Source organism: Furipterus horrens, unplaced genomic scaffold, assembly GCF_987537825.1.
Source record: "Furipterus horrens unplaced genomic scaffold, mFurHor1.1.pri manual_scaffold_3, whole genome shotgun sequence".
Classification (NCBI taxonomy): Eukaryota; Metazoa; Chordata; class Mammalia; order Chiroptera; family Furipteridae; genus Furipterus; species Furipterus horrens.
Genome location: NW_028327173.1, coordinates 70,269,158 through 70,391,053, shown reverse-complemented (window position 1 = coordinate 70,391,053; position 121,896 = coordinate 70,269,158). Strand labels below are relative to the sequence as shown.

Below are 121,896 nucleotides of genomic sequence, written 5' to 3'. Positions count from 1 at the left end.
CCATGGCATGACTGATTCACATTCTCAGCATTAGTCCACATGAACCAGTCAGCATTCCAAACTGACATAAGTAACAACAACAAACCATAAGGTCACCTTTGTTAGTAACACTTTTTCATTAAAATAAGTCGGGATTACTTCACTGTGTCAATACACACAATCAACACACTCTGTCTCTTCCCTTTATTGCTATCCTTTGGAAATGATCAGGAGAAAAGCATAATCAAAGTTGTGTGACCCAGGCTCTCCTCTATACTTTGTAGCATTTGCAACTCTTGACAGTGCTTTATAGAATATTCCTGCATTTGCTAATTGCTTATTTAAGTTCCTTTTCTCAGAATTAAAAGTCAAATTGAAAACCTCTGAGAGATCTTTATATTTCTTGGAGCACACCAGGTTAGCAATGAACAGGAAGAGCAATGTGGACACCAGAGCCAGTTAATCAGAATGTGATCGAAGTGTAAAGATTATGGACTTTACAGGCAGATGGATCTAGGTCAGATGCTGGTTCCAACACTGTGGGCATTGGCCACCTCATTCTCACGTCTGTAAATTGGTGATACTCCCTACCTTGCAATGTTGTTATGAGGCTCAAGTGTAATGTATAGAGAAAATTGGGCTCTTATTAGTAAATACAAGCTGCTAGGTTAGAATGGTAAGAATTTTTAGGGCCATCCCCTTTTCTTCTGTCACTATCAGAACTATGCTTACTGAGGGAAATATTCCTTCCACCAAGGAAACACAGTTGTAATCTCTAAGGAGCCATAGTTTGGTAATGTTACTGTTGTCTTGCTTGCCAAGGAGAGCAACCCAAGAGAATGAGCAGTCCCTTGAGCTGGTATTGTTCTCAATTCTGTTACTCTTCCCACTCTTATCTGTATATTCATAACAATTCTGGAACCCTGTTTAACTGCATTCTGTGTATGCTTCTTAAGGGAAAGTTCTATATCACTGTGTCATCTTTCCTTTATATTTCTCCCACAGTGCTTAGCAGTGTGTCAGATCCATTATTTATTTATTAAGCAAATATTTGAGTTTTTACAATGAGCCAGTCTCTTTTTCTAGTTGCTGGGTAAAAGTCTATTAATAAAACAACAAAAAGTCTCTGCGCTGTGGAGCTTAGATTCCAGTGTACATAGGAAGTACAGAATTAAATTCCTGTTGCCTACAGTAGGGCAAAAGGACATTTTGATCCTTTTTCTAAATCTCTCACCAACTTAGCTGGAGAATTGAGGCAAGTAAATCTAAAAATGGATATGCTTCCCTACTTTGCAGTGTTTAAAATATATATATGTATATATGAGAATCTTCACATAATCTCTTGTTAATCTTTCCAGTATAAGTAGTACTTACGGCCTATTTTAAGAGTGCATGTTCATTTAGTCATATTTGGCTTCAAACCAATTAATATACTATATATCCAAGAGATTTGATAATAGAATTTTTTAATGGTTAAAAAATAGTTAAAAGAACTTTTGAACAATAAAATGAAAATTTATACCTTTGAAGGTTTGCCTCTTAATATGACTAATCTTTAATATACATCTGTAAAAGGCACCACATGTTAACAGGGTACAGAATGCAAGAAACCAAAACTGAGCCACTTTCCCCAATTTCCTTTTTGTACAATTGTATACATTTTAAGGCGGGTGATTTTCTGTGTGAAATACAACAGAAGAAAGTCAACATTACGTTACAAGTTCACATACATTCTCAGACTTTTTTTCAGTAACATTTGTCAGGATATTTATTTATAATAAAGCATGTTAAAACAACTTTTTCCTAGTGAAGTTTAAAGAAGCTGATGAACAATTTAAAAAATTGTTTAGAGATTTTATTACAGACCTCTCATAGAAGATATAGAAAAGTCAATCTTTTTTTCTTGTTTCTTCTTTTAGAAATGTCCATATCAATTTGTTCACTATGTCAGGTTGTTCTTGCTGAAGCCAATGACTGGCTTCTGACAAAATAGTTAGCCTGAAATAGTTTTTAACATAAATCTTTGTGACTTCAGCCATTTCAACCTCCATAAATGCATCTTTCTCTCCCCACAGTAGTAGTGTTGGAGTGGTCACCATGTGATGTTTGAGAGGCAGGCAGCTATAAAAACAAAACATGTGGGCTTGAGACTCATTTTGAACGTTAAAATAACATTTTTTCATAATATTCATTTAGGCCACACATTCTCAAAGGCAGCCATATCACCACCAAAGGGGTGAAATTGGTTCTGTAAGAATGAAAAAACATCTTACTCTCTTTATATATAAACTATAGACATATATAGATAGTTCATAAGCAGCTATTACAATTTCATGGAGTGGAGGCAATTAGGGAAAAATGTCTGCAAAGGTTCCTTAGGGAGGTGATGATGAAAATATGGTTCAGAAACACAGCTTTAGGCAATCAATTTAAACAATAAAATATTTAAAAAGCTATTTAAGAAAGAGCCAAATACAATTTTTAATTGGATGAGGCTAGCAAAATTTATGAGACCTATAAATTAAATATGAAATTCATCACTATGAGGAATAATTTGCTTTTAAAAGGATACTAGAATTTCTGAATGATGTGATAAAAGAGAGCTTTAAACACTGCTATTGCTTAAATATATTCTAAATTGTTTGTTAGATAACCTAATGGAACTGGAAAGTCAGAAAATATATATGGACTGACATTTAATACTACATGGTATTATATTTATTTTACAAGAAGAATCTTTTTAAAACAAAGTTTTATTGTATATTTTATTAAATACAGAAAAGTATAAGGAATAAAATCATACATAATTCCATCATTAAAAGATAATTTTTTGGTCATTTTCAATGCATATATTTAAAACCATACTATAAGCAAAATGCAATAAATATACATGGTATACATATGCAGATTTCATATTAAATTATAACAAAAACATTCTCATTTCATAAAGTTTTTCAAAAATAAATGTAAAAGATACTATTTTATGGCATAATAATCTGTTCATGACTTGGCTATTCTCTTATAATTGAATATTTATATCATAGCATCACTTAAAACAATGGGATGTTTCATATAATGAGCATTTTGTGCACAAATCTTGGTGGCATTTCAGATCATTTCTTTGGGTAGCCCTGGAAGAGGAATTCCGGAAGGAAAGAGTATAAATATTTTTAAAGCTTTGACACCTTAATTCCACTGCTGTTGATAAGCGTGAGCAGGAACATCTAAGTAGACACTCTCCGGCACTGACTTACATTTTCACTGCTTATCAAAAAGCTTGACTTTCAGCTACGTGGGGTTGACCGATGCTGCTGGAATGTGCAGGATATCACATATATCCACCAAGGACTTACCTTTTCACTCCCATGCTAGTGGCCATCATTTGGTTGTAATGCTCCTAAAAATTCTTTGTGAATGGCTAAACTGATAGAAAAATATATTCTATACTTAATTATTAATACATGAATTATTATACAAACTTGCAAGCCACTTAAATTCTAGAGCTTATAAAATCTTCAAAGGTAAAACATTTTTAAGGAGTTGTCTGCATATTTAACAACATCTGAGCATGTTATAATTGAAGCAGTAAGATAAGGAGAGTTTAGGAAGGCTATTAGCTAAAAAACAAAGAGAAACATAAATTCTTCACCAAATCAAATTGAAATTAAATGGGAGGAATTTCCAAAAGACTAAAAGAAACACATATTCTCTGGTCCTGAGGTTTCAAACTGCTAAATCTCACATGAAAATAAGTTACATGTAAAACAAAGTATGTCTATAGCTTGGTGACTACAGTTAACAATACTGTATTGCATAGCTGGTAGTTGCTAAGAGAGTAGGTCTTCAAAGTTTTCATCACAAGAAAACTAAATTTTATAACAGTGTATGGTGATAAATGTTAACTGCTTATTGTGGTAATCATTTTGCAATATATAGAAATATCAAATCATTTTGCTGTATACTAAAAACTAATATAATGTTACATGTTAATTATACCTCAATAAAAAATAAGTAATAAAGCATTAAATATTTCCCTAAAGTAGGTTTTAGTATATTAAGTTAAGGAACTTATTGGGAAACATGATAAAATACTTCTGATTAAAAATGATTAATCTTAGCAAGTATAAAAACAATTTGAAAGACCTGTAAAACTATAACAAGTAGTAACAATTATTGTTATATACTGTTAATTACTTAACCTATAAAAATATTTTTTAACATAGGTGTTTCAAATTAGTCTGAATTTAACATGTTACTCCTCCAAAGTCTGAGTTATCAGCTGATTTGTCAGTATTGAGGCAGTATTTTCCAGTATTATGTACTCTACCATTACTTTTATATGTGGAACTATTTCATCACTTTGATTTAAAAGAAAATAATAACACCCACCACTCACCTCAAGAAATAAAACACTGAAAATATAATTACATCTTTCTGCTTACCTTTCCTTGACTGCATTTCTTTTCTTCATCTCATCCTAAGGCAGTGGTTCTCAAAGTGTGGTCACCAGACTAACACCATCAGCATCAACTGTGAACTCATCAGAAATGCCAGTTCTTGGGCCCCATCCCAGATCAACTGAATTGGAAACTCTAAGGGTCAGGTTGAGCCATCCAAGATTTAACACACCCTCCAGGTGATTCTGATATGAGCTAGAGTGAGGAACCACTGCCTTAGGAGTAATGACTAGGTTGAATTTGGTGCTTACAATTCCCATGAATATATTTGAATTTATATGTGTTTGGGTATCTCTACCCCATTCCTCTGGCTCCTTAAGAAGAAATTTTCCTTAAACCCCCCTGGATCTTTGCCCTACCCTTTACTGGTTAGTGACAGTTGTTGCTTCGGGGTTCTGGGCTAGATGGCCCTATCAAATGATACGTTCTGCGGGTAAGAGATTTAATTTCTTTCTCCTTCCCTCTCTACTTGATTGATTGAAGGCAGTGAGGGGCAAGGGAGATGGAGTTTGCTCTGCTAACTTTCCTACGGGCAAACTGCTCTCAAGTCTATACTGGCAGTAGGGAGTTAGCAGGACCGTACCAGTTCTCCTATTAAGCCATAACCTTCAACCTATCCTTGGTCAGTAATGAAGGTGATACTTTGGTTTTCATCTGTTGACTCTGATTTTTCAGCTACTTCAGAAATTGGGCAAGAAAAGAAGGTGCTATTTGTCAGATCCCACAAATACAATACATATATTTCTGTAAACAATATGTAGCAGTGCTTGCATTTTTAAAACTTTATTAAATAGTACATTGCACATATCCTTCCACAACTTGCTTTTGTGCCCTAATGTTATATTTTTAAGAATTATCCATTGATGACACATGTAGTTCTTCATTTTCACTCTTGTGTAAAATTCCATCATATTATTATACCACGATGGATCCATTCTCCTGTTAATGGACATTTAAAATTTTCCAATCATTTTGATAATTCAAATAATATTGAACTCATTCCTGTACATGTTCACTGTATACATGTGGAAGAGTTTCCTTACATATATCCCAGAAACAGAATTGCTTCCTCAGAGAGTATGCACATCTTCAACTTGATTCGATATTGTCAAGTTGTTCTCCAAACTGACTGTAAGCTAGCTCCATGAGCAGCACAGAAGAGTGCACTTTGTTCCGCATCATTGCCAACACGTGTTCTCAAAAGTTTAATTATTTTCCAATTAAATGAGTGCGAAATGCTCTTTGTTTACCTGATGTGGTAGAGTCTGCTCCCCCAAACGTCTTCCCTTCCACTATAGTGATGGAAAATCCAATTTTTAGCTGGACAAAGGGCCACCCAGAATAATGACTGACTATGTTCCCCAGGCTTCTTGCAGCAAGGTGAGGATATGTGGTTTATAAGAAACAATGTGTGCAACTTCTTAAGTTGTGCCCGGCTGCCCCTTGCTACCTCCTCTTTTCCCAATTTCTACTGACTAAAATGCAGATTTGGTGGTGAACTATCTTGAACCACAAGACAAGGGTAACACCCTAGGAATGGCAGAATAACAAAGCAGAAAGTGCTTAGTCTCTGACTAGAGTGACATAACAACTTTGATGGTTTCATGGAACGCAGCCAGCGTAACAGCCTAGATTTTCACTTGTGAGAGAAATTTCTTTTTTTTAATGCCACCGTTACTTTAGCTTTCTATCACAAGCAGTAAAGACTATGTTCTATATCTGACTACTAGTGAAGTTGAGCATCTTTCATGTTACTGACCATTAGGTTCCTCTTCTATGAGTTGCCTTTTATTGCCTTTTACCCATTTTTTGACTGGGCTTCCTTTGTCTTATTGATTTGGGGGCATTCTTTATAAACTCTAGATATTATTAATTCATGATTAATTATGTATTACAAATAATTTCTCCATATCTGTGGCTGCTTCATCATTTTATATCTTTTGATATACAGATATTTTTAATTGTAATGTTGTCAGACTTATCAGTCTCCTTCATAATTTGAGCTGTTTGTGTCTTATTAAAGAAATGTTTCCTAACTGAGGTCATGAACATTTTCTTTTTATATTACCTTTTTAAAAAATTTTATTTATTGATTTTTTTTTTTTTTAGAGACAGAGTAAGTGAAGGCTGGGAGAGAGAGAGAGAGAGGGAGAAGCATCAATTTGTTGTTTCACTTATTTGATGCATTCTTTGATTGATTCTTTTATGTGTCCTGACCAGGGATCAAACCTGCAACCTTGCTGTACTGGGATAGTGCTCTAACCAACTGAGCTACTCAGGGCTCTGATATTATCTTCTAAACATTCAAAATTTTGCTCATCATACTCAATTTTTTATTTTCTTTATGTTTACTTTTTTGTTTGGTAAATGACAGGGATCTAACTTCACTTTAATCCATGTAGATATCCAATTATTTCAACAAAATGTATTGAGTCTTTTCACCACTGGTTTAAAAGTCTTTGTTATACCAAGTTGCCATATATGTGGTTCCATTTTGGGGCTTTCCCCTCTGTTCCATTAGTCAATTTGTCCATCCCAGAGTCAACACCTCATTATTAGTCTTAATATCTAATAGAGTTAGTCACCCTCCTCTTTTTAAAAAAATTATCTTGGACATTTTCAGTCTTATGCTTTCCCATACAATCAAGTTGTCCAGTTTCATGACAAACTTTCTATGGTCTTGATTGAAATTGCATTAAATTTCTAGATTTTGGAGAAATCAAGAACTTTATGATATTGAAGTTTTTCACTCATGAACATGATAAAACAGGGCGAATTTTCAGTAGTTTACACCAGCAAATCTGTATCAGTTGTTAAAATATTAAAATACTTCTCTACTGGTTAGTAAACACCCATTTTATTGCTTCCCTTAAATTTTGATAATCCACAATGGTCATCTTTTGTTAGTCATTACTATGTACATAATATTTTTGTTGCCATGTAAGGATATCTGTTTTAAAATATATTTTCTAACTGTTGTTGGTTTATAAAATCATAATTTTATATATTAAACTTATGTACATCAACTTTGCTGAACTACTTTTGTTTTAATAATTTTTCTGTGGATTTTCTCTATTGTTCTAGATATATAACCACATTATCTATGAATTATCATGGTTTTGTTTCTTCCTTTCCCAATACTTACACTTTTTCAGTTTTTTTCTTATCCTGTGTGCTAAGACTTCCAATACAGTGGTGGACAGAAGCAGTTATAGCAGCCAAGTCTATCATTAGTCTTTATTTTTAAAGGGAATGCTTTTAAATTTAATGCTAAATTTGGTTTAAATTTAAATACATGCTGGATTCAGTTTGAATTTATGGATCTATATTTATAACTTAATTTGACTAATAATTTTCCTGTCTTATACATCCCCGTCTTGTTTTGGTATAAAAGTTATACCAGTCTTATAAAATGAACTGAAGCCTATACTTTCTTTTTACAGTGTCTGAAAGAGTTCTTTTAACAGTGGACTTTTCTGTGGTAGAACTTACCTGTAAAACCATCCAAGCCTATCTGTGTGGCTGTGTATTTGTATGTGTATGTGGGTTTTTTTAGACAAATTGCTTTAAATTAATAAACCAATTTCTTTAATGGCTACATCTATTCAGGTTTTCTAATTCTTCTTGAGTCAGTTTTGGTTGTTATGCTTTTCTTAAAAACAGCACATTTTATCAGTCCTCAAATTTGTTAACTCTAATTTTCTATTTTAGTTTCTGTTATGCTTATAGTTATGTTTACCTTATATATCCTAATGTTGTTTATTTGTGCCAATTTATTTTTTTACCAATATTGCCAAAAATTTCTCTCTGTTAATAATATTCAAAGAATCTGCTTTTGTTTCTTTAATTTTTCTCTAATGTATTTTTATTTTTAATTGTGTTAATTTCTGCTTTTTATCAAATTTAAATTATTTCCTTCTAATTTATTTTGTTTATATGTTGCTTTTCTACCTTCTTGAATTGAACTCTTAGCTCACTAATTTCAATCTTCTTTTCTAACTGCATGTGTTCAGAGATCATAATCTAAATGATATTGACCCTTTTTTATTGGTTAAGACTTGCTTTGTAGTCCAGTATTTAATCAATCTTTTAAAACATTTGTATGTGCTTAAATATATTGTATATGTTCTAATTGTTGGGTACAGGACTCTAGAATTGTTCATCAGATCAAAGATTTGATTGGGTTGTTCCAATTTTCTATATCCTTATTACATTTTTTCTGTTTGGTCAACTTAGTGAGAGGTGGATTAAAATCTTCAATAGTAATTGTGGATTTTTTATTTTCTTGCAGGTCTGTCAGTTTTTGCTTTATTATCTGATGCTTTGTTATAGATTTAGACTTACTCATCTTTTTTGCAGGCTAGGTCCTATTGCTAGTCCAATTCCTAGTTCATTTTGGTTCCTTAGCTTCAAATTTTAAAAAAGTCCTTTGATGAGGCTACAGCCCTGGGGAGCCTTGGTGTGATAAATAAGGGTGATTTTCATGTCTGAGTGTAATGTAGTATGTATACCTTATTTGTAGTCATTATATATTGTAGAACCCTGCTTTTAATGATTATCCTACAAAGAATGGTCAGAGGGAATCAGTTGAACTTTAAGAAAGCCTGATATGACCTTCACCCAGCTAGATTTAACTTACAACAATCTAGGCAAAGACTGTCTTCACTTTTATATAAAATTGTGAGTTTCGACCTTCATAGGCCTGCCTTTTCCCCCCTCTCCATGCTAATTAACAGGATTCTAGAGCTTACTTTTAGGAATGCAGGTCCTCCTAATGAACAAATTGTCAATAAAAGAATCTTAGCAAGATGAAAATAATTTCCCTCCTTCCTGATAGCTACTTGAAACATACTGTTTTGTATCACAAAGCTAGCTCTGGTAAAGGGATAAATTGAGAACCTTTTAAAACTATCATTCCTGTCTCCTGTCCAAAGTTAGACTTATATGAAAATGTGTCATTCTATTTTTTCTTATAACTGTATTTACAAATGTTATTTGCAACAAACAAAAAACAGAACATTGACTTCAGACAGTGTTGCTGTATCCTATAAAATGTAACCTGTATATAGCCTCTGCAATGTCTATCTGACTTTCTCATCATTGCCTTGGTTGATAAATTATTACCTACAAATACCTTTAAAATTAAAATCTCTATTTTGACAAAGATATATCTATATATCTATATCTATATAGATCTCTCTCTCTCTCTCTCTCTCTCTCTCTCTCTCTACCTATCTATCTGTCTATCTATCTACAAGTCTTGTTTGTCAAAAACAAAAGTTTGGATTTTTCTCTTCTCCCTTCATATAATCTCATTACTCCCCTTGGATTCCATATTCAAAGAGTTTGAGAGATTTTGTTTCATTTAAAACAGCAACCACTATAACATTTTTTCATAAGCTTACTTTCAACCTTTGTGTGCCTTTATGCTTTAATTGTGACTAAATCCAATCGATATTTTGGTTTTTTTAACTGACAAGTTTAATACATTAATATTTATTAAGCATATTAACATATTGAAATTATTGTTGTCATCTCATTTGCTTTCTATTTTTCCCTTTGATTCCCTTTTCTCCTTTCTTGCTTTTCCTGACAGTTTTCTTGTCCTTTTCTACTAGTTTGAAAATAATATATTCTATTTCTATTATTTTATTTTACTAGAAAAATTCTTAGCACATATATATAGAATTATCTATATATATAGAATTATCCATATACAGATAATTCTATCTTTCATGTTAAATATAACCTTTGTTTTATACTTTTACTTCTTTATCTCTCTAAGCTATATTTTAGGTAATTTTTTGGAAGATCTATCTTACAACTCATAATTTTCTTTAGTTTGTCTGATATGCTCTTTAACTCATTTATGGAATTTTAGATTTCAAAACAATATTTTTCATTTCTAGAAGTTCTTTTGTTCCTTTTTCAGGTCTTCCTGGTCTATCTTGTTATTATCTTATTATTTTCTCATATTTTTTTATTCTTTCATGTATTTAATGATTTTAACATACTTTGTAGTCTCTATTAGTTCTATTATTTGAAATTTTGTAGGAGTTCTGCTGCAGTTAGATTCTGACTTATTAATGGTGTATCAGTATTTTGGGTAATTTGGATTATGAGCTCATCATCTTCAGGGAACTTTATCTCTGGGAACAATGTGAGTCTGAGTTGAGATGTATCCTCCAGAAAGGCTTTTTACTTGTTTGTTTGTTTCTGCCAGGCTTCCTAGGGAATGTCACTAACCTAAGACCATTTGTTAAAACATATTTTTCCCTAAGAATTCCAATATTATGGAGGTAGCATAAATTTAAGCTCCTAAACCTTTTCAAGGCAGGCTGTGGTTCCCAATCCTCAAAGGATATTCTTTTTCTCCTATCTGGAATCCAAACCCAAACAGACAAGCCTCCATGCCTTACTTTTCATTCTATACTTTTTCCCTTGATAATATCTTCTGAAATGAAAGCTTGAGTTGTCTCTATCAGTGATTCCAAGATTTTACATATCTTCATCCCAGATTCTCTCTTGAGTTCCAGACCCTAGTATCCAACTACCTATTTGAATATCTAAGGCAACACTTCAAATTCAACTAGTTTGAGATCAATGCAATTTATGACCTTACCCTCAAAAGTAGTTCCCTTCTAATGTTTTCTATTTTAGTGAATGGTGTGACTAGTCATAGTTGTTCATTCCACAAATCCAGAAGCTATCTTTGACATCTCTCTTCTCATCCCTGACCCAACCTATCACCAGCCCATCAATTTTACCTCTTAAATATCTCAAATCTACCCACTCTTCCCATCTGCACTGCTTTCAGACTTGTTCAAGACTCTTTGGCCTGCTGATGCCCCACATTCATTCCTCCAGTACATTCTCCACAATGAGTGAGTTTAATCAAATATGAATTGGATCGTTTCTCTTTTCTGCTTGAAATTTTCATTCACTGGCTTTACATTCATGGCTCTTAAGTCTTTAATATGGTCTACTTGGTTTTGTGTGACCAACACTGCCTGCCTCTCAGACTCAGACTCATTCTATTCTCTTCTTCCCACTCTCACTTTCTATACTCCAGCCTCACTGGCCCTTTGTGTTACTTAAAACCACAAACCCTCATTTTCCCACCCAGCTTTGTTACAAGCTGTTTCCTTTTTCTGGAGTGTCAATTCCCCTACCCCAAACTTGGTCTAGTTAATACTTAAGTCATCCTTTATTTCTTTGTTCAAACATCATTTCTTCAGTTTTCATCACTTCTTTCAAAGTCTTTATGTTATTCTATAACCATATATTTATAACTGTGAATATTTGCGTGATGTCTGTTTTTCCCATTGTTTTATGAGATCAGGGACCTTGTCTAGTTTTCTTCATTACTATATCCTGAGTTCTGTCATAGCTATAACACAAAGAGTGCTTAATAAGTATTTCTTGACTGAATAAATGATCATTAAAAATATTTAAAAAATTAAAATCTATTCAAATAATCTAAAGGGAGAGATGAAGTGAATAGAGTTATGGATAAAACTAGTGACAACTGTATTGGGATCCATTATATTATTCTCTCTCCTTTTCCATCTGTTTGACATTTTCCATTAAAAAAATTATTCAACTTACTAAATCAAAATACTTAATTTGAGTTTAATAAGTGGTGAACTTAATATTAAAAATATAGTATTGGCTTTTAAGAAATGAATATTTTATTTAACTAAAAAGAAATTATACTGACCTGAAGATATTTCGGTAATGGTTAATTGGACCACTTAATGCTCCAGGCTGGGAAAACACATAAATATGAGCTTCAAGATCTTCTGTTGTTAATCGACATCCTTTTCTTCCAATGCCAGTGCTATGACTGGTAAACAGATGTTTCAAAGCCTAGTTTAAGTGAAAGAGAATAATCAAAACTTTTTTGTTACCTAGTAATAAACTATATCTTTGGCTCTTGAAAGAGAACAATGGTCAATGTGCATTGACTACTCCTCATTCCTGTTCTGTAGAGGTTGGAGGCCTCATTGTTTACAAATACACTTTATATATTTCTGCTTTCCTGGCTTTGCTTCTCATTACCCCTTCTAATTCCCTATGCACATTCACCTTTATGAAAAAGATCCTGTATTCTTGGTGCCAGTTCACATCCTATACGGCCAACCTCAACTACTATCCAAACCTTAAAGTCTTCCTCAACACTCCAGGTAACAGTGGGGTCATCTGTTTACTGACAACCAATTCTCCCCGCAAAGTTGTTTGAATTTTTTTTGACCACCATGCAGAGTAACACACTTTACATCATGATCCAGGTCATACTTTTACATATATATTTCTGAAACAAAAGTTTTGAAGAACTATTTCTTATTATAGTATGCACTGTTATTTTCAATTGAATTCTGTTCTACTTTATTTTAAAAAATTCAAACTGCAAGCCATTAAATTGATTTCATGACTCACTAATGGGTTCCCCACCCACAACTTGAAAAACACAGCTCTATACCAGCATTTCCCAAAGTATGGATCTAAACCACCTGCATCAGAATTATTGGAATTCTTGTTCAAAATGCAGATCCCTCAACTGAAAGACATACTTTCAAAAATATGAAATGACATAGGTGAGGTGATTAACTGCAACATTATTTGTAATTAAAAAAAAAAGACTAGAAACAAATCAAATATCCATCACTGGGAGATTGGTTGAATAAACTATGGTTTAGCCACACAATGGTGTATTATGTGTTCTTATTACTTCAAAAAAAGTTAGGTTTCTGGCCAAGATGGAGACCTAGACAGACACACTGTGTCTCCCTCCACAACTAAGAAGGAATACAACTATCTCAAAACTAGAGACAACCAGAAGTTCCAGAAAAATCAAGCTGCATTGAAGTCCAACAAATAAAGATATAAAGAAGAAATATTCATCCAGATAGGTAGGAGAGGCAGAGCCAGGGTGGAAAGGACGTGATGTGGTGGGGGCAGCAGGGGTGGCAGCAACAGGCCAGTGGAAAGCACAGTCAACATTTTAAAAAATCAGAGGGGCACCTGGGGAGCACTCCCAGCTCTAGACCAGACGATGCAGCTCATGGTCCCAGCACTCAGGAAAATAAAGCCTCATTGCTTCTGACTGTGCAAACCAGTGGGGGCAGGGGCAGAGGAATAAACAACGGGTCTCTCAGCAAAGTCCACTTGTTTAAAGGGCCCCCACAGCCCTAGAACAACCACAGACCCACCCACCCTGGGAATCACAGACAAGGCAACAGCTAGAGGGGTGCCAGTTCCATACAAAGTGAGAGAAGTGCCTGGAAAAGAGGCAAGTGCTGAGCAAGTGGCATTGTTCCCTCTCAGACCCTCCCCCACATACAGAGCCACAAAGTGGTGAAACAGGTCGCCCTCTATGACAAATATCTAAGGCTCTGCCCCTTACAACATAACAGGAGTGACAGCTCTACTTAAGACACAGAGGCAAACAAACACAGGAGCCTGTCAAGATGAGAAGACAGAGAAGTATGGCCCAAAAGAGGGAACGGATCAAGGTTCCAGTGGGAGAACTAAGCAATGAGGAGATAGCCAACCTAACCGATATAGAGTTCAAAATACTGGTGATAAAGATGCTCACAGGCTTGACAGATATGCTTAAGTATGGCAAATGCATAAGAGAAGAAGTGAAGGCTATGCTAAATAAAACGAAGGAAAATGCACACAAAACCAATGGTGAAGGGAAGGAAACCAAGGTTCAAATCAAGGATTTGGAACACAAGGAATAAAAAACAGTCAGTCAGTACAGAATGAGGAAACAGGAATTGAAAAAAAATGAGGAGAGGCTTAGGAACCTCTGGGACAACTTTAAACGTACCAATATCCAAACCATAGGGGTGCAAGAAGGAGAAGAGGAAGAGAAAGAAATTGAAAACTTATGTGAGAAAATAATGAAAGAATACTCTCCAAATTTAGCAAAGGAAATAGACATATAAGTCCAGGAAGCACAGACAGTCCCAAACAAGCTAGACTCAAAAAGGACCACATCAAACACATCATCATTAAAATGCCAAAGGTGAAAGATAAAGGGAGAATCTTAAGAGCAGCAAGAGAAAAGCAGAGAGTTACCTACAAAGGGGTGCCTATAAGACTACTAGCTGATTTCTTGAAAGGAACTCTGCACGCAAGAAGGGACTGGTAAGAAGTATTCAAGGTGATGAAAAGCAAGGACTTACAACTAAGATTACTTTATCCAGCAAAGCTATAATTTAGAATGGAAGGGCAAATAAAGTGCTTCCCAGACAAGGTAAAGCTAAAGAAGTTCATCACCACCAAGCTATCATTATAAGAAATGTCAAAGGGACTTACTTAAGGAAAAGACCAAAATTATGAACATTAAAATGACAACAAACTCACAACTATCAACAACTGAATCTAAAAATAAAAACAAAATCCAACTAAGCAAACCAGAATAGGAACAGAATCATAGGTATGGAATCATTTGGAGGGTTATCAGCAGGAAAGGGGAAGGGAGAGAAAAGGGGAAATGGCACAGGAATTAAGAAGCATAATTGGTAGGTACAAAATAGACAGGGGGAAGTTAAGAATAGTATAGGGAAGGGTGAAGCCAAAGAACTTACATGCATGACCCATGGACATGAACTAAGGGAGGTGGGATTGCTGGAGGGAAGGAGGGTATGGGCAGAGGGGAGCAAAGGGAAGAAAAAATTGGGACTAGTGTAACAACATAATCAATAAAATATACTTTAAGAAAAGAAAAATTTAAAGATAATCTATGTGCTGAAATGAAGTGATGTCCAGAAGATATTAAGAGGGGAAAAAAGCAAGGGTGGGATACAGTATTTATAGTATATTACCTTTTGTGTAAGAAGGGGGAGATAAATAAACAAACCCATATATATTTGCTTATATTTAAAAAAGAAAGAATAAAAAGATGAAACAAAAACTATGTTTTCTATGGGAGAAGGAGGAAACAGAGGAACCAGATATGTAAGTAAGACCTCTCTGAATGTACCTAGTTTTAGAGTTTTAGTTGAAACCATATCAATGTTTCAAATCAAATCATAGAAGTTAAGTAAAAACACTGAGGTCTTAAATTTGCTTTGGAAATATGAGTAAGACTCATGATCATGTGTCCAAATTTGGTCCAATGGAAAGATCTAGAAGCAACAAAAACTCCATAAAATAACAATCACCTGGAAACCCAGGTTGTGGTCTCTAAATACATTTCCTAGTAATAGGAGCCAGAGTTTCTTTGCTAAATGACTGGTTCCACATCTGGGGCAGAAAATAGAATATAAACCTAGATCATTAAAGAAACAATCATTGACTAAAGTGCTTCTGTCAAAAGGACACAGGAGCCAACCTGAAAGGGTTTCCACTTCCCTGATATGGGATAATTTGGGCACTAAAAAGAATAATGACTATAATTGATGGATGCATATTAAATATTTAAAAAAGAACAACTTCATGAGCTCATAATGATATGAAAAAACCCTCAATTCTTTTTTTTAAGTATATTTTATTGATTATATTGTTACAATAGTTCCAATTTTTTCCCCTTTGCTCCCCTCCGCCCAGCACCCCCCTTCCCCGACAATCCCCTCCCTAAGTCCATGCCCATGGCTCACCCTTTCATATATTCTTCTTCTTTTTTTTTTAAATAATTAATTAATTAGTTAAATATTTTAACAATAAAAAATAACAATCCCTCCCTCTCAGACTTGAGACCCTTTACAATCTTATAAAGGACAATGGACGAAGGTCTCGAGCTCCTCTGGCTGCTTCAAGCTGGACATGGTCGTCGTCCTACCTACCCTTGGGTCAAGAAATCCCTAATAAGAGTGGGGGTGTGGAGGGGAGGGTGGCCTTCCCACAAGGGGAAGGATCGTGCAGACTCCAGGTTGGTTGGCTGTCTCTGGACAACGGCATGTTTGGTTTAACAGGCTGGCATCCTTGTTGTATTCTGGGGGCAGCAGGGTTAAAGGACATCATTCAATCCGTAACCACTAGATGACAAAAGGCAGGTATTAATTTTTCAATGTCCCACATTAGGGAAAAGAAGGGTTTCTTTGGAGGAAGGTATGCCAGGTACATCTCACCTGTCCAAAACCCTTTTGCCCATTATACTTAGTTTGGACTGAGGGAAATATTTTAGGTATCCCCCCTCTCAGGCCTCTGGGTTCTTTCTGTCCAAGCCATTAGGATAGAAAAGAGAAACCAGTTTTAAAGTGAAGCCCACAGACCACCCCGATCTTCACCAACGCAGCCACTTAGTTCAGCCAAACCACTGAGTCTCAGGAGGCAGCAATGCAGACAGGATTAAGTGAGGCCTATACGTACAGACAATCACTCAGGTAATGAGATCGTAGGCTTATGCCCTTTGAAAACAGAAAACACATGTTAATTTATGTAACATAACCCACATACATGTCTCTAAATCTGTAGGACTGTCTTATCGGAAAGACATCTAGTTGCAAGGCATTTGACATTCTTCTTGCCTGTAAATGAAACATCTTTGATAATGCCACAGACATAGTTTAACTTTCAAATGAAAACAAATTTTAAATGAAAAGAAACTTTAAAGACGGTTAGCTGCACTACTTTATAGTCTACCACTGGGCATTGTGATCTTCCTTGAATCTTGATTTTTCTCCCTAAGATTACCCTCCTTGTCATTAAAGGGACTGCATTAAGTTCATTTTTAATTTATCCTGTTCATTTGCATAAACACAACAAGAGCAGAAAATGATCACTTATGATCTTTAGTTCTGCTTTGCTGGAACTTACGCAAGGAACATTTAGGGTGACCTTCAGTCTGCCCTTCAGGGCACAGAAGCTGAGCCACATACCTGGCATTCAGCCTTGCCTGTAAACACCTGTCTTTTCCAAGTCCTTCTGGTTTTCCATTGTGCCTTATGGTCCCTTCTAGCCATCTTTCAGGAAAACAACCTTCGTTCCTTCCCTGGAAAGATTGCTATGGACCGCTCATCCATCCAAGGTACCAGGCCTTTTATCTCGTGGACTTTTATTACTTTTGAAGGTCAGTCCCAGTTGCTCAGGGCTTTTTGGTAACAACCAAAGCCCAAGCATGTCTCCTTCAGGCATGACATTCCAGTCAAAGTCTTAGTCAAAAAAATCGTTATTAACAACTGGTCTTATTAGTTTTATGCAAAGAAACTTAGGTCATTACTTCTTTAGAATGCCAAATTCTGGAGGGATCAGATAGGGAGAAAATATATACAGTGTGAAGGAAAATCCTTGTCCTTCTAATATTCACTGAACTTGCATTTCTATTCTTTATATTTTTATTTTTCCCCCCACTAAAAATTTTTCTGTTTGTTTGTTTTTCCATTACAGTTGTCTCACTTTTTTCCCCCTCTTGCTTCTCTGCACCCTGTCCCTCCCTTCTCCCACATTCAGTCCCCACCCAGTTGTCCATGTCCATGGGTCATTTATACATGTTCTTTGACTAGACCCTTTCCCTTCTTACCACTTCTCTCCCTCCCATCTCCCCCTTTGTTACTGTTAGTTTATTCCTCGTTTACATACCTCTGGTTCAATTTTGCTCATTTGTTTGTGTTGTTCATTAGTTTCCTTTAACAGGTGATATCATAAGGTAATTTTCTTTTGTTGCCTGGCTTATTTCGCTAAGCATAATTCTCTCTAGTTCCATTCATGTTGTTGCAAATGGTAGAAGTTCCTTCTTTCTTTCAGTACTTATTCATTATCATTTTCCCCCTTTGTACTCGTGTTCCTCTCTGTCTCTCTCTGTTTCTTCATCTTCTTAAAGCAGGCCCTTTAGCATCTCTTGTAATACTGGTTTGGTGGAGATGTATTCTTTTAACCTTCTTTTGTCTTGGAAACTCCTTATTTCACCTTCCATTTTGAATGAGAGCCTTGCTGGGTAGAGTATTCTTGGTTGTAGGCCTTTGTTTTTCATTACTTGGAATATATTTTGCCATTCCCTTCTGGCTTGTAGTGTTTCTGCTGAGAAATCTGATGATAGCCTTATTGGAGCTCCCTTGTATGTTGTTAGTTGTTTCTCTCTTGCTGCTTTTAGGATTCTCTCTTTGTCTTTGAATGTTGGCATTTTAATTATGATGTGTCTTGAAGTGGGCCTGTTGGGGTTCATCTTCATTGGGACCCTCTGTGCTTCCTGGACTTGCATGATTCTTTCTCTCTTCATGTTAGGGAAGTTTTCTGTCATTAGTTTTTCAAAGAGGTTTTCTATTCCTTGCTCTTCTTCTTCTCTTTCTGGAATTCCTATGATACGGATATTATTATGTTTCATGTTGTCCTGCAGCTGTCTTAGAGCCTCTTCAGTCTTGTTCAGCCTTTTTTCATTTTGTTGCACTGTCTGTGAGTTTTTGTCTACATTGTCCTCCAGCTCGCTGATCCGATTTTCTGCTTCCTCTAGCCTGTTTTTAATTCCTTCTACTGTGTTCTTCAATTCAGAGATCGTATTCTTCATTTCCTCCTGGCTCTTATTGATAGCTTCCATGTCCTTTTTGATGCTGGTATAATTCTCAGTAAGTTCCTTATAGTTCTTCTGGAGTTCACTGTAGTTTTTCTGGAGTTCTTCGTAGTTTCCGCTGAGCTCATTGAGCTTCTCCATAATACATGCTTTCAATTCCATATCTGATAGTTGGCTCCCCTCTATTTCATTTAGCATTCTTTCTGGGGACTCTACCTTTCCTTTCGATGGGGGGTTGTTTCTCTGTCTCCCCATTTTTGTGACTCCTATTGTTTGTTGGTGCTTCTTAGAATGATCTGCACTTCTTGGATCTGCCCCTGGTGGTGTCAGATCCTGTACCAGTCTGGGCTTAGGCAGCCTGTTGGAGACTTTCAGGGATCTATTGCCTTTGTCTGACTCCTTTAGTTGTTAATCTATTCAATCTGTGATTAGCCATCAGGCTTAAGGACCGTGGGCGTGGCAGCTTAATTCCTGTAGGCAGGGCCTTTGCTTCCCCTCAGGCTGACGCCACTTGGCCGGGAATGGTCTGCCTGCAGCGTGGGAATGAGTCAGCACTGGGACCCGGCCGGCCGCTTCCCCAGCTCTCCCCTCAAAGCCACCACACCAAACTCTCCCCAAGCATTTCCTGTCCTCTCTGTCTTCCCTCTGCTTGTGCCCAGGGTAAGTGGGGGCCAAAATATTTTTGTATGTGATCCGCTTAAGAGCTCTTTTTCTCTAGCTGTTTCTCTCCAGCTAGCAAGAAACCCTGTGGCTTTTCGCTTTTCTCAGCTGGATACTATTTTACTTTCCACTCTGTTGCTGTAGGCTGAGGAGCCCAGCTGGGGATTTGGACCCTGCCCTTCTCAGGGGGAATCCCCGGCTGCTGAGCTGTTTCTCAGTCCCTTCAGCTGCCACCCATGTGAGCCCAGCCAACCCTTCTGCGTCTCCGCACTCCCTACCGGTCAAGTTGTGATGTAGCGGCCTTTTCTGTCTCTCCGTGGTTATAAGACTTCTCTCCAGCTGGTGTTCGGTTGGTTATTCCAGATGATTTCTCCAAAATTACGTTGTAAATCCAGACTAGTTCTGGGAGGAAGTTAGTGTAGCTTCCACTTACTCCTCTGCCATCTTGTTTCTCCTCAATTCTTTTTTTTTCTTTTTTTTTCTTTTTAATTTTATTTTTTGGTTTTTCAATTACAGTTGTCCCATTTTCCCCCCATTGCTCCCCCCTCCCAGCCCATCCCTTCTCCCACAATCATATCCCTCCCCGTTGTCCATGTCCATGAGTCATTCATACACGTTCCTTGACTAGACCCTTCCCTTACTTATCCCCCTTCTCTCCCTCCCCCATCCCCCCTACTGACTACTATTCTAGTCTTTGCCTATTTAGTTCGTTTGTTTGTGTTGCTCTTTAGTTTCCTGTATTAGGTGATATCATATGGTATTTTGCTTTCTTTGCCTGGCTTATTTCACTAAGCATAATTCTCTCTAGTTCCATCCAAATGGCAGGAGTTCCTTCTTTCTTTCTGCTACATAGTATTCCATTGTGTAGATGTACTGCACTGTTGGTGGGAATGCAGACTAGTGCAGCCACTATGGAAAACAGTATGGAATTACCTCAAAAAACTAAAAATGGAACTGCCTTTTGAACCAGCGATTCCACTGCTAGGATTATACCGGAAAAATCCTAAAACCCTCAATTCTAAGGCACCAACTCATTACTCTAGGAAGTTGTTTAATGAAAGGAAAGAAGAAGCATTTATCCTGACATTCTTGTGTGAACTGTATTTCAGAATAACCAAATAGTACATGCGGAAAATTCTTCTTTATAGAAGAATTCCAGTTAATAAAAGCAAAAAGAATGATAGAATCTGGAAATTGTCATTTTGCACTCCCTAATGAAATAATGGACCTAGCCAATGATAATCAAGTTGTGCTAAAATTATTTGGTGAAAGGCTGTTAGGAAATTTTGGATAGGCATGCTTACTTTGTTTTAGGGCTTTGTTTACCTCCAAGGGCTTCCACTTCGACTGCTGTCCAACTCTCTCACCTGGCATTCATATTACCTTATCTCCCCATGAAATTTTCTCTAAAAAGAGGTATGCCTAGGAGAACAGGCTCTCCAAAAAACTGAACAACAGCCAGGCACTCAAATATACAAGCACAGATTTTAAAAATAAGTAAGTCTATAGAAGAGGACTTAGAAGCATTTATTAAGTTTTAGTATTTGCCTATTTTTCTTTCTTAAGGATGGACTTTAATTTAAAATATTTCTTTTTTTTTTTGTATAGGAGGAAATGCCTAACACAGTGCATATCATATAACAGATGTACAATAAATAATTGTTTTTAAAAAAGCAAAACAACATAAATGGGAACACTCCTTGTCTTTTCTTTTTTAGTACTTAGGTCTATCTTTATTTTTAACTTCCTAATTTTGTCACTCTCTTGGAGCACAAGTCCTTTTTTTTAAATTGAGGCATAATTGACTTACTACATTAGCATTAGTTTTAGGTGATCAACATAATGATTTGATATTGTATACATTGCAAAAATGATCACCACAATAAGTACTGGTTAACATCCATCACTATGTTTGACTTACCTTGAAATCATTTATTGAGAACATAAATTCTGGGAACCATGGTATTTGGAAGAAGTAATAATAGCTGGATTTGAACAGCTGAGCAGGGTGTTGCAAAATATATTCTGAAATAATTAAAATACTATGTTAGACCTTATCCAAGGAGTATAAATCTTACTATTGAAAGAACTTACTTTTAAGGCAATTTCATCTTTGAGATAATTCCACAAAAGAATCTTTAAATAGAATTTCAGTGTATTTCTCTTTGAAACAATTTCCATATTCTTATATTCTATTATCAGAATTTCTGATATTTAAGAAATTTATAGCACTTTAAATAAAAACAATGTTCCACTTTATGAAGTCTTGACTCAGAAAGGAACAGGAAGCCCAAACAACACTGTCATTCTTTTAAGGTCTGATCTGTGACCTAAAACTTTTCCTAGGGATACAAAGAGAGATAATCTTCTATTGTTCCAAAAATTTTCCTTATTGGTTGATTTGAATACCTTATCCATTTGACTTCAACAGAAAAGAAAGTGTTTCCTATCACTCGTGTATCCAGAATATTCATTGATTCAATTAATATTTGACTATCTACTGTGTTTGAGGGGCTTTAGCTGTGAACAAGACAAAAGATGTTCCATTAACTTATACAATGAATAAGTTATGAATAATTAAAAGACCATTTTGATAGCAGTAAGGCCATAAAGAAAACAAAATGAGGTAATCCTATTAAGAGTGATGGTTGGGTGGTATGAAGGGACTATTATTTAGTAGAGGTTGTCAGAACAGGTTTCTCTGGGCTAGGCCCTGAATGTTAAGAAGGAACCAGCCATCCAAAGATCTGGGAAGAGCATCCAGGAACAGAAATTCCTGGGCCTGGCACATTCAAGAAGCAGAAAGAGACTAATTAATGTGGCTGGTGTGTAGTGAATGAGGAGGCAAGGTGGCATAAAATGAGTCAGAAAGAAAAGCGGAAGCCTGGTCAGGTAGGGTCAAATGATAAAGATTTAAAATGCTTTGGGAAGACTGAAGTTCAAGTTAGAAAATAATGAAATCATACATATTAAATGTGCATATTCTCAGGCAAGTGGAGCACTGTTATTATGGGACAAGATTATTTGCCCTGCATTAAAAGATATCAACATTAAAGATAAGATATAGGCATATTACTTGAAGACTCCATGTTGACCTGACTAGGGTTGAACCCATTATTAATAAAATAGTTTCAGAAATATGCCAAAACGCCTTTGCTGAAATGATCAATTATAGTTTGTCCAAAATAGCATTTAGTCTGTGGTCCTGATCAATTAAGCTAGCATGTAGCATGACTTCTGCTGACCAGTGGAACTGAGAAAAACATGATGTATCTCAATTTGGTATTCAAATCCTAAGCATCCATCCTATTGCTTCAACAGAGATGGGTCAAACAGATATGCATCTAAAATTCAACTCTTACACTTACAGTATTTGGGTAGTCATAGTTCCTTTCTCCCCACTTCCTCAATTTTGAGAAAGAAACCGAAATATGTTGCTTTCAATTTTTTGTTCCACAGAGGCTGCTGTGGGTTATAGCAGTACCTGAACCCCTGAAAACTTGACAAGGCTAGTTAAAGAGGACAAAATTATAATTTCTGCCAAAACCAAATAAAAATGTTCCTGCCCATTGTTCACAGGCCTTTAATCACTTTTAATATTTTATGAATTCCTTTTATAGGAGAGATTCTCAAAGTATAGTCCATGTATACCCCTGGGGATCCCAAACACCTTTTAAAGGAATCTATATGGTCAAAACTATTTCCTAAGAAAAATAAGACATTATTAGCTTGTCTCATTTGGCTGACTTTTGCACTGATAGTACAAAAGCAATGGTAGATAAAATCATTAGCTGCCTGAGCTCAAATCAAGGCAGTGACACTAAACAATACCAGTAGTCATCATATTCTTCACTAGCTCACACTTGCACCAAACAAATCAATACATCCAACTAAATGTCAGTTTTACTTGATAATGTCCTTGATGAGATAGATAGCAAAAATTATTAATTTTATTATATTTCAACCTTTGAGTATATGTCTTTTTAACATTGTGATGAAATAGAAAATACATATAAAGCAGTTCTGTTGCACATTTAAATACAATGGTTATCTTGAGGAAAAGCATTTCTGCAATTTTTTTGAGTTGATAAGTTGAATTAGCTGCATTTTTTTAATGGAACACCACTTTCATCAATCAGACCTGGATATTTGGCAGATAGACTCTTGAAAATGAACAAAGTGAGGTTTTCACTTGAGGCAAAACAATCAACAATATTTGTTGCCAATGATAAAATTCAAGCTTTCAACTGAAAATTAGAATTTTGGAAATTTGTATCTGCTACTGTGAGTTTGATGGCTTTGGAACAAAATAGCGTAAAAAAATGAAATTGGGATGATATTAATGAATGTGATTCTTTGATATCATATAATGAAATGTGTCAAATTATGAAAGATCTGCATAAATCAACCAATATCTTCCAATGCATGCTGATGAAAAATCATACATGGGTGGAAAAATTCATTCAAAATACTAGAGACCCCAATGGATTATAATGTAACAGGGTCCCAAAAGTTCATTAATATGATATTAGATTTCATGTTGTTACTAACCTTTAAGAAACCACCAATTTGAGTTTGATGCAGTATTAAAGAAGAAAATTTACAATTATCTGAAAAGGCTATTAAAAGACTCCTCCTTTTCCAATTACAAATCTGTGTGAGACATATTTTTTCATATACTTCAGTTCAAACAATACACTGCAACAGATTGAATGCAGAAGCAAATCTGAGAATTCATCTGCTTTTTATTAAGCCAAAAATTAAAGAGGTTTGCAAATATATAAAACAATGACACTATTTTCACTAAAATTTTGTTTTGAAAGATGTAGCTGGTTTTCATTAAAATGTTATGTTAACATGTACTGGAGTTTTTTTTTTAATTCGTACATAAATATTAAAAATTTCTCCTTTTAAATTTCCTGTACAGTGAATATTTATAGATATAACTCATATAAACAAAAGCTCAATGGGTCCTTAATCATTTTTAAGATATAAAGGAATCCTGAGACTAAATATTTGAGAACTACTGCTTTAAAAAATGCTGCCATTTTTGATAGTCAAAGTTGTCAGGCAAGAGGAGAATTTATTTCTAGGCTGTTAAAATTCATTACCATCAAAGTAATGTTACCGCATTTCCCCCCTTCATCCCTCCCCAAGTTAGCAGTAAAATGTTTTCTAAAAAGAAATAAAATTATGCAAGCAAGTATGAAGTTACTGTTTCTTAGACTCTACAAAGTATTTAAAGCACACTTTCATGTGTTAATATCATATTTTAGTCACTTAATTTTAAAAATATTACATTAATCAAATTTTGCTGTTTTTAATCCAAAGTGTCAGTGACAACAGTGAACTGTCATGTTGACAAAGCTGCTTTAATGAAAATTTAAACTCACTTGTAAATACATTTGGATGAGGGAAGTTAATAACAATAAGCTTCACCACCATTTCCGGATAACAGATGGCAATTAGCCAAGCAATCATGCCGCCCCAGTCATGGCCGATAACAACACATTTGCTATACCCTGTAATCAAGAAATAAATGTTGACATCATTGAAAAGAAACAGGTGGGTGCATCACTAACTCACGTAAAACAGGTACACTTTTGAAACTAATCTTTCTACTATTCTACCATAATTATGCACTTCGTGCAGATACAGAGTTTGGTATTTCCAAAACTTGTGTGTCCAAATCACTTAGATAGCTTTTTAGAAAATTCAGATGCCCAGGCTCCACTCTAGACCTACAAATTCAGAATCTCTCCCAGGAATACACACACACACACACACACCCCTGAAATAGTTTGGAAACCATGATTAAGACTGTGCATAATTAGGTCATAAGCAAGAGTTATAGGAGTTATTTTTGAACACTGGGAAATTTTTAGTTACAGTAAAATCATAAATGTGTCACCTATGTCCAACTGGTAAATCTTTATTTCAAAGACACATCTATTTTTTTCCCTAACATCACAAATTCAATGTTACAACTCAACACAGTAAAATATCACTAATTTTTTTTAATCCTCACCCAAGGACATTTTTTTTCATTGCTTTTAGAGAGAGAGGAAGGAGCAGCAAGGGAGGGAGGGAGAGAAGAGAGAAAGAAATATTGATGTGAGAGAAAACATCGACTGGTTGCCTTCTATACGTGTCCTGACTGAGGATTGAACCCACAACCTAGGTATGTGCCCTGACTAGGGATCGAACCTGTAACCTTTCGGTTTATGGGACAATGCTCCAACCAACTGAGCCACACTGGCAAGGGCTAAAACATCACTACAGGGCTAAAACATTACTAATTTGAAACTGTGGCGTCAAACTGAACTAGTGGAAAGTCTTAATTATAGTACCAATTATAAACACGTTTCATTTCATGTAATCATTATGGTCATTTAAAGCAGGTTAAAATATCGATTAGTAGTGACTCCTACAGGATTTCCTTTGTATGGATGGATAAGATTAATTTGTAATTTATTTCTACAGTACTTAAAATTAATTTTTTCAAATAAGTACTTTTCACCATCACCCCACCATACACACACACACACACACACACACACACACACACATCTTGTTTTATTGATTTGCCAAGAAAATTGCATGATGACAAATTTAGGCCAGGTCTGGCTGAATTCCAACAAAATATGAATGAACTATGGCTACTGGAAATCAGTGTCACTGAGTCTATTTTATTGTAATCAGAGCAAATGACAACACTAAATTGATACCCCCAGACTCATCCATTTTTTCTCCCTTAAGAATATTGACCTGATCTATGCTCTCATTAGATTATTATAGAAAGAAACTTTAATTTGATTTCGTGGATTTCTCACTATACTGGCTCCATTAACATACCAACGGTAACAGCTGGGTTTTAGTCAAAAGGGATGTAGCAAATTAGACTGTTGTTTTTTAAAAAAAGAACATTTACTCTTCCCCTCTCCCCACTGCCATAGAACGAGAGCTCACCCTCTTGCCTCTACCACTGCCAGGAAAAGAGCTTCCCTCAGATTGCTATTCCCCTTCATCTTGGGTTCTAGCCCAACTCACAGTGAGAAACCAGTCCCAGCTGGAACTACAGGTCAGCCTGAGGAAAAAGCCCAGGCATGTCCAGCCTACAGCTGATCTGTAGACTCACGAGCATAGAAATAAATGCATATGGCTGTGTGCCATTGAGTATGGGGTGGCTTGTTACATAATATTACTGAGGCACTAACTGATCAATAGAAGAAAGATAATGCAAATGCTTTGCATCTTGTAACATTTTAAAATGAATATTTGGATGTGGGTTCTGAAGACAAATTTCCTGAGTATAAGACTCAAATTTCCAATAATTAGTTCTGAAAATAATAAATAGTAACATGCAGTCAATTTTAAAAAACAAATTTTCAAAGTCATTCTTGGCTGGTGGGCTGAACAATTATTCTGGACGTATTATTTTAAGTTCCCTGTACTTATAGTATTTTGGTCTGTATACCTGAAACCATGGTTACAGGATCCAGATAATAACTCAGGCAGGTGAAAAATGCATGCTCCCAAGAAATGAGGTTATCAATTCATAATTTCTTGAATGTTTGTCCCTTAAAAATAATTAATACTGTTTTTTAATGTAACCTACCTAAAGAGTCTAAAATATCCTTTATATCTGTAATTAGACAGTCCAATTTATAATTCTCTCGATGAATGGGAGCATCTGTTTCTCCATAGCCTCTCAAATCCAGTGCTACAACTCGGTATTCACTTTTAAATTCCCTTAGCTGGTGACGCCAAGAATACCTGCAGGACATAAGAAACATTAAAAATAACACAGAAACCAATGTAAATAACAGAGGTAATCTAAGTGGAAAACTATAAGAAACTCCTTATTTTGAGAAAGGTCATAGAGCCAACCATGAGCAGGAAAAAGGAGAACTGTTTGAGAAGAGAGTACTGACATTCTTTATTAAAATTATTTTATTTTTTACTAGCTACAGTGGGGGGTAACAAAGGGCCAGTATCTACAGAAACCACAAGATATCATATACTAAAATCAATATATTTATGTATGTACTTAATAAATCAATTTTCTGATCTTTTCTTAATGTGTGTAGTTATCAGGGAGTCTATATCTACAAATACTTCTGTATTGCAGAACCATTTGATTCTCTGAAAAAAACTATGAGATGAAAATTTATTTCCCCGAAAAAGTAGATTTTACTCATTTTACGTCACTGTCAAAAAGGGCTCAGTGTTTTTAAGTAATAACGGTTTACTTACGAATGAAAAAGTCTGAAGATTACAGAATGATTATGCCTTAAAGAATCCAATAAAACAAATGGTTAGGATAAACCCCTTCTTGCTAAAACAAAATTCTCCTGTGGGGAAGGTCCTACACTGTAGGGAACCGTTCCTCGTGGTTTAGGGAATTGTAGACCCAGCCTGAGCATGACTGCTGCCAGTACCCCGGCCATGCTTGTCTTTAAGTCTCAATGTAAGGCTGTGTGTGGAACATGACTGACAACCACTCAGAGGGTTTCCATGGGAATTGGATTTAAAGAATGCTTATTATGCTTTAGAACTTGCTCTGCTTATCTTTTAATATAAGATAAACAATCTCTAACAAGGAATGTATGAAACCTTGCACCTAATGCCAGTGTGGCATCAAGATGTTTGATAGACCCTGATGCAGACTGGTCACTGTACCCTCTGTACTGGTACTTGTAATCTGTTACTGTCAACTGTAATCCTAACGCCTCCAAGCTATTGATGATTCATCAATCTTGACCTTGTATCTCCCATGTGTATCCTCCTCAATAAAAGGCATGAGGGAAGAAGGTCTAATTGCTATTCTCCATTAGAGAGAGGCAGCCACCTCCCTTCCCCCAGACATAATGAAATATCCTGGGTAAAAGTTTGTTTCACCATGGTCATGAAGCCTCTGCTGGACAGAGCACCTTCCAACTGAGCCTAGGGTGTGTGAGGCACCTCCACCATACTATACCATGAGTACAAGCAAGCATGACAGTAAAAACATGTAAGAACAAAAATGGCACTGGCTATGACTAATTAAAGCGGCCATATTGCCATTCATCTCCACTCCGAGCTGACTTCTCTGGGTAGGTTCCCCCCAGCTCTTCACTTTATATATCATTCAGTTTTAAATGACTCCTATACACTGTAATAGCATACAGAGCACATAGCACAGCATCTGTTATGTAGTAGTCTGTCAACTATTGGTTCATTGGTTTATAAAATAGAAGATAAGAAGGTGTAACTGTAACCACTATAATGAGGACAATGCAAAGTCAGCAAGAGACGACCAGGAGGCAAAATACATACAATGAAAGAATTTAAAGAGGCTGAGAAGGCCAAACTGCATTCCAGGTTCATAAAAATTCAAGGCACTTTGTGGTTCCAAAAGGGTGGCTTAAACTGCCTACAAGCTACAGAGATAGTGAATTTTGTGAAAGAAGCAGAAACAGAGGCTCATGCTTCTTGGAAAACAAAACAAAACACCTCTATGGTCTCAGGAGGGAAAGAATCCAAGTTCCAAGGAGGCCAACTCTAAAGAGCACTTTTCTTCCTTGAACCGTACTCAGGAGGTAGAAAGGAATGAGGACCAGGATACGGTTTTATCAACAAAGGAGAATACACCCTGATCCTTGACTGGTAAAAGAGGGCACAAAAGCAGTTTGCTTCAAGGAAAGCCATCTGCCAGCAGGAATCATTGACGGTGAGGACCAAGGAAGGCACTCAAGAATTGTTCTGTATCAAGGGGAAAAAAAACATCTGCAATAAACTTCACTTAAGTTTTTTTGGGAAAAAAAAAAAAGGCCATATTGCTATAGCCAAGTCCTGGAGGTCTCTGCTTGGCCAGGTGTTCCCTTTGTGCTTGATCATGGAATGGCACATTTAGTTTAAATACAGAGATCCATGAAATTTTCTTCTTCAAATAAGAAAAATGATTTTGGATAACAAATAGAAAAAAAGACATGGATTTTTCAAAGTGATTCACTATGTTATGGAACTCAAAATATGCACTAAATATTTGCACGCACATCTGTTCATGGAAACACGGTGTAAAATTATCTGACACAAGCAAATGAGAGATTATTGTCTGAAAAGATTTTTGGAGTGCAATAGGAAAATGAACATAGTGATTTGATATTATAAACCAATAGTGAGAGGGGGACTGCAATGCAAAATTACACAAAGCAACGAGATCAATGCAACAAATCAACCACTTTACATCAACAGACATTATCAGGAAGGGTGTCAGATACATATTTGAAATTAAGAATGGATCCAGAACCTTTGGTCTATTTCTAGGATATCTATGATTTGCGAAAATCTGCAAAATCATTGCCAATTAAAATGTATTTGAATATGTTAATAAAAAGCGTCTTTCTTAGCTAGGCCATAGCAATATTACTAATCTTGCTTCTGGGTTGTAACAAACAAATAAAGCAGTTTATTTACTTAAAGATACTCCTCTGTCAACGCATATGATGTTATTATTTTCTCATTAGCTTTACTTAAAAATTTGAATTGATTTTTTTATGTCTTTGTAACTGAATCCCAACTCTATCCTCTATATAATCCATCATACCCAATCAATAAAATTCTGCAGATTTAACCTATTAAGTATTTACTTAATCACTTTTTCTGTCCATCCCTGCATAATTATCTTAATCCAGGCCTTCATTAATGCAGCAAACTATTGACTGGTCTGTGTCCATTCCCTTCATAACCAAAGTGATGTAGCAAAACCACAAACTCCACATCTAATTTCTCCACTAAAATATTTTCTCAACACCCAATTACTCATAATGTGAACCCAAGCTCCTTCTGGCAGACAAAACCTCCAAGATTTGACTTTTACCCTGTCTTCCAGCCTGATCACTCACACTCTCACTCATTTGCTATATATATAATAAAAAGAGCTGGCATCTACATCATTCTCACCATGTGCCTGACGCAATGCTGAGTGCTTCCCATATAGTAATGTTGATCTTCAAAATAATATACTATGAAGTGGGTATTATTATCATCCCCACTTTAGAGCTGAAGAAACAGAGGCACAGAGAGGTTAATTGATGTGCCAAAGGTCACAGATTTAGCAAATAGAAGAGAGCAGAATTCAAATCCTGCTGCCTCTGGGGCAATAAGGCTCTTGTAGTGAATCGTCGTCGGCGGCGGCGGCAGCCGTCCGTCTCGAGAGACGATGGTGTAGCTTCTTCAGAGTCTATCTGCACCGCCAAGAATGGCTGTGCAGTCCGACTCGGGAGTGACATGGTATCTGTCTCCTCCCGTGTTGAATCGACATCTTGCGATGACGCTGAAGCTACAGAGCCTGGGCAGGGTAATATGGAGGGTCTGCTGTTGCCCATGCAGCAGACCCCCCCTCTCTTCGCAGCTGAAGGGTCCAAGGGAAAGACGGAGTCGATACAGCTTGGGTTCAGGTGCGCCGCAGGAGTTGCCGGTGTTGACTACAACGTCAAACCGCCTTAGGGACTCCGGCTCCGGATTTTCTGTCGGGGTTTACTCCCTTAGCCTTTCCCCTGAAGAGGTATGCCGCAAGGCAGCGGAGGTTTTTTGGAGTCAGAGTTTTCCTTCTCTGATGTACCCTGACTGGAAGATCGAACCAGCGACACTTAGCTCGCAGGCCGACGCTCAATCCACTGAGCTAAACCAGCCAGGGCAATTGTAGTGAATAAACACTATATATATATATATATATATATATGTATGTATATATTGTTTTTATGACTTTGCTCATATGATCTCCTTTGTCTGAAACACTATCCCTCTCCATCATTTCCCTAATCCTCCAAATACTGACCTTCACTCCTCATTGAACTCCTCATACTGGGCATCTCCTCTTCCAGGACACTTCCCAGACTCCCTCCCTTACAGGCAGGTTGGGTTGCTTCCTTCTAACCTCCCTCTCCCACTTATACATACACTCTTCAGTATACTGGGCATGTGCTTTATAATGATTTGTTAGTGACCGGTGCTCCCACTTGATTGTGAGCTCCCCAAGTTGTCTGGTGGAATATCTAGATCATGTAGGTGCACAACAGTGATTTGATGAAAAAGTGAAACAACAAACAAATGGAAGCACTGAATCATGCTTGTGCTTGAAACAATGACAGCTAAAGTTTCCAAATTCCTGTTGGGGAATTTATATTCAATTTCTATAAAAATGGCATTGTTTTATTTTTTAATTGCAGTTTACTTCTAATATTATTTTGTATTGATTTCAGGTGTACAGTATAGTGCTTAGACAATCGTGTACTTTATGATGTACTCCCCCCAATATTTCCAGTACCCACCTGGCTCTATACATAGTTATTGCAATATTATTGACTATGTTCCCTATGCTTTACTTTACATCCCCATGCCTGTTTAGTAACTACCAATCTGTACTACTTAATCCCTTCACCTTGTACTCAGCCCGCCATAAAATGTGCATCATTTTAATATCTTAAGTATTTGTGTCTTCATTCAGAATTCATTTAATTAGAGATTCCAAGTAGAAATCTGATTCAAAATAATGTGTACAATCCCACAATATTTTACATTTAAAATTATATTAAATATTATGCAAGCATAATACCAGCATATTTCATTATCATATTAATAATTTAAATTGTCTTACAAATAAATTTAACATTGCTATTATCAATGAGTGGAGTCAAACAATATTTCTAAGAAATAGGGCAACTGTTATCATAATAAACTGCAAAAGAATAATTTTTAAATGTAATCTTTCTGGAGTTCATAAATAAAGTATATTTGATTTACACTTTAAACTGAAAAGGAAATCATGCCTGTGCTAGACTGATGGGCTAGTCATTTATATGATTAAAACAAAAACAACCTCTTTGATAAAAGAATGAAACATATTGCAAAATCAGTAACTTCTGAAAATATTATAAATAAATAAAACAAGCTCTTTTCATCCACATGTTATTTCTTTCTGGTAGATTTTGGCAATAGCAGAGAACACTTTTAAAAAAGCAACCTCAGAGATCCAAGGTGGTGGAGGAGTAAGTGGAAGCTACACTAACCTCTTTCCAGGTACAATCTGGAATTACAGCTAAATTGTAGAGAAATTATCCTGAATAACCAACTGAACACTAGCTGGAGAGAAGCCATATTACCAGGGAAAGACAGGAGAAACCACATCACCAAGCAAGACTGGTAGGGAGTGTGGAGGAGGCACAAAAGGGCTGGCTGTGCTCCCACAGGTGGCAGTTGAAGTTCTGGAGGGATATTTCAGAGGCCAGGGGCTCCTTCCTGGTAAGTGTGGGGTCTAAATCTCAAGCTGGACTGCCCAGCCTATAGCATCAGAGCTGGAAAGGAACCCAGATAACATCCAGCTGTGAAAAGTAGAAAGGTTTCTGTCTGCCAGGGACAGACAGCTAGAGATACAGAGAGCCTCTTAAAGGGCCAATGAACAAAATTTCATTTGCAGCCACTTACCCTGGGCTCCAGCAGAGGAAGGGTAGAGTGGACTAGAGATGCTTGAGGAGAGTCTAGGTTGGTGGCTCTGGGGAGAGAACTGAAGGAACAGTGACCAGGATCCCTGTGCTGAGTCATTCCCTATATTTCAGAAGCTACCTTTATCAGGCAGAGCATTCCTCTCCAAATGGCATCAGAGTAATTCCTGTAGGCAGCGGAAGCGATAGCCCTGCCTACAAGAATTACTCTGCCCCACCCTGTGGAGCTTAAGTATGGCTGCTAATTACAGCTTAAGGCTAAATCATTGATTAGTTTAACAACTAAGGCAGACAATACAAAGAAGCAGCCAAAAAGGAAGACAAAGAAACAACCCCAAATGAAAGAACAAGAGAATCCTCCAGAAGAAGAATTAGATGAAAGGGAGGCAAGCAAATTATCAGATAGAGAGTTTAGTGTAATGATTATAAGGATACTCAACATCATGAAAAAAGACATAGAAACCATAAAAAAGGACCAGACAGAAATAAAGAATGCAATATCTGAAATAAATAATACATGGAAGGAATAAACAGTAGGTTAGATGAAGTAGATTGAATAAGTGATTTGCAAGACAAGGTAGAAAAAAACACCCATGCAGAGCAGGGAAAAAATCCTTTTTTTTTTTTAATTGAGGAGAGCTTAAGAAACAGTTTGAACAACATGAAGCATAACAACATCCACATCATGGGAATACCTGAAGGAAAAGAGTGAGCAAGGGATTGAGAACATATCTGAAGAAATAATGACCAAAAACTTCCCTAATCTGATGAAGGAAAAAGACACAAATCCAGGAAGCTCAGAGAGTCACAAACAAGTTGGACCCCAAAAGGCCTACACTGAGACACATCATAATTAAAATGACAAAGCTTAAAGACAAGGAAAGAATCCTAAAAGCTGCAAGAAAAAAGCAGGTAGTTATATAAAAGAAAGCACCAATTAGACTGTCATCTGATTTATCAATAGAAACATTTCAGGCCAGAAGGCAGTGGTGTGAAATATTCAAGGTGATGAAAAGCAAGGACCTCCGACCAAGGCTACTTTGCCCAGCAAAGCTATCCTTTAAAATCAAAGGAGAAATAAGGAGCTTCCCAGACAAGAAAAAGCTAAAGAAGTTTGCTAACATCAAATTAGTACTGCAACAAATGTTAAATGGCTTGCTTTAAGAAGAGGAAGAAAAAGAGAAAGAAGAAAAAACAACAGAGGAAAACAGTCTAACAGTAAAATGGCACTAAACATGTATCTATCAATAATCACCTTAAATACTCCCACATAAGGTAGGTGGGACAAGGGAGAGCAATGGAGGAAAAATGAGACAACTGTAATAGAACAACTATTTTTAAAAATGAAAGAAAAAAACAAGACATAGGGCAGCTGAATAGATAAGAAAATATATATCATTCCTCCAAGAGAACCATCTCAGATCAAATGATACACACAAAATAAAGGTAAATGGATGAAAAAAGGATATTTCATGCAAATACAAAGTAAAAAATACACTGTTTTCTCAGTCACACCAGCCACCTGGAGGAACGAGAACCACTGCAGCACCATGTCACAGCTGAAGGCAGCCATGGCCATGATCATCGAGGTCTTTGCCCGGTACACAGGTGGGGATGGCAACAAGCAGAGCCTGAGCAAAGGCGAGCTGAAGGTGCTTGTGGAGAAGGAGCTCCCGGGCTTCCTGCAGAGTGGAAAGGACAAGAAGGTCGTGGACAAGCTGCTCAAGGACCTGGACGCCAATGGAGACGCCACCGTGGACTTCAACGAGTTCATAGTGTTTGTGGCTGCGATCACGTCTGCCTGTCACATGTTCTTCCAGCAGAAGGGACTCAACTGATGCCCTGCAGACCCGGACTCCTGAAGGGGGCACAGGGAGCCAGCCCCTAGCTTCCAGAAAGCTCTTGGCAACAATTACTTCTCTGGGCTGAGCGAGCTGATGGCGGTCTGATGAATAAAATGTTTGTGAAATGAGAAAAAAAAAAGAAGTAGTAAAAAATATCTGGGGTAGCAGTACTTACAGTACTTATTTCTGACAAAATAGACTTTAAAACCAAGGCTATAGTAAGAGACAAAGAAGGACATGACATAATGATAAAGGGAACAATCCAACAAGAGGATATAAACCTAGCAAACATTTATACACCCAACATAGCAGCACCTAAATAAGTGAAATCAGGATGGACATAAAGGGAGATATCAACAGAAATATAGTCATAGTAGGGGATTTTATACCCCATTGACTTCAATGGATAAATCTTCCAGGCAGAAAATCAACAAGGAGACAGAGGCATTAAATGACACACTAGATCAAATGTGTTTAATTGATGTCTTCAGAGAATTTCACCCCAAAGCAGCTGAATATACATACTTCTCAGTGCATATGGAACATTTTCTAGGACAGACCACATGTTAGGACACAAAACAAGTCTCAATAAATTTAAGATTGAAATCATATCTAGCATCTTCTCTGACCACAATGCTATGAAACTAGAAATCAATCATAAGAAGAACACTGGAAAACACACAATGACATGGAAGCCAAATAACATGTTATTAAACAATGAATGGGTCAAAAATGAGATCAAGGAAGAAACCAAGAGATATCTTGAAACAAATGAAAATAAGCACATAACAATCGAAATTATGTAGGACACTGGGAAAGCAATCCTAAGAGGAAAATTCATAGCATTACAGGCCTATCTCGAAAAAACAAGAAAAAGCTCAAATAAACAATCTAATTTCACACTGAAGGAACTTGGAAAAGAACAACAAACAAAGCCCAAAATGAGTGGAAAGAGGGAAATACTAGCGATCAGAGCAGAAATAAACAAAACATGTTCTAAAAAATGATAAAAAAAGATCAATGACTCCAAGAGTTGGTTCTTTGGAAGGATAAACAAGATTGACAAACCTTTAACAAGACTCATCAAGAAAAAAGAGAAAGGATCTAAATAAATAAAATCAGAAATGAAAGAGGAGAAATAACAACTGACACCAAAGAAATACAAACGATTGTAAGAAAATATTATGAATGACTATATGCCAATAAACTGGACAACCTGGCTGAAATGGGTAAATTCCTAGAGACATACAATATTCCAAAACTAAATCAGGAAGAATCTAAGAATCTGAATAGACAGATTACACCTAGTGAAATTGAAGCAGTAATCAAAAAAGCTACAAACAAACAAAAGCCCTGGACCAGATGGCTTCACAGGTGAATTTTACCAAACATTCCAAGAAGAATTAACACCTCCCCTTCTCCAACTATTTCATAAAATTCAAGAGGAGGGAAGGCTCCCAAAGACATTTTACAAGGCTAGCATTATCCTAATTCCAAAACCAGATAAAGACACTACAAAGAAAGAAAATTATAGGCCAATATCCCTGATGCGCATAGACGCTAAAATCCTCAACAAAATATTAACAAATCAAATACAGTAATGCCTCAAAGATTATATACCATGATCAAGTGGGATTTATTCTGGGAATGCAAGGTTGATAGATCATGCACAAATCAATAAATGTGATTTACCACATAAAGAAAATGAAGAATAAATACCACATGATCTTATCAATAGATGCAGGAAAACCATTTGATAAAATCCAGCACGCATTTATGGTAAAAACGCTCAGCAAAGTGGGATAGCGGGAACATACCTAAACATAACAAAGGCCATACATGACAAATCTATTGCCAGCATCATACTCAGTGGGCAAAAGCTACAGGCATTTACCTTAAGATCAGGAATAAGACAGGGAACATATTGTAGTACTGGAAGTACTAGCCATAGCAATCAGACAAGAAGAAGAAATAAAAGACATCCAAATTGGAAGGGAGGAAGTAAAAGTGTCGTTATTTGCAGATGACATGATACTGTACTTAAGAGAACCCCAAAGATTCAACCAAGAAACTACTAGAACTAATAAATGAACTCAGCAAAGTAGCAGGATACAAAATTAATATCCAAAAATCAGTTGCATTATTATATGCCAATAACAAGCTAACAGAAAGGGAAATTAAGAAAACAATCCCATTCACAATTGCTACAAAAAGAATAAAATACCTACAAATAAACCTAACCAAGGATGTAAAAGATAGGTACTCAGAAAATTATAAGACACTGAAGGAAGAAACAGAAGAAGATACAAATAAGTGGAAGCACATAATGTGTTCATGGATAGAAAAAATTAACATCACTAAAATGTACATATGACCCAAAGCAATCTATATTCAATGGAATTCCTATCAAGATTCCAATGACATATTTCACAGAACTAGAACAAATATTTCAAAAATTTATACGGAACCACAAAAGGCCCCACATAGCAACAGCAATCCTGAGAAAGAACACATTTGGAGGAATCATGCTACCTGTTATGAAAATAAGCTGTAAGTCTATAGTAATTAAAACCATATGGGACTGGCATAAAAACAGACACAGGTCAATGGAACAGAATAGAGAGCCCAGAAATAAACCCACACTTTTATAGTCAGTTAATATTCAACAGAGGAAGCAAGCACATACAATGGGCTAAAGATAGTTTATTCAATAAATGGTGTTGGAAAAATTGGACAGATATGTGCAGAAAAGTGAAACTAGACCATCTTTTTATGCCACACACAAGAATAAATTCAAAATGGATCAAAGGCTTAAATGTTAGACCCAAAATCATAAAAGTCCTAGAAGAAAACATAGGCAGCAAAATCTCAGAAATTGCTCATAGCAATATTTTTTCTGATATATCTCCTTAGGCAAAGGAAAAAAGAAAAAAATAAACAAATGGGACTACATCAAACTAAGCACAGCAAAGGAAATCATCAACAAAATAAAAAGACAGCCCACAGAATGGGAGAATATATTCACCAATACATCTGTTAAGGGGTTAATATCCAAAATTTATAAAGAACTTATAAAACTCAAAAGCAAAAAAACAAACAACCCAATTTAAAAAATGGGCAAACGACCTGAACAGACACTTGTTCAAAGAGAACATACAGATGGCCAATAGACATACGAAAGATGCTCAACATCACTTATCATCAGCAAAATGCAAATTAAAACCACAATGAGTATTACGTCACACCTGTCAGAATGGCTATCATCAATAAAGCAACAAACAAGTGCTGGGCACAATGTGGAGAAAGAAGAATCCCTTTGCACTGCCGGTGGGAGTGCAGATTGGTGCCGCCACTGTAGAAAGCAATATGGAGATAGCTCAAAAAATTAAGAATGGATCTGCCTTTTGACCCAGCAATCCCACTTCTGGGGATACATCCAAAGGAACTGAAAACACCAATTTGGAAGAACATAAGCACCCCTAAGATCATTGCAGCGTTATTTACAATAGCTAAGATATGGAATCAGCCAAAGTGTCTATCAGTAGATGAGTGGATAAAACAACTATGGGAAATTTACACAATGGAATACTACTTGAGAGTAAAAAAGAAGAAAGTTTTATCCTTTGCAACAGTATGGATGGACCTAGAGAACATGCTAAGTGAAATAAGCCATTCAGAGAAAGACAGATACCATATGATATGACTCATATGTGGAATCTAATGAACAAACTGAAGTAACAAGGAAAATGGGGACAGACTCACAGATGGAGAGCAGAATGACAGCTGGTGGGGAGGAGGTGTTGGGGTAGAGGGACTGAGGAAAAAGGAAAGGAATCATGAACATGGACAACAGTGTGGTGATTGCAGGGGGAGAGGGGGTATGAGGGGACCAAATGATAATGGAAAAATATAATAAAGATTAAATTTTTAAAAATCAACCTCTTTTCTAGTTGTTACTTTTGAAAAATATTTTTATTGAATTTATAGGGGTGACATTGGTTTACAAAACCAAGTAGGTTTCAAGTGTAAAATAAAGCAAAACATCATCTCCACACTGCAACATGTACCCATCGCCCCAGGCAAAGTCTCTTTTCATCACATTTTCTCCTACCTTCTTACACTTCCACCTCATTATTACCCTTAATGTATGGGAGCTTTCTGATTTCTCAGGCTAACCATTTTCAGATGCAGAATATCCTTTTCCCCTTCACTAGTGATCATCCTCCGTGTTCAGCTGTATGTAGGAAGAGCCCTCATTTGCCTTAGCACTTGAATAATGACAAATGCATTCTATACAGCTGGTGATGAAGATGACTCAAGGAAATTGCTGGCATCAGCTCAGTATATTTTTAAACATGATGCAAATATAGGTGGAGAGAGAGTGGGAAAAATATAATCTTTTGACAGCCTTATTTTTTGTTAATTTAGGTAAAGATCTCACAGATGTGTACCTTGTCTGATGTTTCCTTTAGATTTTAAAAAAGAAGACCCAGAATTTTATTGTTCCTGTGCAACATCTAATAGTATGTATATTAAATGTCACCAATTCTCAATAGCTATTCTTAGGTAATGACAATAAATGCAGATAATACTGTTCTATTTAAAAAGCACTTTTATACACATTGCCAACTTATGGTTACTTTGTTTTCATTACGTCAAATAGTCTTACCTGTTTGATACTTGATCTACAAATAAGATTATAATTTCTTCTGTACTTATTAAGAGGAATAATATTTACATTTATAATGTACATGGAAATTGGTTTGAAATGCTAGACAAGGTTTTTGTTGTTGCTGTCGTTTTCTTTCAAAGAAGAGGGAAATGCAAGAGAAGGGACTTTTGGAAAAAGAAAAGAGAAAGCCCAAGAGAGAGACTTGAAGTGGTTTAATCAAAAGAGCTTTGCTTTCAGAAGTAAAATAGATGGGTCATGTAGCAGTTCCATTTTTAATTTTTTGAGGAACCTTCATACTGTTTTCCACAGTGGCTGCACCAACCGTGCAGCTGGAAGTTCCCTTTCCTCCACACATCCTTACCAGCACTTGTTGGTTGATTTATTGATGATAGTCATTCTGACAGGTGTGATGTATATTTCTTCGTGGTTTTAATTTTCATTTCTCTGATGATTAGTGACATTGAGCATCTTTTCGTATGTCTATTGGCCATCTGTATGTGCTCTTTGGAGAAGTGTCTATTCAGGTCCTTTGCTCGTTTTATAATTGGGTTGTTTTTTGGTGTTGAGTTTATAAGTTTTTATATATTTTGATATTAACCCCTTATCAGATATATTATTGGCAAATATGTCCTCCCATTCAGTTGGTTGTCTTTTAATTTTGTTGATGATTTCATTTGCTGGGCAAAGACATTTTAGTTGATGTAGTACCATTTGTTTACTTTTTCTTTTGTTTCCTTTGCCCAAGGAGATATATAAGAAAAAAAATATTGCTATGAGCAACATCTGAGATTTTGTTGCCTATGTTTTCTTTTAGAATTTTATGGCTTCAAGTTTTACATTTAAGTCTTTAATCCATTTGAGTTTATTCTTGTGTATTGTATAAGAAGGTGGTCTAATTTTATTTTATTTTATTTTGCATATATCTGTCCAATTTTCCCAGCACCATTTATTGAATAGATTATTTTTACCCCATTGCATGTTCTTACTTTTTTTGGCAAATATTAATTTGACCATTAAGTTGTGGGTTTATTTTGGGGTGCTCTATTCTGTTCCATTGATCTATATGTCTGTTTTTATGCCTGTAGCACGCTCTTTTTATTATTATGACCTTGCAGTATAGTTTGATATCAGGTAGTGTGATTCCTTCAACTTTGATCTTTTTTCTCAAGATTGCTGTGGCTATTTGGGGTCTTTTGTAGCTCCACATAAGTTTTTGGAATATTTTTTCCAGTTCTGTGAAATACACCATTGGTACTTTGACAGGAATCTATGGATTGCTTTGGGTCATATGTACATTTTAATGATGTTAATTCTTCCTATCCACTTCTGGGAATATAGCCAAAGAAACCTGAAATACTGATTTGAAAGAATACACAGACCCCTATGTTCATTGTAGCATAATATACAATTGCCAAGATTCGGAAGCAGCCCAAGGGCCCATCAGTAGTTGAGTGGCTAAAAAAGCTATGGCACATTTACTCATTGTAATACTACTTGGATTTTTAAAAGAGGGAAATTTTACCTTTTGTGACAGCATGGATGGACCTGGAGAGTAATATGTAAGTAAAATAAGCCAGTCGGAGAAAGACAAATATCATATGATTTCACTTATATTTGGAATCTAATGAACAAAATAAGCAACAAGTAAAACAGAAACTGACTCATAGATAGTTGTCAGAGGGGATGGGGGTTGAGGGGTTGGGTGAAAAAATGAAGGGACCAAGCAAAAACAAAACAAAATAACTCAAAGACACAGACAACAGTATGGTGATTACCAGAGGTAAAGGGAGTGGGAGGAGACAGAAGAGGGTAAAGGGGGGATAAATGGTGATGGAAGGAGACTCAACTTTGGGTTATGAACACACAATACAATACAATATCATAGAATTGTATATGAGAAACCTATATAATTTTACTAACCTATGTCACCACAATAAATTCAATAAAAATTGTAAAACTAGCATTGTTCTAAACTCTGCTTTGAGCTGACTTTATTCTGAATGGAGTACTTGAATGGAATTTACTAGACTCCCTATGGATAATAGTGGCCATTTGATTGGAAGGAAGGACAGAGTAAGCCTCAACACTGAGGTCTTAGTTTGGATATGACATAGAGGGTTTTGATTACCAGCAACCTCCATGTAGTTGCTTTTGGAATTTCCCTGAACAATTAGGTAGTTTTCAGATTAATGGCCAGCAAAGTTCAATGAATTCAATATGGACTATTTGAGTAACTGACTTATCAAAGATGTGTCATATTTTTTAATTACAAGGCCACTGTAATCAAAACAGTCTAGTACTGGCATAAGAACAGACATATAGATGAATGGAACAGCACTGAAAGTCCAGAAATAACCCTGGTCTCTATGGTCAATTAATATTTGAAAAAGGGGATAGGAGCATAAAATGGAGTAAAAATAGCCTCTCCAATAAATGGTGTTGGGATATCAGGATAGGTACATTTAAAAAAATGAAACTGGACCACTAACTTATACCATACACCAGAATAAACTCAAGATGGATTAAAGACTTAAATGTAAGCCATGACACCATAAAAGTCCTAGAGGAAACATAGGCAGTACAGTTTCAGATATCCCACAAAGTAATATTTTTGCTGATATATCTCCTAGAGTAAAGGAAATAAAGGAAAAAATAAACAATGGGACATCAAACTAAAAAGCTTCTACTCAGCTAAAGAAAACATCATCAAAATGAAAAGGGAAACAACCATATGGAAAAACATTTGCCAATGATACCTTGGACAAGAGTTTGATCTCCAAAATATATAAAGAACTCATAGGACTCAACACCAGGAAGACAAACAATCCAATTAAAAAATGAGCAAAGGACCTGAACAGATATTTCTCCAAGGCGGACATGCAGAGGGCCCATAGACATATGAAAAAATGCTCAACATCACTAGCCATCAGAGAGATGCAAATAAAACCGCAATGAGATACCACCTCACACCAGTCAGAATGGCCATCATCAACAAATCAACAAACAACAAGTGCAGGCAAGGATGCAGAGAAAAGGGAATTCTAGTGCATTGTCAGTGGGAATGCAGACTGGTGCAGCCACTGTGGAAAACAGTATGGAATTTCCTCAAAAAACTAAAAATGAAACTACCTTTTGATCCAGTGATTCCACTGCTGAGAATATATGCTAAGAATGCTGAAACCCCAATTCAAAAGAACCTATGCACCCCTATGTTCAGAGCAGCGTTATTTACAACAGCCAAGTGCTGGAAACAGCCTAAGTGCCCAGATGAGTGGATGAAAAAACTGTGGTACATTTACGCAATGGAATACTACACAGCAGAAAGAAAGAAGGAACTCCCACCTTTCATGACAGCATGGATGGAACTGGAGACTATTATGCTAAGTGAAATAAGCCAGGTGGCAAAAGACAAATACCATATGACCTCAGCCAGAGGGGAGGGGGTAGGGGGAGAAGAGGGGAAAGAAGAGGAAGGGTCTAGTCAGGAATCTGTATAAAGGATTCATGGACATGAACAACGGGGTGGTAATTGACTGTAGGAGCAGAGGTGAGGAGGGCAGGGCAGTGGAGAGCAACATGGGAAAAGTTGGGACAACTGTAAAAAAACAAGAGTAAAATTTTTAAAAATTATAGCAAGGCTCTGCTGGAGTAACAAATGGTGGTTTTGGTGAATAGAAGGGACTTGTTCCTATTATCTGCTAATATTTCTTAATCTATACTCTTAAGAGTGAAAATATCTCTAGGAGTTTTTTCAAAACTAAACCATTCCTCACAATGACCAGATCTCTTCTGGAAACATCCAAGACTTGAATTTGCTGGAGCAAATAGGACTGATTAATATCCAAGAACCAGTGCTGGGCCCCTCCTAGGCTGTTCCATCTACTGAAAATTAGGGCAAGTACAAGAATCACCAGGCATTTCTATTTTGCAAAAGTGCTCTAATAAAGAGTAAATAATGGGACAGCAAAATAAAAAATGTGCAAAAGTATAATTTCTTAAAATGTGAACAGCATCCACTGTTCCTATATTAAATGGATATCATTGCTATTTTCTGGAACTCCTTGAAACAATTATCAAGTGATTTTAGGTTTATTTTTATCTTCATGTAGATTGTTTCACATGTAAATAAGTGAAGTCCCAAGAGGAAAAAGATCACAGACAAGTATTGGGGTTGGTATGAGGTAGAAGGAGAGAACAATCCTGCAATCTTTTCTTTCTAAGAACTTTAATATAAACCCCCAATTCAGATCATGCACTTTATTCAGAAGGATGATATAAAATATTATAGTAAGGTATTGTTATATTGTTGGCTAACTTTTAACAACCTTCTGAATGTTTCCATAAGGTTTGAAATTTGAAGGATAAAAATCCATGTATCATTACCATTTTGTTACTGACGAAAAGCAGCAGAAGTTAGCTGTAAAGTTCAAGAACTTTCTGGCACTGGCAATTTCGAAGGGTAGCTAATGAGGCTTAAGTGAGATGATACATGTAAAACATTTAGAAGAGCACCTGGTACATAGTAAATGCTCAGCAAATGTTAACTATCTTTATCAACATCATCATCATCATCATCACTATCACCATCATCTTCAGCCAGAATCAGAAAATTAATTTTTAAAAGTCTCAGGCAATGCCCCAACCCCAAATTTCTCCCGTACTATTTCTCTTACCACCTAGAACCACAAAATTACATATTCACCTTCTTCAGTTTTAAAGGTTTTGTTTCATCCAAAGTCCTGATTTAAAATGTACCTGGCTCTGAAAAAGGTATTTACCTTAACACACTTTAATATTTTATGAATAAAAGGGACTTTATTAATAAATGCTTTGAGGGCATTAGTACTAGCACATAGATCTCCACACTGACTAAATGGGAATGAAGGAAGAAAATGAACATTTAGTGAACATTCATTGGAGCCATGTGAAAGGTCTTTCACATATTTTGACTCTTTATCCTCATGACTCTGTAAGCAAGGTAAGTGACTGAGCTAGAATTCACTGCCCATGGTACTTTACGCAGATTTGACTAATGCTTCAGACTCACATTTTATTGTGAGCCAATCATGTCAAGCACTCCACTAAGCAAGTCTACATGTACATGTCGATTTGCATGGGCTGTTTACCACCTAATTAAATTGTCTCCAGATGGAAGAAAATAAAAGTTTAACATGAAAAAGACTTATGTTCATTTATGTAGTAAAATTCAGAGTAGAGAAAAATCTTTACATAGAGAAAATCTTCTCAGGAAGAGGCATCCATAGACTTTTTGTTCTGGAAAAATGATTAAGTAGATGGGTTTTTGCCATCCTCCATTCTTTTCTTTAATGCTGAGTGCACTAGCATCCTCAATGCACTTATTAACAAAGTCTCAGTATGTATAACACTCTGATAAGCAAAATCTTAAATGCAAAAGAAAAAGTTAATTGGTAAGTTTACCAGAATTCTGGAAACCCATGAAGTAGCAGCATAAGTGGTTTGCCTCTTTCTCCAGCAGCAACATAATGAAATCTTAATCCTGAATCCTGTAGTAGCAAACAGAAGGCATAAAATTTTAGTGATGATTTGTATTGATTGTCTAAGCAGTACATTTAGGATTTCCATTTCATTAAAAACTCACGTGTATTATTTTCAATAATGAGAAATAAAAATATTAATTATCAGAAATAAAAATCTTCAGGATTTATCAACAGGGTAAATAGACAGATTTACTTTTGTCAGCATTCTCTTTATAGTACCTTCCTGTTTTCTACTGACAAGGTCAATTTACATATTATGAGCTTCTGAAACAATGCCACAATTTGTGACTTTCATCTTACTGCTGTGTCATATTTCATCTCATTCAAATTCTACAGGACTTGTAAATAATTCTGATCTGAATTTATATTCCTGCCATGTTTACCTCCTAGTCATGTACTTTTCTCAGCTTGCCTGTCAAGAGCTGTGCCATCAGTTATATAATTCACACCTCCTTTCCATATTTTTAGTTCTCTCCTTCCCACATTATTTTAAGTTGAGAGTTGCATGTACAGTTCCCTTCACTGCCTGCTCCTCACGTCACATCAGTATATTTGTAACAGCAGAATGCTCTGACTTCATTCTGCATGTGGGAGACAAGACTGCCCAAGGGAAATAAAAAGCATGGGAATGAGACAGGAATATGGCAGACACAGAGCAAACGGAAGAGAGGAAAGTGGCAGAAAAAAGCAAGAGAAACAAAAACTCAGAAAATGAGGAAAGAAACCAAGAACCAAAAGTTGAGCATGGGCACTGGGTTTGGTATTAGGTTACCCAAGCAACAGGGTTTTCAGGTGTGAAAAAAATCTTAAAGATCATCTAATCCAACCCCATTATTTTTGCAGATTTAGAAACTGAGACCCAAAGATGTTAACACAGATCATGAAGTTGGTTGGGAGTAGGTCTGTGACTAGAATCTCCGTCAAGTCCTACCTCCCAGGACAATGTTCTTTCTACTCCTTTGTTCTATGTCTCTGGGGAAACTCTTTAGGTGACCAGTGAGAAGAAAGGCATTATGGGGAACTCCAGATGATTTTTTTACACTGCTTTTGCTCCTTATATTGGATGAAGATAATAAATCTGACTTTGCCGTCAACTACAGAATGCCTTTCTAGTTCAATAATTTCTTTTATTGGTGTTAAGTCTTGGAAGATAAAATACTATGGGCACTTAATTGGGTTTAGTGAACAAATTACTTTCTTGCACTTACTATGTGCCAGACCCTGGACCTTTTTTGTTGTTGTTGCTTCACAAATATTAACTCATTTAATGCTCACATCAATCCTAGGTTGAGTAAAGGTAAGAATGGCATACCCTTTGGTCTTCTGAACTCTGGCTGTCGGACAATCTAGTTCCTAATAGGAAACCCCCAGTTGGTAGCATAAGTGTCTGCTCCTGTGAGGCTAGTTTTGAAAGGCCTGTGAGTCAAACTGCAGGGGGCATCACAAAGGGCACCACCTGGAGCCTCAAGAAGTAGAATATCCGTGGGCTTGTGAGTAGGCTTGGGACAAGCATGGACAATTAGTCTGCTTGCATGCTTGACATTAACTTTTTTTATTCCATTCCTTTGGTCTCTAAATTCATAAGTCGGCTTCCTTCTCCACAAACATACACCATTTACTTATGATTTCCTGCTGTTAAGGTCATCTGTGAATGCTCCATTCTGCTGACCTGAATAAACGCCTGATTTCCGATGACTTACTCTCCTTACCCTCTCATTTTCTAAAATCTGGGCAAGGACAGACTCCCGAGACAGTAGGGCGCCACCGGGAACAACTCCCTACAACCGTTCTGAGCTCTAAAGGGCAAAAGGTGACGGGAGACAGCTTCCCCTTACATTAGGAATGCGAGCGAATTATTCTGGATTGTGGTGGAGGATGGAACACTAATATAACAGGACCCTGATTACATAAACGCCACATAACCTAATCTCCCGCCCCCGCCCCTCAATGAAATGGAACGTAAACACACAAACAGTCCCGATCTCTCTCCCGCTACACCTCGACCCTCTTGCCTCCCCTTGGCATACTGGCCGTGCCCGCCGCGCGCCCTGCGAGCCCGAGACACTAGGGGACGCTGGGCCGGGCGTCGCAGAAGGAGCGCCCTTTGCTCTCTCTGCCGTCACATTCCCTCCCGAGATCTCCGAGCCGGCGCCGGCCTTCACCTTGATCCTCACGTAGCAGTGGGTACCCAAGGAGGGGTCGTTCAAGCACGCAGGAGGGTGTTCCCGGGCGACCCGCCGGAAGGTCTGCGCGGGTCCCTTGCCGATGCTCCACAAAAGTTTGAGGAGGGAGATGGAGGCGCAGAGCCCGCAGTAGCAGTAGACCAGGGACCAGAAGAGCAGGGACCGGATCGTGACCATCAGGCGGGGCAGGCAATCCCGGAGCCACGCCATCGGGCGGCGGCGGCGGCGGCGGGAACCTGGCCCGCCGCGCTTCTGAGGCACCGGCGCGAGGCAGAGAGCGCCGCTGCGGGTCAGGCCTGCCCGCTCTCCCGTCCGTCCGCGGTCGCCGGCTCCGCGCACACCTCCCCGCGGACCCCTGGGCAGCCGCGCCCAGCCGGCGGGCAGAGTCACAGCCTCCGGCTCTCGCACTCCCCGCGCGCGCTCGGGAGCTGCTGCGCCCAGGCTCCAAGAGCCGGCCCGCGCTGCGAGGTCCGCCCAGGACTAGGCAAGGGTGAACACCCCGTCTTCCTCCGCCAGGTGAAATCCCCTTTCCAAATTGCTGAACTGTGGAGAAATGAAGGCGAGACTCAAACCATCCCAGTTACTGCGGAGGGAAGCGCCACCCTCGTTTGGACTAGTGTTCAAATCCCCTCTTTGCCCATTTGACTTGAAATTTCATTAGGATCATAAAATTATGGGGCGCGGGAGGAGGGGGGGAGTGACTGGTTTTCATACTACGCAACAGACATTGTGACTTTTATTCCTAACACTCTTCTAAAGGTGTTGCTAGTCTCCAACTAGTTCAGAGTCATTAAACAGAGTCAAGTCTGGAAGCCCTTGGTCTGTTCTTTACCTCTGTACGTTTTTCCTTTACAAGAATATTGTATAAATGGAATTGTATAGTATGTAACCTTTCGTTTTTGGCTACTTATACTTAGCATAATACTCTGAGATTCAACTGTGCTGTTACGTATATTGTTTCTTTTTATTTGCTCATTAATGTTTCATCGAATGGATGTACCATATTTTTAATCCATTCCCTCTTAAGGGACAGTTGAATTTCTTCCAGTTTTGGTGATTATGAATACGGCCACTATAAACATTCATGTAAAGGTGTGTGTGTGTGTGTACCTAAGTTTTCATTTCACTTGAGTAAATACTTAGAAATTAGATTACTGGGTCAGCTGGCAAGTCTGCATTCAACTTTAGGAGAAGCTGACGAACTGGTTTCCAAAGTGGCTGTATAGTTTTGAGTTTACATGGGCAACGTGTGAGAGTTATGGTTAGGTTATATTCTTGCAAGCACTTGGGATTGTCAGAGAAATCCTTTTAATTTTAGCTATTCTAAGAAGTATGTAGTGGTATCATTGAAATTTAAATTTGCATTTCTCTAATGGCTAATGTTGAACATCTTTATGCACTTGTGTGCCACTCAAACATACTCTTCTTTGACTGTTTTTACTTCGTAGGAAGTGCAGACAACAGAGGGGCATTCTCTGCTGTCCTAAGTCAGCGTCACAGGCAGGCAGTATGTCCTTGGATATCAGGATGGGGCCTTCTTAATGATCCTTCTCTGCCCTCAGTGACAAGGTATGTCTGATGCTCTGCACCCATGATATATTCCTGCCCCTCTCCCAGGATTAGAAGGTTTAGTATTTCTATTTTCTTTCTCCAGCTGCAGTAGGTCTTCATCAGTGCCCTAAAGGTGATAGGGTTTGCTGTTCTTGCCACTTGAGGTTTGTATTCTTTCGGAAGATAGGGGAGAAGAATGGGGGGAGGGAGGACTTTCTGCTGTTCTTATGTGTGCTGCTGTTCTCCTTCAGGCCTGCATCAGGAGGATGGCTGTCTCAGAACCCTCATCCTGCACCCAATCTTTCTTCTAAAGCAGAGCCTGCATGTGGCTGCGAATTTCTCTTGTGCTCCCAGAGGTTCTAAATTCTCAAGCTAGCCCATACCCAGCCTTTAGCAATTTGGTACAACGTTTAGGTGATTGTTTTGTCATTACCAGATTATATAGCATTTGGTGGTATCTGCCTCAGGTAAGCCAGTACTTATGTTCTGTTTCTACTTTGATGTGTTTGTCTTTTCTTAAATTTCAGATTATTTGGTTACCTTGCAATCTCAGCCCTCAGATTATTTTAAGAGAAGTGAATTCAAAGATGTTCTTGCTTTTACATTTGTTATAGTGGTGGGAGAAATGTTTTTTCCAGCTTTTCAGATTCCCAAGTGGAGATATGAAGGTGTGGGCAAAAGTAGTTTTATACTTGTTCGTATGGAAAGTAATACAATAATGTCACCCCAATAAATTCAATAAAATTATACATAGTGGCAATAAAGAAAATAAAATGATACAATAATTAATAAATAATAATACAAGAATAAACTTTTACATGCTCACAACTATAAAGCTACTTTGCCCACTACTGTAATTGACATATAACATTGCATTTGTTTTAGGTATATGATTTGATATATGTATATATTATGAAATGATTACCACAATGAACTTTAATTTTGAGTACTACCTTTTTAAATTTTTAAAATGAGATAATTGTACATTTATGTTATCATAAGAAAAGAGAACCTGTGTACATTTTATCCCATGTACTTTACACTTTTATTTATAATTTTATCATATATGTAACTTTGTGTATCTGCCAACAAAATCAAGAATACAGAATATTTCTATAATCACAACCTTGTCCCTAATTTCTGTCAACCACTAATCTATTGTTTCAAATTTTGTCATTTCAATAATGTTATATAAATGAAATCATATAGTATATAACCTTTGGAGATTTATTCCCACTTAGCATAATTCCCTAGAAATTCAAGTCATTCACTGATTAAATGACATCTGGATTATTTTTGTTAGTTTTGCTAGGGGTTTATAAATGTTATTTTTTTCCTCTCCCAAGAACCAGTTTTTTTGTTTGTTTTTGTTTTTGAATCACTGACTTTTGTTTTCAAATTTACTGATCTCTGCTCTGGTCCTGCTTTGGGTTTGCTCTTTTTCTAGGTTGAGTGAAGAACTAAAATTATTGATTTAAGACCTATCCTTAATTTCTAACACAAGCACTTAGCACTTATAAATTTCTTTCAATACTCTTTTTAATAGCACCCCACATATTTCAATGTCATGTTCATTTTTGTTTCTATGTAGTTTTTAAAAATTCTTTAAATTTCTTTGACCCATTGATTATTTGTATTATTTATGTGTTTATAGAGATTTTCCTGTTGTCTACTATTGATTTCTAACTGATACTGCTATAGTCAAAGCACTACTCTATATAATTTCATTCTTTTAAATGTTCCATGACCCAGGATATGGTCTATTTTGGTGAATGTCAAAGACTAATGAATAAACATAAATGCAGCACAATTACTTCAGATCATTCTTCATATTGTGCACATACTGACCAATGAATGTAAACTGAAAAATGCAGTTAGCAGTGAGGTGCATACAGCTTTTCCCATTGCCTGCCCCCCCCCCAAATTTAACAACACAAACTTAGAATTTAATAAACACACCCTCTATGATGAATGATTCAGACATAAGACAGTGCAATGAAACTATATCCTAACATCTTGTACAGCCTTTTGAGAAACAAGCAGCCATGATTAAAGTACTTAGTTGTGTCCTAAGGGGCATTAATAGGAGAAATTGCACTGTGGACAAAACCGACATGTATATACACAATGAGAAGATAAACTTCAAGATTAACACATGCATATTTAATACTGGAAAAATTAAGTCTTCCAAAGTTTCTCCACATGTCCAGTGGACACTTACTTTTCTAAAAAAATTAATGATTTAATTCTGTTTCTGGTGGCATTGTTGCTGGTAACTCATTCTTATTTCTTTTTGGTTGTAACTCCTTTTCTCTGGCTCCTTGCAAAATCTTTTTTGCTTATGGTAATGTCCAGGCCATGGAAAAATGTCATAGGTATGAATTTAAAAAAATTATTCTGCTTGGTATGTACTTTTAGGATAAAATTATTCAACTTAATTTTAAGAAATCACAATTATTGTCTCCTCAAATGATGATCCTTGTTCTTTTTGCTGGTTCCAATGACTTCGATTAGATGTGTTAGACCTTTTCAATTTATCCTCTATATCAGGGGTTAACAGACTTTTTCAATAAGAGGTCAGATAGTAAGTATTTTAGGTTTTGATGGCCAGTCTGTTATGCCTACTAAATTCTTCCGTTACAGCACAAAAGCAACTATAGATAGTATGTATTTAAATAAACAGCTGTATCTGTGTTCCAATAAAACCTAAAACTGGCAAGCTCGCTTTGACCTGTGGGCTGTAGTTTGCCAGTGTGTTCTAGATTTCTTCATATCTCTTTTGTATTTTCCCTCTCGTCTGTATTACATCCTGGTACATTTTTTTGGATACATTTTCTAGCGCACTAATTTCCTCTTTAGCTGTGCCTAATTGTTTTAACCCATCCATTGAAATTTTATTTCGACACTTTCTGTAAGACTTAAAAAAAAAAATCCATCCTCCCACCCCCATTTTATCTCTTTAAACATTTTACAAATGCCTGTTCTACTACAATCCTCAAGAGGGGGAATGAAATATCAATCTCTATTTGTTGTTCATTGTTTCTGCTGACTCTCATTCATGCTTAAAAATAATAATAATTCCTCTTTGATCATGAGCTAATTTCTTATAAGTATCCTGCTTCTGCCTGTAGCCAGCTGCTTGAAGACCTCCCCTCAACTTTATTACCTCACCATTGGTCCACGGCACAATTAGCATAACATAGCTCCTAGCATCTTACTTCTAAGCCCCACCATCATGGCTGGTTACTGCTCTCCTTCCAACTAATTGTGGGTGGGGATTCTGAGAGAACTCCTGCCTCTTTCAGACTTGTAATACTTCTAAAACTGGGTCTCATAAAGGATACATTTATATTAGAAACAAAATTGGTAGGTCTCTAAGTTTAATTCTAATCTAATCTCAATCAAAATTCTAATGTGTTTAATTTCACTCAAATTTTACAAACTAGATAAATGATTATTTATAAATAAGTGTGACAGCTATTGTAATTCACGGGTTCAGTAACTAAGTTGTGGCAGCATAACTGAGAGTTAACTTAGAGAAAAAGAAATATGGTCCCCTACCTTATACCATGTAAAAATTTCTTTAATTCATCTGGACTTTTAATATAAAAATTAATTAATCAAAGAATATGAGGGCAGGAACAACATCCAAAGCTGGTGAGGATAATGGGAAAGTGGTACTTCCAAACTTATAGGAATGTGGTCTACTCTATTGCTTTTCCGGAATAGTTATCTGGCACCATCTGTTATAATTAAAACTACAAAGTCCCTTTTACTATAACTTCTGATCCAGCAATCTCATTTTAGGAGCTCTACTCCTTAGAAATAGAAGCACAATTACATAAGGTTATATAAGCAGGATATTTACTTCAGCATTGTTGGTGGTGGGAAGACTGGCATTGATTGAATAAATATGGGATTAATTATATGAATTATGGTATAGCTCTTCTAAGTAATGCTGTGAAGCATTTTTACAAAGAATAGACTAGTCTATATCTATCTAAAGACCTAGATAGATGCTCATGATGCATTAAGAAAAACCAGTTTTCAAACAACATGCATAAATGATGTTTTGGTACAAACAAGCCCCTGAAAGCCTCTGCGTGTCCAATATGAATGAGCATATAAACTTTAATTTCTCAATAGTTGGGGTGGGGAAGAGAAATTCTTATGGCCTCTACATTTTGTCTTTAAATCATATCTAAAGGCTTTGTAATTTAAAAAAAATGAGACATTACAAAACTTATAATAAGATACAATATTCACATACAAATGACTAGTAACATGACTTTTGGACTTCTACACAATTATGCAGAAATTAACAAATTTACAAGTGACAGAAATAGTATTTATAACAAAATGTTAATATCCAGAACATGAAGATAAAAAAACACCGATTTCCATAGCTGACTATATTAAAAAGCACTAAATTGTACTTTGAAAGGTGAGTTGTATCTTAATAATTTTAAAACCCCTATAAAGAAAAAAATTTTTTAAATCATAGATTGATGATGGAGGAAGGTGGTATTGGTTCGAGATCTGAACTCAATAGAGACATAAAAGAATTGACTGCCTGGGGAGTGAATGGACCATGGAAATGTAAAGATTTCTGGGCAGGTATAAGACTAGCTTGAGTTTATGCTCATAGATTTTGAGGCTGATTATCATGGTTACTTACATGTCTTTCTCTAACCACAAATAGCTTCATGAGTGCAGAGCAGGCAGTCAAATTTAATAAGGATTTGAGTTTTACCAAGTGACTGCAACAAGGAAAGGAGAGTGGAATTGAGAGTGTATACAAGGGAAAAATTATAAATAATAATGTACTACAAACTTTGAATAAGGATTGAAGTGAGGGCATGAAGGGGAGAGCTACTGTGAGAAGGCAGTAGGATATGATTGCTGAAGTCAAGGGAGTAAGCTAGGAAAAAGAGGTAGTAGTGAGAGGCTAGGGTGCTTGAAAGTGAGGGTAAGGACGGGTTTTAGGTATTGGTAATGACAAAGGACTACCTAAGGCTGATATAAGATCATTAGTAGAGAGATCAAGAGTTTCAGAAATGTTTAGAGTGACAGTGAAACAGAGACTAAAATCTCTGGGGAACAAGTAGGGAAGCAGGGATGGCAAATTACTATGGGTAGTATAGTCCTCTGATCATGGAAAACATAAAACACGTATTTGGGGAGGAGGGAGAACAGTCTGTAAGTGGCACTCCAAAGGTAAGAGAAACATTACTGAAAAAACCGGGCACTAAATGAGTCTGCGGGAGTGAGCCAGGGTTCAGTTAGAGCAGTGGCTCTCGAACTTGGAGGGCTTGTTCAACTATGTCGACTGCTGAACCCATACCCAGAGTTTCTGATTTACTAAGTCTGAAGTTTGAGAATTTGCATTTCTAAAACATTTCCACATGATGCTCCAGGGATCATACTTCCAGAACAACTAAAGAAAAAGAGGGAAGAAAGAAGCAAAAAGGTTGATTGTATAGGAAATGTTGTTGATGGGGACAAGGACTTCTTGTTAAACCAAGCTTTAGTTGAAGGCTACTAAGTTACATGCAGTACTTCATGCATGAAGTTAACAAAAGTAAACTCCATTGTAAGAAGTTAAGAAAAGCCAAACAATCTTTTACTGAAAAATAATGCATCAGTTATAAACTGATATTTTTCTCTGCTGAACTGAGTTCATCCACCTACAAAAGTTTATTGAGCATCTACAATGTGCCAGGCTCCTTACAGACTGAGCAAAGGTTAAAGTTGGTTAAATTAAACACCGATAACTATATCATAGCTCTCTAAGGGCTGCTCCAAGTATTTAAATGAAAACCTCAAGAAAGTCACTATCCTTTAATATAAAAGGATATGTTAATAAAGCTAACCTTTCTTTTTTAAGCTGTAGACAAAGATAACTTATTGATCAGTTTTATTAAAGACAATTGAAAGATTGAGTATGTGCATTTCACAGAAGTAAATTCTTATTTACTATTCTCATTCTTTCTCTTCAAAATGGAAAATTTCCAAGATCTGAAAAGTATAACATAATCAACATAAAAAAAACCCATAAAATGCTGAGAAATGTAAAGAAAATGAAATAAAAACCTGTAATTCCATTAACTAGAGATAGCCTCTATGTATTTCTGATGTATCTTTCTTTCCTTTTTTTGTCTTCCCTGAGGAACTCATTTCTCAGTAAAGTTTGTCTTCTGGAATGCTTCTTCAAATTTAGTGGCTTAAAAAAACAGAAACCTATTACCTCATAGTTCTGGAGGTCATAAGTCCAAAATGATTCTCACAAGACTAAACTCAAGGTGCGGCAGGGTGGTGCTCTTTTCTAGAGGCTGTGAGAACATCTGTTTTCTTGCTTTTTTCCAGTTCCTAAGGGTCTCCTGTATCCCCCTTCCATCTTGAAAGCCAGCAATGGCCTGTCCAGTCTTTCTTACATCAAAACCCCCCTGACATCTCTTTTAATATATATACACACACATACACAGATTATCTATAGACATATCTCATCTATATCTATATGATCTTTTAGGAAAAAAAACACAAGACATACATACTAATTTCTTGGTTAAATATAGGTATAGTTGAATAGGTATGACTATTACTTTAAACTGGCTGTTTCATGAAAGTATCACCATCACTTTAGCCACTAGTTAATTGTTTATTAAATGGATAATAGTTTAAATTGTTTCCAAAAATATACTGATTATTTAAAAATGACCTCAAGGAAACTTTTTCTTTCTCTCTATAATACATACACACTTCAAATTTTTACTTCAGATGGTATCAGAATAGTGCCTGAATTGTATTACTCTGCAAGAGTCCAAAATTTTAAAATACATGGAGCTGATACACATGATTTATACATAACAGCAACTTGAGAATGATGAAAGAAAATATATTACAGATTTAAATTAAAAAACTGTAAGATTTAAACATTTATTTCTATCACATATATGTTAAGAATTGCGGCATAAGTTCCTATAGAGACCTTATATACATAATTAATTTTTAATGTTAGTTATTTTGCCTCAAATTTAACATCTTTCAAACCATAGGTAATATTTTATCAATATACATTTTGAATATATATAATCAGCAACAAATCTTATGTAACCTGACAATGAAAGAAACCAAGAATTATTTGTTAGAGGCGCTAAATATTTTTAAAGGCAGACAAATATTTGTTTTAAAAGTTAAAACTCAATATGAATTATGTTTTAGACACACCTTTAGATGTCCTTCATTTTTAAACAAGGAGGGACTATCTTTTTTTTGAATTTTCATTGCTAAGGAAAGGCCTATAATTCATAGAGTCAATGACTTATAAAATGAATAACATCTGGGAATTTATTCAAGCTTCAGGGATCCAATATTATAAAATTTCTTGTAATTATGTCATTAAAAAAATGAACATATAGCTATAAGATATGTAAGTGCAAACTGTTTAATCGTTTTAGGGCAATCAAAATACAACATAAGATTGGTATCTTGGTGTCTGAGAGCAATCATTTTACCATATGCATTTTAATCTTTTATATCATTCATTTTCAGTTGATGGTTAATTTAAAATCTGAGTTTTAATCAAAGTTGTTTTCAAACATTGTCATAATGTCGCTTTGAAGAGTCATATCAATGGTACCAGCCATCTATAAAAAAGAAGAGAAATTTGGATATTACTTTAAAAGTTTATGCCTTCATTATATCTATATAAATATTATTATGCAACATTTGCAAGAGATCATACAATATGAATGCAACTTATTTAACACCATGAGTTTGTATATACTTTTTATATCTGTTTACATACTAACTTGTTACAATTCTGTTTACGTGATAAATGAAAAACCAAAATAATGCTAGACTCATCAAATTATTTCATAAATTAACCAGTATGTTATCTATGTGAGAAAACTATATGTAAAAGCTATTGGCCTTCCTTGATTCTGTTACTTAATAACTATGTAACCTAAGGCAAAAAACTTAACCAAGTTTATTTTATATGTAAATATTTATGAAGATCAAACCAAATTACATGTATAACACTCAGCACTTTATTAAATGAAAAGGAGCCTTTAAAATTAAGCTAAAGCCAAGAAAAGGCTAATTAAGACAAAGGAAACAAATGCTTACTCTATTTTGGAGCCTTCTCTAAACGCCCCTGTGATATTGGTTAAATATTTTCTGGCATCTGAAATGACACCAACTATAAAAGTTCAAAAACATTTTTTTATCAGTACACTGCAACAGCCCAGAGTGGTAGGTAACATCATCAATTTGCAACTAGTTGGTTGACCTCCCAGGTGGGAATCAGTGCTCTCATGGGCTATCTGGGAAAAGATTGGGAATTCTTACATATCTTATAAACTACAAAAATTTCTTTAAATATGCCTTAGAGACAAAAAAAAAAAAAAAAAAAAAAAAGGATAATATTTTACATCTTAACTCAGGCTACTTTCTTACTGCCATTCCTTAGGATGCCAAATGTCTGCCCAGATTCAGATTGTTCCTCAAAGTTGTATTTTAACCCTCAATATGAGAGTTGGATACATTGCCCTAGTTGAAATATCATGTGATACTCCTATAAGTATCCAAACACAATGCAAAAATCTAAGAATATTGTAATGAAACTTGTTTTTACTTAAAGATAATTTATTTCAGATTCTCTTCCAGCTTGACTAAAATCTTCATTTGTGGAATAATTATTGATATGGAATGGATTATTCTCTACATAAATTAACAGATACCATGATTTAAATACTAACGTTCTCTGCAGCTGACACTATGACCTGTATATTCCTTTCTCAGTGGTCCGAATATACACTTCGATCATTCAAATTTAAGATTAAAAACTTGGTCAAAGGAACTGGCATGAGGTGAGCTCTGCTATGGTTCAAGTTATTGCAGGTTTTTATAGTATGGATCTGTCAAGTTTTCGGCAGCCGTCCGTCTCGAGAGACGATGGTGTAGCTTCTTAAGAGTCTATCTGCACCGCCGAGAATGGTTGTGCAGTCCGACTCGGGAGTGACACGGTATCTGTCTCCTCCCGTGTTGAATCGACATCTTGCGATGACACTGGAGGGTCCTCTCCAGTGAAGCTGAAGCTACAGAGCCTCGAGAGACGATGGTGTGGCTTCTTAAGAGTCTATCTGCACCACCGAGAATGGCTGTGCAGTCCGACTCGGGAGTGACACGATATCTGTCTCCTCCCGTGTTGAATCGACATCTTGCGATGACGCTGGAGTGTCCTCTCCAGTGAAGCTGAAGCTACAGAGCCTGGACAGGGTGATATGGAGGGTCTGCTGTTGCCCATGCAGCAGACCCCCCCCTCTCTTCGCAGCTGAAGGATCCAAGGGAAAGACGGAGTCAATACAGCTTGGCTTCAGGTGTGCTGCAGGAGTTGCCGGTATTGACTACAACGTCAAACCGCCTTAGGGACTCCGGCTCCGGATTTTCTGTCGGGGTTTACTCCCTTAGCCTTTCCCCTGAAGAGGTATGCCGCAAGGCAGCGGAGGTTTTTTGGAATCAGAGTTTTCCTTCTCTGATGTGCCCTGACTGGAAGATCGAACCAGCGACACTTAGCTCGCAGGCCGACGCTCAATCCACTGAGCCAAACCAGCCAGGGGATCTGTCAAGTAGCAGCAGCATAAGAGTTCAGGTTGCCAAGAACAATAGTTATCAAGCTGCTAGATGTGGCATTATTTTTCAAGGTTCAGTGGGTTTCAGGTCTAGTCAAGTTCCAGAAAAGTATGTAGGATATTAGAAATTATATCAGATTACTTCGTTGGTTTGTTAGGTGATAAATTGGTTGCTGAGAAATCACTATGGGTAACTAAAATTAGGCCTATGTGAGTACCAACAGAAAAAATCCTAGGTCACTAGAGAAAGACTTCTAGTAAAGAACTAAAGAAATTTCAATAAAAAACTCCAAAAAACCATAAGAAACATACAATATGAAATTTTGCTGTTTAAATTTATTAAAATTAAATAAAATGTATTAGCTAGTCACTATTATATTTAATTGCATAGATAAAAGTACATTTATACCATTGTAGAAAGTTCTATAAGACCATACTGCTTTAAAGTAAGCTCCACCATGTTACAACATTGCTAAATGCAATTTGTTTCTGCCTTTGTATTATAAAATGAGAAGCTGACAAAACATTTGTACAGTATTTCCTATGAAATTAATTTGTGCTATAATCAATATTACAGCCAAAAGCAGTGGCTTTTTTCCTTCTCAAACTAATATTCCTGCATGTCTTACGAATTTACATGTATTTCCCAATATTTCAAAAATATCCAGTACCCAGCAAAGTAAAATTCACAACATCTGGCATCAGTGATTACCAGGTAAACAAGGAAGCAGAAAAATATTATCCATAAAGAGGAGACTTATCAGTCTCAATCAATTGAAACCAACTGGGACTGACACAGATGTCAGTAGTAGCAGAGAAGCCCATTAAAACAATTTTGATAACTGCACTTGATTTGTTTAGAAGTTTAATAAGAGACAAAAAATATATATTTAAAAAGGTCCAAGTCAAACTTCTGATAACTACAATGTGTGAGAAGAAAAATGTACATACTGGGTGGAATCTACAGCAGATTAGACATCAAAGAAAAAATTAATGAATTTATCCAAAATAAAACTTAAAGAGTAACAGGAGCAACAGCTCTACCTAAAACACAGAGGCAAAAACACAGGAGCCTGTCAAGATGAGGAGACAGAGAAGTATGGCCCAAAAGGGGGAACGGATCAAGGTTCCAGTAGGAGAACTAAGCGACGAGGAGATAGCCAACCTAACAGACACAAAATTCAAAACGCTGGTGGTAAACATGCTCACAAGCATGACAGATATGCTTGATTATGGCAAACACATAACGGAAGAAATGAAGGCTATGCTAAGTGAAACAAAGGAAAATCCACACAAAACCAATGGTGAAGGGAAGGAAACTGGGGTTCAAATAAATGATTTGGAACATAAGGAAGAAAAGAACAGTCAACCAGTACAGAATGAGGAAACAAGAATTGAAAAAAATGAGGAAAGGCTTAGGAACCTCTGGGACAACTTTAAACATACCAACATCCAAACCATAGGGGTGCAAGAAGGAGAAGAGGAAGAGCAAGAAATTGAAAGCTTACGTGAAAAAATAAATAAGGAGAACTCCCCAAATTTCGCGAAGGAAATACACATACAAGTCCAGGAAGCATAGAGAGTCCCAAACAAGCTAGACTCAAAAAGGACCACACCAAGACACATCATCATTAAAATGCCAAAGGTGAAAGATAAAGAGAGAATCTTAAGAATAGCAAGAGAAAAGCAGAGAGTTACCTACAAAGGGGTGCCTATAAGACTATCAGCTAGTTTCTCAAAAGACACTTTGCAGGCAAGAAGGGACTGGCAAGAAGTATTCAATGTGATGAAAGGCAACCTGCAACCAGAATTACTCTATCCAGCAAAGCTATCATTTGGAATGGAAGGGCAGATGAAGTGCTTTCCAGACAAGGTAAAGCTAACGGAGTTCATCATCACCAAGCTATTATTATATGAAATGTCAAAGGGACTTAAGAAAAAGATCAAAATAATGAATATTAAAATGACAACAAACTACAACTATCAACAACTGAATCTAAAAAATTAAAACAAAATCCAACTAAGCAAACCAGAATAGGAACATAATCATAGGTATGGGAATCATCTGGAGGGTTATCAGCTGGGAGGGGGAGGGGGATGACAGGGTAAAAGGTGCAGGGATTAAGAAGCATAATTGGTAGGTACAAAATAGATGGGGGAAGTTAAGAATAATATAGGAAAGGGTGAAGCCAAAGAGCTTACATGCATGACCCATGGACAAGAACTAAGGGGAGTGGGATTGCTGGTGGAAGCGGGATACTGGGAAGAGGAGAGTAAAGAGGAAAAAATTGGGACTACTGTAACAACATAATCAATAAAATATACTTAAAAAAACCTTAGAGGTGAAAAAAATAATTTAAACGTAGAAAGAGCATCCCTGAGCAGTGGGACAACTTCAAGTGGTTTAATGAGTAACTGATGTTATTGAAAGGAGAAAAAGAAGAAACAAAAAAGTAAAAGAAACTTCTGCAATTTTTCCAAGCTTGATGAAAACTATAAACATAATCTCCACATGATCAACAAAGGACAAGATACATGAAAAAAACAATTGCTAAAAACAGTTAATAAATAAAACTGTTAAAAGTAACCAGCAAGAAGGCATGTTTTATACAGAGGAACAAAGGCATCAAATTTCTCATTGGAAACAAAGCAAAGAACACAGTGAAGGAATATCTTTACTGACAAAAAAATCCAGAATTCTATATCCAGCAAAAACATATTTCAAAAACTGAAGGCAAGTTGAAAACATGTCCATACAAAAACCTGCATACTAGTGTTCAAAGCAGCTGTATTATAATTGTTATAAGTAATGAAGCTTATAGCATCCTGGAAGCAACCGTAGCATCCTTTGGGTGAATATATAAACTATGCTATACCCGTATAGTGGTTTTTCATCACTAAAAGGAAATGAGCTAACATTATAAAAAATCATGGAGGAACCTTAAATGCAAATTACCAAGTGAAAGAAGCCAATCTGAAAAGGCTACGTACTGCATGAATCCAACTATATGACATTCTGGAAAAGGCAAAACTATGGAGACAGTAAAAAGATCAGTGATTGGCAGGGGTTCAGAAGGGAGGGATGAATAGGAGGAGCACAGGGGACTTTAAGGAAAGGGAAATTATTCTGATGGTTGTCAAAACCCATCAAGTATAGCATAAAGAGTGAACTGTAATGGAAAACATGGACTTTGCTTGCTAAACTAAAGTTGACAATGATGTGTCCATGTTGGTTTAGTGATGTGTAAATAATGTGGACGCTGAGGGTGAGGAAGGCTGTGTGTTGATGGCGGAAGGGGAGGACTATATGGGAACTCTTTGTACTTTTGGTTCAATTTTGCTGTGAATCTAAAATGCTCTAAAAATAGTCTATTAATGAAAAAAAAGAAAGGCCATATAAAGATATTCTCAGATATACAAAACCTGAAAAAACTCATCACCAGCTAACTCACATTACAAGAAATAATTAAGAGGAAGTCCTTCAGGGAAAAGGAACAATATGTCATTTGGAAATCTGGATCTAAAAAGAATGAAGAGCACTGAAAGTGGTAACTACATAAGTAAATATAAGATTTTTTCTTATCATTAAAATTTTTAGAGATAATTTGACTACTTAAACAACAACATAAAGGGTGGGAGGGAAGAAATGGATGTACACTATTGTAAACTATTATACTAAATATGAAGTGGTGGAACTCAAAGAAAAACTGTGATAAGCTGAGGTTTATACTATAAAACCTAAAGCAACCACTAAAATAACAAAGAAATAATTAATGGAATCATAAATACTCAATCTAAAAGAATGCAGAAAAAAAGATAAGAATAGATGAAACAAACAGAAGAGAAATAGCAAGATGATGGATTCACTCTATCACTTTAATAAGCATTTTAAACTCAGTGATCTAAACACTTCTGTAAAAGAAAGATTCAGGAAAAAAGCAAGACAGACTGCCTGCAAGGAACTCACATTAAATATAAAAATATGGGTTAAAAGTAAAAGGATGGAAAAAATGTTTTACACCATGCCAGCAATGGTGATAAAGATGAAGTGGTTATATTTAGAGTAAATAATATTACCAGGAATGAAGAAGATAATTTTGTAATAAAAAGGGGTCAATTAATCAAGAGCACATAACAATCCTAAATGATTAGGTACCTAACAAAAGAGCTTTAAAAAATACATGAAATAAGCCCTGGCTGGTGCTAATGCCCCTCTCTCAATATTTGTTAGAACAAACAGGTAGAAAATCAGCAAGAATAGAGTAGGCTTGAATAACTCTATTAACTAACTTGGCCTGTTTAATATTCCATCCATCAGCAACAGAATATTTACCATGGCAGAACATAATCTGGGCCATAAAACAAGTCTCAGTGAATTTAAAAAAATTTCAAAACAGACATTGTATGTTGTCTGACCACAATCACTAGCCAGAAAATACCAAAGTTTTGTGAACTACTTAGTTTAAATAACACATTTCTAAGTAATCTATGGATAAAAGAAGGAATCAATTTCAGTTTTTAAAACATGATTTTCTATATATTAGGATTCCTAAACACAACTCAACTGATTTTTTTCTTTTCCAGTGTTATTAAAATATAATTAGTCAACTTCTCCATCTAGTGTTCAGATAAAGAAATACTGAACCTGGTACAGATGGCATAAATTTTTTAAGAGCAATAACTTTACCTCTGTGCCAGGTATTTTCCTACATGTTCAGTACATTTAAATTCATTTCATTTTCACAATAGGCATTATTATTCTCACTTCATAGATAAGGAAACTGTGGCACAGAGAGGTTAAATAGCTAGCCCAGACCATAACCCACATAATGTAGTAGCTCCAGGATGTCTTTTGACTATGAAAACTTTATTTTAGGCTCTGATTTTAGAACCTGATCCTCACTAAAGAGGCTTAACTCTACTGTCACTGGGTAAGTACCTCAAAAACATCTTCAAACATGTTAAGACACTGTTCCTTTAAGACTTTCCTTTATTAGTTAGAATTAGTAAACTAAGAATCACTTACTGCTTCTCTCCTCCTCCGCTCTTGCTCTCTCTCCCTTGCTAAATTACGGTCTTCGAGAAGCCAGAGTTTACTTTTATCTTGAGCTTCCAGTGACTGCTGGTGCTCTCTTTGCTCTTCTCCAAGGCACTTGTTTTGCATGTTATTTGAATAAGATTCTAGACTGAAGCCAGAGTCCCTAAAAGAAACAGTAGAGCTCAAAGTAGGTTTCAAGTTCTTTCAAGTTATTACAAAGATGTTATTAAATGACAAACATAAAGCAATGTTCTAGATACCCCTTTTCATATATTATAACATTATTTTTAAGCTTTGTTTTTGATATCTAACAAAGAGAAGGTTTTGGAAAACTGTGACCAAGATATGTATATTACTATCTTCTTATGCATAGAATAGAAACAATATTAAGACATTTCTGAAAAAATATATAAATGATATTTACTTATCAGTTAGAAATATTAGTATCTTTTAATAGCTTAGTAACTCATTTCTATCTTTTTCAAAGTAGATTACTACTTATCAATTTAAAAAATCAATATAAATTTACTCTTTTGCAATTACAATTTTGTGTTCCACTAAAGAGCTGAATCATAGTCACTTGACAAAACAGAAATTTAATATATTTTACTTTAAGTTTATTGATTGATTTTGAGAGAGAGAAACATCTATCTGTTGTTCCACTTATTTATGCATTCATTGGTTGATTCTTGTATGTACTTTGTATGTTGATGGAACCCACAACCTTGGCATATCACAATGACAGTCTAACCAACTGAGCTACCTGGCTAGGGCTTAGAAATTGAATATATTTTAAATATATGCCTAGATCTCCCAAGCCTCCTTTAATTCAGTAAATTACAAACCTCTGATTTTCTTGAAATACTTTTGGTTCCTTTATATTCTGGTCCAGATGTTTCCGCATTAGTTCCTGTGTTCGAGCTTTTATTTCCTTTTCTATTGCTGCTTTTCTAAATTGGTTGAAGAGTTCATCTGAGGATTTCCGTACACCTGAAGTTTTGACTGATTTGCCTAAACTTTTCCAAGAGTCTGCATTCTTGATTTTTATATCCTAAAACAAATATTAGATTCAGTTTGTGTCTACAGATGTCAACCATATTTTAGAAGGAAAACAATATCTTTTGATATAATAATAGATCAAATTAAAACTCCAAAGGCTTCACGTAATTTTACTAAACTTCTAAAGTAAAAGGATACTATAGTCAGAAAAAATATGAAAACAGATAAGCTAAATTCAATTATTCATCTAAGACCAAATTAAAATAATGTGCTTGATAATAATTTCAATTTAATGTAAAACATATGTATTAAGGGTATAATCATCTGCAAGAAATATAAAAATAAACCATCACTGTAATGACTATATTTATGATCCTGTAGGAAAAATAAAGCAAATGTTTAAGTGATTAATAAGAAACGAGGTAAGATGATGCCATAAGAATGGCACATTATTTGTTCAGAACCTTCTGGCATAGCTATTTTTCCCTTCTCTGATAATGAAGAATGAATTCATGGATTGTGACCACTGTTCTTAAATAAGATATGCCATACTCTAGATCAGGGCTGCCCACTAGAAATATATGTAGTTTAAAATCTTCCAGTACCACTCAAAAAGTTTTTTTAAGTAAAATTTTAATGCTATATTTTATTTATTTAACCACATATATCCAAAGCATTATTATTAACATGCAATTAATATAAAAGACTGAAGAGCCAGGAAGGAGGGAAGGAAAGGGTGAATAGGCAGAACAAAGCAGTAAAAATATTCTGTAGCACACTGTGATAATGAATAATGTCATTATACATTTACCCACAGAATGTATGTACAACGCAAAAAGCGAACTTTAATGTAAATGATGAATTTTCAATAATGATGTGTCAATATAGGCTCCATATTAAAATTTAAATCCCTTCAATATTTGTGAGAAAAAAATAACATTACTCTTACCTTCTGCACAGGAACTTGACCTTCAGGTTCTAACACCACTGTGTTATCACCAGGCTGATGCATCACAGTTAGGCCATTCAGGTGTTTTTCAGAATCACCTAGATGCACACATTTTTATAATAGTATAATCAAGATACTTCATCTTGCTTGTCCAGATTTTGACTCCCCCCCACCCCCCTAGGTCAGAAACTATGAAAATACAATGATTGATTTTTTGATCCTTCTCAACTTCGAAGTATCTAGCTGGGAATCATTATACTGTAAAATGTACATTTTTTTTTTTCACTTAAAATTTACCACCTCTATTTCTGTTTCTTTCTGTCACACGTGCTCTCTCTCTCTCTCTCGGTCAACATAAAATAAAGTATAGCTGACGTTACGGCTCACCCACCAAAATCTATTTTATCTGTTCCAACACTCCTCCAGATTGTAGAGTGACCTCAGCTCCAGAGATGGGTCTTCATTAGGCCAAGCCAATCATGGTAATCCTACCCCCAACACCAGTGACTCATTTAGGAAAGAGAAGGCGTAAGCCAATGTAGGGCTTCCAGGGAAACACTCATCCTGGTGGCCAAATTGAGAACAATGAAAACTCAAATGTAAGAACTAAGACACCAGAAACCTGTAACAGCTAGTGAGGAGATGGGAGTAAGAAATGCAAAAGGTTGGTTAGACTCTGAGGTGAAGAGAACAAACTATGCAATCCTTTCATCGTTAATCCTTTCATACCAATATTTCATTTATTATGGGTGAAGATAACTACAGACAGAGCTTGAGCCTTGGTGATCAAACCATGCCTAAACAACTGATCTACATTTGGATTACTGGCTATGTATGTTAACCAAATTCCTTATGTTTAAGACAGTTTGAGCTGAGTTTTCTGTCATTTCTTACCCAATGCATCCTGCTACCTGAAACCGAACTGGGTCATTTCTGTTTCAATTCGCTCTAGTTACTGTCTATAGGTCCTAACCAGTGGCAAAAGGACAGAGGGAACAAATAAAAACCAAATTGCTATCTTTGTTTACTGACTCAAGTGCACAAAATCCTGGCCACTTACACAGTGTAGGAACTTATATTTAAGTTTCTACCACCCATCAATCCCTTGACTGATCCTCTGGCTAAATCACACTAGTTAAAGTTGAGGCTTAAAGAAGAGAGGAACATTAAGGGATAGCAGTGAGCATGGGCGGGCGAGACAAAACACTGTCAAAGGATGTATGAATGAGGGACCAAAGTTTAAATGTGTATGTTCCTATATGGCCCAAGTACCTATGTTTTCTCAGTTCAGCAAGGAGTGGAAAAAAACAGGGAGGGAAGATTTAAGTACAGAACTACATCCCTTCTCTGCTTGGTGCCAGATATTATTAAGAAGTAGAAAGAGTATATATGTCAAATGAAGTAAAAGTAAATTCTAAATGACTCTGTTTGCTAGCTATAACTTTGTAAGTAGTGGGCAGTGCCATTATCAATAATTAAAGAGGAAAGAGTTAAATGTGGGGATTAAAAAGGGGAAACTTAGTTTTGAAATGCTGGTTGACATGCTTATGTTATGTTTAAGACGTTCTGTGGAGTTGTATAAGCATGCCTGGCGCTTGGACGCTTGAGTTGTAAAAATGAGACTAGAAGTCATAGACACCAAGGAGATCACCCAGGAAAGCTGTATAGATCACTGCATATCTGAGTAAATGAAAGTCTGCTCCAAGCCTACTGCTGTGACAGAGGGTCACTAGCAATAAGCCTATGCTTTGGAACAAGACTGAAAGCACTGCAATAAAACAAAAAGATAAGAAGCTTAAGGATGCAACTCAGAGTATTATCAACATTTAAAGGTAGACAGATAGAGACGTCTGTACAAAATATTCAGAAATGGTATTAAGAGAATAGTGTTCACAGAAGCATGGAGGTGTGTTAAGGGTCCAAGTCTCCAAAAAACATTAATCTGAATGGCCCTCTGGTACCTCAAAACACTATAAAACTCATCTTTCACACATCTGTGTTCCAGGGGTATCAGCCTGGACCAGTATCCAGGTAGTATCTTCTGAGCCAGAGCTATACTCCTCCATTATTAAAACTTAGCATATATTCTCATCTTTTGCAGACCTGCTCATTCTACCCTTGTAATTTCTTTCAAGTTCCCCCTTGTTTTCTTCCATCACTTTACTTCATTTTCCCCTTACTCTTGCCACAGCCCAGTTGGTCCCATCCTCCTCTGCTCTTTATGCCCCATTCCTCCAACTGACGTGCATAATATTGGCAGCTTAATTACCTTGAAGCATACCTCTTTGCTCAAAAAACCTTCATTGTCTACCCACTGACTATAAGATTTCTACCATGTCCAAAGTCTCTAGATACCAAGGTCCTTTATGATCTGAAGATGGTCTACACTTCCAAATTGATTTCCTTCTATTTCTGTTTACCCAATCAAAGCTTTAGTCGTACAGAATTATTGGTTTCCCAAATACCTTCATTCATGTTGTTTCCACCATACAAAATGCCTTCCAATCCTAGATATACATAGATATGTCTTATGTTTTCTCCAGGATCCAGCTCAAATTACATTTATTTATTCTGTAAATTACATATCTGCCAAAAAGATCAGGTTATTCTGCCTTCCTACCTCCTTAATTTCATTTTTGCTTGTTTTAGGGCACATTATTTTATTTATTTACTTATTTTTTAATCCTCACCCAAAGATGTTTATTGATTTTAGAGAGAGAAGAAAGGACTGGGAGAGAGAGAGAGAGACAGAAAAAGACAGAGGGAGACAACAATGTCAGACAGAAACATCAATGTGTTGCCTCCCGTATGCTTCCGGCACTGAACTTGCAACCTTTTTGGTGCACAGGATGACACTCCAACCAGCTGAGCTACCTGGCCAGGTCATGTTATTTTTTAGTTTATATTCCAGTTGTTTATTTCTGGTATTAGATGGCAAACTCTTTGATTTATCTTTTCATTTGCCATGCTCATCCACATTGATATAACAGCCGAAGTATTGGTTTTTAAAAAAATCTTAATAAAAATGAGAGACTTTTATAAGCTGGAGAAAGGTTCATTTGTAAGTAGTAATCCTATATGACTAAAAGTTTCAGCTTATTTTAAGGAAAAAATTGGGCATCTCTCAGTTCATGTAGAGATAATGGCAGAAGTTTAGAGGAAAACTGGTAACACTTAAAATTCAATTAAAATAATATTGTACTTTAATATTTTGTGAAGTTTTTTCTCAGTAAGAAAACTTTAGTAAATTTTTTTTTACTTTCATTGTTTAAAAGTATAAACCAAAATTTCTTTCCATCGAGATTAAACTCCAGAAAAAAAAAATTCTATACACATTTTATAGCTTGTATTTGCAGTTTCTCTTGGGCATAGTGCCACCTACAGTTGGCAAATGCAAAAACCACGTTGCTTCTGAAAAATTGGTTAAGTGCAATAGAATAGCCAGCCATTCTAACATTGTCCACTCTTTCCTTTTACAAATTGTTACTCACATATAACACAACTTGAAGTAATACAGTAACTGATTCCAACTGATGATGGATATTTAAAGGCTTATTTTTCATAGATAGGTTTTTGTTTTTTTTTAAACCATCTTGACTGCATTCTTTCCATTGTTTTTCATTCTCTTTTTTCTTCAAGGCTATCCATACCTTTCTTCTGCTGTAATGAAAACAGCAACTTTCAGCAGCAACTGATTCTTTCTGACCAAACTTCAAACATGTTCAAATATCTATGATTCAAAAACTAAAAACAAAACAACTTCTCTAGTCTTACAAAGCAAAGAACAAAAAAACACAATCCTGTGTTAAAACCACAGGTATCTTCCCTTCCATTTGCTTCACCAATAAACTTCTTGAAAGGCTGGTTTATATTCAGATTACATTACTTCTCAATTTATAATAGTGTTGTTTGGGGCCCCAATTACAATGGTCGCTAAAAGAACTTTTGCAAAAGCAAGAAAATCTCACATTGTTGGTTTTAATCCTCTCTCCTCATTCCTTATTCTACTTTAATGCTTTGTAATCTGTAATACTCTTGGTGATAATTTCCTTCTAAAAACCCCTCTTCCTGGACTTTTATTATACCATTTTACTCTTCTTCTACCTTTGTTACCTCTTCTTTTAATGAATTTTTTTCTCCTTTTACTAAGGAAATTTTGTTTCCTAGAATTTTGTCCTTCACTTTTCTCCTCCTGCTCTGCACATTTTCCTTTTTAAAGTATGCTTTATTGATTATGCTGTTACAGTTGTCCCAATTTCTTTTCCCTTTGTTCCCCTCCACCCAGGGACCCCTCTCACTCCAGTTGTACCCCACTCCTTTGTCCATGCCCATTGGTTGTGCATATAGTTCTTCTCAACTTCTTCCTATCGACTCCACTCCCTCCTACTATGCTTCTTAATTCCTGTACCATCTCCCTCCCTGTCCCCCCTCCCCCCTCTCTCCTGACCCCCCATATGTTCCCCATACCTATAATTCTTTTCCCACTCTCGTTGCCTATTTAGTTTGCCTTTGTTTTGGTTCACTAGCTTCTGGTGTTGGTTGTTGTGATACAGTTTTCATTTTAATGTTCATGGTTTTCATCCTCCTCCTAAACAAGTCCCTTTATCACCTCATATAACAGTGTTTTGGGTCTGATGAACTCCTTCAGTTTTACTTTGTCCTGGAAGCACTTTCTCTGCCCTTCAATTCTGAATGACAGCTTCACTGGATAGAGTAATTGTGGTTGTAGGTTTTTGCTTTTCTTACTTTGAATAGTTCTTGCCAGTCCCTTCTCGCCTGCAGAGTTTCTTTTGAGAAATCAGCTGATAGTCTTATTGGGACCCCCTTGTACGTAATTCTCTTCTCTCTTGCTGTTTTTAAGATTCTCTCTTTATCCTTAATTTTTGACATTTTGATTATAATGTGTCTTTGGTATGGTTCCCCCTGGGTCCAGTTTTTTTTTGGAACTCTCTGTGCTTCCTGGGCCTGTAAGTCTACTTCCTTCCACAAGTTAGGGAAGCTCTGCTTCATTATTTTTTCACATAATTTTTCAATTTTTAGTTCTTCTTAATCTTCTGGCAACCCTATGATTCAGAAGTTGGCCCGCTTATAGCTGTCCCATAGGTTTCTAAACCTCTCCTCATTTTCCTCACTTTTCATTTCCTGTTTCTGCACTGGTTGACTGTTCCTTCCCTATGTTCTGATATGTTGATTTGATCCCTGGTTTTCTTTCCCTCACCACTAGTTTCCTATGTGATTTCATATATGTTTTCATTCATTTTAGCAGGACTAGCCTTCATTCCTTCCCTGTCTGGTTTAAGATCTGCTGTCAGGTCTGTAAACATTCGTAAAACCCCAAGCTCTGAACTAAGACTTAGAAAGATTTCCTATCTGCTGAGCCGTTAATTAGATATTTGCCGTCTGGTCAGCTGCGTGATTGGGATCTCTATCATGATCTCTGCCACCCTGACAGTTTTGTGTTTACCTTTGCTTCTTGGGTGGGGCTGTCACACCTATTAAGCTATAGGGGGCAGAGCCCTGTGCACTCATCACAATCCCGGGCAACTCTTATCACTACACTGTGGCATTTTGTGTGGGGGCAAGGATCCAAGAAGGATTCTTGCCATTCACTCTCCACTGAGAGATCAGGAGCCTCCTCTTCTGTCCCCATGCCCTTCAGCCCTCACAGTCTGAGGCAATGGGGGTCTGCCTTCTCCGGTGTTGGAATCACGAGCTGATGGATTTGTTCTGCAGCCGAGGATGCTCCCCAGGCGCTTCTTGCCTCCCCTTAAATATAGGTGTCTGTGCTTACCACTGCCCTGTTGCCATCACTGCAGCTTCCGCAGCCAGCGCAGCTTGACCTCTCCGCCCCAGCTTTGCCCCTCCTACCCATCCAAAAGAGCACCACTTCTTTATAACTTCATACATTGGACATCCATGTAGCTTTATTTTCTGGAACTTCTGGTTATTTCTGGTTTTGCAGTAGTGTATTCCTTCTTAGTTGTGGAGGGAGATGGAGCTTGTCAGTCTAGGCCTCTATCTTGGCCAGAAGTCCTTCCTGGGTATCTTCATTCATTCATTCTCATGGCTTCGAGTAGCTTTTACATATTGATAATTCTTACATTATAGTTCTTGTTATAGTTTCCACCTATTTCTGGTTGTATATTTCCAATTATTAGATATTCTGCAGTATCTCACATGTCCAAAATGAGCACTTATTATTATTTTCATCCCAACTATTGTATAAAACCCTGGTAAGACATTCATTCTAACAAAGCTTATCAACTGTGCCATAAAAATATCTTGCTAATTATCTACATCTTATTTATATTTTCTGCCTTAGTTTTGGCCTTCATAATTTCTTTCTTAGACTATAGCACTCAGATTTCCTACTTGGTGTCAACCACATCATAACATCTTCATCTCAATCTATTCTCCATATAGTAAGCAGCAATCTCTTCCTAAATATAGAATCTGATTTTGTTATGCTCCTGATTGAAGCTACTTGTTGTTTACAAAATAAAAGATTTGCCAGTAGCACTGGTATTCAAGGTAATTTATGACCTAGAACCACTATATTCTCAGAAATTCTCCTGAGTACTTTGAAAATCTTTTTTTCAGAAAAGAATAAATATTTTACACTCTGGATCTTTTGTTATTCCTCTTCCCAGGATGACCTCCAGTGTTGCCTTAGGTATTTTCCCTCTTGATCTCTACTCCATTCTCCACAATGGAGACTATAACTCAAGTTAAATACATATAAAATGGAATACTCAAATACAGAATTTGTAGGGAGCTTTTATTGGAAGCAATAAAGGGGAGTTGAAACTTCTGTTCCTCCTAATCTGTGCTGCAGAAAAACAGCTTAGAAACTTCTGCTTTGAGAAACCCCTGCCCTTGGAAGCCAAGTGGAAACCCGGGAGCAGCCTAGAGGGAAGGAGACAAACATAGGAATATTCACACCTGCCTCTAAGTCTCCACCCAAATACACTAGAGTCTCAAGGTTCAGGCCCTCCCTAGGCTAGGCTCCTCACTATCAGAGAAGTATCCCTTGTGCCATGTATCCCCAGGAGAACCATGCTGAGACAGGCAATACCTCCACTTCTGACAACTTAATAAGATATCTATAAAGTCAAATGAATCTAACAATATAAAAAATCAGTCAGCTTTGGAAGATGCTTCTGGTAAATAAGAACCATCATTAAGACACATATTTCTAGCCCAAGTTTCCTTAACTGTAAATTATTTCTAATGTATATAATTTCATTTCTCCATTTATGGAATCTCTAACTATCTTTCCTTATTCCCTCCTACCTTTCCAACATATATAGGAATACATGTCATGGAAATTAAGAGCAAGTCTGTTCAGAACTTGGTAGTAGGGACTCTGGCAGTGACAGGTTTTTTTACTCGTATATGGCACACATACCAATGCATATAATGTACATGAAAGTAAATTGAATTGAAGTGCACATATAATTTTTCATTCAAATATAATGAGTACCTTTGGGTATGAAGCAGATAATTTCTACCAATGTTTTTCTGTGATTATTTCTAACCTAAAATACTAGTTGGTTTTCAGTATCCCAGACATGTAGCAATTAACATGACCTTAGCATTTTCATGTACCCATTTAAAAATCAATTTCTCATTTGCAGTCATTTACTTGCTAATTTATTACCTGAGGGAGACAGGATTTGTAGAGGTGAAATGTTTTTCACACTTGATGTATGTTCTGATTCTTGATGATTAAATGCTAACTGGTGGTGACTTGGTAGTGTTCCACTTGACTGTACAGTCTGATGAATAAGGAGAGTAGAACAAGAGACTGTATGTTGCATAGAAGATTGTGTCTGTTAAGACAGAGTTAAATAAAATTACCTTTCAGAGTTTTAATCACACAAGAAATGTAACTAATATAGAAACATGAAGAACATAATTTAATTCTACCTTTGCATATAAGAAATGATATGAATATGATATTTTGAGTCATACAAACTTGTAAGGTATAATTATTCCCACCTTACAGGTAAGAAAACTAAGATTGAGAAAGATTAAATATCTTTGCCATCCTATAGCTTACAAGTATTTACTCAAAACCTAAAATCTTAGTTACTAGTACACATAGACTTACATGTATTTTATCAAACAGTGCTGCTTATTTTTAAATGCCTTCCCATGATCTACTGAAAATAAAAACTTAGTTTTATGCCAATCTAGAGACAAATCCTCTTTTACCCCTTTTTCTTTACTGAATTATAGACCTAAAGAGAGGGGGCTAGTTAACATTTCATGATGTTTGGCCCATAAGACTATCAAGTTCTGATTCAGTACTCAGTTACCTATTAAGTAAAAGCTGTATGATAATACCTAACATTTACTTAATGCTTACAAAGCACCAGGCTAGGCCCTTTATATAGTTTTTAATTTTCACAGTAATTCAATGAGTTCATATAATTATTTTTCTCATTTACAGTTTACAGTAGGACTTAGATATAACAAAAGCAACATACCTAAAATCTCCCATCTAACTCAGTGGCAATCTAAGTTATGATACCAAAGAGCCCGGGTACTTTATCTACTCAAGTTTTGAGTTGCAGATAGTACAGAAATGAATATGATAGTCTTTCTCCTTCATCTAATAGAGGGTAGAGTAGTGAGTAGATAAGGCAAGAGTTTGAATACTTATGTTAACTTAACCAAAACTAATGCCACAGGAATATTTATCCCCACAGTGTAGACCCAAACCCAAAGTTTAAAGTCAAATGCTGAGGTTTAAATCAGCAAAAAATAATTTTATGAAACTTGCAAGTACATATATTTATTCATAATCCTAAATATATTCTTTCTTTTATCACAAATGGGCATCCTGGTCCTCAGTTAAGTGACACTAAAAAAATTTGGCCACAAACAGATCATAAAGGTAGCATTCTACATGCTATGTATTGTGAAGGCTTCCAAAGTTTGTTCATAACTTGATATAATCTTCTGATTCCACTAGTACCTATGCCAAGACTGACCATCCGTATCTCCTTCCTATTCAAAAGCCTTTGAGTCCTGGCTGGCATGGCTCAGTGGACTGAGCACCAGCCTGTGAACCAAAAGGTCGCTGGTTTGTTTCCCCACCAGGGCACATGCTTGGGTGGCAGGCCAGGTCATGCGAAAGGCAACCAATTTCTCTCACACGTTGATTTTTCTCTCCCTCTCTTCCCCTCTCTCTAAAAATGAAAAATAAACAAAATCTTAAAAAAAAAAGCCTTTGAGAACTCACTTCTGTCTACCAAATTAACACTTCATGTAGATGTTCAAAGCCCTCCCTGTTATAGTTCTGAAGAAAACTAATCCCTTACAAATACCCTCTGCTGCCTATTTCCCTGAACCGACCTCCTGTGCTTTTACTTTTCTTCAGGCTACTTACTACCTCTTTTAAAAATAAGTTCCTCATCTTTCTGTTAATATATTAACCGTTTTATCCTTTCCCTATAATTTAAAACCCATTTTAAGCATTCCTTCCTTCAAGTAGTATATATACACATTCCTTCTTCATTACCTTAATAAGTTATGAATATAGATTACTATAGTCCTAATCATATAATCTCGTAACTGTTCAACTATCAGGTCTCACAACTTACAGCTCCTTGAAGGCAGTGAGCTTTATGTTGTATTCCCCAACCTAGTTACATGATGTTAAATAAGTTTCTAATTTAATAAAGGCATACCTGTAATTCCATATTTGGGATGGGTACAAAGGATTAATAACCTGAATTAGTATAAGATAAAATCACTTCTATCCTTTTCAAAGCATGTCAACCACTAATCAAACATAGATGTGCTAAAACAGCTGGTAATTGTAAACTTTATCTTTAGAAACCTTACCCACCATTCCGCTCCTGACTCTTTTTTTTTGAGAAACTTCATCTTACTGTGCATACCCTACTGTATGTACATGGGAACACCAAGGTTACCCTCTATTTTTAGACTCACATACTAAGCCCAAAATTCTATAACTTGTTCTACTTTATCTGTTTGACTTATATAATAGTTTTATCTTATTATAAAAGTGTAGTCAAATACTTTCTCCATTCACTCTTTAGTAAGAAATCTTTAAACATTTAGTGACAAATGAATAGAGACAACTCTTCATGTAAATCGAATCAAAAATGATTATAAAGAAAGCTACTACTATACTAGTGAGTTATGACTCACATCGTTTTTAAATTCTAAGATAACAATGGAGAATTAACTTACCTTCACTTTCTTTTTAGAAGGAGAATCATTCCATTTCCCTTCAGTAAATGTAGTTAACATTTCTGCAAATATATAAATATTTCAATGTTTGCCAGCTTAAAATTACATCTAACTTACAAAACTTTCCACATTAGAAAATGGTTCTCTCAAGAAAATGGCTTTAATACGAGCTTCTTAAATCAGGAGGTTCTTAGTTTCCAGGGTTTTGCTTTTAAAAGGAATAGTTTCTTTCTCACATAATGAAATAAATATCCACTCACAACTTTCAATTTGTATTAGGCAAAAAAGAACAGTGTTACTTCACAATTAAGAGCTTGAATTAATGGTAGTTTAAAAAGGAGCAAGTCACAAAAGAGAGGCTTTATTTAAATAAGCAGTACCAATTATACTAAAATCATCATTTACTAAGTAGCCATAAGTATAGCCATAATTGGTTTAATTAAAATAAGAATTTACTATAAGGGAAATATATTAATTTATCTGAGAGGATACAGCCTTTTATTAAGTGATGCTATTTGATTTCATGGTAAAGTCTGCTCTACTTGCTAATAAGCATTATAATAAAGATTACCATCTAACTAATGTTCTAGTTACAGCTATTTGGCAGTCTCATCTATATGGCAAAAAATGGCAGCGGACACTGGCAGTAGAGCTTTCTCTAACAGAGTACTCATAGGTTCCTTTCTTTATACTAAAATTGATTCTGGTGCTATCTTCCCCAATCACAAACCTAACTCAGTGTGGTAAAGAACCAAACTGGTAGTTAGTGCCTTGACCCACCTTTCGAGGACAGCTTTCATTAGCAACCTGACCATTATTTGCTTCAGGCTCCAGGGCACTAAGGCTGGTCAACACCAAATCTTATTCAAACTTAAAACATTCTAATTTTAATAATTACATTCTGCCTCCTGAAATGCTATGTTTCCAATGGATATGTTAGCCTTCTTCCCTTTCCTAAAATGTTTGATGCTGAACATTGTTAATATTGCTAAATGCAATTATTAGTTATCAAAAAAAAAAAGTTTAAGTAAACTGCAATTAAGTACAAATAAGGTAAAAGTATAAAAAAATGTGAACTTAGAAATAAGCAATTGACTATATAAAAAGATATATTAGCTAATATACTCTCTTAGGGAATAGGATGTAATCACATGTTAGAAAAATTGTTGTGTAAATGAGTAACACCTATTATGGTTGATAGTCTAGCCTTAACAGTAATACTCATACTCCCAGGGAAGATCAGTGCTTTTATGCCCGAAAAACTCAGTAGTCTTGATGGGGACATTCTCTTTTGTTTTCCAGAAACATAACCATACAGACTGATCTGAAATCACTGAGATTAGTGCAGTGTCCGTATTGAAAACCTGAGGCCAGCAACAGATGCTAATATACTGAAAGCCAAGCAAGTTTTGAAAGTGTGGTGGGCCCTTGCAGTATGCATGCTGAGAATAAGGCAAGTGAGCAAAAACCTCAAAGGAAAAATAAATGGCTTTATTTTTTACATATCCTATCAAAGGCCAATTTTGCTACTATCAAGCAAATCTAAATGATTATAGGTGATTTACTGTTGCAGAGATAATTTAAGTGTGCATGCATATATATGCAAGCAAGACCTTTCTCTTTCCAAAAGGAAAGGTATTTCTAATTCACTTCTGATTGCAGTCCAGTTGGGAAGGTTCTCTTTTTCCATGTGTCCCTAGACACAGGAGAGGCCTGAGGTAGAGTGATGCAGGCAGGCAGGGGCCAAGGCCTGGTGTGTGGTTGCTGTTATACCTCTGAAGTACTTTCTATGTTTGACTTGGTGCTGCCCACTTACATGCCAGAGCCTTCAGCTGTTCATGAGGTCTCTCCCAGAGCTTTGAAACCCATGAACTGGTGAATAATGTGCTTTAATTTATAAAGAATTCAAGTATTTAAAATGATATGAACCATATCAATGTCATGCCACTAAGTATTATTTAAGTGTTGGCTGTTAGGTGGAAAGAGAAGGGAAGAAGACAGATTGCAAAGACTGAAGATATAGATCCAGGTAGCTTTTACATTTAGGGGACAAATTATGGTCTCCTCTTTGAACAAAAACAGACTTTGTTATATACTCATAATATATGCACATCTATACATCTGTCTTAATTGTTCCAATATGTACCTAAACTACATTATTCTATGATATAAACTCTTAAGTATAATAAAAATATGACATATCCTGTTAGTATTCTGCTAAAAATTCAAGGGCAATTTATTTAAAAAAAAATTTATTTATTTGTTTGTTGTTTTGTTTATTTATTTTTAGAGAGAGGGGAAAGGAGAAAGAGAAGGAGAGAAACATCACTGTGTGGTTACCTCTCACTTGTGCCCCCAACTGGGGACCTGACGTGTACCTGAGTCATGTGCCCTGACTGGGAATCGAACCAGCAACACTTGGCTCGCAGGCCGACACTCAATCCACTGAGCCACAACAGCCAGGGTTTTCAAGGGCAGTTTCTTGATTTTCTCAGATATGAAACTAAAGCTCTGAATTGTTATAAAAATTAGCAGTTCAAAATCCTAAGACACAAGCAAAAGGCATTGAAAAATTTCACTTAAAAAAAAAATAATCAGACTTCTGGCCAAGATGGAGGCTTAAACAGACATGCTTCATCTCCCTCCACAATTAAGAAGGAATACAACTACCTCAAAACTGGAAACAACCAGAAGTTCCAGAACATTGAGCTCCATGGAAGTCCAACAAAGAAAGATATAAAGAAGAAATACTCATCCAGACAGGTAGGAGGGGAGAAGCCTGGGCAGAGAGGACAAGGTATAGTGGCAGCAGCAGCAGTGGCAGCAGCAGGCTAGCGGAAAGTGCTGTCGCACATTTTAAAAAGTCAGGAGGGACACCTGGGAAGCACTCCCAGCAACAAACCAGACCGCACAGCTCATGGTCTCAGCGCTGGGGAAAATAAAGCCTCATTGCTTCTTACTGTGCAAACCAATGAGGGTTAGGGCAGAGGAAGAAACTGCCAGTCTCTAAGCAGAGTCCAATTGTTTAAAGGGACCCCACAATGCTAGAACGTCCGCAGATCCACCCACTCTGGAAATGATGGCCAGGGCAACAGCTAGAGAGGTGCCAGTCCCATACGGAAGTGGGAGAAGTGCTTGGAAAAGGGGCGAGTGGTGGGCAGGCAGCATTGTTCCCTCTCAGACCCCTCCCCCCTACACAGCGCCACAATGTGGTTAAACAGGTCACCCTGTACTGATGAATACCTAAGGTAAGGCTCCGCCCCCTACAACGTAACAGGAGCGACAGCTCTACCTAAGACACAGAGGCAAACAAACACAGGAGACTGTCAAGATGAGGAGATAGAGAAGTACAGCCAAAAAGGGAGAACAGATCAAGGTTCCAGTGGGAGAACTAAGTGAAGAGGAGATAGCCAACCTAACAAACAAGGAGATAGCCAACCTAACATATGCAGAGTTCAAAACACTGGTGATAAAGATGCTCACAGGCTTGATAGATATGCTTAAGTATGGCAAATGCATAAGAGAATAAGTGAAGGCTAGTCTAAATGAAGTAAAGGAAAATCCACACAAAACCAATGGGGAAGGGAAAGAATCCAAGATTCAAATCAATGATTTGGAACATACGGAAGAAAAGAACAGTCAACCAGTACAGAATGAGGAAACAAGAACTGAAAAAAATGAGGAGAGGCTTAGGAACCTCTGGGACAACTGTAAATGTGCCAACATCCAAACAATAGGGGTGCCAGAGGAAGAAGAGGAAGAGGAAGAAATTGAATGCTTATGTGAGCAAATAATGAAGGAAAACTCTCCAAATTTGTCAAAGGAAATAGACATACAAGTCTAGGAAGCACAGAGAGTCCCAAACAAGCTAGACCCAAAGAGGACTACACCAAGACACATCATAATTAAAGGGCCAAAGGCAAAAGATAAAGAGAGAATCTTAAAAGCTGCAAGAGAAGAGCAGAAAGTTACCTTCAAAGGGGTGCCTATAAGACTATCAGCTAATTTCTCAAAAGACACTTTGCAAGCAAGGGGGGGCTGGCAAGAAGTATCTAAGGTGATGACAAGCAGGGACTTATAACCAAGATTACTTTATCCAGCAAAGCTATATTTAGAATGGAAGGGCAAAGAAAGTGCTTCCCAGACAAGGTAAAGCCAAAGGAGCTCGTCATCACCAAGCTATTATTATATGAAATGTCAAATGGACTTTCTTAAGAAAAAAGATCAAAATTATGAACATTAAAATGACAACAAACTCACAACTATCAACCAATGAATCTAAAAAATAAAAAAAAAATCCAGCTAAGCAAACCAGAATAGGAACAGAATTTAGGTATGGGGATCATTTGGAGGGTTATCAGCTGGGGGACAGAAGGGGGAGAAATGGGGAAATGGTACAGGGACTAAGAAGCATAACTGGCTGGTACAAAATAGACAGGGGGAAGTTAAGAATAATATAGGAAAGGGTGAAGCCAAAGAACATATGCATGAGCCATGGACATGAACTAAGGGGGTGGGATTGCTAGAGGGAAGGGGGCTACTGAGCAGAGGGGAGCAAATGGAAAAAAAAATGGGACTATTTTAACCACATAATCAATAAAGTATACTTAAAAAAACAAATCAAAGCCAGGCACACTCTGCTTTGAGCACGCCCACACCTGTTTCCCAGGTGCACCTTTGCTTCCTCTATCCTAAGCTCTAAGGGTTCCAGTGAGACTTCTAACCAGGAGAACCTGGAGTGGCAGCAGCTTATCCTGGGCTTACCCCCTGATCCTGTCTCCAAGGGCCCTTCTCTTGCCTCACTATACTGAGCTTCAATTTCTGTTTATTCATGAGTTTCTGGCCTTTGAATTAAGAGACATTTTCACACTCAAACTTAAGATTACATTTTAATTAGCAAAGAATCCCTACTGGGTCTTGCGAACATAAAAGAAACAGTGCTGTAAGGACAACAGGTACAGTGTCAACTAATTTCTCCAGAGAACTGTGATAACATGCATACCTACCTTTATGAGGATCAAATCAGATAATATGTTAACTGCTAAACAAATCCACAATATACATGTTATGGAATGTGTTCTGTTTTCACATCTCCCCAAAACTTCAATATAGAAGTTTAATTGTAAGTTTTCCTTTTAAAGTAAGGCACTCCCCCCACCCCATAAAAAACAAACAAACAAACAAACAAACAAACAAAAAACCACCCAACCATAGGGAAAAAAGGGAGCTGGAAGCAGATATTTGATTAAAGAGTTTGTTTACCTGTCACCTATCAGGCACCGAGGTAAATGCTCCAGGGACAGCATATATCATCAGTATGCCAACATGGACTCCAAAACTTGGTAAGTTGAATACAAATATAATATCATAATGCAAAACCAGAGCATAATGCCATATACAGCAGAAATAATTACTGGAGGTTTTTAAATTAGAAAAACAAATCACATGTCTGTTATAGAAGACAGGGACAGAAAAGTGATTGGAAGTTAACAACCTGGTTAACTACCTTATTTTATAGGAAAAAAGGCATGTCCAGAGATGCTAAATGATTAACCCAAGCTTATCACCTAAACCATGTTCTATTGCTAAAATTCAAGCAATGTGTTTTTGAACTAAAAACATTTGCTCCCTTTAAAGAATGTTTTGGCAATTTTCACTGAATTGTTTAGTACTTACCTTAATATAGAAGAATAAACTGATTATAAACTGTTCCTTTTACACAAGTCATTTTAATGAGAATTAGAAAGTGGAAACAAAACTAATAAACCTAGGTAGATATTAGAACACTTTCCATCAATTCAGATTTGGACACTTTTCAAAGTTTTACAGGTGTTTCTAATGGACTGCCAAGAACGAGAAACACTATTCTACACAGCCTGTTTATTCAAGAAGGTCCAACTGGAACAAAAAAATTTTAAATACACAAGACAAAATTTATCACTATTTATTAGACTCAAGACTCAAGTATGGACCTCAATATATGCAAATTTTTAATTAAGCCTGAGTCCTTGAATTTACCCTTTTGGTACTTTAAAAACACTTTAAGCCCTGGCTTGTATGGCTCAGTGGATTGAGCAACAGCCTGTAACTGAAAGGTCACTGGTTCAACTCCCTTTCAGGGCATAAGCCTGGGTTGTAGTAGGGTGCATGCGAGACGCAACTGATTGATGTATCTCTCTCATATTGATGTTTCTCTCCCTTTCTTTCTCCCTCCTTTCTCCTCTCTCTAAAAATAAATAAAAATCTTAAAATGGCAAAGATTACTCCAAAGCTGTCACTTTGTACTTCCACATTTACTAAACCATCCTCCCGCTAAATAAGTAATGTTGGCCCTTTTTCCCTTGTATGAAAAAAATCATATCCTTGACATCTCTACAGAAGACCTAGGTTGTACTAAAGAGAAATTTTATTCTATTCTTTATTTTTTCACCCATAACTAAGAAAGTTATTTTAAAAAGAAACAATTGTTAATTAAAGAACATTATACCAAAACCAATAAAAATAAGAAGTTCACGAAGTAAAAGCCCCGAGGAACTGGGATTGACTTTCAAAGGTAATAAAAGCCCATGAGATAAAAGGCCTGGTACCTTGGTTGGATGTGCGGTCCATGGCAATCTTTCCAGGGAAGGAATGAAGGTGGTTTTCCTGAAAGATGGCTAGAAAGGACCTTAAGGCACATTGGAAAACCAAAGGACTTGGGAAAGACATGTGTTTACAGGTAAGGCTGAATGCCAGGTGTGTGGTTCTGCTTCTGTGCCCTGAAGGGCAGATTAAAGGTCACCCTAAATGTTCCTTGTGTAAGTTCCAGCAAAGCGGAACTAAAGATCATAAGTGATCATTTTCTGCTCTTGTTGTGTTTATGCAAATAAACAGTATAAATTGAAAATGGACTTAATTCAGTCCCTTTAATGACAAGGAGGGTAATCTTAGGGAGAAAAATTGTGATTCAAGGAAAATCACAATGCTCAATGGTAGACTATAAAGTAGTGCAGCTAACCGACTTTAGAGTTTCTTTTCATTTAAAATTTGTTTTCGTTTGAAAGTTAAACTATGTCTGTGGTATTATCAAAGATGTTTAATTTACAGGCAAGAAAAATGTCAAATGCCTTGCAACTGGATCTAGAGACTTGTATATGGGTTATGTTACATAAATTAACATGTGTTTTCTGTTTTCAGAGGACATAAGCCTATGATCTCATTACCTGAGTGATTGTATGTATAGGCCTCACTTAATCCTGTCTGCATCGCTGCCTCCTAAGATTCAATGGTTTGGCTGAACTAAGTGGCTGGGTTAGTGAAGTATGGGGTGGTCTGTGGGCTTCACTTTAAAACTGGTTTCTCTTTTCTGTCCTAATGGCTTGGACAGAAAGAGCCCAGAGGTCTGATAGGGGGAAACCTAAAATATTTCCCTCAGCCCAAACTAAGTAGAATGGGCAAAAGGGTTTTGAACAGGTGAGATGTACCTGGCACACCTTCCTCCAAAGAAGCCCTTCTTTTCCCTAATGTGAGACATTGAAAAATTAATACCTGTCTTTTGTCATCTAGTGGTTATGGATTGAATGATGTCTTTTAACCCTGTTGCCAAATCTGTTGCCCCCAGAATACAACAAGGACGCCAGCCTGTTAAACCAAGCACGCTGTTGTCCGGGGACAGCCAACTGACCTGGAGTCTGCACAATCCTTCCCCATGCGGGAAGGCCACCCTCCCCTCCACACCCCCACTCTTATTAGGGATTTCTGGACCCAAGGGTAGGTAGGATGATGACCATGTCCAGTTTGAAGCAGCTAGAAGAGCTCGAGACCTTCGCCCATTATCCTTTATAAGATTATAAAGGGCCTTAAGTTCGAGAAGGAGGGACTGTTATTTTTTACTGTTAAATTAATTAATTAATTATTTTGAAAAAGAAGAAGAATATATGAAAGGGTGAGGCAGGAGACCTTGTATGTAGGACCCATGAGCATGAACTTGGGGGGGTGGATTGTTGGGGGAGGGGGGTGTTGGGCGGAGGGGAGCAAAGGGGAAAAAATTGGAACTATTGTAACAATATAATCAATAAAATATACTTAAAAAAAAAAAAGTTCACGAAGTAGCATATTCACTTTGTCTTAACCAGGTAAGGAACTGATGCCATAAGCTTTGAGTTTCTTTTATAACTGTTTAGCAGTTGAAATTATAAACATTCCTGAAAATTATTTTATTTCACACTAAAAAATATCTGAGCTTACATTTTGAAAATTCCTGAAGTTATTTCCTATTAGGTATCAATCAGAAGCACTATTACCAGGGAGCTGGCTGCTTCATTTGATTGTTTCCCAGTAATATTATTAGATACAAGATTAGATTTAGTAATTATATTTCTCTCTATTTTATCACTCACAATAGTGAAGATTGTTCAGCATTAAAAAATTCTCAATAGTTTATGTGAGCACACTAGCACAGCCTAGCTTACATAGGCTATATGCATCTGTAATTCATTTTATTGTCAAGTCTAATTTACATCTTCGATCTGACATTTAATGACATTTTGATGGTGAGGAAAAATAGTCTAAAAAGGCTTTATATTTACACCAATGTTTAATAAATTTTCTTCACTTATTTGCACATTACAATTTGTCTATGTCAATCAAGAATATAAATAAGATAAAGTCACATCAAAGTTTGTAATTAAGTACTGCTTCTAGCCCACAGATTTCTCATTTATATTTTTAAATGACTTGGATTTCATTACAATTCTATCTTAGAACTGACTTAATATCTTATTTGAAATGATAAAAAAATTTTAAATAAAATTTCCTTAGAATTCACTGCTCTGCCATTAATTTATCATATTAACAAAGCAGAATTAAGTCCATATTTTTCAAAAGTGCTTAAAATAATGTCTGAGAATACACAGAAGATAATTATTTAAGCAATGTGGATAATGGCTCTAAGACTATTTACAACACTTAAATGTTTTTCACAGATGTTACCCTGAAAACATTTGGCACACTTAAAAAGAATGATATTACAATAAAACACCAACTTATAATATAGAATAACTATAAGAACCTTGAGAGTCAATAATATTAAGAAATCTAAAAATCTTAATTTAGAGGCTTATCCCTGATAACCAAAATTATAAAAAATTGTGGCTTAAGAAAACTGCATAAAATCAAGTTGTTATAAAAATCCAGGACGATGGGTATTTAAAAAGACATTAATAAAAAATTACTAATGATCAAATAAAATCTTCAAAAACATTACTAAAGATCAGTATCTTTCTATCAAAAATTATTTTTTCAACAGCTTTCAGAAAGTTTCCTCTAATTAAATTTTGAAGACATGAAATTATATTCATATATCCTATCATGAATAATCAAAAGCCTTATAAACTAAAAGTCCTGCAAGTCAAGCTATTTCAACTGTAAGTTTCAGTTTTGGACAAATGACAATAAATTTTAGAGCTACAAGATCCTAGTGCTCTCTCTCTCTCTCTCATGTCCTCACAAACCTCCCCTTCTTCCCCGCCCCCCAGGGGCGTTACTTTTTATTTCTCTCTCCTAATATCCAAGGGCCCTTCTTTTGCTTTTGTAACTTTTTTCCTGAGCCTACAGAGCCCAGCTGGCTCAATTCTACCGCCTCTGTAACTTTCTAAAAAAACTTTCTTTTATAATTTGAGGGGGGGGGGGGGGGGAAAGCCTACAAAATTTTATTGGTATTTTTAGATAATTTTTACTTAGGTAACAAAGTTTTTGCTAATATACCTCATTCTCATAGATTATATTTTCATTTCCCCCCCACCTTTAAACTCTGTCTTGGGATTTGTCATTTGTACCTTGAAAATGTCATGCACATAATTGGTAGATGCTTTACTTATTTTTAAAATAGGTATTGTTATTGATACAGTCTGACAATTATTTTACATTATTTATAATCCCTTTAAAGATTTTGTTCTCATGAAAGGTAAAATATGCTCTTAGTTTACACAGAAATTAAGTCTTATAGTATTTAAATGGGTACAACTGAAGTTAATATTTAGGACAAAAAGTCCTATTGGTTTCATTTACTAATTCATTAATAAAAAATATAATTGTTTTTCCAATAAAGTACATAGTTCGAATGTTAATTTAAAAAATGAAAATTTCCCTGGCTGGCGTGGCTCAGTGGATTGAGTGTCAGCCTACGAACCAAGTGTCGCTGGTTCGGTTACCAGTCAGGGCACATAACTAGGTTGCACATCAGGTCCCCAGTTGGGGGCGCAAGTGAGAGGCAACCACACAGTGATGTTTTTCTCCCTCTTTCTCCTTTTCCCTCTCTCTAAAAACAAATTAATTAAATTATTTTTTTAAATTTTTTAAATGAAAATTTCAAAGATAACTCATACTATCATGTTAAAACACAAACTGACCTTTGTGTCACAAACCTATACACTATCATAATGTAGGATGAAATATAAAACTTTGTTACTTTAATTTTAAAATAAACTGACAGATAAGAGGACTAGAAGCATGGGTACATGGAACAGACTTGATAGATCTAAGAGGGAGGGGGTTGTGGCGGCTGCAAGAGATAAGCTAAAAAATATATATGCATATATGCACAGCCCATGGGCACAGACAACAATGTGGTGAAGGCCAGGGGCAAAGTAGGGGGTGGGAATTGCTGAGATGTGTAATAGTGCCAACAATAAAAATACATAAAACGAAAATAACGCCTTTTACTTGAAAATGATGACAGTAAACAAGAATGTAATAAACTAAAAATTCAAGCTCTTTCCAGCCGGCGCCAAGCCATGGGCATCTCTCGGGACAACTGGCACAAGCGCCGCAAGACTGGGGGCAAGAGGAAGCCCTACCACAAAAAGCGAAAATATGAGCTGGGACGCCCTGCTGCCAACACTAAGATTGGCCCCCGCCGCATACACACAGTTCGTGTGCGGGGAGGCAACAAGAAGTACCGAGCCTTGAGGCTGGACGTGGGCAACTTCTCCTGGGGCTCAGAGTGTTGTACACGGAAAACAAGGATTATTGATGTTGTCTACAATGCATCCAACAACGAACTGGTCCGCACCAAGACCCTAGTAAAGAACTGTATTGTGCTCATTGACAGCACACCGTACCGGCAGTGGTACGAGTTTCACTATGCACTGCCCCTGGGCCGCAAGAAAGGGGCCAAGCTGACTCCTGAAGAGGAAGAGATTTTAAACAAAAAACGGTCAAAGAAAATTCAGAAGAAATATGATGAAAGGAAAAAGAAAGCCAAAATCAGCACTCTTCTAGAGGAGCAGTTCCAGCAGGGCAAGCTTCTTGCATGCATCGCTTCAAGACCAGGCCAGTGTGGCCGAGCAGACGGCTATGTGCTAGAGGGCAAGGAGCTGGAGTTCTACCTAAGGAAAATTAAGGCCAGGAAAGGCAAATAAATCCTCTTCCCTCCTTTCTTGAAAGCTCGTGCTTCAAAACAAACAAGCTCGTTTAATAAATGTGTTCTGGTTATCCGTGTTGCCTGAATACTTGATCAGCATGCTATGGAGTATCCTAATTCCTTCTCTCTGACAGCCAGGCCTATTGGTAGGCTGTGCCTTAATACACTAGGGGCAACATTTCTAACCCCAAAGTGGGGACAGGGATGTGGAATGTAAGCCAAGCAGAGAGCATTGGGGCTCCCAACAATGTTGGGGTGTTGAATGGACTGAAGCAACATTGCATCTACAGTTAGCTCTTTCAGCCATGACTGGTGTTGCTCATTGGGTTGGGTATTGTCCTGCAAATCCGAAAGGTCACCAGTTTGATTCCAGGTCTGGGCACCTGCCTGAGTTGCATAGTGAGGCGTATAAAAGGCAACCAATCCATGTAGCTCTCCTTTTTCTCCCTCTCTAAAAATAAATAAAATTAAAAAAATAAAGCCTGCTTTTATATCTCCTGTAAAAAAAAAAAATAAATAAAAATTCAACACACTATTTTAAAATTAGAATTCTGAGGCTTAGTTATTCTGTAAGAAAGTTAGGCAAACATAATAAATATTATACCAGAGGGAAGGGGGAAGATAGTAAAGGATAAAGGGAGACAAATGGAAGAATATTTGACTTTGGATGCTGTGCACAGAATATGATATACAGATGATGTATCATAGAAATGTACGCTTGAAACATATAAATTTTATTAACCAATGTCACTCCAATAAACTTAATTTAAAAAATATATAAAACTTGGCAACAGAAAAAAATATCCCCTTTTAAGAATACATAGTGGGTGATAAACATTTTCTTTCCTTCAGGTAATATACTGAAAGATTCTCTCAGAAACTGATAATTCAAATTAAAATTGAGGTACTTTATTGAAGCACTCCATCTATAGTACTTTTCCTATAATACTGAAGGCATTTACTGATCAGAAGTCAATATATAAATAGATAATTCAAACTAACAGCTTCAATATAAGTTTTATCCTACAAATAAAAGACAAAGTGCTCTATCTTATTTAGCCACAAATGCTTTATTAAATTGAAATTATAAATGCTAATTATAATTTAAAATACTAAATACAACTTAAGAGTTCTTTCAGCATTGTTTTATGCTTAAAAGTCAAATATAAGGAAATAATGTATAATCAGAGCTCTAAATTAATTTGTTTTCTGCCATGACAAATTCCAATAAATTTAAATGTTTATCACTATGTACTTTAGAAATGTAAAAACAAAATTCAGCAATGAGCACTAGAGAAATGCAAACTAAACAGAATTAAAAATGAAAACAGAATGTAGTGCAAGCCAGTAGACCCTTCCTACCAGACTAAAACAAGAGGGATATTCTTAAAATGGTGAGGAATACGTGATGTGACAATATTCTGTGTGGGATGCTTTTTTAGAAAAAGAGAATTGGATTTCATGACAAAGAAATATCTCTAAAATAAAGCAAAATTTTAGGCAGAAAAGTATTCCATACTCTGAATCTGCCTTTCAGTGAACGATGATGGAAAGCCATTGCCAAGTCTGGGTTATTGGGGCAGAGGTTACTTGTCAATTACATAATGACCAATGAAAGAGCACAAAGAAAGTGTGAATGAGGTAAGTTTGATACAGTTGACAATAAACTACACTAGGTAATATGGTACTTTAGTATAAGTGAGAGTCTGAATTTAAAGTATAACTTTTTTATAAATGAAAGATAGTATTCTATAGTGAAGAAAGTATAGAAGTGAAAAAAAATTGCTTTACACAGTTTCTAGGATGTCCATTTGATTCAGGATATATTGTCACAATAAGACATGCTTTGCAACATAAGAGAGATCTGCTCTATCAAGGAGAGTAAAGTGAAAGATGTCCTCAAATAATCTTTTATCAAAAGATGATCAGCATTTTATTATTCGATGCTTTCTGGTATTAAGATCTGATCTGGTATTATATTCTAAGAGGCTGTCCAACTTATAGTAAAGTTATTTTCAACATTATAAGCCTATAAGTAACATACATATAATATGAAGTTTCATTTTACACAGTATCACTTAAGGAAAATAGATAATCGACATGCAACTAAATAATAAGTGTGGCATCAAAGCCATTGGTCTGGGTAGGTGACAAACATTTTTAAAAATATGTCTCAATATTACACGAAAAAATTTTCCCCACACCCAAAGGTACACTTAAGGGGACAGCTAACCTGATTCAGAATCACTGCTGTCTGAAGAACTTGAATCACTGCTACTACTTTCGGACTCTGATGAGCTGCTGCTGCTTTCACTGAGTCGGGAACCAATTGCAAGAACAGCCTTGGCTGATGGAGTTTTCTCAGCTACAAAATAGGGAAACACATTAAAATGCTAGTAGATTTAAAGAGTCACAGGTACATTTGAAAACTGCCACCTACATTTTGTCTGGCATTTTCTGGAATTTAACTGATTATTGACATCCATTGATTGCTTTTCCAACTCTTGTTTTTTCTGTGAATGAAGTTCTTCTTCGGGCTTCATTATTTTCTTATCTGTGTGAATTAGGACACACACACAAAAAGAGTGAGTGTAACTCAGAACTAAAGGATACCAGAGTGATGTCTACTAATATACAGAATACATACCACAAGGTTTTGGTGGTCTTCTTCTCAGACATGTAGCAATGTATTTTTCTAGTTCTCTCAGTGTTGTTGTTTTCAGTGTTTCAAAGTCTATCTCTACCTCATCAGGGTTAGAGTTCCGCAGTGAAGGCTCTCTTGAATGTATTATATGAACGATTTTCCCAAGTTTATCTCCAGGAAGTTTGTTTATATCCAAACTTAGCCGCCTTTTCTCATCATAGCTCATAGGTGTAACATTATCTTCATCCTCAGATTTCAGAACCAACACCGGCTCTTTCTTTTTCTTTGGCTCACTGGGACAAAAATTAAATTTAGTGAAATTTATTTTAGATAGTATTACTTTTTAAATAAGGCATCATAAAAGATACTTACTTGCTCTTGGACTTTTCCTTTATTTTCATTTGCTTAAATTTTTTTCTTGGATTTTCATCTCTGTTATTAACCTTTTCCTTCTTTTCCCTTTTAGACTTCTCATTCTTTTTCTTTAGCTTATGGAAAGGTACTTGAGACAGAACCTGTAGTTGTTGATGAACAGCTTTAAGCTAATAAAGGAAAAATTCTTTAAACATCAGGGCTCTAAATAATTAAAGACACTAACAAAATTAGGACACTTGAAAGTCAAGAGTATCCTTCATATTACATCTTAAATTCATTTTATATTATATTTCCTTTAGGTTCTTATTTCATTTCACAAATTCATTATTTTGAAGGGTATACATTTGCTCAACCCATAAACTTAAATTTCCATCTACAACCAGATCAAGAATAATTAACATTTACAGGCAGTATTAAGTTTCTATCATTGGTTTTTCAGGCTTCAGCTTAGAATAGGTTAATATTTTATCATACAAGGTAACAAATGTTAAATAAATATCTCACCCATAAAATATCTCAGATTATGTCATATAAATTGCTTCAATGCAAATCAACTGATTGTGGTTAAGAATACAAATAACAGCCCAGTGATGGAGTGCTGGGCTGCAAACCAAAAGGTTGCCAGTTCAATTCCCAGTCGGGGCACATGCCTGGGTTACAAGCCAGGTCCCCAGTTGGGGGTGTGTGAGAGGCAACTGTTTGAAGTTTCTCGTGCACATTTAAAAAAAAGAATACAAATAACAGAATTTCAAGATATAGATATTTTAGTCAGAAAGACTATTAAATATTACAAATATGCCAATAAGTAAAGCTAAATGATCTAAATATAATAGCTTTTAATCTACAAAAAGTATTTTATAATAGATCAGCAGCAACAACTCATAGAAAGAATATTAAAAATTTCTATCAATACAACCTGCTCCTGGAGCTTTGCAAGATGCTGAACTTGTTCATCTTCAGAATCACCAGAAGAGCTATCCTTAGAAGAAGTTTCACTACTGCTTTCTCTACCAGGAGTGTTTGTAGTATCTGTTTTGATGTCACATACAGGCATACTCTCAACAGGTTCATCTGGGATCTTTGCAAAATGCGTTTCAAAAACATCCTATAATAGAAAAATAGACTGTTAAGGTTTTCCTGCATTTTTTAATTTAATGCAGCACTGTCAACTTTTAACAGAAGGAACATTTTAGTGTCATATTTTGATGACAGTTCTGTTTTGCCTTATGGTCATTTTGTAATATGTACCTTTATCAAATCATTGTGTTGTATACCTTAAACTTATATAATGTTATATGTCAATTATATCGCTATAAAACTAGATAAAAATTACTAAAAGAAGAAATATAAGACTCATGCTTCCCTGCCTGCCTACCTTAGCAACTTTTCTTACTTTTTCCAGGTAAGACAGATCTCTCAAGTTATATAGCGGACCTTCTTTCATGAATCCCCTGCCCTGTGGTTTGGTATACCATTCTACTACCACCCAATGGCTCAATCTAAAGCCTTTAAGCTTTCCCTTCAGTGGAACATGGGCTCCAGTCAGCCCTCTGTCAAATACCTACTGTCCCCTCTTCACTAATAATTTCCCCAATATCTTCTATATTAAGATTTAATACTAAAAGATGTTGTACCTCAAAAAACAAACAAACAAACATTCCTGCCAATTTTAAGAGCATAATTTATAAACTGTGCTTTACTACTTGGGGATGGGTATTATTCTTTATCTCTTGAGTTATGGTTCTAAAAATTTTAAACTATATTTCAGAGCCCATGCAACAACTCACCTGGAGCATTCTTGCCATTGTCACTACTTCATGATCTGGAGGATTGTACCTGTAGCAATTCATAAACATTAATCTAACGTCTGCAGCAAATTCATATGCATCCTTATATTCTTGGTTGTCCATTTTCCTCTAAATAAAGAAAAAATTTATAGGATTCACAAACAACATAGTTCAATAATTATTTGAGCACCTATATTGTGTTTATTATGAATTAAAACATACAGAATAATACAGATAATGCCAAAACAGATACCCACCATCCAGATTTACATATATAAAAATCCTGCTTTATCTGTTTCATATTATTAGACTTTGAAAAAAAATCCAATGAATTTTGACAAGTAGAGATAAGGAAGGAGGACATTTCATGTAAAAACAAGAGCACGAACAAAATCAAAAAAGCAGGAAAATAAGATGTTTTTCAGGTAATCTTGGATAGAAAATTTATTTTTACTTTTTATTTTTATTTTTAGTATTTTTTATTGATTATGCTGTTACAGTTGTCCCAATTTCTTTTCCCTTTGCTCCTCTCCATCCAGTGTCCTCCTTCCCTCCAGCAGCCCCAGCCCCCTTTGTTCATGTCCATGGGTCATGCATATAACCAGGGTTCAAATCAATGAACTGGAAATAAGGAAAAAATAAACAGTCAACCAGTACAGAAAGAGGAAACAAGAACTGAAAAAATAAGGAGAGGCTTAGAAACCTCTGAGATAGCTTTAAATGTGCCAACATCTGAATGATAGTGGTGCCAGAAGAAGAGGAAGAGCAAGAAATTGAAAAATTATGTGAAAAAATAATAAAGGAAAACTTCCCTAATTTGGGGAAGGAAATAGACATACAGGTCCAGGAAGCACAGAGAGTCTCAAACAAACTAGACCCAGGGAGGACCACACCAAGACACATCATAATTAAAATGCTAAAGGTTAAGGATAAAGAGACAATCTTAAAAGCCGCAAGAGAGAAGAAGAGTTACCTACAAAGGAGTGCCTATAAGACTATCAGCTGATTGGGTAGACAATTTGATCACAGAAAAGCAGTGAAAAGGTAACTCCTTAAACCAACTTTGAATATGTAAAGGTAAGATTTATATTAAAATTGTCCTAGGAATGAGAAGGCATTTTTAAAATAAGCAGAAAAAACAATATCAGAACAGGCTACATATTTAGGTAGCTGCATATAGAGTATGTAGAAGAACAGGGTGTAGAATAGCCAGTTAGGCAGACACTATAAAACTATAAAAACAACGAAGAGACAAGAAAATCCTTTAGACTTCTGGGTAAAACATGTGTGTATTAATAAACAACTCATAAATGCAACATGTCAGACCTCTTTTGTAATTAAAAAAATGCAAAACTAAAATGTGTGACAGTTTTCTACCAATCAGATTACTGGAGAATGGAAGGATTTCAGAGAACTAAAATAAAGTCACCATCTTCTTACCCTTAGAATCCTACACTATCCACCTAACCAATCTCCACATTGTTGCTACAGAGATCATTCTAAGAATCGAATATGAGGGCATAATTCTCATGTTTGATGACAACTTTTGGCCTCTTTACAATGCAGGTCTTTTGTGTTCAAGCCCTTTCCTTCCATTCTCATTTTTCCCTAGTCATTGTTTCCTATTCTATGTGTCTCATGCTGGCCTACATACAGCATTCTAGATATGCTTTTCTCACCTCAGTGCTTTCCAACTTGCTCCCACAATGTCCTATAACTTACTAAGTCCTATTTATCCTTTAAGATTCAGCTCAGGTTTACTTAGTACAGGTAATATTTCATGACTTATCATTCTCTTATTGTAGCATACAAGGAAAAATAAAAGTACAATTTGAAGAAATAATGGTTAAAATTTTTTTCAAAACATAATATACAAACTTCAGATTGAAAGTGCTAATTTCCAATCAAGAGGAATAAAATTAAATATATAACCAGAGAGAGGAAAGACAGATTACCTCCAAAAGGACAAGTAAACTGACAACAAACTTATCAGCAACAACAGATGCCAGAAGATATCTTCCTAGTACTGAGGGAAATAACTATCATTCTAGAAATCCATAGTCATTTAAAGAATCATTCAAGAATAAAAGCAAAAATAGGGTTTCTGGTCAAAAAAGCAGAGTAGGTAAATGCTGTACTCTCATCCTCCTTCAACCAGATCAATATTACAACTAAACTACAGATCCATCATCATTCAGAACCACCTGGAATATAGGTGGAGAGAAGTCCCATAATAAAGATACAAATAGGAAGCCACATTGAGAAAAGCAGGAGGGGTGAAGATGTAGACTAGACTGGTCCTATGCCCATGTATGGTGGTTAACAATCAAGAAGGCTATATCTTTTGCAGAGGTTTCCCTATGAGGAGTGAAGGGTCCCAGCTCCACAACAGGCCCTCCAGTCCAGGGTTCTAGTGCTAGGAAGAGAAGTCACCATAATTTCTGGCTGTGAAAATAAATAAGGATTGTGGCTGAATAAGAAAGAGGGCTGTTGAAGTTTCAGGTGTTCTGAAAGAGCCTGTGCATGAACTTGACTTGGATGCACTTCTCTGAGCTGCAGTGCTGGGACAGCAGCTCATAAGCTGCCAGAGACATATGGGAGGAGCTGAATCATCAGGCATCAAGGTAAGGGTTGAAGTAGCAGCTTTCTTCCAGACAGAACTGCTGGCAGAGGCTATTGATCCTTTGCTGAGAACTGCCCCCCACAGAGTGGCAGGCAGGGGCTGTATCTGAATCTCTATTAACCTGGCTAACAATGTTCACTCTACTCTGGTGATTTCCTAAGACCCAATTTTTGGGCCCAGTCAAGCCACTTACAGTGACTTTTCCATCCAAATGGCCTGTCTTGGCTCATTCTATAGACTTTCCTAAAATCTTTCAAATAAGTAGTATTTGGCCTTGGCATGCCCAGTACCTCTCTTCTATATGGCCCTAGGCCCGCCACTAGCAGCAGCAAGCTTTGGTTTGCAGTTTGGCCTCTCCAGGCAATCTCCAAACCCAGTGCCAGTAGCAACCAACAGCACACCACTTTGTAGGTCATGCTGGGTGGCCTCTGAGCAGGTCATGGTGGCAGCAAACTTTGACCTGCACTTTCCAGAAGGTCCCAGAACAAGCACAACTGGTAGACAGCTTCAGACCATACCAAAGCACCACCCAACCACTTCCATGAGTGACACATTCAAGGGGTGGACTCAGTGGAAACCAGAGCACAGCTAAAGTGAGCCCTGCTCCATGAGGTTGGCCTCTGTAGAACAGATCCTCCACTATAATCTAAGCCAGTGCTTGCAGCTGATAAACCTGGGGGTAAATCCCTCCCACTAAGTCTCCAATAGCAATCATGGCTCAACTACAACAGGGGGGTGGCACACAGCCCACACAAAGGCTACACTTTGAGTGCCCAGAGCAGGGACAAGGGAGGATCAGCCATTGAGCACTACAGAGCACCTATTACATAAGACTACTCTACCAAGACAAGGGAACGTAGCAGCTCTACCTAATGCACAGAAACAAACACAGGTAGGCAGCCAAAATGGACAAAAAAAAAAAAAAAAAAAAAAAAAAAAAAAAAACATATCCCAAATGAAATAACAGAACAAAACTGCAGAAAAAGAACTAAAAGGAATGGAAATAGCCAGCCTATCACATGCAGAGTTCAAAACACCGGTGATAAGAATGCTCAGAGAACTCAGAGTATAGCAAAAGCATAAGGGAAGAAATGAAGTTTACACTAAGTGAAATAAAGAAAAATCCACAGGAAATCAACAGTGAAGGGAAGGAAGCCAAGATTCAGATCAATACTTTGGGACATAAGAAATAAACAGTCACCCAAAACAGAATGAAGAAACAAGAATTTTTAAAAACTAGGAGAGAATAAGAAGACTCTGGGACATCTCCAAAAGTGCCAGCATCTGAATCATAGGGATGACAGAAGGAGAAGAGGAAGAGCAAGAAATTGAAAACTTATTTGAAAAAAATAATGAAGGAAAACGTCTCTAATTTGGTGAAGGAAATAGATAAACAAGTTCAGGAAGCACAGAGTCCCATACAAGCTAGACCCAGGGAGGACCACACAACACATATTATAATTCAAATGCCGAAGGTTAAAGATAGATAGAATCTCAAAAGCAGCAAGAGAAAAGAAGAGTTACCTACAGAGGAGTTCCCATAAGACTATCAGATGATTTCTCAAAGGAAACTTTGCAGGCAAGAAGGGACTGGCAAGAAGTATTCAAAGCGATGAAAAGCAAGGACTACAACCTAGATTACCCTATCCAATAAAGCTATCATTTAGAAAGAAAGGGCAGATAAAGAGCTTCCCAGAAATGTAAAGCTAAAGAATTTCATCATCACCAAGCCCTTATTAAATGAAATGTTAAAGGGACTTGTTTAAAAAAAGTTCAAAACTATGAACATTAAAAGGACAACGAACTCACAACTATCAACAACTGAATCTAAAAAACAAACTAAGCAAATAACTAGAATAGGAACAGAATCATAGATATGGAGATCATTTGAATGGTTATCAGCTGGGAGGGGGAAAGGGAGAATGGGGGAGAAGGTACAGGTATTAAGAAACATAATTGGTAGGAACAAAATAGACAAGGGGATATTAAGAATAGTATAGGAAAGGGAGAAGCCAAAGAACTTTATGCAAGACCCATGCATATGAACTAATGGGGGAGCAGGGGGATTGTTGGAGGGAAGGAGGGTACCAGGTGAAGGGGAGCAAAAGGGGAAAAATTGGGACAACTAATAGCATAATCAATAAAATATACTTTAAAAAATAAAGAACAGAATAGGAAATATAGTTAATGATATTATAGTAAGTATGCATAAAAATTATTTTAAAAAATGAGTAAGGACAAAATATAGATACCTAAGTGCTCATGGAAGAAACAGAGTTTGCAATATAGCAAACCCAGAGCAAAAGAGTAAGATGAAGAAAATGAAGGTGAGCACAAAAATTAGTATAGTAACCTGTTAATAAACTTAATGTTAATTATAAACAACAACAACTGTGTTTAGAAGAAGAACCAAGCTACTACATCAAAGATTTTCAACCAATGTTCCTTGGCACGGTGTGCTACAAAAAAGTTCTAAGACATGCAATACCTGACTATTTAGTCAGGGGCACTGACCTCTTTCCCTTTGATTATCAAATTAAAAAATGATAACAGCCAATACAACAATAGCTGTCTGGTGTAAATGAATCAAAATCATACTTATTTTCTTTTGTGAGATTGGCAAAATATATATATTTTAGTGTGCCACAGAATTTGGTAATTAGTTTGTGTGCCATGAGATGAAAAAGGATGAAAATCACTGTTCTAGACAATAAATATGGATGGAGTACAATGAGTAGTCACTCATGAGGAAGATTGATTATTTTGTATATGCTACAGTTCTATTCTCTTAGTAATTAATTTCCCTTAAAATTAACAAAAACAAATAAACTTTGCCAATAATTTAAAGCTTCCAAATCAGCAATAAAAAAAATTTACCATTCAGAGCGGGTTAGAAATTATATAAATGTCTTGCCAAAAACTCAAATATTGTGGTAAAGAAACACATTTTAAATATTCCCATGATTCACTCCAGGTGGTGTGACTACTGGTGATTTTAATTTTCTTTTTTTTATCATTTCCTGACCTTTAAATTTCTTTACGAGGATAAAATCACTTTAATAATCAGGAAAAGAAGTCCCTCCATTAAGACATTTACCTTGATAGTTCCAAGATCCATTGGATTTTTCACAACATCATAGTAGTTATGGACTCCCAACGCATTAACATCAACAGGATTATAAAAGGGCCATGCATATGAAAAGTGTTTCTTTGAAAGCATTTCTTTAAGAATCTCACTACAGTGCCTTAATTGTTCTGTTACTTTAACACTCTTTACAACATTATATTGTTGCTGAGAGTCCAGCAAAACATTCTTCCACACAGTTTGTTTTATAAGTGACAGTTGCGCCAGGTTTTTTTCTGTAAGTACTGTGGAAGGTTCACCAATTGCTTTAACTACTGAAGCTGCAGGAGTTGTTGTATCTGCTTTCCTCTTCACACCCTTTGTAACCTAAAACAAAACAATTCAAAACAATAACAAAAAACTATAAGGTAATGTTCAGAGCAAGTTTTCTTAAAAAAAAAAAAAATTATCAGCACCAAGTCTTACACATATTAAATATTAGTAAAAGTTAATTTCTCTTTCACAGGCAAAATAATTCACATATTTTCTTTCCACATGCAAAGAACTGTCTTGTGAAAACCTTTGAGACCAATGAAAGATTGAAAAAATGTGGCTGACACCCTAGGTCTCTAGTTCACAAAATGTATACAGACAAAAAGATTGACTGCTGTATACTAAGGATCAATTTTCATATCAATTTTTTAAAAAGTATAGCCGTGGCCAGGTAGGCCAGCTGGTTAGAGCATTGTCCCGATATGCCAAAGGTGCATGCTTGATCCCCAGCAAGGGCACATACAGGAATCAAACAATGAATGCATAAATAAGTAGAACAACAAATCGATGTCTCTCTGTCTCTCTTTCTCAAATCAACTAATAACTTTTAAAATTTTTAATTAAAAGAGGCATCACAACAACCGAACTTATATGGAGATATTTCAAAGCTACAGTAAATTTACCTGGGCAACTGTTTGTGAGGTAGAGTTGGGTGGAGCATCTTGTGCCATATTTAAAGGAGAAATTGAGGTTTCAGAAAATACAGAGGGACTCACTTGCTGCTTCAACACTTTTTCGGATGCTTTAGGAGACTGTTTTTCTTTGACAGAAGGAACTGCTACATTCTGTTGAGTGCCTAGTAAAGTGTGAACCAGAGTCAATATTGGAGTAAAATATAAAACTAAGATTTTTCTTAGTATTCTATTTTAACCCATTTAGGTCAGCTTTTTTGCAGTATAAACATGGTACATTTCCATTCCCCTTTGAAACCCTGCCACACATACTTGCTTGTAGTGTTAGACAAATTTAGGTATAATACCAAAGACTTAAAAACCTGGTACTCATGATAGGCTTATTAATTTTACTAAAAAAGATATCTGACATAAATTCAGACTAAAAGGTAGTTGTAAACACAAGCAAAAGTTTCAGATATCTTGGAGACAAACTATATAATACAACATGAGACCTTCAGAATGCTCTGCACAAATATCCATGGACTTCAAAACTGTCACAGATAATCCCTCACTGGTTAACACAGAACAACAGATGTGAACATGATTCTCTTATCAATACACTTCAGGAGATTCTGCCAAAGGAACAAGTGTGCATGTTCTTCTGCCCTGTATATGCCCAGAGAATGCTATGACTTAAGACATTTGGATCACATCACTCTTGAAATTAATTATTTCAAAATTCCATCCTTCCATCAAGGTAGCTTCTAGTTGCTCAAGCCAAAAACCATACAATCATTTCTGATTCCACTCTCTCAAACCCAATAGCCAATCCATCAGCAAAGCCTTTTGGCTCTATCTTCGTACCCAAAATCCAGCTATACACTTCTCACAAACAGTAATCACCCTGGTTCAGGGCATCATCAATTCTCAACTGGATTAGTGCAATAGCATCCTAAGAGGCTTTCCTTCTTCTGTCTTCATATCCTGTGGTCTAGTCTTAAAATAGCAATCAAAGACATCCTTTAAATTTGCAAAAGATTATGCTAACTTGTGCTCAATGCAAATGACTTCTAGTTTTCTCTCCAAGTAAAAGCCGAAGTCCTCACGATGGCTTGTAAGCACATGCATGATCTCTTTGCCTTCTTCTCACTGTATCTGCCCTCTTTCCAACCTCACTTCTTATCGCTCTTATCTGTCACCTGCTTCACTTCATCTACTAGCTCTGCTGTCCTCAAGTTTGTTAAATATAAGCAGACTATCTGCTCTGCCTGGAAGCACATATCCTCATGACCCACTTCAAAAATCTTTTCAGGCCTTTTCTCAAACGTCCCCTTCTCAAGCTAGCTTACATAAAACAACCCTCTCTTTCTAACCTCACCGTTCTCCAGGTCACTTATTCTTACCACGCCCTTATCACAGTTGACATACAACATACAGGTATCCCCAACTCTCCAGATTATTGCTAAACAACCTCAAGAATCAAATAGATTTGCATAGATTTTAAGATAGGATTGGTATTCCTCCATCTCTGAGTTCTCACTACTCACTAAAACTTAGGAATCAACAAGATTCAGACAACAAAATATCGTTTGCTATCCTCCCAACTGTTGCTCTTTGAACTCAGGAGCTAGACAGATATGTGTAATGAGGGATACTTACATTCACTTAATTTTATCTATTTCCTTGAGTAAGACAAAAAGCTCTGTGAGGGGAAGGAGACTTTGTTTTAACCTCTATATCTCTTGTGCCTAATATAGTACTTGGAACATAAGAGGACTCAAAAAATATTTATTACATGCCTATTATGTGTCAGGCCACCATTCTAGTTGCTGGGACACAAAAATAAACAAGACAGTCCTTGTCCTTGTAGAGCATACTGTCTAGTCTAAGAAACAGACAAAAAATAAGCAGTCAAACTTATTACAAGTGATGTTAAGTGTTAGGAAGAAAATAGATAGGGTGCTGACAAAATAAAGGTAGACCTACTATATAGAGAAGATAGTCAAGAAAGTTCTCTCTCAGGAGGTACCAATCCAGATGTTACTATAATGATAAGAAGCAGACAGTCAGGGAATGGGGTAGCGGTAAAAATGTATTCTAAGACAATCGGTAGGGAACATTTAGTGAGAGGAAAGTAGCTCAGGATAAAAAGGGAGCATTGGGCAAGGACCAGGTCATAAAGGGCTATGGTACAAATTCAGACTTCGTTCTACCATGGGAATCCAAAGACAGCCAGACACGTGAATGGCATGTTCTAGTTTATTTTTATCAGATCACTTTTGTTATCATACAGGGAAGAGATCAGGCAGGATAATCAGGATCACTGCTAGCAAGGAGATGGTAGCCTGTCCTCTGATAGCTGCAAGGGCAATTTGGAGGATGAATCCAAATGATTTGCTAATGAACAGAATATGACAAAGAATCAAAGCAAGGAAAGTGTCAAGGACAGCTTCTAGTATTTTGGCTTGAACAACTATGCATTAGTACCATTTTCTGTTACAAGGAATGATCACAGAAAGATAAGTGCTGAACTGTGAGCATGTTAAGTGAGAGATGTGTATAAGGCATCCAAGTGAATATGTCCAGTGGCTTGTATATAAAAATTGGTTGCTCAGAGAAGACTATCTTAGAGACATAAATTTGGAGCTTAAGAACACAGAGATGGAATTTAGGAAGAATACAGCATTCCCTCCCTTATCGAGGGTATTACGTTCTAGACACACACACACACACACACACACACACACACACCCACGATAGGTGAAAATCCGCGAAGTAGGAACCTTACATTTATTTTAGTATTTATATATATTTTAAGGCTTTATAAATCCTCCCCACACACTTATAAACCGTTCCCAGTCCCTTATTAACCTTTCCCACACTTTTATAAACACTATTTATGTTCTGAAACATATTCTACACTCTTAAACCTATGTAACTTTAACAACATACATATACAGTACCGCAAAATCCCATGATATAGCAAAAAATCCACGATAAATAATTAAATACAATATTTAAAGAAATCCCGCAATACAGTGAGGCCGTGATAAGTGAACCACGATATAGAGAGGGACTAGTGTATATGAGTCACTGAATAAAAAACAAACCTGATATAGATTGAATAGAAGAGGATGATTAGGTCAAGAGGACTGTAAGGTGGGAAGTAAATTCAAACAACTGGAGTAGGCACCAAGAAATAAAGGCACTTCAAGAAAGAGACAATAACCTTCTTAAGTAAATACTGACAGAGATCAACTAAATGGAAATAGAAAAATTTCATTTAATTTAGCAACATGAAGATAATAAGTGACCCTGACTACCAAGGACCTTTTTAGTGGTGTGGTAAAGCTAGGGCCCATACTGAAGTAAGATCATGAGTGTATAATAGCAAAGCAAAAAATGGTATATAGAAGGGGGGACCCCCTCCCCCTAAAATGAAATTTATAAATAATTTTATATTTATTCTACATGTTTAAACTTCAGTCACCTTCAAAATACCCTCCATTTGATGCAATGCCCCTATTGAGATGTTTTTTCCACTGCTCAAAACAGTTTTTGAACTTGTCTATTTTGATGCCTTTTAGTGCTTCTGCCATTTTTTGTTTCACCGCTTCACAGCAAAATGTTTCCCTTTGAGGACTTTTTTCATCCAGGGAAACAAAAAAGGTCACTTGGGGTGAGATCACGTGAATTAGGAGGGTGGGGAATGGGGGTCATGCCACTTTTGGTCAAAAACTGCTGAGCACTCAGCACAGTGTGAGCAGGTGCACTGGTACATCACCCAACATGAAATGAGCAAATGGGCTGAGTCTTCAAAAACAATTCACTGAAGCCAAATGCCGCTTCTCACAACAATGCCGGCTCATACACTGATGCAGATGGGTTCCTAGAACGCTCACCTAGTGAGGGAAGCCTGTACTACCATGGGCCTGACACCAAAAGATAATTCTGGTTTCATTTTTTATTGAATTTACTGGAGTGACAGTGGTTCACATAACCATACAGGTTTCAAGTATACAACTCAACAAAACATCACCTGCGCCTATCACCCAAAGCAAAGTCTCTTTCTGTCCCCATATATCCCCGCTTTGCCCACCTCCACCTGCCCTGCACCCCTTTCCCTCTATCACCACACTGTTGTCTGTGTCCATGTTATGTGTATGTTCTTTGGCTAATATCTCTTCACCTTCTTTCATCCAGCCTGTCATTCCCCTCCCCTCTGACAGCTGTCAGCCTACGCTCTATCTATGAGTCAATTTCTACTTTCTTCGTAAGTTTATTTTGTTTATTAGATTCCACATATAAGTGAGATCATATGGTACTTGTCTTTCTCTGACTGGCTTATTATATAGGTCTTGGCCCTACATAATATATGAAAGAGAGAGAAAGGGAATGTAAATCTTCTCTGCCTTACCTTTCTTTGTTCTTTCCTTAGCACCCACAACTTGTTCTTGTTGTGGCATCTGTAATATTTTCTGTTTAAACAACTTCTCTAGAGCTTGTGCCATAAGAACAATGTCATCTCCAGGCTAGACAATATATAAAATATACCATAAGTTTACACGATATGGTCATTATACCAAGTGCTTCTTAACTGTACTTAACAACACTGAGTTTTTTATAATGGTATAATAATCCCATGGTTTTCAAGAAGACATAAGTGTTAGTACCAAACTTCTGTAAGGCTACCTTATAAAAGACAGTACACAGCACTCTTATTAGATGGTATTGGGTTGGGCAAAAGTGAATGATTTTTTTCCATAAAATAAAAGACACAGTTTTGATTTTCACCAATAATTTTATTGATTTGGACATTTTGACATGCTGGCTATCTCCTAGTGGTATAATGTTGATTGTTCTCAATTATGTCTCAATTTGATTGCTGTCAACTTCAACTGCTCTACCTGACCATGGAGCATCGTCCAGCGAGAAATCTCCAGCACAGAACTTCACAAACCACTTTTGACACATTCAGTCAGTCACAGCACCTTCTCCATACACTGACAAATTTTTGCATTTCACTTGTGTTTCCTTGAAATAATAAAGCATAATATAATACAAATGTTGCATATTTTCTTCCCTCTTCAATATTAAAATGACTATACAGAAATTCACCAATTTTGCTAAGTTTTTTAAAAAATGCATGCTGATATGACAGCTGTCACAATACAATCTAACAAAATTGTTTCAAATAACGTTAAAGACAACTAAGTGCTACTAGAGCCATCTTATGGAAAAAAATGAACTTTTTGGCCAACCCAATATTTTTCTTTTAATTTTATTTTTTGGTTTTTCAATTACAGTTGTCCCATTTTTCCCCCATTTCTCTCCCCCACCCAGCCCACCCCTTCTCTCGCAATCATATCCCTCCACATTGTCCATGTCCATGAGTCATTTATACACATTCTTTGACTAAACCCTTCCCTTACTTATCCAACCCAATATTAAAGTTATTTATCACTTTTAAATTAAGTTTAGAAAAAAGTGTAGCAGCTCATATTTTAAATTCTAACATTCTACCTTTTTAATTTCTATAAAGGACCCAAGATGCTCTGAGCATTAGAGTTGCAATCCAACCAATCCCACTAATATACAGGTATTAGAAACTGAAATTTCTAACTGACAAATAGGTTAAAACAAAACTTAGTTATGGCAATGTAAAGTACCTCATTATTTGACTTGTCCCAATTCAGTTTTCAATTAACTAAATGATAAAGTGACACCAAAGAATTCAATTTTTAAATCTTAGCTACCTGCATAGAAGTCTTCCTTTGCTTTATTTTTCTATTCGGGAAAAATAAACTAAATTACAAAGCAAAAGTCTAAAATAGAGAACACTTATTTCTAAGTTAGGTAGCTCAGGAAACTTGAACTTTATTTTTAAATAGTAAACTGTGAAAGGACCCCTCAGATTTGTTAAATTAAATTAAAGTTTGAGAGTATCATTGGTTCTGATTTTTTTTAAAAATGACATTGGCCAATAGTCTTAAATATCTTATACACATAAGCGGCACTGATATTTATCTGGGGAAGCAAATCAAAAGCTCTCTTACATGTCACTGTCACTAGTGATTCTGAATAAATAAGATGTAAGTTTTTAAATGTTTAGATATCACACAAGAGCTTGATAATAATGCAGTATTCTTTAGAACAGGAATACTATATGGAGAAAAAAATTGAACATACAAATCCAATTTTATGGATGAGAGCAAATGTGAAGATTATGTTCAAAATGCCCACATACATTATCAAACAGGCTAATGAATTAACACAGATGCAAATACTATTACTGGGATATAACAGAAAACGTGTCTGATCTTAAACTTGTCATGAAGTATAGAAGTATGTAATTTGTTTGGCTTCCTAGGTTATAGCCAAGGATTCACACCATGAAAATCTAAGCAAGATTAATATATAATGAAGTTTATCATCTTGTAACTAAAATGGCAGAAGTGCAGTGGAGAATATTTTGGAATAATACTTTACTCACAGCAATCAGCTATCAGTGGCATTTTATTTTTTTAAAGCATAGTAAGTTATTACAGCTCTTCAGGCAGAATTATAGCAAATAGATTGAATAAATATTGATAGATTAAAATGATAAAAACTGGTAAAAAAAATCATTACTCTTAAAAATATGTAAAATACTCCAAATCACCACCTGAAATCTGAAATCAGTGCACATCTACCATATGTAACAGCACAGAATTAGCAAGTGTAACATAGCTTACATACCTTGTTGTATAAATAACAATTTGAGAACATTGTATCGAAGTCTTCTATGCATTCTGAAGCCTGTACATAATACTTATGTTCCAAGCGCTTCTTAATTGTACTTAAATCCATTGGTTTTTTTATAATCATATAATAATCCTGGGTGTTCAAGAAGACATTATAAGTGTTAGTATTAAGAATGAATGAACTACAACAATGACCACATAAGGAAATTTAAGAAACTACTCCTGTAACTAGAGAACTGATTATCTTTTAAAAGGCATAATCTGGAAACCAAAATCATAGTAATGAGAAACAAAGCTGATTGTCATGGCATTATTTTCCAGAGGAAAAATAAGCCAATAAATAAAGAATAACAAACACAAGAATGTAAAAGAACAGCTCTGAAAATAAGTAAAGTGCATGAAGAAAAATAAACTAGTATTTATCAAATATGACAGATCCAGAGTATAATCCCAGTTCCATGGTTTACTAGCTATCTTATATATTACTTAGCTATTCTGTTATTAGATGGCTAAAAATTCCTGTGTGTGATGCAACAGTCTGCCATGAATTTGTCAAGAGAGACTTCAGGGCCCTGGCTAGGTGGCTCAGTTGGTTGGAGCGCTGTCCTGTGTACCAAAAGGTTGCAGGTTTGAATCTTGGTTAGGGCACATACTTAGGTTATGGGTTCACTCCCTGGTCAAGGCATGTACAAGAGGCAACCAATCAATGTTTCCCTTTACCATCTCTCTCTCTTCCTCCTTCCCCACCCCCAACTCTCATTTTCACTCTCCCTTCCTCTCTCTCTAAAATCAATTTTTAAAAAAATTTAAAAATATATATATATATATCTCCTCAGATGAGGATTAAGGGGGGAAAAAGAGCAACTTCATGGAGGTGACATTCTTAACACCCTGCATTAAAAGGTCAAGTGACATATGCTATAACAAGAAAGCATGTACTGTAATTTAACACAAACTGTTAAAATAAGCATTTCAATACTCAGAAAAATAAACTTCGTCATTTAGGAAAAAATACTCATTGGAGCTGAATAAATCAGGTGTTTATTAAATATATTTTATAATATATTTTATAATAGTAAATCTCTTTCAGAAATTTAAGGGCTTCCTTTTTCTTTTTTTAAATACTTACAGGCAATTGTAGTTTCACGGCATCCACGGGTTGCTGAAAAGGCCAGGAAAAACTATGCTTCCATAAAGCCTTTAAGACAACTCTTTGTAGATACTGCAGTTGATTTGTCGATCGCCCATTTTTCTTAATATTTACATATTCTGGTGGTGGAGGGTTAACAATAGCTGTTTGTCTACTTGGCAGAGACATTCTTAACTGCTTAAAATCCTGTTATTCTAAGGTCTATAAGCAGATGTTCTTAAAAAAAAAAAAAAAAAAAACCTGAGTTACCATCAAAGTACTTTTAAAATGGTTCTATAGAACTGAAAAGTATTATTCAAGAGGAACAAACATCATATTTTAAAGCACATCATTACTTTGAAACAGCCAAGTGGTAAATTAATTCACTTTTAAACAAATACAAACCTTTTTCTATATAAGTACTAAAAGTTGTTCCATTATGTATGCCCTAGTTTTGGACGATTTAGATTATTTCAATTGTTCACAGTGTTTCTTTCCGCTTTTCTAAAACACAAATTGAGGTCTTCACAGGAAAAGTCTGTAAGTTTCTGGAAAAATAAAATAGCAGCGAATGTTAAAAGATAATATTAGCATACAGTTATTCTACAATGATTAGTTCAAAGAAGGGAGAAAGACAAAATAAAGGATTTCCCTGGTTAATTTGAATTAAATGACTTATTCAATTAGTAAGCCCTGGCCAGGTAGCTCAGTTGGTTGGAGCATCATCCCGATGTGCCAAGGTTGTGGGTTCAATCTCTGGTCAGGGCACATACAAGAAGCAACCAATGAATGAATGGAAGAGTGGGACAACAAATCAATGTTTCTCTTTCTCTTGCTCACTCTCTTTCTCAAATCAATTAAGAAAAAAAAAACAATTAGAAAAAAGTGACAAGTGTTAAAATGCTACTCTTTGTGCAAATTACTATACCTAAAATAAAGTACTTTAAAACTTCATGAATATTTCAGAAAGACATATCTAACAGATCTAGACAGCATTGTTACTTTAAGGATCAGAGAGAAAAGGTACTATACCAAGTATGCCAGCAAAATGAAAAGTATGATTATCAACTAAACCGTTCATTTTTAGAGGTCAGTGTTACATTTAGCTACTATCTTTGTTTGCATTAAACCAGTGTTGCATCTCAACATTTTTTAAAACTGTGGTAAAAATACATATAAAATGTACCATCTGAACCATTTAAAAAATATTTGTTACATGCTACTTTAAAAAAATTCATTTATTGATATGAGAGAGAGTGATGAAGGGAGAGACCCAAAGAGAGATCTGTTCCACTTATTTATGCATCACTGGTTGATTCTCAGATGTGCCCTAACCAGGGATCAAACCAGTAACCTTGGCAGATGGAGACAAAGGTCTAACCAACAGAACTATCCAGCCAGGGCCTGAACCATTTTTAAGTGTACAGTTCAGCAGTGTGAAGTATATTCATATTTTTGAGTAACTAATTTCCAGGCCTTTTTAATCTCACAAAACAAACTCTAAACCTATTAAATAAGTCATCATACTCCACTCCTGACCCCTTGCAACTACATCCTACTTGCTATTTCTATGAATTTAACTACTTTAGGTATATCGTAAGTGGAATAATAATATATTTGTCTTTTTGTGACTGCCTTACTTATCTGAGCATAATGCTCTCGTTATTCATCCATATTGTAGCATATGTCAGAATGTCCTTCATTTTATAAAGTTCAATAATATTCCACTAAGTTTGTACCATATTTTGTTTATTCATTGATGTACTCTTTGCCTATTGCAAAGTGTCATGAACATGGGTGTATAAATATTTCTTCAAGACCCTGCTTTCAGAAATGTGTAAGTGGGATTGCTAGACCATACAGTAATTCTATTTTTAATTTTTTTGAGAAATCACAAACTGTTTTCCATAGTGGCAGCATCATTTTACATTCCCATTAACACTCTACAGCAGCGGTTCTCAACCTGTGGGTTTCAACCACTTTGGGGGTCGAACGACCCTTTCACAGGGGTCACCTGAGACCATCAGAAAACACATGTATAATTACATATTGTTTTTGTGATTAATCACTATGCTTTAATTATGTTCAATTTGTAACAATGAAAATACATCCTGCATATCAGATATTTACATTATGATTCATAACAGTAGCAAAATTACAGTTATGAAGTAGCAACAAAAATAATTTTATGGTTGGGGGTTACCACAACATGAGGAACTGTATTAAAGGGTTGCAGCATTAGGAAGGTTGACAACTACTGCTCTACAGGGTTCAAGTTCCTCCACATCTGCATATCATTTGGTATCTTCTGGGTTTTGTTTGTTTGTTTAAAAATAGCCATCTGAATGGGTGTGAGATTTTGTTGATCATTTAAAAAATAGCAATGCTTTTTAATTTGATGTCAAATTAAAAATGTTTGACATCAAATAAAAAAGCTTCTGCATGGCTAAAGAAAATATCAGCAAAATGAAAAGGGAACCAACTGTATGGGAAAACATATTTGCCAATGATACCTAGGAAAAGGGTTTGATCTCCAAAATATATAAAGAACTCACATGACCCAACAACAGGAAGACAGACAATCCAATTAAAAAATGGGCAAAGGACCTGAACAAACACTTCTCCAAGGAGGATAGAGAGCCCATAAGCATATGAAAGAATGTTCAATATCATTAACAATTCAACAAACAAGTGTTGGTGAGTATGCAAAGAAAAGGGAACCCTAATGCACTGTTGGTGGGAATGCAGACTGGTGCAGCTACTATGGAAAGCAGTATGGAATTTCCTCAAAAACTAAAAATGGCCCTGGGTGGCGTGGCTCAGTGGATTGAGTGCTGGCCCGTGAACCAAAGGGTCATTGGTTCTATTCCCAGTCATGGCACATGTCTGGGTTGCAGGCCAGGTCCCCGGCTGGGGGCATATGAGAGGCAACCACACATTGGTGTTTCTCTTCCTCCCTTTCTCCCTCCCTTCTCTTCTCTCTAAAAATAAATAAACAAAATCTTTTAAAAAACTAAATTAAAACTAAAAATGGAACTGCCTTTTGATCCAGTGATCCCACTGCTGGGACTACACCCTAAGAATCCTGAAACACCAATTCAAAAGAACCTGTGCATCCCTATGTTCATAGCAGAATTATTTACAATAGGCAAATGCTGGAAACAGCTTAAGTGCCCATCAGTAAATGAGCGGATCAAAAAACTGGTACATTTACACAATGGAATATTACTCAGCAGAAAGAAAGAAGGAACTCCTACCCCTTGTGACAGCATAGATAGAAATGGAGAATATTAGGCTAAGTAAAATAAGCCAGGCAGCGAAAGACAAATACCATATGATCTCACCTAAAAGTGGAACCTAATGAACAAAACAAATGAGCAAAATAGAACCAGAGACATGGAAATAAGGAACAAACTGACAGTGACCAGAGGGGAGGGGAACAGGGGATAACAGGGGAAAGAAGAGGAAGGGAATATAAAGGACCCATCCACATGGACAACAGGGTGGTGATTGACTGTGGGAGCAGCGGGGGGGGGGGGGGGGACACAACTGTAATTGGACAATATAATTAAATTAAAAAATAGGAATGCTCAGGCCTGCTCAGTCTCCAGCCTTTGAAGCAGGGGCCTGGGAATCAATTTTGTTTGCTTTTTTAAAGTTCCTTGGTATTTCTGATGTATAGCAAGGATTAAGAACCACTACATTAAAATAAATTAACTTAGAGGTGATCACCAATCTTTGAATTCCATCTCATGATTTCATTTTTCTCATACATGTATGAATTAGAACTCTTAAGTCATTGAGAACAAAGGATACTCTAGAATGTCACAACTGAAAATGCCTCTTATCCTGGCTTTGTAATTACTTAAAAGCTAGACTTCTTTTTGAGTGTCCCAATTACTACACGTTCCCTCCTCCACAAAGATAACCACTATGACTTCTATCATCATAGAAAGCTGAGTGACTGTTTTTGAACCTTTTAGTTTTACTATGCATTAACATTGTGTCTGGCTTCCTTTCAAGTTGTGAGATTTAGCTACATTATTACTAATGTTGTTCTTTATTGTATGGTATTCTACTATAGAATTAAACCATAATTCATCCATTCCTCTTGGGACCTTTTTGTTATTTCCAACTAATTGACTATGACAGTTAATCCTGTTATGAACATGTGTGTCACATACATGTATATGCATTATATTGGTATAAACCCAGGAGTAAAATTGCTGAGTCACAGGCTATATTATGTTCAGCTAAAGAGAAACTGCTCTAAATTAAGAGATAATAACCAAATTCATCATTCTATATCAAATCTTTGCAATAAGGTACTAAATACATATTTGGGACAAAGGAAACTTAGGGATGTGTTCATTTTAATAGATGTGAGACCAGTATGATTCTATTGGAAAAAATGTTTAAATATATGCTCAAAAAAGTTAGTGTGAATGGTCACACTTATATGTGTTAAGTAATTTGGGGGGAAAACCTATATAGACAAGTAAACATGGCAAAATGTTAATTGGTAGATATACTCATATAGTACTCATTGTACTATTCTATTTTTCTATGTTAAAAAATAATAAACTTAAAATACACTGTGATTGAGGGCTACAGATGGATTGAACATGAACAACAGCTCTGTTAATTATTATTGCGCAAAAGAATAGCTAATACTGACAATCTGATGATCTTCTCAAAAGTAAATGGTCTTGCTTGGCTGGAGGTCTTGGTTTCTCATGTAAGGCAAAGTTCTCTGTCCAGTGACAGCAGACTATAGATTGTCTCCTTTACAAATTATTCTTTATAATTATTCCAGTCCTACTATTCAAAGTATTTTAAGTTTCAGTTTATTCATAAAGTTTTTTTTAAATAGCTTATATGGCTTTTTATGATGCTTGGCAGTTTCCGAGGTAGCTGCCAATTTCACTATTTTTTTTTAAGTTTCTCTAAAGCCTTTCTTTTATTATTATTCTTATTAATAGAAAACAGAAAATGCCAGCATAATGGGCCCAGCAACACAGCCTAAGAGATTTTCACTTTCTCTTGACATAATGATGGGTTCCCAATCATTTGTAAGGTGTCAGAAATAATTTGTCATTCATTTAAAGATTGGTTATTTCAAGGTTTTCTCTAAAATCATTTACAATCCAACATGGTAAAGTATGGAGTTACAGATATATTGGCCACTATGTAGAAACTATAGACTATCTTGTGTATATGAAAGTCCACTGTTGTTTCTAGGGTTTATGGTGAGTTGTCATTTTATTGTTACTGTTTCAAAAGTTTTTATCAACAGATACATTCCTAAAAAGAAAGATGGCATGGGCAGATGAAATCTCATATCAATAAAACTGAATGTTATGTTAACAACTATTGGTTACAATTGCTCAAACAATGCGCCATAAATTATTGTGGTAAGTTCTGGTTTACTTTGATAAAGATAATCACATAATAATGTAGGTTGTCAAATCATTCTATGGTTCCATGAGCAAGCTGCCTAAAATCAGATCTGTTGCCTATTCAACAGCTCCTTATAATATAATCTTAGGAATTCTGGAGACATTCTTTAAGACAATGTATCACTTATGAATTTCTTATAAGTATTTGATGAAAATAGTATACAACAAAGTGTCCTTTCCCACTCTTGTTCTCAGCCAACCAGGCTTCCTCCTTACTATTAGCAATTTCTTATGTATCTTTTAAGAAATTATTTTTATTTTTTCTTTTTCTACAGAACAAAAGCTCTGATCATTACCAGAGCTTAAGTCAACTTAGAAAAACATCCCAGGTCAGCCACCTTTCCCTTTATCAGCTGCATAATGTCTTATTGGTGTGGGCATTTGGATATTACATACAATGTTGAAACAAATACCCTCATAAATACATCATTGTATATATATGCCAATACCTATTAGATATACATGTGTATTTTTTTCACCTGGCCTATTGCATATATTTCTATTAACAATTTCTGGACCAGTGTTTTAAAATTTTGCTAGATGTTTAATTGTTCTTCTGATGTTATTCTAATTTCTATTCCTATCAACGATGCACAAGAGTAAAGTTTCATTTTTAAAATGTATTTATTAATTTTAGAGAGAGGAAGGGGGAGAGAAAGACAGAGAGAAAGACATTGATTTGTCGTTCCACTTATTTATGCACTCACTAGTTGCCTCTTGTATGTGTCCTGACCAGGGATCAGGGATGGAACCCCCAACCTTGGCATGTCGGGAGGATGCTCTAACCAAAAGCTACATGGTCAAGGCTAAAGAGTAAAGTTTCAAAATTCTAAGAAAAAGAGAGCCTTTGAGATGTTTGTGAACATTTCAAAGTCATTCCTGACAAATATACACAGACCAAAGATTTTCTGAAATACATACATAAGCTAAAAAATTGTTTCCAAAATGTTACAAGAAACATAAAAATTTGCCTCTAATTCAAGTTCCCCCCTTTCAAAAACACCAGGACCAACCAACTTCTTGAGTTTGCCAAGAACGAAGAAGTTTAATTCCTCAATTATTACTGCCTTAGTGGTGCTGGTATTAAATTGTGATGCCCTATATGTATACTGAAGTCTCAAGGAATCAAGCTTATTAAAAAACAAAAATAATTTAAGTTAATATATCTTGAAACTGGAAGGCTCAATTTTAGACATAATTGTATTTCTTTAGGTGTTGAATAAAGATTGTTTTAAAACATTCTCCATCCATTTCAATAAAAGGCAGAGAATAAGTTATTCTGCTGTGTGGTGGCACTTTTGGTTAGACTTCATAGTAGATCTTACTTACACATACAGGGCAACAGCACAGCCTAGAACAAGAGAGTTTGGATTTTGGATATCAGATGGCTCTAGGGCTCAGAAAGGTCAAAAGTAATCTGCCTTGGGAAGAACTCACTCTAAATTCTGCATCATCATATGAGCTGTCTGCAATTCAAGAGGGAAAACGAGTTGGTTCAAATAAAATCAGGCTTCAATCAAGATCAAACAAGTAATCTAGAAAGTGCATATTCTTCACAATGATTCAACCATCTAATCTGCTGCTCTATACAATCCAATAATGAGGTCCCCTTCCAGTCCAGACCTCTTCTCAGGTCCTCTAGGTAATGACCCCCTCCTGAAGGTCCCAGCTCTTTCTTGACTGTATCTTCAATATTTCTATCCTAGTTTACACTCCAATATAAACTTTCTCAACTGTCCCTAAAATTCTTCTCTTGATCCTATTGTTTCCTCATAGCCTCAACCTTCTCTCCTCTGCACCTAACACCAGTGCATCCTTAAAAATGACAGTGTTCACTCCCCACCTCACACTCAGACTCTCACCATTTCTCTAAAACTCCCTTAAAGTTGATGCTAACTTTAGTTGTTAAACCCAACGGATTCTTTTTGAATCCTATATTCCTTGACCTCTCAGCAACATCTGTCACTCTCTTGAAACTCTTCTCTAGTTTCCAGGACACATTTATTTTTTTCCAGATTCCATTTTATTTATTAAGTATTTATATAAAGCACCTACAATGGTGCCAAGCCCTGAGCTAGAATTTAGGAATACAGTTTACAGAAACTTATAGATAGGCAATTATAACATAATACATATAATTACTGCTATGCCAAAGATAAGAACATGGTGCTTGAAATAAAAAAATAAATAAGAACAGGGTGCTAAGGGAACAAATAGAGGAGGGTCAAAATGGAATTCCAGATTTTACCTCCTTTATAATCTCATTTCTGCTAATCCATTAATCTTCCCCTCTTCTTCCTTTCCTTTTTTTTAAAAAGTTCCATTTAAAAATTCCCCTAATTCGGGTCTCAGTCACCGCAAAATATCAAATACCTCTACACAAATGACTGAATATAAATTTACATATTCTGAATACTTACTGTGTTCCTATTCCCCGCCCCCTAAACCATTCATTTTGTTCACTCCCTTGCCCCTTCCCACCTGAATTAATAATGCAATCAGTTGATCTCTGTTCAGCAATTTAAGATCCTACTGTTCCACCTATTGCAGATCATGACATATAAATAAACAAACCCTTTTATGGCCCCTTGTCTATCTCACTAGACTCATCTCTTGCTACTCTCCCAACCTCCGACACTGTACCAGCCACACTGAAAAATCTGCAGTTTTCACTGTACCAACCTGCTCTGTACTCTGACTCGTCCGTGCATTTGACTGTTGCCTCCTGACCAGACCCCTCCGCATCAATCGCTCTTTGGTCTAACGTCTATTTGTTTCTCAAGACATAGATGTTACTGCCTTTGCCCAGGCGCCTCCCTCGCTTCCTTCCATCCATCCAAGCCCTTCCCACACATCCCAAAGTACTCCGTACATACCTCATCTTAATTCATAACACAAGCTAGCACCTTGAGATCAGGTCCATCTCCGCTTCTGCAACACCCAACGGAAGAGTTAAGCACGTTCCAAGGACTTAATGTTAGTCAAACGAATAAATGCATCAAGGACGGTCATTTCCCTGTCCCAAATGTTGATGTGCGTAATAATACAACAGAAACGCCAGCTACAGCCAGAGCTCTGTCCTCTCTCAAGCATTCCCGGAACTACAGGACAAGGAGTGATCCACCAATCCAAGACTTAGGAGAACTACCTAAACCATGAGTTTTTCGAGATGGATAGGATGCGGTTGTACAACTGGACTCCCAACCCCCCGCCTCAACTTCCTTCTTTCCATCCCGTCCTGGCAAAAAACAAACAAAACCCCCCAAAACCCAAAACAAAAACAAAAAACGGTTAAGAGAAAAGCCACTCCCCGAATAAGTTTCTTAAAGGGTCTATTGGGCAACCAGCTTGCACTTGATAAGGCCAAAGGAAAGCAACTGTCCGCTCACCTGGGCTGCGGGCAGGCACCGGGATAGCCTTCCCAACTGCCTGGCCGGTCACAGGGCGTTGATGGGGGGAGGGGAAGAGAGAGAGAAAACGGTTATTCCCCACCCAGAGTCCCACGAACGGCCTAGATCCCAGGGCAGTGCTCCAAGAAGCTCTTACCTCTTGCAAAAGGGATCTTGTCTGATCGTCCCCTTCAGCTGCACAGAATGAAATGGTGCAGGGTAGCGGTTCTCCAACAACCGTCGCCGCCAGCTTTTGCCCTAATGGCGGCTCCTAGCAGGCAGCGACAGGCGCCTTTATAGGAGACCCCCTGTTGGCGACCAGCTCATTGGTCCTAGCGCGTCACGTGGCCGCGCCATGCGCTCGCGCTGGAGAGGTGCGTGAGGTCTGAGCTTAGTGGCCGCGGGGCTTGCGTGCGGCTGGAGGGCTCTCGTTCCCGGGCGCGCAGTTGTCGAGCGCTTACTGAATGCAAGGCACAGGGCAGAGAGCTGGGGGGTTAGGAATAGGAGCACCGCCCTGGGGGCATTCGCTGTTAAAACAGCACCCCTGTGCTGTTATTTTGGAGGCTCCTGGGGATTTGGGCTTGCGGTGTTTCCATCATTTTCATACCTTTCTCCAGCCCTCCCCAAAGCTTTTGTCTTTTACAGGTAGTGAGAGCTTACTATTAGGTAGCAGCTGAGGTTGGAGCCAATATGAGCTCAAAGGGTTTTAAATGGCACTTACGAGCTCTTTCACAACAGCTGCCTGAGGAAAGTGAGTTAAGATTTTGAAAGTCCTGGTAACTACTGCAGATACGTATTAGAAGGATGTAAATATTAAGCACAGTAGCTTCCTTTTGGAGCCAACTGCACACGGTGTTTCTAAATTCTTAACATATCCATTCCTGGATGGATGACTGGATGGGAGGATGGATGGGAAAGGAAGGACAAAAACAACTGAGGAGCTGCCAGATAAACTGTCAAAGCCAATCAATCCCTTGTTTCCTGAAGCGCAAGTCTGGAGGTCATTATAGACCTCCGCAAGTCCTAATTCCGTCGCTTTTATGTAAGAAAAAAGGTCCTTGGGACCAACTGTTCACAAGAAGGCAACACACTAGCAGCGGTCACAAAAATAACTGGAGCCGCAGGCATTTTTACATTAGAATGGATCTTCTTAGTCACAACACTGAAAATAGCTTTCTTTAGTAAAAGAAAGGGAGTAAACCCCGACAGAAAATCCGGAGCCGGAGTCCCTAAGGCGGTTTGACGTTGTAGTCAACACCGGCAACTCCTGCGGCGCACCTGAAGCCAAGCTGTATTGACTCCGTCTTTCCCTTGGACCCTTCAGCTGCGAAGAGAGGGGGGGTCTGCTGCATGGGCAACAGCAGACCCTCCATATCACCCTGCCCAGGCTCTGTAGCTTCAGCTTCACTGGAGAGGACACTCCAGCGTCATCGCAAGATGTCGATTCAACACGGGAGGAGACAGATACCGTGTCACTCCCGAGTCGGACTGCAAGCCATTCTCGGCGGTGCAGATAGACTCTTAAGAAGCTACACCATCGTCTCTCGAGACGGACGGCTGCCTCCAAGTAAAAGAAAGTATTAGAAGGTCTTATTTCCAATTAACTCAGAGATCAAGAAATGTCAAATTTAAACAAATAAAACAGACCCTATGGGAGAGTCAATACCATAGCGTCTACTTTGTTTAGATTTAATACCTACGTTTTTGCTGTTTAAAGTCTTATTATGCAGGGAAAAGAAAAAAGTTGGGTGTGACTGAGGTACAGACCTGGGCGTGGCCCCTACACCTTGAAAGGTCTAAGGGAGGTCAAAGAAAGTAAAAGCTGACATGATAGAGGAAATAACCATTAAAAAGAAGAAAATTTAAAATAAAAAAGAGAAAAAGAAAAGGAAAGGAAAAGCCAGCAAAGACTCAGTGCAAGTGCAAATTTCTCCAAACTATCAACTTTTTGGCTCTCCTCTTAAAAGCCAATGGAAGGGGGAAGTGCACAGTCCACAGAAAAGCCTGAGTGATCTTTTCAAGTTAAATCTCCTCATTGTTAACACCCTTAAAGCTGCTCAATCACTTTTCATTACTTTTAAGATAAAGATCAAAATCCTTGAGATGAGATGATTTATCTATCTTTAGTCCCCAGCACCCCTCCAGCCCTACCCCCATCTCCAGCCACACTGACCTTTCAGCGCTTCCCAGTGCCCATGTTCTCCCAGGGCTTCTATAATGGGCTTTTCTCTCTTTCCTCCAATCCCACACTCAGGTGTCAGCCTACAGTCATCCGCTCAAGGAGCCCACCACTAGATTAGATCTTTCTATCAATGTAATCTCATTACAAGTTATTAGGTAGCACCTATTACAATTGTAATTATATAGCCAAGAGTATATTTAATATCTCTTTTCCCCACTGGACAGTAAACCCTGTAAGTGCAAAGTATCAAAACTATAAAGCGTGTATAATATTATCATTGAGTACATTGTCCTTTAATCCTGCCAGGTGTTAAGGACTGTGACAAATCAGATTGAATTAAGGGTGTGGATGAGTGGGGAGGGGGAGCATGACAAAAGCAGAGTGGGGAGGGGGAGCATGACAAAAGCATATTTGAGTTTTTTAAAAAAAACTTACAATGGTTGTAAAATAAAGAGTAGGAAGAATGGGTTTATTTGGTGTTAGAGTGAATGTAAAGATCATTTGGGGTTTATGGTTTGAGCACTTGGAGGAGAGCACCATTTACTTGGAGGAAAGGCAATTGTAGAAGAGAAGCAAATTGGAGGGAGGGGAAAGATCATTAGTTCAGTTTTGAACATAATGGGTTCTAGGTGCCTGTGAGATATCTAGGTAGAGATTTTATTTATGGTTTTAGAGAGAGAGAGGAAGGAAGAGAGAAAGAAACATCGATTTACTGTTCCACTCACCCATGCACTCATTGGTTGATTTTTATATGTGCCCTGACCAGGATTGAACCCACAGCTTTGGCACATTGGGACAATGCTCACTCCAATCAACTGAGCTACCTGGCCAGGGCTGGGCAGAGATTTTAAATAGTTTATAATATACAGTATTCCCTCACTTATCACGGGTATTACGTTCTAGACACCCCCGTGATAGGTGAAAATCCACGAAGTAGGAACCTTACATTTATTTTAGTATTTATATATATTTTAAGGCTTTATAAACCCTTCCCACACACTTATAAACCATTCCCAGTCCCTTATTAACCTTTCCACTCCCTTATTAACCTTTTCCACACTTTTATAAACACTACTTATGTTCTTAAACATATTCTACACTCCTAAACCTATGTAACTTTAACGACATACGTATACAGTACTGCAAAATCCCACGATATAGTGAGAAATCCGTGATAAATAATTAAATGTAATATTTTTTTTCATCCTGCGATACAGTGAGGCCATGATAAGTGAACCACGATATATAGAGAGACTACTATAGTTCTAAATAGCCTAGGTTGAAGATGGGAAAAGAGGGTAGGAAGGAGAGTAAGAGAGTGAAAAAGGTTTAGAGTATTATGAATAATGGGCAAAGATGTTGCTAAGACACACATTTGAGACAGTTAAAAATAAGAAATTGGTGAGTGTTCATGGGGAAGTAATATAGTTTCTTTTATCCAACACTGAGACTTGCCAAGGATGTATTACAGACAAACTAGTGAGAAAAGTAGCTTCTAAAACACTGAGCCCTGGCAGGGCAGCTCAGGTGGTTAGGACATCGTCCATATACGCTAAGGTTGAGGATTTGATCCTTGGCCAGGGCACATACAAGAATCAACCAATGAATGCATAAATTAGTGGAACAAAAAATCTCTCTCTCTCTCTCTCTCTCTCTGTATGTCAAATCAATCAATAAAAATATATATACTGAAAATCAAGTGGCTAAAGACCAGGATAGTAAGACTAAGATATTGCAGGCTAATCTATGTCATATAGAAATAGTTGTAATTATGGTTAAAGATTTTTTTTTTTTATTGATTCCAAAGAGAGGGGAAGGGAGGGAAGAAGAGAGGAAGGAAAACATCGATTGCTCACCTTTTGCATGTGCCCCAACTGAGGACTGAACCTGAAATCCAGGCATGTGCCCTGACCAGGGAATCGAACCCACAACCTTTCAGTCTGCTGTATGACACCCAACAAACTGAACCACACCAGCCAGGACCATAATTATGTTTTATTTTAAGCACCAAACATAATTATATGAAGTACACATTTTTATCAAAATCAAGATATTACATGAACATAGCTGAAAGATATTTTAAAGTTTTCATCATTCTAGCATCAGACTCAAGAGAAAGCCCATCCTTCTTGTCTTGGATTCACATGTCCCCAGAACTCAGAGTTAAAGAACTTAACTTTGCAGATAGTTTTGTATAGGAATTAGGAGGGCAAATAATACATTTAGACATAGGAGATGATTCACTACTAAAAATAAAAGTATTTGTTACCTCTGTGTTGCTAAATCCAAAAGTCAGCTCTTGTAGCTCCTTTTAATCTTCCATTCTCAATGTTGGAATGCTCCAGTGCTCAGTCCTTTAACCTTTTCCCTATTGGTTCACGATTAGGAGCACATCCAGTCTCAAGGCTAATCTGCTTTTAGCTCCTAAATTTACATGTCTATCATGAACCTTTTTCCTGAACTCCAGACTCATACATCCAACTGTCTATTGGATATCTCCATATGAAAAGTCTAACTAGCATCTGAAACTTAGCGTGTCCAGACTTGAACTCCAGATATCTCCCTTCAAACTGCTCCACTGACGGTCTTCCCATTTTAGTAAATGGCAACTCCAATCCTAAACTTACTGAGGTCAAAAATTTTGGTCATCCTGTCTCACATCTTTCAATCAGTTAAGTCCAGCATATCTTCATGGCTACTTTTAAAAAATCCTCACATGAGGATATATATTTATTGATTTTAGAGAGACAGGAAGGGAGGTGTAAGAAACAAGGAATTAGTGACTCTCAAACCAGTAGAAAATCATTAGTAACAAAGGGCAAATGTAATTAGAGAGTCTTAAGGGACATCCTGAAGGGGGAAAGATAGTCATCACCAGACAAAGGGAAAATGGGAGAAGGCAGTTGACAGTAGTAACATATTTAGAAATCACAAAAGGAGCATTTAGATAATCGTGTTAGACTGTAACTCCGGAGTAACCAGTAATGGAGAAATGGGGGAGAAGTAGAGGGGAGGAGGAACAACTAATCACATTAGGAAGGGAGAGCTAATTGCATTACTATAAAACCAGTTTTCTTTGTCTACTTGGGGCGCACGTTCTCCTGGCTGAAGGTGCGCCCAATTCTGCAGACTCGTGAATAAACGCCTCACTTTGCTGCTCAAGTCTTGTGTCCCTGTTTTTATTGTGAGCATTTCTCACAGAGGGTCGGAGAGAGAGAAACAATGATGTGAGAGAGAAACATCGATTGGTTTCGGCCCAGATGCACCCTAACCAGGAATCAAACCTGCAACTTAGGTATGTGCCCTGACTGTGGATGAACCCACAACCTTTGGTGATCAGGACAACATTCCAATCAACTGAACCACCTGGCCAGGGGCTATGGCTACATTTAAATTATTATTTTTTTAATTTATTGATTTTTTGAGAAAGAGAGAGGAAAGGAGAGAGAGAAAGGGAGAGTGAGAGAGAGAGAGAAAGAGAGAGAGAGAGAGAGAGAGAGAGAGAGAGAGAGAGAGAGAGAGAGAGAGAGAGAGAGAAACATCGATTTGTTGTTCCACTCATTCATGAATTCATTGGTTGCTTCTTCTATGTGCCCGACCGGAGTTTGAACCCTCAATCCTGTCTCATCTGCATGACACTCCAACCAACTGAGCTACTTGGCCAGGGCCAGGGCTACATTTTTGAAACCTGTCCAGGATTCCAACTAGTCCAAGTCAATATAAGTTTTCATGTAGTTTATAGCAACAGACTTCTAACTGATCTCTAATGCCTCTGCTTCTGCCTCATTTGTTCTTCATAGCCTCAACACAGAAATGGAATGATCTTGGTAATTAATTCATGTCATTCCACTCTTCATAACTTTTCAGTGTCTCCTCATTTTCCTTATAGTAAAAACCAAAGTCTTCACAATGATCTTTAAGACCGTACATCATGGAGAGAGAAGATGGCAGCGGAGTAGGTAGCGGTGTTGTCTGCTCACTCCCATCACAGAAAGACTTAGGGTGCAAACATGGAGAGGAGTGAGTGCAGATTTCAGATAGCGCGAACAGGGAAGGGAGTGTGGGAGCAGCGTGAAAGAGGGCGGGAAGTTCAGCCGCACACTCCAGGCTGAGTCACTGGGCCTCCGGGACTGGTGCATTTGCCGCACCACACCTGAGGGGGGCAGCTGCTGATTGGCTCATTAGCCAGGAGCTGCTTGGAGGCTTCCCCCTACGACGGGTGCACCAACCTGTGAAGACTCACAGGGAGTCATCGAGAGGGTTTGGCTGAAAAGGCCGGAGGCGTGGGAGGACAGTGAACAGCCCAGACTGGGAGAAACTGTATGAACTGAGTCTAGGTGGGGACCCCCGTAGCTGCAACCCGGGACTGAAAGCTCTGCACTCTGGGTGCGCATGGCACTCGTGCCAGGGCCCCACTCAGCAAAGGAGCAGCCTTGAGCCATGGAGAGGGGCCCATATGGGAACGCTGCGGCAGAACTGCAGACTAGGTGGGGCTCCCAGG

General features: G+C 36.7%; 2 protein-coding genes and 2 pseudogenes across 4 annotated transcripts; 2 read left to right on the top strand and 2 right to left on the bottom strand.

The window, feature by feature from the left end:
* Positions 1-1,502: 1,502 nt before the first annotated feature.
* EPHX4 (epoxide hydrolase 4) lies at positions 1,503-47,702 on the bottom strand. 2 transcript variants are annotated; one of them, XM_090271731.1, is made up of 7 exons: positions 47,233-47,702; positions 44,991-45,076; positions 27,170-27,327; positions 24,945-25,073; positions 21,473-21,576; positions 12,157-12,305; positions 1,503-2,100 (listed from the first exon to the last, which is right to left on the bottom strand). In XM_090271731.1, exons 1-7 carry the CDS (start codon positions 47,461-47,463, stop codon positions 1,869-1,871), a joined length of 1,089 nt encoding a protein of 362 aa, XP_090127857.1. In that variant the 5' UTR covers positions 47,464-47,702; the 3' UTR covers positions 1,503-1,868. The 2 variants fall into 2 exon arrangements, with proteins under 2 accessions (XP_090127857.1, XP_090127855.1); XM_090271729.1 differs by lacking the exon at positions 1,503-2,100 and adding an exon at positions 2,971-3,110 and having other exon boundaries at positions 47,233-47,479.
* Positions 34,573-34,873, top strand: LOC150015263 (protein S100-P pseudogene; annotated as a pseudogene).
* Positions 47,703-56,381: 8,679 nt separating the features above from the next.
* BRDT (bromodomain testis associated) lies at positions 56,382-106,560 on the bottom strand. Of its 2 annotated transcripts, XM_090271728.1 has the most exons (19): positions 106,366-106,560; positions 105,232-105,369; positions 102,911-103,025; positions 98,503-98,675; positions 97,580-97,933; positions 91,860-91,988; positions 90,989-91,177; positions 90,070-90,239; positions 89,701-89,990; positions 89,494-89,607; positions 89,287-89,418; positions 75,653-75,714; positions 74,910-74,954; positions 74,744-74,749; positions 73,086-73,257; positions 65,426-65,523; positions 64,323-64,528; positions 63,466-63,640; positions 56,382-56,450 (listed from the first exon to the last, which is right to left on the bottom strand). In XM_090271728.1, the coding sequence occupies exons 1-19, from the start codon at positions 106,552-106,554 to the stop codon at positions 56,382-56,384; spliced, it is 2,826 nt and encodes a 941-aa protein (XP_090127854.1). In that variant the 5' UTR covers positions 106,555-106,560. The 2 variants fall into 2 exon arrangements, with proteins under 2 accessions (XP_090127854.1, XP_090127853.1); XM_090271727.1 differs by lacking the exons at positions 74,744-74,749; positions 74,910-74,954 and having other exon boundaries at positions 106,366-106,554.
* Positions 86,408-87,124, top strand: LOC150015261 (small ribosomal subunit protein eS8 pseudogene; annotated as a pseudogene).
* Positions 106,561-121,896: the final 15,336 nt, after the last annotated feature.

Bases quoted from the DNA above. Each gene is read 5' to 3' on its own strand.
- BRDT (XM_090271728.1), bottom strand. From the start codon at position 106,554: ATGTCTCTGCCAAGTAGACAAACAGCTATTGTTAACCCTCCACCACCA. The intron at 105,370-106,365 runs GTAAGTATTTAA...TTGAACACCCAG, and splicing joins CCGTGAAACTACAATTGCCT to GATTATTATATGATTATAAA. The intron at 89,419-89,493 runs GTAGGTGGCAGT...CCTATTTTGTAG, and splicing joins CAGAAAATGCCAGACAAAAT to CTGAGAAAACTCCATCAGCC.
- EPHX4 (XM_090271731.1), bottom strand. From the start codon at position 47,463: ATGGCGTGGCTCCGGGATTGCCTGCCCCGCCTGATGGTCACGATCCGG. The intron at 21,577-24,944 runs GTGAGTTTAAAT...TAATTATTTCAG, and splicing joins TCATCCAAATGTATTTACAA to AATATATTTTGCAACACCCT. The intron at 2,101-12,156 runs GTCAGTATAATT...TTGTTTTTATAG, and splicing joins CATTACCGAAATATCTTCAG to CTGCCTGCCTCTCAAACATC.